This window comes from Dermacentor albipictus, chromosome 2 (genome assembly GCF_038994185.2).
Source record: "Dermacentor albipictus isolate Rhodes 1998 colony chromosome 2, USDA_Dalb.pri_finalv2, whole genome shotgun sequence".
NCBI classification, from domain to species: Eukaryota; Metazoa; Arthropoda; class Arachnida; order Ixodida; family Ixodidae; genus Dermacentor; species Dermacentor albipictus.
In genome coordinates, this window is record NC_091822.1 from 179,138,626 (window position 1) to 179,260,521 (window position 121,896).

The window sequence follows — 121,896 nt, forward strand, 5'->3', positions numbered from 1 at the left end:
TGAGAGACAGCTTCCTCACACATGCAGACGCCCCACGTAAGCCTGCGCGTACGATAGCGCAATAGGTTTACATGTGATTTATACATTTTAGTGGCTGTGCAGGTGCACATGGAGGTGGGGGAAATATCAGCGGAAGTGAGTTCGCGGTTGAAAATTCGAAAGTTCTGTTACCATCAGCTTTCGGCAAATGTCTCAGTTCCTATTTCGCACCAGCAGTTCTGTCTAGTTGTATACCCAGTTGCATATGCGCAAGTCCTAATTGAGATCGTGTTGCAGAAATACGCCAGCCGCTACTGGTTATACGAACTGCTGACTAGAATAATGTAATTGCATACGATATACATGACTCTTGGCTCGCAACCCCTGTCTCCCCTTGCCAACAGTTAGCATGATTCAACGGGGGGCGAAATGCGAAAACACCTGTGTACTTAGATTCAGGCGCACGTTAAACAACCCCATGTGATCCAAATTTCCGGAGTCCCCCGCTGCGGCGTGCCTCATTATCAGATCGTGGTTTTGGCACGTGAAACCCCATAAAAAAACATTATTCGATGCTACACCTCCCTACCCCCAACCCTTGTTTTCTGTTTTATGTTGTTTTGTTTTTATTTTTTTGCGCTCTCAAATGCACTGGCGAAAACTAAAAAAAATATGGAATGAACTTAGGGCTATGCAACTGCAAGCAGGCTGATGTGATACCGGGATCCCTTTTCAGAGCTGATATGTCTGAACGAGTGGTGGACTTTGCCTTCTTAATTTCGTTTATTTAAATACTTTTTATTTCAGCATTTTCGTTGCAGTACTGCGCAGTCCGGCATTCTTAAGGACGATTTCATTCGCTTTTCATGTCCTATAAACGCCTATGCGTGCCGTGCCTCGTGAGTATGGTGGAACGCGCTCACCTGAGTCTCGCCAGAATGCAGCAAACCTCATAGGTTGGAATGACGCTGGTCTAGGTTACGAAGATCGCATCGTGCCTACACACACCTGTCTTGCTTTTGTCCTGCGCACTCAAGGACGGCAGAACAGCGTCTCTTCGATCGCGCACGTCGATAGCAGAGCATTGTCTAATGAGTTTGTTTTGGGTGTGACCGCACGCAAACAGAGCAGCCGTGATTATATAAGGCAGCTGTATATAGCCGTTTAATACGAAAGTGCTTTAAGTAGGGCGACACCGAAAATCTGTCCGATGTACGTACGTCACGCAATCTCCGTCGCGCAAATCCCCGAGATGATGATACTTGGCCCTTTTGTTCCTAACGAATGGTTAGAAAAGTAGACATTGCGGAATTATAAAGAATTGCTTTATCGAAGGAATTGTGCTCTTGATTGCGTACAATATTTGAACGAGAATATTTAGCTGTCATCTGTTTCAGTGCGAGTACTCCATCAAAATCTGTTCGTCACGCGAACAGCGTAATGCATTGTATCTGGACAGAAATGCTTAATTTGCGAGGACATTTGCTCTTTACATGAGTAAAAATGACGATGTTTGACACTTTTATAATCCACAAGGAATAATTGAAACTGAAAAAAAAATTGTCAGAGAATACTGACACGTGTACTTGTCTTTATCGGGCGACAAGTTTTGCCGCCTAACAAATGTTATCGCACAGCGCGGGACGCGCCTGCATGTATCCGAAGTTTCTGGAAAGTTATCGATGCTTCTATCCGCTGTCTGTTGTCGCCGAACGTTGTGTTATCTGATTTCATCGCTTGTCACGAATGGTGTAGAACATTTTAGAAGGCATGCGGGTCCCAACGTTTAATCTGGAACATTCGATGATTGCTGTATAAAAGCCGACGCGCTTGACCCGCTGATCAGATTTTCGACGATCGCCGACCGTGTTCGCCGCCATCGTTGTGCTATAAGTTCAGCCTCTTTTGTGGGCACAGGTGCGCCCAATAAAAGTTAGTTTTGTGTTTCACAGTATTGCTGCTGTGTTCTTTGACGTCACGACCACGTGACAATACCCACATAATCAGATTTGTGCATACCCATAGGGAGACATAGAATAATAATAATATTTGGGGTTTTACGTGCCAAAACCACTTTCTGATTATGAGGCACGCCGTAGTGGAGGTCTCCGGAAATTTTGACCACCTGGGGTTCTTTAACGTGCACATAAATCTAAGCACACGGGTGTTTTCGCATTTCGCCCCCATCGAAATGCGGCCGCCGTGGCCGGGATTCGATCCCGCGACCTCGTGCTCAGCAGCCCAACACCATAGATAGGGAGACATAGGGCTCCATAGAAAATGTAGGAGGAAGCATATAGTAGGGGTGGGCCAAATGAATTTGGGGGCGAGCCAACCTAAATATGAGGGTGGGCTAACGTAAATTTCGGTGCAGGCAAACACACATAAGCAGGTTCAGGGTTACGAAACAACTGAATACTGGTAAGCGAAATTCCAAGATGGGACAGAAGATAGACTCACAAGAACAGGACAAGCGCTAACACGCAACTAAATTTTATTCTGAAGACTTCGCCTACTTAAGTACACCGCAGATCACGATTCAGAAGAATAAGAATGAATCAGAAGAATAAGAATGTGATGGGGTGCGCTTGGCAGGCATTCTGAGATCATGAACAGCAGGTTGCCATTATCCCTCAAGAGAAAAGTGTTTAACAGCTGTGTCTTACCAGTACTCACCTACGGGGCAGAAACCTGGTGGCTTACGAAAAGGGCTCTACTTTAATTGAGCACGACGCAACGAGCTATGGAAAGAAGAATGATGGGTGTAATGTTAACGGATAAGAACAGAGGAGATTGGGTGAGGTAACAAACGCGAGTTAATGACATTTTAGTTGGAATCAAGAAAAATAAATGGGCATGGGCAGGACATGTAATGAGGAGGCAAGGTAACTGATGGGCAACAAGGGTTACGGACTGGATTCCAAGAGAAGAGAAGCGTAGCAGGGGGCGGCAGAAAGTTAGGTGGACGGATGATATTCAGAACATTGCAGGGACGACATGGCCACAATTAGCGCATGACCGGAGTAGTGAGAAGTATGGGAGAGGCCTTTGCCCTGCAGTGGGCTTAGCCAAGCTGATGATGATGATGTTAGAAAGAAAAAAAAAGGGCCTGTATTAGGCGATATGTCGCTAGTTTTTGTAGCAAAGAAAAACAGTTTTTAGAAATGATGCTGTAGTCTATGCGCCTCTTGATATGATGCATTGGTTGGCTTGATAGGCAGTGCGCTTGCGCGATCCTGGCGTGCTGTGTACTGCAGTAGGCGAAGTCTTCAGAAGAAAACTTACTTGCGAGTTAGCGCTTGTCCGGTTCTTGAGTGTCTATCTTCTATCCCGTCTAGGAATTGTGGTGGTGGGTGTGGTGGTGAATTGTACCAACAGGCGGGTTTAGCCTGGCGATCAAGGCCGGCAATTGCTCCGCCCGAGCGTCTCGCACAATACCGCTGAAGGGTTTCACCATATGTCCATCAAACCAGTCTCTCTTAAGAATTCGATGAGGAGACGTGAAGTTTCTCTTCGGGCTATAACTGATCCCTCGGGAAATATAAGGTGTTGCAGACGCGCATGCGGAAGGTCCTTGTTTTGCAGATTCTTCAGGAGAGTGTCTCTTTCATCTTGGAATTGCTGGCAGGACCACAAAAAGTGCTCAATGTCTCCTGTCTCGTTGCATGCCGTACAGTTCGGAGAATCGATTCGCCCCGTTTTAAATAACCAGGCCGGTGTATTAGCAGATCCTGTCCTTAATTATTCGATATAGAAGTGAGGCTTCCTCTCGGTGCAATCTCTTGGTTACACAGGGCATATGCGGTGGAACCCAAAGCGACGCAAAGTGATTTCGAATGTCATATTTTTGCGCTTGATTACTCTTTGGAGCCTTGATTTGGGAGGATGATAGAGCGCTGTGTATGCAAGCGCAACAGCTTTTTCGTTTCCTGAGATACCAATGTGGGAGGGAATCCACTGAAACTTTACTGTGAAGCCTTTGTTGTTGAGTTCTTTCACGATGGCTAGTGATTTGCGTGGGAACTTGAGGGGTGGCAAACCACGGTATACTTGTTGTAATGCGGCCTTTGAGTCCGTAAGGACAACCACATTCTGCGGAGGCAAAGTCTTCAGTTTGCGCAGAGCAGAAGCAATTGCTACGCCTTCCACAACTGTCGACGAAGTTATACAGTCCAGACCGCCAGACCACGTATATCTTAGAGAGGGAATATAGAATGCAGCTGCGCAGCGATCTTCTTCTGCCTTGACAGAGCCATCTGTGTATACTTGTAGGTGATTCGGGTAAGACGTGTTTAGGTGTTCCAGGACTAATGACTTGGCTTCTGCAGATGGAATGCAGCTCTTTGATTGCAATTGTGGTACATTTAAGTTGCATGTGATGTCCTCGAATGTCCAGGGTGGTTCTATCATTTCCCTCTATCTCGAGCAGCGCAATCCTAATACACGAAGCGTGTTCAATGCTGCATGAAAATGTGAGCGCGGCCTGTTACCTATACGTCGTAAGAGGGCTCTACCGGGCGCAGACTCACTCAATCGTAGTAGCTGGATCATGAGAGCCTGGGAATCCTGAAGTCGTAGAGGACGTGACTCAGCTTCGTAGAGCACTTTCTTGTTTGACGCTGGCTGAGGGACTCGAAAGCAAAGTCAGATACCTTTTCTGTGGATGGCTTCTAAGCGCTCGTATTGGCTGTCTGAAGGTGACATCAGAGGTAGCTGACACAGGATTCGACTGGTAACCAACGCTGTGTGTAGCCGTAGCATCGACGTCGGGTGGTTGCCCCAGCGTATGCCAGCGACTCGCTTTAGCACATGTAGCTTGGGTGACGATGACGCCACAACGTGTTCAACACCGCGGCCCCAGAGTAGCCTGTGGTCTAAGGTAACGCCCAGAAATCGGACGTTGGTGACTTGTCGAATCTGGTATCCGTCCAAATTCAGCGTGAAGCGTGTAGATTTTTTTTTCACTCCAGGAAATAGTACCAATGAACATTTTTCTGCTGATAGTGATAATCCAATTGTTGCCAAGTGGCCCTGAATGGCTTTTACTGCTCCCTGGGCTATTCGTGCGAGGCGGCGATGCTGGTAGCCGGATACCCATATGCAGATATCATCGGCACATATAGATATCTTCACTGGTGTTCGATGGTTTAGTACTCTTGGGAGGCTACTCATGGTAATGTTAAATAATAAGGGAGATAAAATACTCCCCTGTGGCACGCCGCGATATATACGTATTTCATCGCTCAAAGTGTCGCCAAGACGAACTCTGATGCGATGATCATTGAGGAACGTATGTATGAAGTGCAAGAGATGACCCGTGACGCCTATAACTTGTAACTGGCTGATGATGGCTCTTTGAGACACGTAGTCGTAAGCCTTAGAAACATCCATGAAAACAGCAAGTGCCGACAGGCCATCCGCACTCTAATGTTCTATGTGGCTTGGCAGGTGCAGCACCTTGTCTTGAGCGCTTAGACGCTGCCGAAACCCAGTCATGCACGATGGTAGTTTTCGACCCTGCTCGACATAACAAGGGAGTCTTGTGCACGCCATCTTCTTCATTAGCTTCGCTGCACACGAGGTCAGTGATACCGGTCTGTATGAGTCCAGAGCTGCAGGAATCTTTCCAGGCTTCAGAACAGGTACCACCCATGCTACCTTCCATAACTGTGGGATAGCCCCACTGGCCCAGACTTGGTTAAAAAATGCCAACAAATCACGTCGTCTTTCAACTGGTAGGTTAGTCAGCATCTGATTACTGATAAGGTCAGGTCCCACCGCACAGCGACGTCGGAGGCTACTTATAGCTAGTTCCAGCTCTCTTTGTGTGAAAGGAGCATCCATTAGAGACGACGATAGCGGTGGAGGCGGGTTGGTTGTGCCGGCGGACCTGCCGGAAGAGTAAATTGCAGCGAAGGCATTCGCAAGACAAGCGAGTATCTTGCCCAGTGGCGTAGCTAGGTCGTCTGGCACCCGGAGCCCACAGGTCTTCTGTCCACCCCCCCCCCCCCCCCCGTGTGTGTACTCGAGGAAGGCGAGGATATATCGACAATTTCCGGGTTTCAGCACCAGTACAGCCGCCTAAGACACCGCGTACGTCCCCCAGGTCTCCCCCTCCTTCGCTTTCTTTCCCAGAGGTCGCGAATGCAGCAGGTATTGGCGGCGAGGAGTTACGGAGTCACCATCTATAGGAATCGCCTCGCTGGCGTAGTATGAGGGATCACGCGGCGCGCTCCTCATAAGTTTTTCTGTCAGCGCTCACTGAAAACACCACGCGGGAGCTCTCCCGGAAATTTCTGTACGTACTTTCGAAACGAGAGAAGTTTTTTACTGTCTAAATAATAATCTTGGGCAAACTGAAATCACAGAATCGTTTACAGACGCTATCTCTTTACCGAATACGTACAGTGAACGCCACTGTGCGCGGTCGCCGCGATTTAGTCTCCCGAACCGGCTTCTTGCGTGAAAGGTAGGCAAACGCCGAGACCAAACTATGTGAAATATGGTCTTATAGTGTTTGTATATCTAAATGGAGCGTAATAGAATGAAGCCTCAATGCAGCGATCGCACAGCTTCGCAGCGACCGACTGCGCGCGTCTGCATGCTTGTCCGCGCACTGTTTCGCTTTCACCATGTGCGCGTTTTCGCACCGTGCCATGAGCTTTAGGCTGCAAAATATGAGCATTTGACAGTATACAAGCAACCAATGTTGCGTGGGCGCTATCAGAGCTGTTCAAAAATAATTTCATTGTAGAGACTTCGACGCCTACAGGGACTGTGATGTGCCGTCGCGACGATTCAATCTTTTTTTCTTCTAACTTCTTTGATCTTTCAATATTATTTGTCTAGTTGCGTCGCACTATATGTTTATCGGTGTTCTCAGCGTGCCATTTCCCGCTGCTTCTTTTTTTCTAATACAGTGCATTAATTCATAACACAAACATGACCATATACCATGCGTTTTTTTTTTGTGATTCTTACCGCTCCCTATCCACTCCAGTGAACTTGCCAGTATATATAGCATCGACATGTTCATATATACCAAACCGTCATGACATTAGTCGGGCAGCGGACTCGGGCGAGCGTCTCAGTGCGCGTTTTTCGAACATTGCAGACCCGGTGCCAAAGCAGAAATCTTCCTCGCGTCTGTGCTTGCTGCATACCCGAGTTGTAGCCGATGACTGTTGGCCGGTTTTATGTTTCGCGAGCCAAGCTTCACGCAGCTTCTTGTCCTGCGGCTATGTGTGAACAAGGCTGACACCAGGCTCCGTTGCGTACGTCCGGCACTGCGGCACCGAGCAGCAGCCTACCATGTTGCGCGCCTTCAAAGGCAGCCACTACCTGTTGTAGTGCTTTCAATCGTTGTAAAGGAGACACTCGAAGCGGGAAAATCTCGCCACTAAATGGGGACCGCAGCGTACGAGGGAACTTAAACTCTCGTTTTCCGCTCGCTTCGGCGCTCCCGAAGCAGCCGACGCGGCCGCTATGTCCACGTGATCCCTAATAGCATGCCACGCCGACGATGGCGCCAGCTTTTCTAGTGGTGGAGCTATACCATAGTGGAGCTCGAAGCCAATACACGCTGTTTTTCTTCTGTGCCAAATAACACAGTGTGCTGCACTGATAACTTGTGATAAGCGCATGTGCACATCTTCTGTCAGACTGTAAGGCTTGGCAACCAATACAAATGAGGCATCGTGGCAAATACGGCGCACGTCACAAGTAAAAAAAAAAGATTATAAAGTGTTAATTACCAATTTTAGCGGCAACATTGTAATTTGCAAAATTGAAGGCCGACATTCATATCTTGCCCAACAACAACTTCACAAAAATCGTCGTAGGTACTATGGCCCGCAGTATTTTGGCTGTGGGCAGCCCTGAACGAAAACGAAAATTAAGTTATGTCTCAGTGACGCTGATCTCCCCACCATATTAGAAAAATGGAAAACGCCACCTGCCTTCCTGCTGCGCGGGCGCCAATGTTATGACAATTACGACTTCTCTTTATTGTGATCAATAAAGCCTTGTGTTTATTTGCTGCTATACGGACAAACGTGATTATCCTAGCTGGGGTACCACCAAAAGATTGAGACCAGAATAGAGCACGCTTCGCGTCGATTCTTGGCGTCACCATAAAAAAAACAAGGACCTCGATGAAGCCCGTGCCAGCGAAACCTGTTGGTCTGCACTCGCAATGGAGAGGGTTGAGGGATCAACCTCACTGGTCCACTATTTCATATTTCTTTCGCTACTGCCATACTAGGTGCCACCCGCAGTGCCAATGTACTGTAGGTTGCAGCATCCAAAACGGTTTTGTTTAAGAAGTTTTTGTTGAGTTAACAATATGACTGAATCCTCAATTCTGGAATTGAAGTACTTCCTCTATAAGCGCTAATTAGGGGAATATTGGGGATATGATTATTACTTACCTCCCATATTTTCCACGCTACCGAGTTCTTAGTTATCACAGACACATAACTTCATAGAATATCCGGAAATATCCTTACGAAATTCACGTTTTTTTCTTAATTCTGTACCGCTGACACAGACACTGTACTTGACATGAAGTCACCCAATAACAACAGTTTTCTGAAACTTTCGTGGGTAAGAAGGAAAGCGTGAAACATAACGGCAGGGTTCGCAGCGGCTTCTCGGAGCGAGCGGAAGTAAAAGCGAGCTGAACATCGCGGCGCCCGCGACTACATACAGCTTGTCGAGTCACACGCCGCCCAACTCTTCGGCCGCACCGAGTCTGAAGACGATCCAGAGAATCCCATTCGCGACTTTTGGCGGCCGCACTTATGCAACGTCGCTCTCAACGAACGCTTCGCCGCAAAGGAGAGCGCCGGGCGCGCTGGTTGAACGCCCTCTTGCTGCTGTCTGTTCGTCTTCGCTGCGCGTTCTGAACGGAAGAGGGACCCAAGAGCCCCAACGCCTCACTGTATGTTCAGCGACTCCTGCTCCCAGCATGAACGCACGGCACACCCCACATGAAACATTCTGCTAAGGCGAATAGTTTAGCGACCATTTCGGGAATTAAATTTCTTAGCCCGCACACTCGTGCAATTATTTCATGGAGTGTTGATAGAGCAGCAGCCGACAATTCTGCGGCGCAACGCATCGGGTACATGAGCTCGGGCCACTGGATACCGGAGCATTCTTTGCTATTTGCGCCCAGTCAAGCCGGCGGAAAAAGAGGTGTCTCCAGGCATATGACAACCCCCCCCCCCTCCCTCTGTCCCCTGCACCCGGGGCCCACGGCACCCCGCCCCCCCCCCCCCCCTGTTGCTACGCCACTGATCTTGCCTAACTTCAATGCTAGGGCTTGAAATGACTTATTTGGTCGAAACTTTCCAGCAAGGTTATTAACGACCCATCATATCCTTAGAACTGGCGTGAAGACCGATAGGCTTGCACAAAATGATTCCCATTGATCTCTTCTTAGTTTTCTTGTACAACGTCGAATCACTGCGTTAATCCTGTTATATATAGTCTTCATTAGTGGGTCGCCCTTCGTCCTCATCAGCCTCCGTTCCGCTCTTAGCACATAGATTTTTGAGCTTTAGATCCGGAGCGGGGAAGTGGTCGGGTAGCTTTAGCTCAGCGGTAGCCCATCTCTTGCTACGTAGCATGTCCGCGAACAGGTCTCCAGATGATTCGCTTAGGCCGTACCTGTACGTATCCCAATCCGTCACAGGACAGGATCTTCGGCCGTTGGTTCTATATCCAGCAATGTTAACGAAGACAGGGAAATGATCACTGCACATTCTATCTTTGCTAGTCGTTGACGATGCGAGGATGTCCGTTGAATGTAACGTCAGGGTAATGACACTGTAAGAGGCCGGTGGTCGAAAAAAACGTTGGCTGTTTGTCATTTGCCACGCAGAGTCCCTCGGTGTTTAAAGCACTAACAATTTGCTTTCCACGTGCATCAGTCGCCTTGTTGCCCCAGAGAGTATGGTGCGCGTTAAAGCCACCACATATAATCCTTGGAGTTGGGCAGCGGCTGCAGAGGTCTCTTATAATTTCTCCCATCGAGACCTTCAGGCGAGCGCTCACATATACGGAGGCCACGCTGAGGCTTCGGTTTCCCAGTCGCACTTGTACAGCAGTGACTTCCACAGCACTGCTGCAAAGGGCTTGAGCTGGTAGAACGTAATGTGGTATTTCATGTCTCACATATAGCATGGCGCTTCCGTTCGGAAATGTCGGAATACTTTGGTTTCCATGTGCGGCATAACCAGCAATTGATCTGGAACTTGGAAGACCAGCCTCGGACAGGGCCAATATTGGCACAGGCATGTTGCGTAAGAAAAGCGACTGTTCAGGTAAATGGCACGCAAGACCCGCACAGTTCCATTGCATAATAAGCGGCACCTGTGGACGAGATGGTGAACATTTTGTCCTGACCGCATTCATATTGCTAGGTGCTTTAAAAAGAGGCAGAGCTTAGAATCACTGACTCGAGAGCCAGGACTACTTCGAGCATTTCCTTCATCGAGCTTGCCGCCATCTTCTCTATGTGTGATCGCAAGGCCTTGAAAAGAGCACGTAGCACCTGTTGACAGTCCTGCTGTGGTGTTTTTTCATCGCAACGCGATTGGGGTCGCTGCAGTGCAGACACATAACTTCGCTGTTCCGGTTGTTCCGCAGTCTTCTTGTCTACGGGGCCTCTGTTCATTGATTTCACTGCTTTAGCCAGTCCGCTGCGCGATGGCACCGCTATGCCCTGGATTCCTGGAGAAGGCTTCAGGCTTGGAAAATCAGTTTCATTCTTTGAACTCCATTTGATTTCGTCTGACTCTCTGTGACTTTCTGTCTTTTTCTTCGTCGCATTTTTCTCCTCCTTTCCTGTTGGCCCCAAGATAAACGTTTTCTTACTCTTTATTGCCGCTCTCCGCGTGCGACACTTGCTATAACTAGCTGTATGACCACCACTACTGTTTGCACACAGAAAGTTCTCGCTGGACGCGTATGTTTTGAAATCGTGAGGTCCTCCACATCTCTTACACCGCTGCTCACCACGGCAGTACTTGGCCACATGTCCATAGCGCTGACACTTGAAGTACCGAGGTGGTGTCTCAACGTAGTCAATGGTCTCGTGTCTTGTGAAGCCCAAGTTGACCTTCTCTGGACGGTGTGTATTTGGAGCGAACGTAAGAACCACGGAAAATTTGAACGCGTCGCGTGACTCTCCTTGCATGGTAAACACCTTGTGGCTTTAGGTATACCAACAGTTGCTCGTCAGTGTACCACTTCGGTACTCCTCTAATAATGCACGTGTTTTGCAGGTACGAATTCGGCACTCGTGCTGAGATTGCAGTCCCTGAGATTGACCTGCAGCTGAGAAGGGAATTCACATGCTCTTCTGTCTGTACATCTAGAAGCAGGGCTCCCTGAGCGGTAAATCGGCTCCTAACTGGCGATGCGCCAATATTTTTTTTCAATTTCTGTAGACAGAACGATGGGATTTAGTTTTTCCAGGTCGGCTCCTGCTGTGGCGGGGGTAATAATCACTGGGATTCCGACGGGTCCTCTTCTTGCGGTGATGCACAAGCCTGAAGCCTTCATCGTCCAGATCTGTGATGTCAGCTATGTCACAATCGTCAATAAGCGTATGCTCGTCGTCTGTTTCTGTAGCCTTGTATCGCTTACAGTCACGGTTGCTCTCAGGGTCAGTCGGTGGCCTCTGCCCCGGTGTCAGGTCAGGCGTAGTCATGACGGAGCTCTCGCCGCTACCAGATCGGGCTCTTCTGCAGGCTCCTATCGAAGCGACGGGAGGCGAAGGCCCCCCTGGCCTCCGGTAGGGAGGGTACCTTGGCGAGTCGTCCGACGTCTTTGACAAATCTATTTGACAAAACGTCGAAAAATATGCGGAAACACTAGGGAGCGAGACAGCAGTGCGACTGTGTCGAATCAAACTTCCTCTTGGAATTGCGCTTACCAATATTCAGTTGTTCAGCATGAACCAACTAGCCCAGCAACACATTTTGTTAATGGTTACGAAAATTCAGTGAAAACACAAGGGACAAAGAAAGAAAATGAACGGGCCAACTGAACTTTCGGTATGGGCAACTTCAAATTTGGGGGTGGCCCAACTGAAATTTGGGGGTTCACGAACTTGAAATTTGGGGATGGGGCAACTCAAATTTGGGGGTAGACCAACTTGAAATTTATGGGTAGGCGAAATTAAATTTGGAGGTCGGCCAACCTAAATTGAGACGTGGGCCACTAATGATGAAGACAATCTTATTTATGGCGCGTCCAAATTAAAGGGATAATCCGCTGTGGTGGTTTAGTGGCTATGGCGTTGGTCCGCGCTAAGCACGAGGTCGCGGGATCAAATCCTGGCAACGTCGGCCTCATTTTTATGGGGGCGAAATGCGAAAACACCCGTGTACTTAGATTTAGGTGCACGTTAAGGAACCCCAGGTGGGCAAAGTTTCGGGAGTCCCCCACTATGGCGTGCCTCATAATCAAATCATGCTTTGGCACTCAAAACCCCATAATTTCATTTTCTTTAACTAAAGCGATAGGCCGCGAACCAGGCGGTTCTCGAAGCTTTCAGCCCATTCCTCCTCCTAATGAAGCTGTTCTTGCTTTTGTGGCAAATGTGCTCTGCGGAAGCCAGCAAGTTAGAAGCACTATAGCAGCACTATAGATTCTGCTTTCCGCTGTGAGCAATTATGCGCCAAGATACAGCCTCTCGATCGCACTTTTCGCAATTCTTAGGATCCGCTGCCTGTTTTAATGAAAATTTCAATGCCGGCTTGTAGAGGAGCTATTATTTCTGCCTATCGTCGATATGTACATCAGTGTGATCATCTCTTATACACAGCTGCATATGCTTCGGTTCGCTTCCCGCCTTCCTTTGGTCACGTGATAGTTTTAGTCGCTCACAACGCAACCTTGAAACAGATCTAAGGCTTTTGCTTAATAAGCCACACACAAAGGGATGTGCCACAAACAATACTGGATCAGACGCAAAAAGTAAACCATCTTATCATGCGGCAGAGGTGGTGGTGGTAAAAACTTTAATTCGTCAACAGAAAATGATTTATGAGATTAGATGTGGGAAGTCATGATGGCTTCGTGAGGTGGCCGTCAGACCGTGTCTTACGGAGACTTCTAAAGCCCAGGTCACGGCCTGCAGTTGAACCGCGGGTTCCGAGCTGGTCACCGCAGCCTCCCACTGCTCTCGGTTGGATAGCTGCCATTCGGCTCTAGGTTTGAGCTCAGGGCATCTGTGCAAGATGTGTGCTAAATCGGCTTTGTTGGCCTCGCATAGCGTACATTCGGGGGAGTGTGTCGCTGGGTAGACTATGGATAGTTTGTACGGGTTGGGGAAGGTGTGTGTTTGGAGTTGCCTCCATGTCGCCTGCTGGTTTTTGGTTAAGGAATTGTCAGCGGGTGGGTATTCGAGTCTTTCGTTTTTATAGTATTGCGTAATTTCGTGGTAGGTTATCATGCACTCTTTTGCTCCTCGCAGGATCGGTTGGCTCACTGCCCGGTTGACGAGTCCTCGGGCGAAATTGTGAGCCGCTTCGTTCCCGGGATGGGACGAGTGCGCAGGGATCTAGATGATTTTGATCTGGCGGGGCGTGAAATGTACTTTCTTCAGAATTTGTAGCGCCGGTTCGTGGGTTCTGCCTTTGGCAAAATTACGCACTGCCGTCTTGGAGTTGCAGAAAATTATTTTGGCTGCGGTATTTGTGATAGCTATTGCTATCGCGGGTTCTTCCGCTTCTTCCGCGTGCCTTCCACAAATGGTGACCGCGGTGATTGGTTCGAGGTCGTTTCCTGCTACCCCTGCGGAGAAAATTTGGCTGGAGTGTAGAACTTGCCTCAAAGCTCCTTTTACTTCAGCATAACCCGTTCATACGGCTTAAAGGGAAGCTGAAGAGTTTTCCAGAAAAAATGAGTGAAGAGCTGTACGTAATGGCTTTTAACCCTCCGAATTCGAATATCGCATCGAAATTGAGCGAAAGAAAGCGCAAACAGATTTTATTTCGATGAAAAGTGCAGCAGCAGACTCGGGCAGCTCGCGCTCCTCGTTTCCGCCGGTGATTGGTCGGGCGCCTCGTGACGTGAACATTGGTGTTCGTCCGGACCGGCCGCTGCTGCCACACGTGAAGCACGGTGCAAGGTGGTTTGGCGCTGTGGTTTGGTGAGACGGTAATGGTAAATTTCGAGAGCTTGCGCTTCTCTGAGGAGTTCGGCGTTGCTCCCTACATGTACACGTAGCCGGCCTCTCCAAGAAGCAAAAGGTGCTGGTAGCAAGCAGTGCTTTCGACGCGAACGAAAGCGAAGTGTTAGCATCTCCTGGTGTTAGAAATGTTCTTTGGAACTCACTGGATCGCTGTGTTCAGCGATCTAGTGAGTTCGTTTCCGGGCAAACAACTGTACTGTTATGTTCCTGCATGTCTTCCTCGTGGAACGTAAGGAGGGATGCGATCGTCGGCATTTGTGCGCTGCTCCGAAACTGTCGGCAATCTACACACAGACGATTTACATGCGGGAAAGTTTTCCGGCTCTTGTAGCACGTGTAGTGGCTTTGATGAGCGCGCCATCCGCACGCTGCTCGTAACCGGAGCCAAGGCGGCGAATTGCGTCGGCTACGTGAGACAGCCGGATTCTCTCTGTGCGCGAGGGGGGAACGCAGCGTCATGGCGTGCGCCGGCTTTCAAACACATGAAAACTTTACACTTGCACTGCATTATGGTAGCTGCATGTTGGCTGTTTCACAACACACATGCGAATAGAAAATTAACGACGGTTTGCGACGAAACTCGCGTCAAGCATGAACATGTAGTACCTTCCGTTCAGCGTGCTAACACGAAGGAGCTAGCAATAAATCAAAATCCAGGTTTGGACGAGTTCGTGTATTCATAAGGTCTTCCAAGGCCAGTTACCATCCGTCCGCCCGCTCCTGTCCCGCCTTGGTGCGTTCGTTGCCCCGACCTTTTCGCGCTGTGTTTAGAAAGCCTGCTAGCAGAAAGTCGTACTCTCACTCATTCACGCATTATTGATGAACTCTTGTAGTAATCGTCGTCACGGAAGTGGTTAGAGCACAGCGCTGTTGTTCTTGAGCGCTTGAAATTCTTTCGATTCACAGCAGCCTCCCACTTAGCTGCAAGCTTCTTGTCTTGCGGGGAGTAATGAAACATCGTCGCGACCGCTGGTGTTCGTGAAACCGTAGGCTGCACAGAATGCCGGCATGATCGGCCCACCACTTCAATTCACTCAATTACCGTCAACTAACGTCAACTACCGCTCTACATACACACAAACAAAGGAATGCAGGCTCGAGCGAGGCAGATTATGACGGCACGCACGCAGAAACAAGCGCGGTCAGGCACGGTCGTGTAGACTGCGAAGGAGCGGAACACAAGTGCTGACGTCACTGCGCCGCGTTTCCGGTCTGCGCTCGCATCGTCAGCGTCAGCAGCAGCGCGCGGCAATCGACGAGGGGCGGAGCGACAGTGCAATTTTAACCGGCGATTACGTCGTCCCTAAGTGAAAAATCCCACCCGAAGTTTTACATGCATGGTTTATAAGGTTCCCGCATCCGTATATGAGCGTCTTATTGAATTCTACAGACTCTTCTGCTTTCTTTTAAGAATATACCAACCGCCTCATAAACATTGTCGTCAGAGTCATCGACGCTGTTATCAGCATTTCTCAAAATTTTGAACACCATTGGAGCGCGCAACTGGCCCAAAGTTACACGCCACCATAGAATGCCGCGGCCCGTCCGCGGTAGCCCAGGAGAAAAAGGGTGCCGTGCGCAGCCGGTTGGTGAGGAGAATCGAGAAGGAAAGCGCCGCTAGGAGGAGAGTGTCGGTACTTTCAAATTATCAAGTGGTTTTACTTGGCACATACTTGTGTCGCCGCCTGCCATCATCTGCAGAAAGCAGCGTTTGAGGGCGGGCGGCCGCTTGTTGCCCGCTCCTCGAACCATCTAGTAACGTTGCCTCGAACAGGCGACGGCCCTCCCTTAAGCGCTGCTTTCTGCAAATGGCGACAGGTGGCGACACAAGTTTATCTTGCGCCGTCGCGGCGGCAGCTCGCATCCCCATAAGCGCAGGCAAATTTTCGTTTTTTTCTTAGAAACCAGGCAGTTAACTGTGCCAAGTGTTATACTAAATGAACTCAAAGCCAAAATGCGACCGCTCTGCAGAATTTGAGCAAGAACAATGCAGAGGTTTGAAGTTTGAAGTTTATTACAATTTTGACAATACAAGATTGTCATGGCGCCGGAGCAAAAGGCGAGACTATACACGCCTGACTAGGCCCCTGGCGCCACGAGCACAGCAGACAACAGTGCAAAAAATATATACATATATACACATAATACACACATATACATACTTATATATACGAATGATACAATTATACATACAAGAAATCATTGCAACACAATAAGTATAAATAATGAAAATGAAGAAATAAAGTGCGTACAGAAAGGTACAGGAAGGCCAAAAAGCCACATGGGAACAAAAAAGTCTTGCAACGCATGAAATTGCATATCAGTCGAAAAAAACAGGAAATAAATTACAAAAAACAGGTGTCATTTGTTGGAAAAATACAGTTTTGATTTCTTTCTGAATATTGAAATGGTTGAGGAATCTTGCATGATATCAAATAAAGCGTGCTCATTATTAAGTAAATTAGGAATCTGCCATTGTAGAAGCTGATTGCCGTAGTTTGTTCTAGTTTTTACTTTAATAAAGTTCCTAGCTCTTAAGGTGTAGTTAGTTGTGTTATTAGTACATATAGAAAAAAAGTTCTCACGATTACTTATGTATTCTAAAAAAGCTTTTTCGGATAACTTTTGTTTATATAGGCTAGCGACACTCAAAATACTGTCCTGGTGGAAGTACTCAGAGGTATGTTCGTACATCGATAGGTTATTAATAATACGAACGCACTTCTGCATTCGGAATAGAGTTTCCAAGTTAGCCTTAGAAGTGACGCCCCAGATAAGTAGACAATAGTGGAGTCTAGAATGGATAGTAGAAAAGTATAACTGACGTTTAAGTTTTAAAGGTAACAGCGTGCGATGCTTATTGAGCATACCAATTAATTGTGCTATGCTACGTTTAATATAACTTACGTGATGCGTCCACCGTAGATTTTCATGGAAGAGTACACCCAAGAACTTGTACTGGGAAACCCTTTCAAGTGGTTGCGATTGAAATATTAAAGCAGATGCGAACTTAACTGGTTTGTTAATAGGAGTAAAAACAATATACTTTGTTTCTTTAACATTTAGGCTCAACTGATTAGCCGATAGCCACACTGAAAGGGAATTTAACCAGTTGTTAATAAGAGGAATTAGAGTAGAGATGTTATCAGAGGAGAAAAAAACGTTTGTATCGTCGGCATATAATACAATGTCGGGTGTTCCTGGTATTGCCACGATATCATTGATATAAAGAAGGAAAATCGTAGGACCTATAATAGAACCCTGCGGGACGCCGTACCTAATGTCTGCTAAATCTGATTTTATGTTGTTGATTTCCACAAATTGGGAGCGGTGTGATAGATAGCTACGCAGTAAGTCTAAAGCAATGCCTCTAATTCCATAAAAGGGTAATTTAGAAAAAAGTATGTCATGTTTAATTGAATCAAATGCTTTATTGAAGTCTAAAAATAAGCCTATTGTGTATTGTTGGTTTTCTATATTGGTAACAATTTTATCACGTATTTCAAGTAACGCAGATTCAGTGGATTTACCCCTTTGAAAGCCATACTGATTCGGGGATATAAGGTTATGCTTTTGCATGTGTCCAGTTATTCTAGAATTTAAGGCTTTTTCAATAATTTTTGAAAAAACTGGAAGTATTGATATCGGTCGGTAATTAGTGATGCAATCAGTTGCGCCACCTTTATGCAAGACGACGATCCTAGCAATTTTCATGTTATCCGGAAATGTGCCTGTAGAAAACACAATATTTGTTATGTCACAAAGAACACTGCATAATAAATCCGCGACTGCTTTAATTGGTGCTATTTTAATACCGTCATAACCACAAGAAGAGCTGTTCTTTAAATTGCTAATAATGTGTGCTATTTCTGTAGGTGTAACAGGACGAAGATACATAGTATTTTGCAAACTGGTGTTAATATAGTCCTTAAAGTTGTTGCTAACTTCTGAGTCAAAGGAGCCAAAGCACAAGAACTGCTGATTGAATACTTCTGCGAGGGATTTACCACTTAGCACTCTATCGCCGTACGTAAGTTCCTGGGGAATGCTATTTTTTGTGTGCCGTAATAGGTCCTTTAGAGTTCGCCAAGTTTTCTTAGGATCATAAAGAATGTCCGTAAATTTGTTAGCGTAGTAATCAACACGTGACTTTTTTATGTCGGCATTTAGCCTGTTCCTGACCTTTTTATATTGCTTAAAAATTTCTGCGTCCTTATATTTCAGGAAGTTGCTGAAGAGCTTATCTCGTGCTTTCATTCTCTTGACTAAGTCGTAGGTAACCCAGGGTTTCCTCGCTTTCTTAAACTTTCGAACAGTTACCAAAGGAAAAGAATGTTCGTAAATGTCAATAATTTTCTCGAGAAAACTGTTGTATAAAAGGTTTGAATCAGATTTATTTTTATCTAAAATTTCATTCCAGTTTACAGATGCAATATTTTGACGGAAGTTATCAATCGCGCGATTGGTTATCATCCGCGTAGTTTTTGTCGAGTTTTCTATGGTAACCTGTGGAAAGGTGCGCTTAGGAATGAAGCAGAACAAAGGTAAATGATCACTGATTGCACTTACAAGCACTCCCGCTTTCACGTCACTTTCATCATGATTAGTCAGACACAAATCAATCAAGGTTTCACTGGATGCAGAGATGCGAGTAGGCAGAGCAATATTGTTTGAAAAGCCGTACATTGATAACAGGTCGACAAAATCATTCACTGATGTGTTAGCAGGTTGCAACAAATCAATGTTAAAGTCACCCAAAATTACAACAGGCATTTTCAGTGACGACAGAGAATCAAGCAATGTTTCAAACCGACGGAAAAATTCAACCAGAGACCCAGCGGGAGGCCTATAAACAACCCCAATTATGAAAGTTCTACATCTGACAAAAAGAAGTTCGTAGTTGGACAACATAGCACAGTGTTCAGCCATTACTTCATAATGAATAGCGTTTTTTATGTATAAAGCAACCCCACCCCCTTTTTTACTACACCTGCTCAAGCATTCAGGTTTGTAACCATTGATTTCGATTGCATCTTCAGTGGTATTGTACCAAGTTTCCGTAAAGGCCAAAATATCGAACTCAAAGCCTAAGGACATTAAGAATGTGTTTAATTGGTCCTCTTTGTTCCGTAAACTCTGCGCGTTTAAATGATAAAAGGAAAAGAACTTCGAATGCTTACTCTCCTCAGAAGCAAAATCGCGAAAAGAAACGAAATCGAGATAAGACTTAGAACATGAAACCGCCATGGGAAAGAATAAAGTTTATCAAACAATGCCGGGAGCGTTAACATTAAACCATGTTCGCGAGGTCACTTTCTTGGCAAATTCGAATCACACTGTCACCGCTATTCTTTCGTGCAAAAACATGACCATTCTTTTGCCACACGAAGCAGTACTTCATTTCTTTTCCCTTCGTTTGCGCTAGCCACAAAAGCCTTTTGTTCATCGCAGTTAGATTATCAAAAATTCGCAAGTCTGGTGTTTTCTCCCGAAGACGTGAGCGACTTTGCATCCACCGTTCCTTCAACATGACAGATCGGAAGCGAGCTATCACTACAGGTTTTTTACCAGCACGTGGATGCAGCCGATGAAGGGAATCAAGGTCAGAGTCTGATAGCTCGGGAAGCTCGAGCGTACGTGCCAGACAGTTCATCTTATCAAGAAGGTTTTCATTCTCTTCTTTTTGCATACCGTGAATCTCGATGTTTTGTCGGCGACTGTACTGCTCCAATTCATTTAACTGAGCTTTCACTTCGAGGGCATTTGGAGAAGTTTGAGTCTCCAAATGTTCAACACGCTTCCTCAAGGCCGCAATTTCAGTACCCTGACTGTCAGTCTTCTTAAGTATTTCGTCATACTTGTCAGAAAGCATTTGGATAGATGCCTCAATGCCACTGATGCCTTTGACAGCCTCGGACAAGGCGTCCACTTTGGCCACAAGTGGAAGAAGTGATAATACATTTGCATTGAGTTGGTTCAGCTTACATTCAAGTCTTTGGCTTTCAGACATATTGGATGAGGCACCGCCCCTTTTTTCATTTGTTTGACATGTTGCGCACTTCCAAGAATTTTTCAAGGAATCGCCTTTACTGCGAAAAGCAGACCCAGTAATCCCAGAACATTTACCAACATGGTATGAATATTTACAAATTGTACACACAAGGGGTATTTCATCGGGCCGAATGTCTCCATTACACGCCAAACATTCAGTCATAATAACAGTGGACAATGATTAACTATAGGCACAGCAGCAGCAGGGAACGTCAGGAGGTTAAGAGCGAGTTCGAAGCAAAATAACACCAACCTGCAACAGTGGCAAAGCAAGTACGTGAGAAGCGATGCTGCGTGCCGTCCACTGCCACTGCTGTGCCCGAAAAACGAAGAATCCAGGATCCGCCTGTCCTTTTTATGTCCGTCGTCCTCAGGTCCGTCACGTGGTAGCGGCTGAAATCGGGGCGGTGGTCCAAATTATCGCCACGATGACGTAACAGCTGGATTGACGGCCGCACGTTGTATTTCTGCAACAGTGGCAAAGCAAGTACGTGAGAAGCGATGCTGCGTGCCGTCCACTGCCACTGCTGTGCCCGAAAAACGAAGAATCCAGGATCCGCCTGTCCTTTTTATGTCCGTCGTCCTCAGGTCCGTCACGTGGTAGCGGCTGAAATCGGGGCGGTGGTCCAAATTATCGCCACGATGACGTAACAGCTGGATTGACGGCCGCACGTTGTATTTCTGCAACAGTGGCAAAGCAAGTACGTGAGAAGCGATGCTGCGTGCCGTCCACTGCCACTGCTGTGCCCGAAAAACAGGTGAGCGCAAAATCTTTTTTTGAACAGTCGCAACCAAATATTCAGGTCCCTCTATAGTAGCAATTTTAAGGATAACGGGGCTTTGGAAAAGTTCCTGTGAAGGAAAGTAAGCATTCGATTAGCGTTGTTAAGAATACATCCGACGTGCACGTTCCACGATAGATCCTTAGTAATGTGAACGCCTAGGTACTCGTACGAAGTCACTTTAATAGAGGGAAACCATTAATAATATAAGACGTGGAATTAGAGTCGATAGCGGACCATGTTATTCTCATTGGTTTACACTTGTTAGTGTTCAGTTTCATTTACCAAGTGTCGCACCAACGAGAAATGTCATTGAGAGCAGATTGCAATGTGCAGGCATAAAATAAGTTGGTCATTTTCGTGTAACGTACGCAGTGATCAGCAAATAATCTTATATTAGAGAGAGCTGATGTGGGAAGATCGTTGATGTAAATGAGTTTATCGAGGTTAACGAGATTGTTAAGATAACGGCCTGTTCGCCTAACCTAGCTGCGACCCCGTGACAACGGTAAGCACTAAATACACATTCAGCACAATCTATCAATTTGTTTTTGTGGTTCTTTTCGCAACCACGATTTTTGTGTCCTTTCGGAACAGTGATCTTGCCCTGCTTTCCCAGATTTTCTGGCGCTGAGAAGACCATACGCACATTAGTTCGTTGAGCGATTTTTTTTTTTCAAATTACAGGAGATAATGTGCCTGTACGGCAACACACTTATGCGACTACCGCGCTCAAACGGTCTGGCCGCGGTTTGACCAACATTTTTGCTGTCACTCAGGGGGCGGACGTTTTTCGTCCGTGTTTTTCTTTTGCTTGTGTACTCTTCTTAAAAATGGAATAGTAACGCGCCCAGACTGCCATGTTGCTTTTTTTTTTATCTCGCATGATTGTTTCTTCCCCACTCTTTTTTCTTCCTTCAGTTTGTCAAGTTACTCTCTCACACAAGAAATGAAAAAAAAAGAAAGAGATAATCCTGGAGATAATAAACAGGACGATCAGATGTGTGCGTAAAAGCTCGTCGCCTATGCGGACTATTTCGTTTTTTTTTTGCGAGCATAACTTCCGTGAAGCGTGCCGCTGCCCACCGTAAAATTCAGCGCTGGGTGCCGTTGTTGTGCCTCCAGTTTCGCGACATAGTTGCCCGTGGCGTTAGTTCTTGTTTGCTGGGATATTAAACTGATGTGGCTCTTCGTTTTATGAATATTAGTCTGAAGAACATTACGAGGAACAGCTCGCCTCGTCGCATGTGCTTCTCTACCTCTTCGCCCTATAATTTTTGTCACTGCCACAATGGAAACGCATATTCTTTGCTCCAGCCTTTGAACGTCACGCAAATCGATGTAAGCAGCGACGGTACTGGCACTTACGATATGGTGCCGCTACATTTAAATTTTGGTGAAGTACAAAGTGATGCCGATAATCGTTCAAATGAAGACACACGTCACGAAAGTATTATGGCATGATATACCGCTAGCTTACGCTCTCTAGAGCTCCACACAGGCAACTTTAGCAGGAACCAAAGACTGTTTGCTAGAAAAAATAGTAAAATGAAAGACCGGTGACGACTCCAGCCTGAAATTTGCCCACAACCAGCTCTATGACGTCACACAATGTGGCAGCCTCTAACGTGTGGATAGTGTTGCTTATTGTGTTGCTTATAAAACCGGCGAACGGTTTCTGTTGCGTCACACAGGAAACAGATCAAGAAAAAACACTTCGCGGGCACCCTAACGTTACAATGATGTCATAGGCACCGCGGTTAGGCTCGCATTTAAATAGACAAGTTTGGTCTTGCTTTTTCCCGCTGAATAAGCTACCATTTTCCAGAAAAGAAAAGCAGAGAGCGACGGAGCAGTTAATCAGTCAAGCCTAATTGAGTGCTTCCCGCTGTTGGCCTATGAAGATTTGAAACAGACTTTGACTGGTTAACATCCCTGCCTTCCTGTATTCTCTCTCTCTTGAAACAACTGGCCGATCTACATGGCGTAAACTACTGGCGTGTGCAGCACTTTACGGCAGTCTGTGTGCGCGTGTGTTCTATGAACCGAACCGAGGTCGCTGCGCCTCGGTCTACCTGAGAGTGACGCGCGCGAACCACTCAGTTTTCTGCCCCGTCCTGCTCTTGGCGTTATTTCTTACCGATAAGACAAATAAAGTTATCGAATTGGTATTAACAGACGAAGAAAAGGATAGCCGCTGTTGCAAGACTCACCACGCAGCAAACGCTTGTGCTGTGGCACGGTACATCCGCACGAAGGAAATGCCAAGTGCCGAGAACGCGATCGGCCGCGCTCCAGTTTGCCGTTGGTGTAAAGGCGGGGGCGCCGTAGCATGGAAGCTTGAGCCGCATCACCGTGAGAGTCCTTCTTGCGGAGCTCCGAAGTATAAATCATTCGGTCAGTTGGCAGTTATAAACAAATCATCGCTGCGGCCTTCAACCTCCCGATCAATGTCACTGTTGCAACGCGAAGTTGAACTAGAGCCGCTTTCCAGCAGCCGTGGTTGAACTTCTCAATGAGGGCGCGCTGAGAGCTTTTAGTGGTGCGTTTGGAAGGCACGAATTTCGGCACCAACAAGCAAAGGCGCCATCTGCGGTCCCCCGCACCAAATAAGCCCAAAGTCGATTGAATTGCTCCTGCGCGAAAGGATCAGCACCGGTCTCCGCGACTATACGCCCATGGTTTCAGGTCCTCTTTGGCTGAAATGCTCGTGTTCGGCTTCTTTCACTCCGAGCCGCAGGTTTTTCTCATAAATAAAAGCGAAATGTACGAGCACTCTTCGTTGGAATCTTTGGTGAACCACATCTATTATAACGAAGGCGCAAACTAACCAATAATCTGTACGCGTGTTCATTTGTGGCCATCTTAAAATAGCTAAATCGAAATGTATGCTCGGGCACCCCTCCTACGAGGCACCATGTGCCACCCGCTTGTTTTGCGTGCATCGTGAAAGCATGGCAATTATTACCGCTCGCCGAGACGCGTCGCTCGGTGTTGTACTCGACATTGCGCGCGCATGGAATGCACGGTCGGATTCGCAAAGCTTCTCGCTCTAGCTGTTTGTCACTTGCGGCCACCTTCTCCGTATGATCGCTATCGCGTTTAGCCGTTGCCTCCCTTTGCAAACCACTAAGCTTATGAGCTGCTCACTGAACACATGCCCAATACTCACTTTAAAAAGAGACCGGTCAAAGGGCCTATTGAAGCACTCGCCTTGCAGAAACAAATCTACGCTGTCTATAGACCAGAACACGCTAGTCTCGCACCCAGACTAACCGAACGCATACTCTCGCACCCGGGTTGCCCGGTCGACCGGCGCGATTTTGTAATGGGCTGCCAAAGTGTGTTCGCCGGCGACCAGTAGACATGGCAAGCCCCAGCTCTAGGGCTCCAAAGTGCGGAAATGTGCCCGTTCACACGGATCCAAAGTAGAAGAAGTCATCTGGGCATCATTGCGTCGTGTTTGGATGCCAAAACAACCAGCGGAAAAGGAGCAGGTTGCTTAGCGCTGTTTGCGAAGAGCACAACACACGTAGGGAATCGTGCCGGTGCGGTGTTTTCAGCCTGCGCCGATTTCCATCCGCAACGAAGAATGCCAAGCTGCGCCACCGGTGGATAGCTGCAGTGAATAGGAAGAACTACCAACCCAGTGAAAATGCGCGAGTGAGTATTCGATCTGTGTATATTTTGGTGCCACGTTCAACTTTGCGCCCTACAAACGTAATACGTGTAACACGCAGGTTTGCTCCGAGCACTTTCTGGGCAACAAGCCTACAGAGCAGAATCCCGCGCCGGTGCTTCGCCTTGGCTATAACAAAAAGGCAAGCCTTTTCGTGTTTTCATTCAGGCAGAGCTCCCGACGGTTAAGCGGAACAGTTGAGTTTGCGGTTAGCGATACTTGCAGCTGGTGCACGGAATGACCATTAAGCGTGAACGACAAGTTGTAGGCCTTGCTGGTGAGCGTTATTGTTAATGAAAGTAAACCGAAGTCTGCTCGTCACGTAGCATGCGTCCACAAAAACGTAAACGACGACTACTCGTCGCCGAAGGTGTTCTGGCAGCGCACCTACCTACCTTTACGAGCTGGTGTTGCAGGTGTCATTCGTAACGAATTCATTTGAGCCTCCTGAGCTCTAAACTGCGTGCGGGCTGTTATGCGGGGCAAAGCGCAAAATATTTCCGTTCATATGGCGAGGAAAATAAGGTGCTTAATTATTCTTGTATTTTGTAACAAACTTTTGATCGTTCTCACTAGTTTTTTTTTTACTGTTTTCTTTTCTAAGGGAGCGCCAACAATCCGATGGCCTCGCACAAGCGAAACAAGTCTGGTACCAGGTAGCTGCAGTTGGTGGGGCTAATTTCTTAGAATGCAGGTGCGGTTGTTGTCTTGTACCAAAGGGGTCCTGATGATGCAGCTTTAAGTAGGGATGGTAATTTTACGTGCCCTGTCATGGTTTGTGCAACTGTACAACACCTGCATCTGTCATGCTCGCCCTGTTATACGGGCTTTGACTGCACATGTAGTTGAACATTATAACTACTGTAGTACCGCATTTTCCAATGAGTGCAGGTTTAGCATCATATGCTGCTTGTTCGAGTGCTGTAGGCTTTTGTTCTGAATGTTGTACTCTTAAGTGGTTGCACGATACAATTGGCCTGGTGTATTTTCTATTTCATTTTGAGAGGACTTTATATCTTCGCAACAGTGATGGCATGGGAAAGAACTACAGCCCTTCTTACTATAACATCTATTTTGTTTTCAATGTGCAGGTGGTGAAGGGCAGGCGTCTGCTAACCAGGCAGTCAAACGACCTCGCCAGTTGGTTGCCAAACGCGGCCAACCCAGTAGAGACCATGACAAACAAGACCAAACTGAAAGTGAAGATGACAGTGTTCTGCGTGCTTTAATAATATATGGCACCAACACAGTGCTGTAAATTCCTTCACAGGTTACGTGCCAAAAAGCTCACACGTGTTCTAGCATATAGCGCGCGGTTTGTACAAACGTAATAGCGTACCTACCCGATGTATTCGCTTCTGCAGTCTGCACAGCACTCAGTGTGGCCATTGCGAACTTGCATGAGGTCTTGAAGTTTGATTGAATCCAGACAGCGAAAATGAGAGGTTAGAAAAAACGCGAAACACGCCTTCTGCCCAGCTAAAAAGCCCAAGTTTCGCTTTCGCGCCGGGTCGCATCACCCGGCGTGGCAGCCCAGGCCTGCTACTTCGCGGCGCTTGGGATAGATGGCGCGACTGGCGCTCATCAATATGGCGGCGCCCTTTGAATTCACGGTGTTCTGGTGTATACGCGGCGTGTATGCCGATGGCCGCGCCACTGGTGGCGGCCTTGCGCAGAACGCGCCGTAGTTTGTTGCGTCGCTGATAGTGCTTCTCCGTCTTATTTGTGTTTTCAGAGCAAAATAGGCAACACCCTTCGCATGTGTGGGATGGCCAAAGCTTCCGAAGAATGTCGAAGAAGAATTGTTGCAGGGTGGGGGGCTTAAATACCGGCGAAAACGTGCCGGCGATATGGTTCTAATTATTCCCCGCAAAGCCTCATCAGCAGGAGCAACGGTGGCAATGGATCGTCGCTTCGGCGCGAAATTTGTGGTTCTCATCCTTTCCTTTGTCGCTTCGGTGTTTTTTCTTTTTTATTATTTTTTTACTCGATTGTAGTTGGACGCGTAAGCGACGAAGTTCGTCTGCAGTGCAACATGCGGTTTAAAGGCATTTCGCTAAAGTTCGGAATGCCGTTTGCCGCTTATATTGTTTTCCGCTTCTTTACCGCGTTGGGCTAGCTAGGCAGCACGACTGCATGAGCGCAAGAAAAGCGGACGAATTCGGCCTTTGGTGCGGAATTAAGATCGCTCGTGAGAAAATGAGAAACAAAGTTAGTCAGGGAGGTTAGTAAAAAATTGAATTTCCTACTCTGCGGTCAACAAAAGGGACAACGAATATAAACCGATCGGAATGGGGAAAGAGCAATAGCGAAACGGGAATCGGTGCACAAAATACCGAGGGGACGGACGTCCCTGTGGCCGTTTAGACCGCAGGAAGCGAACGAGGGCTCATGCTGCCTTTAATCGAATTGTCATTGGCTGAGTGCGTAGGTCCTGGACAGCCAAACAGCCAGAGCGGCCGAGGCGTCAACCGATGACGAACAGTTTTAACGTGCCGACTGCTTCGGAAGGTGAACGCTTCCCTGTCAGTAGCGAGCCCGGTAGTGTTGGCAAAGCTGCACAGTATTCAGAAAGAGACAATTGAGGTTGAGTGGTTGCACTTATTCCACGGCGTAGAAAGCCAGTTGTGGAATTCAGAATTTATTTATTAGTACAAATACAGAAATATCACAAACTTGTTGTAGATATACGGCGGTCCCATGTTTAAATGTTTTAACATGGGCAAACAATGTTTAAATGCTTAAAGCAACAGTAGCAGAGATGAGCGATATCAGTAATATCAAACACGTTGACAGCATATGAGTAATAACAACACTTGTTAACACCATACCATTACAAAAAACAATAAAATGAGAAATAACGGACACCATCAGTAGGTATGTATTATGAGAGCTTTTAGTTCACTTTTAAATTACTATAAATATCTTGCATATTTGATTATGGGTGGTAGAGTATTCAAAAGCGATATCTAGGGAATTTCCGCAGGCTGTCTACCGTATTTAGTAAGCACTTTAGGTAGAAGGAAATTTTGATTGAGTGCAAATCTAGTGTTACTATGAGCTATCAGGGCAGGTCCGTTGCAGTGGTGGCGTACAGGTAGAGTATCCGCCTCGCGTGCAAGAGGACCGTGGTTCAAATCCCGAAGTATTCCACCGGATCAAAAAAATCCGCGTTTTGATAAAATTGCATAAAGAGGCCTGGAGTGCGGCCTGGAACCGGTGACCAGAACCACTAACGCACTCCCTCAACCAGAACAGGATCGGCCACCTTGGTGCAGTACTTGACCACAACCTCCCATATGAACACAACAATCACACCCCGGCCCTCAGTCCCCAGCAGCTGCGAAGCAACTGACCACGGCGGCGGTCAGACCTGCGACCCAGCAGAGGGTGCTAAGAATACCTGGCTCCGGACAGGCCGCCATTGGAATCTGAACCTGGCAACGGTTAACGCTAGAGCGCTATCTAGTGAGGCGAGTCTAGCAGTGCTATTGGAGGTATTAGAGGGCAGTAAATGGGATATAATAGGGCTCAATGGGCTAATAGGGCTGAGTTTAGGGGGACAAAAGAAGCATATACAGTGCTAAAAAGCGGGCACGTACTGTGTTACCGGGGCTTAGCGGAGAGACGAGAACTAGGAGTCGGATTCCTGATTAATAAGGATATAGCTAGTAACATACATGAATTGTATAGCACTAACGAAAGGGATGCAGGTCTTGTTGTGAAGCTTAATAAAAGGTACAAATTGAAGGTCGTACAGGTCTACGACCCTACATCTAGTCATGATGACCAGGAAGTCGAAAGATTCTATGAAGACGTGGAATCGGCGATGCGTAAAGTCAAAATACACTATACTTTTGGGTGACTTCAATGCCAGGGTAGGCAAGAAGCAGGCTGGAGACAAGTCAGTGGGGGAATATGGCATAGGCTCTAGGAATAGCAGGAGAGAGTTATTAGTAGAGTTTGCAGAACAGAATAATATGCTGATAATGAATAACTTTTTCCGCAAGCGGGATAGCCGAAAATGGACGTGGAGGAGCCCGAATGGCGAGACTAGAAATGAAATAGACCTTATACTCTGCACTAACGCTGCCATCATACAATATGCGGATGTGCTCGCCAAGGTTCACTGCAGTGACCATAGGATGGCAAGAACTAAAAATAGCATAGACTTGAGGAGCGAACGGAAGAAACTGGTACATAAGAAGTCGGTCAATGAGTCAGCGGTAAGATGGAAAATAGAGGAATTTCGGATCAAGCTACAGATCAGGTATTCGGCTTTAACTCAGGAAGAGGACCTTAGTGTTGAAGCAATGAACGACACGCTTATGGGCATCATTAAGGAGTGTGCAATAGAAGTCGGTAGTAACTCAGATAGAATACAAGTAAGCTATCGCAGGAGACGAAAGATCTGATAAGAAACGCCAATGTATGAAAGCCTCTAACCCTACAGCTAGAGTAGAACTGGAAGAACTTTTTAAGTTAATTAACAAGTGTAAGACAGCTGACATAAGGAAGTATAATAAGAGCAGAATTGAACTTGGTCTCAGGAACGGAGGAAGCCTTAAAGCAGTCAAGAAGAAACTAGGAATAGGCAACAATCAGATGTCTTTGTTAAGAGACAAAGCCGGCAATATCATTGCTAATATGGATAAGATAGTTCAAGTGGCTGAGGAGTTCTAGAGATTTATACAGTACCAGTGGCACCCACGAAGATAATGGAAAAGAGAATAGTCTAGAGGAATTTGAAATCCCACAAGTGACGCCGGAAGAAGTAAAAAAATCCATGGGAGCTATGCAAAGGGGGAAGGCAGCTGGGGAGGTTCAGGTAAAAGCAACTCTGCAAACTGACTCTGCAGTTTGCAGAGCAATTCTGCAAACTAACTTTTCAGTACACCAAAGCTGACCTCCTCCTCTTCGGAGACTTTAACTTTCCAGATATCGATTTGCACAATATAGCTCCGTCTCTCGTAAATCAGACAGAAGCAAAGAAATTTCCTTGATGTTTGTTTTAATTTTAACCTTGCTCAACTTGTATCTGAACCAACGCGTGTCACACCAGACACAGCTTACGTATTAGACCTAATACTAACAAGTCGACCAGACAGTTTATCGTCAATTACATATCTGAAGCAAATTAGCGACCGTAAGTTTATTCACGCTTCCTTTCACGTTGCGCCAATTCCACGCCAGAAACTTCAAAAGACAATACATCTTTATAACGAAGGCAACTACGAGGCTATACGCGATAATCTGTACGACTTCTTTATTTCATTCGAGGCATCCTTTAACAAACACGATATCCATGCCAACTGGCAAAGGTTCAAAGAAAAAATAAATGACCTAGCTGACAGGTTCATTCCAACGATAACGTTTCAAATGCAACATCAGAAGGCATGGTTCACCAATCTTTGAAGAGAATTGATAATAATAAAAAAAAAACGTTTGTACCGTGCAGCAAACGGCAGGACAAACACATGCGCCTGGGATAAATACTACGCAGCGGAACGTGCATACTTATCAGCTATTCGGGAGGCAAAACAGTCTTTCTTTCACGAAGATCTACCAAACATGCTGGTCACTAATCCAAGAAAGTTCTGGCAGGTCATCAATCCTCGGGAAAGAAGCAGTATTGCGTTAGTCAACGAGAACGGTGAAACGGTCGATGATGTTGAATGTGCTAATCTTTTTAATACAGCTTTTGTGTCATTCTTCTCCCATGAACCTAGCTTGTCACTTCCCTCTACAGTTAACAACTCAACGAGTGTCATGCCATCAGTAACCTTCTTTGCCGATGGTATTTTGTCTCTAATTGACAATCTTAAACTAACATTCTCAGCCAGAGTGGATAACATAAACTCAAAAGTGTTAACAAATACTAAAGACATCAGTGCTGCTTATTTGTGCTTGTTGTTCTCGCAGTCACTCTTATCTGGCATCATACCACATGACTGGAAGGTGGGAAGGGTTGTTTCCATCTACAAATCAGGCGACAAAAACTCTCCACTTAACTATCGCCCCATCTCACTGACAAGCATACCTTGCAAAATCATGGAACATGTCATTTATAGAGAAATGAAATTTTTAGACGCAGGAAGCTTTTTTCATTCTTCACAGCACGGATTTCGCAAGAGATTTTCCTGCGAGACGCAATTGGCACTTTTCCTTCATTATCTTTACACTAATCTAGATACTAACCAGCAGACAGACGCAGTATTCCTAGACTTCGCGAAAGCATTCGATAAGGTACCACATCGACTATTACTAAAGCCATCTCTAGCGAACGTGCACCCCGATATATTGCGATGGATTGAAGCTTTCCTTAGTAACCGCTCACAGTTCGTCCTTATTAACAACAGCCCATCTGTTTCCCCACCGGTAACTTCTGGGGTTCCACAAGGATCTGCCCTCGGGCCTCTCCTCTTTTTAATATATATTAACGACTTACCTCTGCATGTATCCTCAATATTCGCATGTTTGCAGATGACTGCGTCGTTTACCAAACAATTACTACCATGTCTGACCGAATCTCCCTTCAGGAGGATATTAACCGCTTGCACCAATGGTGCGATTGCTGGTTAATGACACCTGACCCAAATAAATGTGAAGTGGTGGTATTCTCCCGCCGACGTAACCCACTAGCTTACCCATACACAACAAATAACGTAGACGTAGGAACTGCGCACTCCTACAAATACCTTGGTGTTACCCTTACTAATGACTTGACTTGGAGCACACATATTACTAACGCCATCTCATCTGCTAATAAATCTCTTGGTTTCATAAAACGAAACTTAAAGCAAGCACCCAAGCATGTGAAATTACTAGCCTACAAGAGCATAATCAGACCCAAACTCGAATATGCATGTGCCATATGGAGCCCTCATCAAGCATATTTAATCAACGCACTTAAATCGGTGCAAAACCGTGCCATAAGGTTCATCCATTCAACGTATTCATATGATGTCAGCGTGTCATCACTGAAAAAAGAATCCGGACTGGTTACACTCGCTGATCGCCGTCGCATCTCAACGCTGTCTCTTTTTCATAAGTTTTATCATACTTCACTTAATCAACCACGATACATTATTCCCGCTGCCCGTGTATCACATCGCACTGTGTACCAAGTTGGCCGCCCTCGCACTCATACTACCACTTTTTCAGGCTCATTCTTCTTTCCCGCAGCAACAGATTGGAACAACCGGCCCCACCAAGTTGCCGCCATAACCTGTGCACCTACATTCATGCAAAGACTGACAGACCATTTTTTAGAATAAAAAAATGAATGGGATATGCTATCTATGTGTGTACTAGATGGAATTATGTACTTAATTTTCACGCGTGTTATAACTTATGCTCTGTTATTCTAACTTATGCTCTGTTATTCTTAAAATGATGTATAATAAATATATGTATTCCCACCCCTTATGTAATGCCCCTATGGGGCTTTTAAGGTAATAAAATGGAATGAAATGAAATGAAATTTGTTGAAGGATGGTGGGCAGATCGTTCTAGAAGAACTATCCACCCTGTATGTGCAATGCCTCACGACCTCGAGTGTACCAGAATCTTGGATGAACGCTAACATAATCCTAATCCATAAGAAAGGGGACGCCAAAGACTTGAAAAATTATAGGTCGATCAGCTTACTCTCCGTTGCCTACAAAGTATTTACTAAGGTAATCGCAAATAGGATCAGGAACACCTTAGACTTCTGTCAACCAAAGCACCAGGCAAGATACCGTAAATGCTACTCAACAGTACACCATACTCACACTATCAATCAGGTGATAGATAATTGTGCGTAGTATAACAAACCCCTATTTATAGCTTTCTTTGATTACGAGAACGCGTTTGATTCAGTCGAAACCTCAGCAGTCATGGAGGCATTACGGAATCAGGGTGTAGACGAGCCGTATGAAAAAATACTGAAAGAGATCTATAGCCGTTCCACAGCCACCGTAGTCCTCCATAAAGAAAGCAACAAAATCCCAATAAAGAAAGGCGTCAGGCAGGGAGATACGATCTCTCCAATGCTATCCACAGCGTGTTTACAGGAGGTATTCAGAGACCTGGATTGGGAAGAATTGGGGATAAGAATCAATGGAGAATACCTTAGTTGCATGCTCACTTACCTGGAGAGGGAAAGCAGAGGGTGGGTTTAAAAAGTAATCTGCAGAATACTAAAATAATGTTTCACAGACTTGGAACAGAAGAGCAGCTTACGATAGGTAGCGAGGCACCGGAAATGGTAAGGGAATACATCTACGTAGGGCAGGGAATGACCGCGGATCCGGATCATGAGACTGAAATAATCAGAAGAATAAGAATGGGCTGAGGTGCATTTGGCAGACGTTCTCAGATCATGAACAGCAGGTTGCCATTATCCCTCAAGAGAAAAGTGTATAACAGCTGTATCTTGCCAATACTCACGTACGGGGCAGAAACCTGGAGGCTTACGAAAAGGGTTCTACTCAAATTGAGGACGACGCAACGAGCTATGGAAAGAAGAATGATAGGTGTAACGTTAAGGGATAAGAAAAGAGCAGATTGGGTGAGGGAACAAACGCGAATTAATGACATCTTAGTTGAAATCAAGAAAAAGAAATGGGCATGGGCAGGACATTTAATGAGGAGGGACGATAACCGATGGTCATTAAGGGTTACGGACTGGATTCCAAGGGAAGGGAAGCGTAGCAGGGGGCGGCAGAATGTTAGGTGGGCGGATGAGATTAAGAAGTTTGCAGGCACGGCATGGCCACAGTTAGTACATGACCGGGGTTGTTGGAGAAGTATGGGAGAGGCCTTTGCCCTGCAGTGGGCGTAACCAGGCTGATGATGATGATGATGATTTATGCTTAAAAGGGACAAGTAGGAGATCAAGTTCTCCGGGAATGCAGGCTTCGAGAGACGCGTTGTTGGTTTTTCTTTCTTTTTTTTGATCAGGATTGACTGAAATACATTTCAGTGGGGTTATATTATTATTTTCCTTGTCCCAGTAGAACATATTCCCATTTATTCGTAGTTTATCATAAAACAGATTCACTTTGACACCGGATTCTCTGCTTGACTTGGAAGAATCCCACACTTTACTTCTTAAGAGTGAGGTTTAGCTCCGGCGGTCCTATCTAAATACATGTATAAGTAGAATTTGTTTTCCTCTACAACCACTGCACCAAATTTGATGAGGTTTAGTACATTTAAAAGAGAAACTTAAAATCTAGTGACTCTTGGTTTCGAGTTTTTGATTTGGGTTGTCAAATATATATTAAAAATGGGCAAATATGGAAAATTTTCGGAAAACGAAACTATCACGTTTACAACGCTGTAACTCAGCAATGAAGAAAAATATCACAATTCTGTAAATTGCATCTAATGCTACAGCTAAAGCGGACAAAATTGGTATGTTACACATGAATCTAACAAAAATTAAGTAATATGGAAATAAAGCTTTTGCAAAAGCCTCGTACACAACGTAACAAATTCACGTAAGATATAAAATCACGTCCCGAATTTGTCCGCCTTCAATGTTCTAATGGATGCCGTTTACACAACCACGATACCTTTTCTTGATGATGAGCTATGAATTTGTATAATTTAGGCTTCTATTTTTTTCAAGCTCTCGAAATTTTGAAAATCTTTTCAACAAAATACAGGACCTAAACTGAAATTCCGCTTCCAACTGTCACTATAATTTAGCTTTCTCTCTCAAATGCAATAAATTTCATTAAGATTGCCCCAAGGGTTACCTCAGAAAAACGTTTTTGCGTTTTACATGTGTTTGAATAGGCCGCGTCGGAGTTGGGGCCCGAGCTAAAGCTTCCTCTTACCCGCCGTGGTTGCTCAGTGGCTATGGTGTTGGGCTGCTGAGCACGAGGTCGCGGGATCGAATCCCGGCCACGGCGGCCGCATTTCGATGGGGGCGAAATGCGAAAACACCCGTGTGCTTAGATTTAGGTGGACGTTAAAGAACCCCAGGTGGTCAAAATTTCCGGAGTCCTCCACTACGGCGTGCCTCATAATCAGAAAGTGGTTTTCGCACGTAAAACCCCAAATATTATTATTATTATTAAAGCTTCCTCTTAAATGTCGTAACCGAGGTGAAATAGTCGTCGGAGATTCACAAAGCTGACCACTTTAGTTTGATATAATTTCTCAAGATTATGGTTTTGTCCCTTCAATGCGAAGCTTAAAAAATCTTAGTCTCGTTTTAGTGCTATCAGGCCTGCCTAATCTATGAACGCGTGCGATACTTACAGCTTCAAGTTTGAGTACCTTTTTGTGAATTCTATCGTTTAGTGCAAGCTCTGGTACGTCTTCATGTTCTGTATCTTGTTCTTCTGGCACACCACACACGGTTAAGTCTGGAGCGATTTTCGAGGTCGTCCGGTCTTTGTTCTAGCGTTGTCCTGTGCGCATCGCGAACGCACGGCCGGACTTTTCTGTCAAGAGGGAAGCGAGCCTTCCTTACTTTTGTGGCTTTCGGTTTCACCGACCCCCCCGCGGACTCCGAGCTGTGCGCGAGAGAAAGGACCCGCTCCCTCCGTCCGGTTCCCGGAAGTGACGACGCTTCGAGGCGTCGGGTGTTGTTTCCCGGGCCTGGGGGACCGGGATGGAAACCGCGGTTGGAAAAACGCGGCACGCGAATACTCGCCCCACCGGCCCTAGAGACAGGAGCACTTTTTTACGGGCTGAAAAACTGAACGTTTTGTGTATCTTTAACTTGCTTTCTTGACCTTCTTAGTGTAAGTAAAGTTTGGTTTAAGTGTTCAACTGCGTTCGACCCGTTATCTAGCTGGGCAGCGGATGCTTTAATCCCGTCAAGTGCGATCCGCGAGGCCAGTATTAGCGTTGAAGCGACTTTCTGTAGATGAGCGACCATTTCCGTGCAAGAAGAAGTCTTTTTGTCTGCGGTTGTGAGTTGTTCGGGTTTCTTGCCTGTTGCGCTTACGCCTTGTTCCCTTATCTCTTTCAAATCCTTCAAGATTTGCTGTAGTTGACGCGGAATTTCAGGCCAATCACAACTCGGGTTTCTTTCCTTATCTTCTGCTAATAGCAATAATTAGACGTGATGCACTGTGTTAAAAATTAGTTCCCACAGCAGCCCAAGGCAGGGCGGCACAATTAAACTAAGCTCGTTGGAACGCATCCAATGTTCGAAGCCTTTTTCTTAGCTGCATGCGCGACGAACACAAACGACTTATCCATGTGGGGCCAGCTGCGGTGCCCTGTGTACGGCCCGCGGCAACGTGTCGTCCCTTCTTGAAAACTGCCTCTATATAAGTGCAGCGTATTTTGAAAACTCTCTGGAACGCGTGGTGAACACGGGTAGTACAGAGCTATCCGGAGTGCTCTTGACCTACGCGCGTTCAAAAAGAAAGAAACACGGTGTGCTTGAACTATAGCCAAAGCAGTAAAACTGTTCCTTAGGTCAAAAGCGTGGCAGTTTGGGCGAGTTGGTATGTCATGACTGTTTTAGGCTTGTAGCGCAGCTCGGAAGAGCAAAAAAGGAAGGAGGTAGGGGTAATCAAAGGGAACGGAAAACGCGCTCACTCTGTTTTCCGTTCCCTTTGATTACCCCTACCTCCTTCCTTTTTTGCTCTTCCGAGCTGCGCTACAAGCCTAAAAATGTTCTTTAGGTGAGATCGGGCTTCTGGGCTAGTGTCCTAATGTCTCGCCTCATTAACTCAGTGCGACGTATACGCCTGCACGAACCTTGCCTATTGCATTTAGTGGCATTCAGACGATAATATAGACGCAAATGAAGTAACTATCGTAATGAAGTGAGATCCAAGCACTAAGTTCGAGCTGTTTTCCTGCATACTTTCGGAACTCGCGAGCGGGCTTAGTCGCAGACATTTCTGCCGCAAGCACAGCACATCGTACAGAACACGAAGCTATATACGGTATATCGCCAACGATCGTCTAGCGAAGCAGATTTACAGCGTAGCTGCGACGGCTACCCCGATTCGAACCCATGCATCCCCGCCACGATGAGGACTAAAGGCCCAACCACTGGCACACGTCGGCACGCTTCGGCGCGCGCCGACAAGCGAGCGTGTTGGTCGGAGGAAGAGGGCACGCAACCACATGGACTGACGCGTGCCGACGCTCGCTCCTCGGCTGCAGCCCACTGGACTGCTGGACTATTTGGTTTCAAACCGAAATGCAGGCCTCAAGGAGGACAATCTCATCAGAGCATATCATGCATTTTTCATCAGTCATGTGACGTACATTGCATCATACCTGAACTGGGGGAAAGGAGAGAAGGCTAAGCTAAACGCACTTATACGCTCCGGACTCAAAAGGGCTCTGGGACTCCCGCACGGAACGAGTACCGAACTCCTCAACAAGTTAGGACTACATAACACTATAGATGAGCTCATTGAGGCACATTCGATGTCACAAATTGCAAGACTCTCCAACACTAAGTCAGGGTGTAAAATTCTAGATGAAGTCGGAATACTGCCTCGAGGAGGAGACGTCTCTAAGCTCAAAATACCCAAGGAGGTGGAGACACAATTAGTTGTGGACCCCATACCTAGAAATATTCATCCTGTGTACAACAAAGGCAGAAGGGACGCCAGGGCCAAATGCATTCTGGGTAAACTGCACCAACAACACAGCTCAGCTCTTTTTGTCGATGCGACTCGTTATGGATCGGGCAACCGCTACGCTATTGCCGTGGTCGATGAGAGCGGTAAATTAATAAGTGCGGCGTCACTAAGAACGAGCTCCATTCATGCCGCCGAAGAAGCAAGCATAGCACTTGCAATTACAATGAGGAGAGGCTCCACAATTTTCTCCGATTCCCGTACAGCTATTAGGAATTACTCAGCCGGCTTCATCTCAGCGGAAGCACACAAGCTACTTAAACACAGTATTAATACTCATAATTACGACCAACTGGATAGCTCACACCTAGTCTGGTTTCCGGCTCATCAGGGCCACTCGGTCAGCCCCAGTGGCTGCAATCCTAACGAGCAAGCTCACTCTGCTGTGCGAGGTCTCACATGCCGCGCATCAGATCAGGAACTGCTCCAGGATGACTGCGGCTCCTACAAAGACCCACTTACTACTTTTCACGAGATCACCTCACACTATAGGGACGGCAGAAGATTTTTTCCTCCCCCCCATCAGAAGCTCAACCGAGCTCAGGCAGTCACATTAAGAATGATTCAAACTAAATCTTATCCCACACCTTTTGTGCTTAACAAAATTGACCGGGACTTTCCCGCGGAATGTAAAAGTTGTGGACACACTCCGTGTCTATTTGATCATATGTTCTGGCTGTGCCCCAACCAAAGGGCTTCGGATCTCAACAGTGAGGAGGACTGGAGTCGGCGCATATCCAGCGATGTCCTCCAAGATCAACTCCTGGCCGTCCGGAGAGCTCACGACATCGGGAAAGCCTTTGGCCTACCGGTGCCTACGTGGGCGGAGCCACCAACATAGCCCGGGGGCTTGTGCCCTCGGACCCTAGTTTCTCTGGACTAAAATAAAGTTCTTGCCATGCCATGCCATGCCGCCTGCCGCAACAGTTTCTTTTTACCTCGTAAGTAACAATATAGTGCACAAAATATCGACATCAGCACTCGCGCGTCGTCTGTCTACAACATAGCTTTGCAAACACCTGCACGACCATGCCATATCGTATGAAAAGCTGTTGTACGAATTCATATTTTGGCAGCTCATCGCGCAGCCAACTATGTAAGAATAAGGTGTGCAAGGTATATCTGAAAAATCTGTGTTACAAATATTGTCACCTAGTAGTGAAGGTGAAAAATGATGCAGAGTCAAAACTGGGGGTTTCAAATTGAACTCTTTATTAGGCGAACTTGTGCCCAGCAAAAGCAACGCTCATTCGCAACGATGGCAGCGAGTAAAGACGGCGATCATCGAAAATCTCATCCGCGGGTCAAGCGCGTCGGCTTTCGTCTATCAGTCGCCGAAAGTTCCAGCGCATTCGTTGGTGCCAGCGCGCCTTACAGAAACAACTGCACCGTTCGTGTCGCGTATGCAGTCAGATTATACAAGGTTCGTCGACAGCAGACCACTGGCAGAACCAACGATAACATTCGCGAAACTTCCGATGCGTGCAGGCGCGTCCTGCGCCGAGCGATAACGTTTGACGTTTGTTAGCCACTGAAATACGGTCACCGGATACTGATAAAAAAGTATCCGTGTCAATATAATTTTGCTTGTTGGTGCATGAAAGAAACGGGAAAAGGTGGGTTCTTAGAAAATCACAAAAAAGAATTGAAACAGCTGAAGCACTCGCAATAAACATCTGTAATAGCTCAAATTTACATAATTCGTAGCTTGTCTCCTCTCGATTCTGTCAAATCTTTCCCCATGGAGCACCTCATTTATTATTCTAGGTTGTTTTAAAGCATCAACACCGCATCGGGAGGCCATCACATTGACTGTATTGCTAGAAACATTTTCACTGTATAAGGGCCATGTTCTATTGTAACTGGTTTCAATATGACAAGTTTGTCTTTCTCGACATTAATGAAATGACATGCCGTGAGTTAACGTAAGGTTGAGAATCTGAGGGTTTTAATAGGTCTTTTTTGTTGCCCTTTGCCAAGTCGTACTAATGAAGCACTTATTCCAATGTACGGGGGCAGCTCATTTGCAGAATATTTAAAATACATATTGTCGTGAAGCACTTTCTGCAGTAGGCGTTCGCGACTATAACGATAGAGCAGCGAGAGGTAGTACAGCCGATCGAGCACCGGAAGAAGGTTTGTCGCTCTCGTCGTCGTTCTGCCTCTCATAGCCACAGCCCCACTGCTCCTTTGTTTACAGTACAGTTATCTCCCTAACGGAAAAGGAAGCCGTCCCGGCGACCTACGGGTAGGAAAACGCAGGCGGGTCATAGTAGGGCTTGAGACGCTGGACATGCACAATTTCACGTCCTCGACGGCGACGATCCAAAGGTAGCTCGAGGGGTTCCCCGATATAGTTGTCTGGAGACGTTTGGTTGATCACGCGGTATGGCCCCTGATACTTCGACGCGAGTTTCGGTGACAGTCCAGTGGTAGAGGCTGGAACCCAAAGCCACACTAGCGAGCCAGGAGCATAGGATACAGGAGCATCGGAACTTTCTCGATGGTGCTTCTGGCGTTGCTGGTCTTCTGCCGTAAATATACGGGATAGCTTGCGAAACTCTTTTGCGTGTGCAGCAGCTTCGGATGAGGTAGTGGTTTCCGTGGTGTCAGGGTGGTACGAAGGATAGTATCCATTCTGGAAAAAGGTTCGCGTCCGTACAGGGGAAAGAATGACGAAATTATAAGCGTTAAAGTTATAAGCGTTATATTAAGTTATAAGCGTATTATAGAAGGATAAGAATGGGCTGGGGTGCGTTTGGCGTTTGGCAGGCCTCCTCAGATCATGAACAGCAGGTTGCCATTATCCCTCAAGAGAAAAGTGTATAACAGCTGTGTCTTACCACTACTCACGTACGGGGCAGAAACCTGGAGGCTTACGAAAAGGGTTCTACTTAAATTGAGGACGACGCAACGAGCTATGGAAAGAAGAATGATAGGTGTAACGCTAAGGGATAAGAAAAGAGCACATTGGGTGAGGGAACAAACGCGAGGTAATGACATCTTAGTTGAAATCAAGAAAAAGAAATGGGCATGGGCAGGACATGTAATGAGGAGGGAAGATAACCGATGGTCATTAAGGGTTACGGACTGGATTCCAAGGGAAGGGAAGCGTAGCAGGGGGCGGCAGAAAGTTAGGTGGGCGGATGAGATTAAGGTTTGCAGGGACAACATGGCCACAATTAGTACATGACCGGGGTAGTTGGAGAAATATGGGAGAGGCCTATGCCCTGCAGCGGGCGTAACCAGGCTGATGATGATGATGATGATGATGATGAGTTTTCTGGTGCCCTTGCAGACGATAGACAGCTTGTATAGAGAGCCGTCAGTTATCCTAGCAGTATGCCTCCTTCATCTTTGAATAAATCGACTGTTATTCCATCATCTCCTGCCGGTTTTCCCCATTTCATGCCTTGCAAGCCTTTTCTGACCTTATCTTCAGGTATTGGAGGAGTTTCTGTACACTGTCCATTATTGTTTCGAGCAGAGTGCTCCTGAGTCCTCCGGGTACTGTACAGGTCAGTGTACAATGTACTGTTCATTATTGTTTCTTATAAGGTACTCCTGAGTCCTCTGGGTACTGTACAGGTCAGTATAGAATTCTTCCGCTGCTTTTGTTATACCTTCGAGATTGCTGATGATATTACCCTCCTTATCTTTCAGTGTATCCACTTTGTTTGTCCTATGCCAAGTTTCCCTCTCACTGATTGCAGGCTGTTTCCATTTTTTACGGTTTCTCCAGTCTTTCTCACGTTATAATTTCGAGTATCACTTACTTCCGCTTTGTTGATCAGCTTTGGCAATTCCGCGAATTCTATCTTATTTCTTGAGTTGGAAACTTCCATTCTTTGTAGTTTATTTATTAGGTCCTTTGTTACTTGGGAGAGCTCTGCCTCTGAAGCCAGCCTCTTTACAGTTTCATTCATTGACTCTGTGCCATCATCATCATCTCTCTATTCTAAGGCTGCATATTTATTTGCATGTACCAGCTTAAATTTATCTGCTTTCACCTTTACTGCCTCTAAGTTGACCTGTATTTTCTTGACCAATTTTACTCTTTCTCTGCTAAAATTGAGGTGAACCCTAGCCCTCACTATCCTATGATCACTTCATTTTACCCTACCTATCACTTCTACATCCTGCACTATGCTGGGATCGGCAACAAGTATGAAATCAATTTCATTTCTTGTTTCACCATTAGGGCTTTTCCAGGTCCACTTTCTGTTGCTGCGTTTCCTGAAAAAGGTGTTCAGTACTTTCTGCTTATTCCTTTCTGCGAATTCTACCAGCATCTCTCCTCTAGCGTTTGTAGAATCGACGCCGTAGTTGCCTATTGCCTGTTCAGCCGCCTGATTCTTCCCAACTTTTGCATTGAGGGCCCGCATTACTACTGTATACCGAGTTTGTACTTTTCAAGTCGCTAATTCAACATCTTCATAAAACTTATCGACTTTCTCATCGTTGTGACTGCAGATGCTTTATCTATACCTCTCATTAAGTTTGATTTGGACTACTGCTATAATCTGAATGCTGCAGAATTCGTCAATGTTGCCCGCTATGTGCTTATGGATTAGGAATCCTACCCCGTATTGCTTCTTATCAGGGAGACCTCTATAACAGAGGACATGGCCGTTATTTAGCAATGTTTAAGCCTCGCCAGTTCTTCTAATCTCACTAATAAGGCCGAGAATATCCTGAACAATGTCTGCTAGTGCCTCAAAGAGTACTGCTAAGCTAGCCTCACTCGATAGGGTTCGGGTGTTAAACGTTGCAAGGGTCAGTTTTCATTGGCGGCCTGCCCGCACCCAGATATTCTTAGCACCCTCTGCTGCGTTACGGGTCTGACCGCCGCCTTGGTCAGATGCTCCGCAGCTGCTGGGGACTAAGAGCCATTGGTTAATTGTGGATATCATCAGGGAGGTTGTGGCCAAATACAGCACCAGGGAGGCCAATTCAAGCTTAGTGAGCCTCCCAAATTTGATTCTACCTGGATTAGTATAGCCCCACTCGCTGTCGCCATCTTTCGCCTATGCCAGGCGTCACTCCAAGCCTGCAGGTGTAGTGCATTCATCACCTCAAATCCATCACCTCACCTAATTTTATGCCGGCCTCGACTGCATTTCCCTGCCCTCGGCACCCATTCTGTAACTCTAATGGTACACCGGTTATCTTCCCTACGTACTGTATGGCCTGGCCAGCGCCATCTTTTTCCCTTAATGTCAAGTAAATATCGGCTATCGCCGTTTGCTCTTATATCCACACGACTCTTCCTGTAAGCTAAATTACACCCCTTTGAGTCGTATCCCGCCTTCCACAGCAACAATCGTCATCCGTGCTGTCCGCACCTCCCCTCCTTAACGCTGCCAGCCCGGCACTTCCAAGTCCCGAACGGCATGCGCGTTATCAGCATGACAGAGCATTCTCTCCAGGAAAGTATTGAGCGCAGCGCTTTCAAGAAAGGAAATGCAAGCAAGACAGATGACCACCATCGCTGTGCGGCAAATATACACCCCAAAGAGTGTGCATTTGTTCAAGAGTGTACTACATCCTTTGGGCAACTGAAATCATGTCTCAATGTCTATGCGCCTTTTCGGATACAAATAGGACATCAGCTGGACGTCCACTTTCGGATATTCTATGACGAATGTCTCAAGGTTATCCCACATATGATCCTTTTTGACATACACGTTAATATTTGTCCAGGAATGGCGGCTTTCTCTTTCCTGGTAACAGAATTTTTTCCTCGCCTGTTCGAATTACAATCCCAAGCTAGCATGTCCGTATCTCGTGTGCTACGTCGTACGTTATGCATTTTTTGACGAAACTGTGAAAACTTCAATTAGTTCAATAAGCCAATTGCGCTTGGCGAAAGGCCTAGCAACAATCGAGGATGCTGCACCTCCGCTTACGTGCACGCGTGCGCGCGTAACGTGTGCAAACAATTGATGTATCCGTTCTTGATGCGTGGGCGCTCTGCCCGTTGCATGGCACACAACGTGTGATGCAGGCACGTACCAAAGGGGGGCCGAGGGAACCCCCCCCCCCCTTTCAAAATTAAGTGGCATACCCCCCCACCCTCCCCTTCGCCCACGCCACCACTCCTCACGCACATTCCTAAAACGCCGACAAATCAATCTATTCGGCGGTCTACATTTTGCTGCCTTTTACAGCGAAAGTTGTGGGTGACTAACCTCCGTAGTTTTTTTCGACGTCCGTCAACAGAAAGACTCATCATGTGGGCCGATCCTGGTGACACCCTGCGGGCTCGGGAACCTGTAACGCGCCTTTCGGGATCTTCGGAATCGGTTCACGTATGGGGAGTGCTTAACGCCTGCTTCACCTTTGCCACGGGTGGGCGCAGCATTGCACTACCTTTGGGATCGGCCCACGTATGGGGGTGCTTTACGCCTGCTTCACCTCCACCGGGCTCGGCCTGGTGTTGCACTATCTTCAGGCCAACCCGCGGCGGAGGTGGAGCAGGTGAAGCTTTGACTGTCGTCAGCTTTCGCTGTCATTCCGTCTTCACAGAATGGAATGTTGTCAGATTTTTCGCTCCTTTTGGATGGCGGTGGTTATCGGCATCTTCTAGGGTTTGAACGCCAGTTTTCTGATAGATTCGGTGCCCGTGCGATTAACTCGAGATGAGTTCAGTTGTCACCATCTGTTGAACGATCACGCGCATCGCTGTTGCTTGGTTAGTTCAATCTTCTTTGTTTAGATTGATCCATGGACCAGGAAAGGATTCGGTTCGTAGTGAGGTGGTCTGTGTGCTCGTGGAACGAGGTGTGGCCGGAGGAAACGCCAGTTTCGTTTAACTTTTCCTTTTGCTTCATTATTTCCTCGAGTCACGGCTCACCGCAATGCTGGCAGATCCTCGGATACATATACCCGCGGTATGGGTTAGATAAGGTAGAAAATAAAGCATTGCGACATAATGCAAGCCGTTCAATAACCGTTAAACCCATAAGCAACATGACTGTCACCCGTTACCTCGTCTGGCTTTTCCCTAATTGTACAACACTATTCGTGCAAAATTGCCGACTGGACACAAGAGTCGCAAAAAGTTGAGAAATTAAGCGATCTACTAATGGAGAGAGCAGAGGCAACAGCCAAACAGGAAGGAAAAGTGAAAATAAACAAATTTAGCCATTGTTTGTGAAACTATTTATGGATCAACATATATTATTTAAAGAGGAATTAGAAAAAAACGCCCCCGGAAGTGAATAATAATTACGTGTGTTTTGAATGACACTTCTACCGTTATCAGTCGACCCACCTGACGTAGCCGCTTCACTGCTGTGCTAATGTGGGCGTTTTTCTAACCTTCTGCGGTGGACGCAGTACGTCTAGAACACGTGGTCTAGAACCGCAGCATCCTGCGCTACGTGGTTGTACGGTACTGGTTGCCACGCATAGCTACGCAACTTCCCAAATAAGAACACGAGTCGGCTTTGGCCTTGAACTTGGTAGAGCAGTAAACGAGGGATCCAAAAGAAATGTGGTTGTTCCGCAAATATATATTTCTCTATAATTCCTCCAGAGCTAACTCAAAAACACTACCAGAAATCTCTATTTTACACTTTCGCTTGTTTACTTGTTCTTGGCAGTGTTCTTCCTGCGCTTCTTCTATGCGCGAGTCTATTTGATGTGGTTCGTTGTTTGCCAAGTTAAGGAGAAGTGTATCTCACAGAAGTACATGTGAGATACACCTCACTTCAATTCTCTTTTGCGGGATTACGCGTCTTCATGGCGAGTGGTGGGCAATATTCACATATTTGCTAGTAAAGGTACGTACCCCCCCGCACATTTGCATAGAAAAGTTACCTTGGGTTGCCCCCCCCCCCCTGAAGAAATATCCTGGGTATGTGCCTGGTGTATTGCTACCTGTAAATGCAATTGTGGCAAACACTGTGCAAAAGGCGCCGACATACATCCGCAAAGTGCACGCAGCATGTCCCCATAATGCATCCCTTTGCATCCGCAAAGTGCACGCAGCATGTCCCCATGATGTCCTTCGCAGATATGCAAGGGATGTTCGCAGGACACCAAAAGTTCGGCCACACGGTCGTGCGAGGGACGTATTCCACACATCCCTGTCATGGCAGCGGATGTCCAAAAGAGGACGTCATTTTTGTCACGCACCGGTAGAATGTAGTGGTTGTACGCAATGGCTGTAGCGGTAGATGTAATTTTGTTGGCTATTAATTGCGAGAAAATAAATTTATCTGAGGCATTGAATACTTTAGCGAAGCACCACCGAAACACGGTGCAGCAGTGATGTCTCCATGCGTGTACGCCGACTCACCAATGTCGACGGCTCCACTGAGACACTCTCTGAACGTTGTGAACTGTGCACGTAATTTCATTTTTCATTATACTCACCTGGATGAGCACGCTGGGCATGCCCCGAGGCAAAGGTCTCCAAGACCCATTAAAGAGCCTGTCTCTTTGAATGGCTCTTGGTTTGCGGGCCGCGGTTATCCGGTAGGACTGTTTCGAGGTTAATTTAGTGACCGGCTGCTGATTGAAACGTACCAAAGCCAATAGCAGCACGATCGAGGTCTCCCGAGATGTCAAAGCTTCGTCATAGCTTCGCCTCACCATTTTACTACGTGCTGCCGCCTGCAGCGTGCAGAAAAAGCGCCGTGCGAGCGTCGTCCCGCGGCTGCCAGAAAGACAGTGGCGAACGTGCACCCGGCGCGCTCTCTCGGAATGGCGGCACGCTGCAGCAACAAACACGTGCCCGGTGGCAAAGAGGACGAAGCGGCCTACGATTTCGGCCATGGAGGTCACGTCGTCCCAGCTTCCAGGAGACGCTGACCGGCAGCCCTGCCAGGAGGGGCCCACCAACACGCGGTGAGCGGAGGAGGCCAATGATCCCGACATAGTGCGCGGCTGCGTTGGCCGCGTCGACGCGTGCGTCGCATAATCTGGGTCGCTGCGCTCGGGCGAGCCGTTCATAGCATGGCCGACAGAACGGGGTCGGGTTCAGGGTCAATCGCGTCGCAGAACCTCCGCAGCCAAAGGCGACGGTAGCGCCCATTGACTGACTTATCGCATTTGCGGTTGTTTAGGTTATGTCGATTTAATGTGCAACGCGTTAATGCAGAGACGTCCTGCTGAAAGCGCCGTTCAGTACAACTACCGGCGGTGGTGACGAGTATGGCAGCACCATGGTCCCGGGCCAGCCGCAGTGGCCGTACCCCTCGGGCGAGGGCGGCGACGTCGAGGCCAACCAGTCGGAGGCCGAAAGCGGCCTGGCTCCGGCCTGGTCGCTTCCTTCGCTAGACTTCTCCGCCGCCGACGTCCTTCTGTGGGAGGGCGACGAGGCAGAACCGAGTCTACCGCTTATATCAGCTGAAACGTCGACAAGCACCGCCGGCTTTGCCTCGCCGTCCTCCGGCGGGCAAGAGGGCGACGATGACGCGGACGAGCACTCAATGGCGCTCAGCCTGGACGTTAGCTGCCAGCGCGCAGACTTCCGGGCCACGCCCAGAGCCCTGTCGCTCCTCAGGGACTACACGACAAAGTTTGCGCAGCGACGCTACTTCGTCGTTCAAGTCTACCAGAGGCTCAGAAGCAGCGACCACACCTCCAACCGCAGCAGCAGCAGCAGCAGCAGCTACGCGTCAAGCACCAGCGCCAGCCCGATTCTTCCTCGGACGCACGTCTGCGCGCTCCACGATGCGTCTCTGCTGTCTACGAACAAGTTGCTGGAGCACTGGGTCGAGGTCCCACAGGAGCCGCGCATGGAGCCGCGCATCGAGCTGCGACACCGACCAACGTGGGCGCGCCTCTGGGCGAGACTGCGCGGGCGTTTGCAGCAGGTGGTCAAGTGCTGCCGTGACCGGGCAGAGCGACGTCGCCGAGCGGGGCGCGACTTGGGTCGTAGACGACGCGATGCAAGCCCGGCCGGTCGTCAGCTGTGCAGCGATGGCCAGGGGGCGAGTTCCCTGGACAACCTTGACGAAGTCTTGAACAACCTCAGCTCCGACGAGCTCTATAAGGCCGGCGCCATGTGTTGGCACGTCCGCAGGATATATCAGCGGAGCGTCTCCTACCTGCAAGCCCTCTGGCGCTGGCGCGGCCTGTAGGTGGACCTGCCACGACCTGCCTTGGGTGCATTTGCTGCAGAGTTTCCAACTGACGCATCCTATCGAGGGTGCGGCAGTTGCACCAGCACTGCAGTGGCTTCGCTTGCCACTGAGGCGACATGCACTCTTTTGTCGACATTAAAAAAAAGTGTCCTTGTTTTTCTTTCAAAGGTGAACACAGCCTCGTGTCATCTCCTAGTTTTATAATTCACTTTTATTATTCTTTCTTTTACATCAATCACAAACACGTCTCTGGGCGCAAAGCACGTGCCATATGATACACACTAGCCTTCTTCCGGTCGCTCTCCCCAGTCCCTTCTCCGCCTGGCAGAGGAGGCGCAGCCCACCACACACAAGGCTTTCAGGGGGGAAACACTGCTTCCAGACACGCACACACACGCACATGCATGCTACGTTTTCAGCCAATGAGTGGTGGTCACACAACACAGTCCTTTGTATCACCCTTCGAGCACCCCCCCCCCCCCCGGGCAGGTTGCGACCGGCCCGGGGGGGGGGGGGGGGGGCACGTCGCGTATAGATCTATGAACGTTGTGTGATGTGTGTGATATCCCGTTTTCTCTATCTTTTTCGAGAAATAGGATGATAACCGAATCTTTTTTTCGGTTGTGTTCGTTCCGTTCTCTACGACGCACTCACACGTATTACGGAAATTTTGTCCTCAAAGAAAGCCATCGCATTCTTTTTATGCGATCCCTCTCGGATATTGTGACTTTACAGAGCAAAAAGGCAATGCGGAAGCACATTGCTTATATATGTATCGTGCTGGTTCTCCAACCGTATACTGATCGCTGTGTTGAGCAGCGCCATCGGCCTCATTCAGGAGGCTATCGTTGACATATATAGTGATTTCAAGCTTTCTAGACTTGAAATGCTTGAGAAAGATGCCGGTGCATCACAAATATTTGATAGCACCGGCCTGCCGCTTAGATGTTTTGTATTTGCCTTAGGTTGGCCGTAGACGAGCATGCGCTCTTATGTTTTCATCCCTACGCCAAGCGATCAGATAGTGAGCAGATTTACCATTTCATGCTGGTAATACGGAGACAGCAGTTCTCTTCGTTGAATTAAAACCGATACACCCAAAATAGTTCACAGCACATACACACACCACAGCTGACGCGCGTCACATGTTTGCGCCCCCAAGAGATATTTCCGCATACTGCAGCACTGTAAGCAAACATTAGCACAGATGGGAGTTTTATCGGCTTGTCAGCCCCAATACCTGCCATGCCTCAACCATTTAAGCGCGGGATACATGGAGCGTTCTTTCACGGCGAACATCGCGCGGCGGAAATACACGCGGCGGGACGACGCCGGCGGTTCGCTGGCTTCGCTTAACATGCAGCGACAGACGGGCGGACGCCGCCGCGCGCCCGCCGCATTGTTGACAGACCTTACGAATGTGTTTCTGGATAACGAAAAAGGAATAAGCAGAATTTTTATTGTATTATTTATTGTTACTGACTAAACTTCGAAAAAAAGTTTCATAGAGGGGCTCACGAACGATTTCTACACATTTCATTTAGCTGCAAGCATTTTAGCGGGCTGGCTTTGCGCCGTCTGGCGGGTCTGGCTACGTTGAGTGAGCGGGCACCTGCGATCACCGCGAAGTGCAGGCGTTGCAGAAGCTTTTGTAGATCTCCAACAGCGACGTTTACTTTGCGTAAAAATAAATTGTGGTTATTGATGTTTACTTCAGTGTCAGTTCCTGTTTTAAAGCCTCCTCCAAGAACTAGCGTTTTGTGCTACATTTGGCGTGAAATGGGCGGCTCTCGTTCCGAGCGTGATCCCAGCGTGATCCTAAAGTAACTTGGTAAAAGAAAATTAGAATAGTTACTAATCTAAACGCGCGGTGTAAGCAGCGCCTGAAGCTGCTGCACCCAAACACGCGTCCTGGCGCCCAAAACATTCTGTGTGTGCACGCACATATCGATCACGCACTGGTTTTGATAACTATATACTGAGATAAAGGGGAATGAAAAAGAAATAAAACAACAACAGGAAAGCAGGAGGAATGAGTTTGATGGGGCATCAAGGGCGCAAGAATTATATAACTATCCTACAATTAGAACGACAATAAGTTAGCGCGACGAATATATAAATCAACGCGGTCGTGTACCGAAAGCACAAAGGGTGGTATCATCGGGTGATCACTTGCGCATATAAATTTGTTTTCATCAGTACCAACATTGTGAACTTACCTCCCGGATCGGTTCCGATATCGGCGATGATCTCTGCCCATGCCACAGCTTTCTTTCGCTGATCCTTGTAGTCCTGGCGACCACAATCCCAAATTATGCCACGCATTTGCACTGCTGTAATGAGCTTATCATTGTATTCTAGTCTCGCTGCTTTCGATATGGTTACAGTGCTGTCCCTAGAGCACTTGGATATTGTGCAGCCTCCGCGCACCTCTTGTATCCGCGACAACCGTATACCGAGTGGGCGCTTTCTCTTCGTACCAACGCTTGGCTTGTCTGGAACACCCACTTTCTCTGTAAACTATTCTCACGCCTTTCGGCATTTCACGTGGAAACAGAATCCTTCGGTATCTTCCCATGTGCGCTCCTTGGACGCTCCCCGGTGCCGTGCGTCACCATATGTCTCTCAATAGTTTCGTCTGCCGCTCACCTCAGGGCATACAGCTTGCCATGTACCCTTCTGGATTTCATTAGGCTTTTAGCGTAGCATGCTGCAGTTTCAGTTGTCCCTTTGTATGCTATCTTTGCTAGCGTCGCCTTTTCTATACGTACGCCGACAACAGCATGTGCAAGCTGTGACGCGGAAGTCAGCAATTTATAAACGTTACTTTATTTAGTGTACGCATTTTTTAAAAATTTGCTTTCGTACGTTTAATTTCTTTTCTCGTTCTTGCTACCGGCCATTTGTGGCGATGTACGTGCCTCAGTCGAAAAACGATGCGGTGCCATCAACAATCTTCCCCGATGTTCCAGAGTATGAGTGGAAGCCTACTACTTGGAAAAGAAAAGAGCGCAATCTGTGTGATCAAGCACCACCAAGAGTTGCGAAAAGACGAAATATTGTTCAGATTAGCCAGTGATAGCTCATAGCACCCACGCGGCGGTTATAGTGACGCTGGCGTCACCAGTAAATTCAAAGAGTTTAATACCCCATCACCCCCGACGAAAGTTTACTTCTTAAAACGAGGAAATGTTATTGAGCACATCGGCACCAATTCTTTTTTTTAGACTTCCATGGTGTACTTATTGGAGTCCGCCGAGATTACTGCAATTTGACGTTGTAAATATGGGCAAGGTTTACCTTTGCTGTCACTTATTTTCCTGCATTTCGAGTAATAATCAACACTTACGCAGAATAAAGGTTTTAAGCAGGATATTTCACAGTAATTGCAGTGTTTGAAAGGGTTGGGAAGAAAACTGTACCGCATATATAATTATCTCTTTCGTGAGCACGTCACTTAAGTTTATAGGCGAAAAATATGTATACACAAATTTGTACTCTTCATTTAATGCTCTGAAACATTCAATATTCGGCTGTAACGATCGATGGTGTCCTTCTCACGCGCAGAGAGACCAAAAGTGCGCGTCCAAACAAGCGCAGACGCCCACATTCCGTCGCTCCAGCGCGGCCGCGCGACGGACGGTCCCACGGAGGCACCAGCTAAAAAGGAAAAACAGACAAAAACGTTCGGCGGCTACCGGAAGTCGGTGGGAGATCGATCGTCGCGACGCCTGGTGAACACCAGAGGCACCCCCGCCACTTCCGCCGGCGTCGATCGCCGGGCGTCGGTTTTTCCGATCGGTCCGGATTGGCCGCGAGATCGACCTATAGGTGGCAGCACCGTCGCCCCGTTAGTGTGGATGCGTCGCCCGTGCGGTGTGTGGAAGTGTAGGGAGCTATTGTTTTTCATTTCGCGATTCTGTGCTGCGTGCCCGCAGAAAACGCTTCATTTACCATCGTGAGATTTTGTTTGGTTCGGCAATGCAGCACATATTGCTCAGAGCCAGGGATAAGCTTTCACTACAATCCCGTTGACGCGGCACGTCGCCGAGAATGGCTCGTCAGGCTGCGGAACGGCAAGGCCCCTTCCGAGTATGCGATGGTGTGCAGTAAGCACTTCGACGATGGTGCGTTCAAGCGTTCGTTGACGAAAAAGGATGGCGAGTAGTCCAATATGATATCACGTTTGGGAATCCAAATCGGCAATCTGGGCATTAATGTTTGCTGCATGCGTAGTTGCTGTGTGGTTGCTGTGCGTGTGAAGATCATTGCAGTCCGCGAAAGTTCGTGTCGGCGTGGCCTGGGATGCCAGTAATGAGTTGCCTGTGCTTTTATATACTACCACAAGTAAATTAACCGCGTGTCCACGCATGCAATTTATTCTATAAACTTCATGCGCCGCCTGCACAGTGAATTCAAGGTTCGCGCTCAGCTGCGAGTCCGTTTAAACGACCGTCACCGAGCGTGACTAGTTGTCACGTTTTTCGTTGTCTTTCCTCAGCCACGGGAACTGTTCTCCGTGTTCAGAATTGTAAATACGAGCACCGAAACACGGCAAGTTTGTACGCATGATCTCGTACAGATTAAACAGTGTCGTTTCGCGAGCCAACAGCGGATGGTCCATTAAGCGATGAACGAACATGCGCGAGCGAATTTATTGCTACTGCTCATATTGATATATTTTTTCCTGTCTCTTATAGGGGGGCGGAAAAAATTGAAGCCCGATGCACTGCATTCAAGCACCACTGCAAATTCAAGTGCCTGCATGCGAAAGTAATTAAAGGGATCTAATGATTATGATACAACATAAATTATACGTTGCATGCTTTATTTGAGCTTCGTGTAACGGTTGCAACTGGTTATAAAGCGACTCGAAAACATTTTACAATGGTAGTAACACTCTGAAACTAACTCGTGATTTTGTAGGTCTGGCTAAAAACAAAAATTGATAAAGCAACACAAGTTCTCTAAATTTATCGCATAACGTAAACACATCGCAAATCAGCGAGTCAGCTTAGTGTGATGTAATGTAAACAAATCGCGATACGCACCGCGACCAACTACATCCGAACAACTTGAGGCAATACTTTACCCTGCAGGGCATGTGCAGTTCAATTCTGCTATTTTTGTCTCGTCGGTCAAATTCAGGTCGACTCGGTGTGGGTCTTTACTAAGCGCGGACGATTGCAGCACGAATGCGATAACGTGCACAGGACCGTCAGAGCAGCAGGCGGAAGCGACGGCACTACACTCAATGATGTGGGCCGCCGCAACGACTTGGTCGCCTTCGACGAGACACCCGACACCGTCCCTAACATGGTTGAGAATTGTGCTTAGAGGCAAGGGTGCTGTAAAACGGAAAAAGAACGCATGTTAACCTCACAACACGTTGACAGGAGACGAGCGCACATGGTGTGCATCAGTACACTAAAAACGTACAGCGATTTACTTTACGAATTTCCGTAACAAAAATGAAAGAATAACAGGTTGAGAGGTTACTAACCATCGCACAAACCGTCCTCGACAACATCCATCGTGATTTCGCGAACTACGATCGCTGCACACTGCGGCTGGAGCCGCGACGGGCCGCCGGCATCCACACTTGGGAGCTTCGTCACCTCGCCGCTAGGAGCCGACTCTGTTCGATCTCGAGGCCAATAGCCGGCGTGCGTCAAATTTTTGGACGCCGAGGGGCGAGCGTTCGACGCCGGGCGTTTTTCGCCGCCTGGACGCCGGTTTTTCGCTCCATGTATCCCAGGCTTTACTCCGTCATAGCGCAGTGAAGACGGCATATGTCTTCATTATATTCCCATAGGTTAGGAACGGAGTATAAAAACGACATGACCCGATTATACTCCCCACGGAGTTTCAGGTCACGTGGTTTGAAACTCCACGGAGTTTTAACTAGCGACGGGCATGTGTGTGTCAGCGCACGTCCGTGTGAAACTTGTGAAGCTCCCGTGCCTTCGCTGGTTATTCCATATGAGCATTTGCCGAGAGAACGAATCATCAGTGCACCGCGCAGCTGCGAGCCCGATTAGTGTTTTGTGTGAACGTGTCAAGGTTAGTTGCAGTGCTCGAACGCGCTGGACGTCTTCCCTGGGTTGTACGCTTGAAAATGCGCGAGAATGTTTTCGGTGTCCGAGAAAACGCCAATGCGACAAGATGTCGTGCGCCTGTGCAAGGCATGTTTTTGGCTGTGTACGTCCGCATATCTGCGAAATCGTGCCGTTTGTACATTGGACGCAAAACAAGTCGTGGTATACAACTGTCGGCAGCAGTTCACGAACTCACGGGCAAATTGCAACAGAAAGTGTGGCTTCTCCGTCACAGCGACGTTTACTAATCTAGAGAGCCGACGAAATGTATCACGCTGCATGCCTCTTCGTTGCGTCGCCTGCAGCCGTCGCTGCGGCTTCGCTGGCAATCCTTTGCAAAACCCAGTACCCAGTGTCCAATTCAACGCCGGATTATGGGCCCAGTGTCGCGCGCTGGATGCTGGGGCGCTGGGCAGGCGCGGCGTATTGGCCTCGAGCTCCACCACTGGAAAAGCTGGCACCACCGTCGGCGTGACGTGATGTTAGGGATCACGTGGACATAGCGGCCGCGTCGGCTGCTTCGGGAGCGCCGGAGCGAGCTAAAAACGAGAGTTCAAATACCGTCGTACGCTGCGGTCCTCATTTAGTGGCGACATTTTCCCGCTTCGAGTGACTCCTTTAAAACGCTTGAAATAACTTCAATAAGTCGTGGCTGCCATTGAAGGAGCGCAACATGGTAGGCTACTGCTCGGTGCCGCAGGGCCGGATGCACGTAACGTAACCCGGTGTCAGCCTTATTCACACGTAGCCGCAGGACAAGAAGCTGCGTGAAGCTTGGCTCGCGAAACATAAAACCGGCAAACAGCCATCGGCTACAATTTGGGTATGCAGCAAGCACAGACGCGAGGAAGATTTCTGCTACGGCGCCGGGTCTGCACGTTCGAAGACGCGCACTGAGACGCTCGCCCGAGTCCGCTGCCCGTCTGATGTCATGACGGTTTGGTCTATAAACTTGTCCATACTATAGATACTGGCAGGTTCACTGGAGTGGAAAGGGAGCGGTAAGAAGCACATTAAAAAAAAGCATGGCATATGGTCATGTTTGCGTTATGAATTAATGCACTGGATTACAAAAAAGAAGCAGCTGGAAATCGCACACTGAGAACACCGATAAACATACAGTGCGACGCAACTCGAGAAATAATATTGAAACGTCCAAGAACTTAGAAGACAAAAAAAGATTGAATCGTCGCGACGGCACATCACAGTCCCCGCAGGCGTCGAAGTCTCTACAATGAAATTACTTTTTAACTGCTCTGATAGCGCCCACGCAACAATGGTTGCTTGTATACTGTCAAAAGCTAATATTCTGCGGCCTAAAGCTCATGGCATGGTGCGAAAACGCGCACGCGGCGAAAGCGAAACAGTGCGCGGACAAGTATTCAGACGCGCAGTCGGTCGCTGGGAAACTGTGCGATCGCTGCATTGAGACTTCATTCTATTACGCTTCATTCCATTACGTCAATTCACTCTCTGATGGCCACAAAACAACACCCTCCGAAAAAGAGCGTTATATTTCGCAAAAAAAATTAAATTATAGGGTTTTACATGCCAAAACCATGATCTTATTATGGGGCACGCCGTAGTGGGTGACTACGGAATAATTTGGACCACTTGGTGTTCTTCAACAGGCACCTAAATTTAAGTGCACGGGTGTGTTCGCATTCCGCCCCCATCGAAATGCAGCCGCGGTGGCCGGGAGTTGATGCCGCGAACTCGTGCTTAGTAGCCCAACACCGTAGCCACTAGGCAACCACGGCGGGCAGAAATATTTTTCCGAGGTGCGTACAAGACGGGTAGGTTCGTCGGCAACGCCGATAGCTAAGTGTAAGCCCTTAACGGAGGAATAAGCCCCTGCAGTACGAACTCTCCGGTTCTCTTCGGTTATTAAACGTTTTCTTTTTCTCTTTTCTTTCTTTGCGCTCGATTCAGTAAAAAAGTGTTTGGAGCGCTGCCAGTGGCGTAGCTAGGTCGTCGGGCACCCGGGGCCCATAGGAATTATGTCACGCCCCCCCCCCCCCCCCGGGTGTAGCCGGTGGAAAGAGGTGTGTCTTCAGACGTATATGACACTTCCCCAACTGGCCCCTTGCCCCCGGGGCCCACGGCCCCCCCCCCCCCCCCCCCTGTTGGCACGCCACTGAGCGCTGCGCTTTCGGTGCGGTTCCGACTGGCGCCTGCCTTGAATAAAAAACTGCAGCTCGACCTCACGAGCCGAATCAGCGGTGCTTTCGACACGGAACGAAACTCTGTACACCGGAACAGCTTCTGCGACAGTCTACCGGACTCCAGAAAGCTGAAGGTCTACCGCATGCGGCTGCAAGCATCAGTGCAATCGCTCTGGACAGCGGATAGGAACCCACAGATAGGAATCGTCCTTGCCTGGTCTGTGGCGAGTCGCCTCTGCACGAACAAGCGTTTAAGGCCGACGGTTTAAAAAACGAGAAAAAACGCGACGGCCAGACGCCGTTGGCATGTGTGTGTGTGCGTGTGTGTGTGTGTGTGTGTAACGATGACTGACGATGATTCCGACGACGAATGACGATGATTCTCCGACGATGACTGTTGGCGATGCTATCGCCTTCGCGTGACGCATCGCATCATCATCGCATCATCGCCCACTGAAAGTGATATCGCCGAAAGCAATCGTCCGAGAATACGTCCCCTGTATGCACGTTTAAACATTCTCCTCCTCGACACCCGGGACGGTTAGTGACCGTTGGCCACCGTTGTACTCCTCTCATGTAGGTCAATTCCACAACACATCAAACGAGGTGGTATATTTAACATTTTTTTCTCATACTTGTACACAATACGCACACGTGACTGAATAGTGCTAAACAGGTCCTGTTTTTTTTTTAAAGAAAGCTATAAGTAAACGGGAAAAAAATTGGCTGAAGGCGTAGCTTGGTTAAGCCTGGAAGATTGCGAAAGCAATACCCTTGGTTGCATCTTGGTTTGGCTGATGGTGTGGACATGGTTGCCCTTTGTTAAACTTATGGCTATACATCATCCGACATAGCGCAAGGCAGCGCGCCGACCACTGCGCGGAGCCGAGCTGTAGCTCCATTTATCCTCCTAGCGTGACGTCCCACCAGCGAGCGCCCTCTCTCGGTAGCGCCTCAGCAGCAGCGCGCAAGGCTTCGCCTCCACCATCGATGCCGCGAGCTGGGGCCCCGTCTCTCGGTCTGGCGTGACGTCACACGGTCACGTGACGCGCAGCTGTGTAAGGAGGCGCCATGACCACCGATGGGCCGAAAGTGCAAGCAGTATTGCTTTCGCAATAAAAATCATGAAATGTCGTCGGGCAACGATGACAACATTACGAAATGTGTTTTTTTTTATCTTACATTCACGACAATGCGTAAGGCCGTGAAAGTCTAATATGAATGAATGACACCGCGACCCCACACAGAACCGGCAACTACCGGGAACAGGGTACGTCCGCTATTCTAAGCTGAGCGCTCACTCAGAAAAGTTTCACCAGAGAAAACACCCAGAATGCGCTCGACAGTGATCACTCAATAACCGAATTGAACGTTACCATGGGCAAAATCTGTGAAAACGAAACCCTTCTCAAACAGACCACCCGCATTGCAATTTCCACGAAGGCGAAGGGCACGTTTAGAAGCATCCCTGGACAAGACCGCTGATCTGGAGGACTGGGCTTGGAAAGTCCGTTCCGCTGTCCTTCAGCATACGTCCTCATAGCCAACTCCGGTGGCCATCCTGATGACAATTCGCATCTTCTGGCCCTATGGGAGAAGTGACGCAAACTTATAGGAACATGCAAACAACTAAAGCACTACAAGTCCCCTCACCGCCGCATCTTGCAAATTCCCCGAGAAAGTCAGGACTATACACGGACCAGCATGCGGCGCAGCGTTGGAGGCATATCTGCAAGGAAATTAATGGCCACCGAGGGTCAACTCACTCACAAGGGTCAATCTAAGACCCCTCAGGCACTACAAACATACCATCTCCAATGCGGATTCACCAGAGGTGAGCTTCTCCAGGAGTAAAGGGCACATACTACGAAGTATTCAACCATCCACCGCTTGTTTCGCCAGCTGCCCAACCGGAACAACAAGATGGCATCAACTTCCCCTTCACGTTATCCGAATTTCGTTTTGCTCTTCTGAAACTTGGCCCCGCAACACCTGCCCTGGACCCCACGGCATTACATATGCGATTCTCCTGAAGCTACCCAAAGATCACCAGGAGCGCCTCCTCCGCTTCATACGCAATGCCTGGGAAACTGGAAGCATTCCTGCTTAGTGGAAAGATACTTTGGTCATGCTTTTGTCGAAATCAGGTCGTCCACTTACGACTCGTGGTATCTTCTGGCAGATTTCATTTACATCGCGCGTGGGAAAATTCGGGAAGAGGGTAGCCGTGGCACGCCTCGAATGGCATCTCGCCGCCCGCAGCTATCTCCCAGACACCCTGTTGAGCTTCCGTAGGCAAGCTAGTATGCTTCCCTACGTATTTACGAAGAGAGGTGCATGCCTATGCCAGTAGTACCCTATTTATTTATTTATTTATTTATTTATTTATTTACATGTACCTTACAGGCCTCCGAGAAGGCATAGTGTAAGGGGGAAAATAGGGTAACATAGTATGAAATTGGGGAAAAAAAATAAACAGCATAATGAAAGGAGTACGCGCACAACATATAAAATTAATACATTAGCAAATACAATATGTAGAGCAATAATAATATATGGTAAACAATATCATAATAACATAGTAAACGTTTTTGCATGTTATACAGCAGTAGGAATTGCAAAAAAAAAAGAATTTGGGACCACTGAAATTCTTTAACTTGTAGAAAAAATGCAGGAAAATTCACACCGATGACGGTGTTGGCGTGAAGAAGACTTTCACAACGTGCTACCCCGACCCATCCTCGAAACGCTTAGCCACCCCAAGCTTGGTATCCGCATTACCCGCTACGTCAGCTACTTCCTCACCGACCGCACCATCCGCATCGCGGGATCGGACGGTGAGCCATCTGAAGCCTATCCCGTCTGCTGAAGCGCCCCTCAAAATTCCATCCCGTCTGCCGCGCTTTGCAATTTGGCTATGAAACACCTACCCCCTCTTATCGACGAAGTTCCCGGCCTTAAGCGGGCCATATACAAGACGTCCCACATAACTTGAGCCATTCATTTTAAAATTAAATGCGGATCGGAAGCGAACTGAACCGAACGCATACTATTCGCAGTCGCCTATAGTAACTCAGACATTTTTTTTTTGTTTTCCCCAAAACTCACTAATTACGTTTGATTACCCAGCTATTTAATTATTGGCTGCGGACCCCAAGTATGATACGCACATTTGTAGACGCGCCTCCAGAAACCACCGATCGAGTTGTTTCCTTTAATATACGTCTCACGTAGTCCTTTTTTCCGGGCTGCAAAGAAAGCCCGCGAAGTATGAAAAAAGCCACAAGACGGAGCGCTCGCGCAGTGGTAGCGTGCTGCGCTCGAGCGTGCGTTCGGTGAACAAGGTCGGCTCCCGTCGAATGGCGGCGAAAATGCGTGCTGCTGGCCGAGCGCTGCCGATGAGATAAAGGACGCCCTGCCGCTTCCTCGTGACGATGCAGCCGACCTTGTTCACCGAACGCACGCTAGAGAGCAGCACAATACCACTGCGCAAACGCTCCGTCACGTTGCTTTTTTCATATTTCGTGGGCTTTCTCTGCAACCCGGAAAAAAGGACTACGTGAGACGTATCTTAAAGGAAGCAACTCGATCGGTGGTTTCTGAAGGTGCTCTACAAACCTGCGGATCATGCTTGGGGACCTCAGCCAATAACTATAAAGTTGGGTAATTAACCTAATTAATTAGTGGAATATTTGGAAAACAAAAAAAATGAGTTACTATTGGCTATTGCGAATAGTATGCGTTGGGTTCAATTCGCTTCCGACGCGTTTTACATTTTAAATTCTTGGCTGAAGTTATGTGGGACATCCTGCATATACCGATGACGTCACGCTCTGTTGCGTCACAGGAAGCTTCGGCGAACAAGAGTCCACGATACGAATTGGTCTGGACGTCATCGATTGATGCACTCGCACATTAGGACTTACATGTCGCTCGCAAACATTGGGGTACGTTACTGTCCTCGATTTCCGCACCAACAAAGGCGAAAGCCACCCGGACCTCATCCAGCTGATCATGGCGCGCGACCCGATCCCCCGACGCAAAGTCGTACATATCCTCGGCTGTACGTGGCAGCAAGGCGACGGGGACACCGAGTGGTTTCGGCGCACACTAATTCAAGCCAGTCAGGTCACCCCCATGATGTTTTGTATTACCAAGAGGCGCTCGTGTATCCGTGAACACGAGCTCATCAAAACTGCAGAGGCTACCAGCTATTCAGGCATCATGTACGGCCTCCCCTATGTCCCCCTCACAAATACTCAAAGCCGCCACCTCGGAGCAGCACTTCGAAAATTCCGCGGTAGAGAAATGGGAGTACTGGCATTCAAAAGACTGCAACCCAACGCACGCTCGAAGAAACGGTACCAGCCCACCTCGAGGCCCAACAACCTCGTCTCTGCACTTCTCACCGAGGCCACGAAATCCTCCATGCTATGACGTCAGTAGCTTGGCTGCCACTCCCCAAACTCCTCCGCCATCGGCCATTGTCTGAAGACTTACGACCGTGTCCATACCAAGGAACATGAATCCAGACGCTACCAATGGTGGTCGGCAAGCCATAGCTCACCGCCTCAGAACTCCCTTTCATATGGTACATATTATGTCGGCGCCCTCACACCGCGGACACCACGGCTGCTTTTGGGCCACGTGATAACATCGGACGTCATCACAAAGAAGCCCCATCCTCCACTGACGCTGAAGTTCTGGCCATAAGAGAAGCCATTTGCCTCTCCTCCCATGACACACATACATCTACTGCTCGCAGAGATAGCCATAAGGTCGTTAGAGCTTTCGAATCCTAGACTGTATTGCACCTCCTTCGAGAGACATTAGCTTCTCCCATGCAAACACATCCCTCCCGAGACGTCCTGCTGGAGTGGGCACCTGGTCACCGGGGGCTCCCGGGTAATGAACAAGCTCATACCCTAGCTCGTGAAGCTTTCACACCGATCAGCCCCTTACCATGACCGGACATTTATAAACCCGAGGACGCAGAGGGCCGAGCAACGAAAGCATCGTCGTGCGCGACTCGAAGTACTGCGCCAGGACGCGCCTACCCCCCTCACTTCCCCCGCGCACCATTCCACGTCCTGTCACGATGCGTCTGCCATCAGGCCTAGGCATTGTCCCTCCGCAATGATGCCATCCAGTACCCCACAGCTCAGCGTCGCGGCGCGCAACCCTGCCAGGTATGCGGCGGTTACCTCTGCGCTCTCCACCCTTACTGGACCTGCCCTCGAGTACGTCCATCACAATTCCACCACACCGCCACTTCGGAAAGCTGTACGAAGGCCCCATGGGACACTCAGCCAACACTCTGCTGGCCTCGCCTCGTTTCACAGATGCTCCACATTCAAGGGGCAGTAGCGAAGTGACGCAGCTGTAAGTGGTCTCATGCATCAGCTCACCAGGGAGACGACAATAAGGGGAGATGAGCTCCGGCTGGAACAAGTCCAGGTCCACTGGTACGAAGACGACCACGAGAACACGACATTCGAAAATCTACGTTTATTAAATTGGCATTTAGATTTATACTCTACACATATGCAATACAAAACGATGTCATACCGATCATCGACGTCCTGCCTGACCGGCCTGATATGCCGTGGTGAAGTGGCGCTGTGTGCTGCTGTCTCCTTGCTCCCCTCACAACTACTGTGTGTGAGTGATTTTTTAATACAAAATGGGAAGAGAAAGGTACAGCAGACCCTCCCTTAAGTGAGTTTCGGCAACATTCAAGGGACTCGCGGGAGGCGCAAGCTTCTCCACCAATGGCCTATTACGCCGGTCGACAGGATCCAATAAGGACCCGAGTTTAAGAGCCCAAAAATGGTCGCGAAAACACTGCGCACAGAAAATCAACTCGCCCATAACTAATCAATTTCTGACGCCCGATGGGCGTCTTGCGCTGGAGTTTGAGGTATAGTAGCGGCGCCTGGTGGCGGCGCGGGAAACGACATCTGGGTCGTACCAGCTTGGGTCGTATTGAGCCCTGGCTGTGGCGAAGCACGTTTCTAGGCCGAGTTTTGCGTCAATTCGCACTTTTTTCTGCCCTGTTGCGAGTGCGAAAAGGCTCGTCACTTCTCGCAGACCATGCCGACCACGCTGCGAGCTCGCCGCAGCCTATAGTTTAACGAAAACGGGCTCTCCGTGTGCCGTGGGACGCAATGCTGGGAGCAGACGAAATCGGTGGCGCCGATCCGGATCGAGAGACCTAGCCCAGCCTCGAGAAGGCGTCACCGTCATTACTTCTGCGTCGTGGGCTGCCATGAACAAGAAGGCCTGAATCCCAACATCATATTCTGCCGTTTTCCTTCAAGGCCTCACGAAGTGGAGCGTCGGGCGCGCTGCATAGCTGCAGTTCGTCGCGCTGAGTAAGCGAAACTTCGCGCCATGCTGACTGCTTCGCCTGTCTTGAAGCTTGCTTGATTATCTGCGTTCTAATGTTCGGTCTTTTGCACCTACAGTCCCGACAGCAGACCGACATAGCAGCAGGCATGGCTGGTAATTCACGATTCGAGACCCGGCCACAGCGACAATTAACAATTCGACCGATGCGAAGTGGCGAAGTGACCAGCTAGGTGTGTGCAAATGAGCACAAATGGTCGGGCTCATTCGATGACGCTTCACTACCCCACTACGAGCAGCACAGGTTAAGAGAGTTAAATGCGCTCATCCTTGATCTCAAGCCAGCACGTTGAGGCAACGCAGCAAGGCAGTATTGATTGCAACACATCGATGTTCGAGCGCTGTCATTAAAACCTACATCAAGCGAGCGGCGTACGAGCTCGCACTGCAGCGCGATTCGCACGTACGTGCGAGCTCATATGTAATTGCACCAGTTATTACCAGTTACTAAAAAGGAGAGATGGCCGCTACTACAACGCAGGCATAACTACTTGTTTAGCGGCATGCAGTCAACAAAGATTGCAGGAGGCCCGCCGTTTCGCGGCATGTCGAAAGACCGCTGCCGTCGCGGCGCGTACGATCGTGCGCTCGAGCAGTTCGTACATCGCGGCGCGTACCGTCGTGTGCTCGAGCAGTTCCGTACACATGATGTCTGCCTATCGCCGCTGTGGATTCATTTCTAGCAAGCTTTTCCTCGGGTTTGTGCGCCTGAATCTAGCAGCTAGCGTGCAAACCTTACCTGAAGTTCCACTTCGTACGCGACTCAGTTCACTTAATTGCGATTGACACGGTGCTAAAACTTCGCCGCCCAATTCTTGAACGGCGTACACGTATTCGGCACTGCATAATTTCTTGCCGTTACGCAGCGTGCCACCCCTGAAAAAATCTTCGGCGCCCGATATTCGCTGCAGGCCGTGAAACAACACAACCGAAAGTGACGGGTCCATAGTGTAAACGTGCTTTCCGAAGCAGACGACCGAGCTTGGTACGACCCATTTTAGCGCAGAGGGCGCTTTTTAGCACATTTTTCGCAGCGCCCCCTCGGCAATGCAAGAGCCCCATACAGCCGAGCGTGAGGAGAGGGCGCGACACGCGCACGAAGTGACTGTCAGGTACGGCGGCGTCAACCGGGCAGGAGCACGCGCCCGAGGCGCCGTCGCGGTCATTTCCCCACAAAGGCTTCCCACGTGGGAAGACTTTGTGGGGAAATTGTACAATATTTGCGGGGAATGTTGTACAACATTCGCGAAAAGAAAGAAAAAGGGGCCCGCGGTATACTCTCTTCGCGACGGGACCACGCCACGCACCTCACGTTCGGCGCCTTGGAAATCACCGATTGGGCATATAACGGCGACGCGAACGAAGTATCGCAGCAAGCGTTCTCTTCCATGCCCTTTTACTCCCCCGCCCCCCTTTATTGAGGTGTCATCGGACCGCACCAGACAGATACAGTGCCGTTAGCAGTAATCGCATTCTCTTTGTTTATTTTTTTAAATTTACACAGCCAATAGTAACTGAGCGGCCGCTCGGTCGCATCCGCGCTCCGGCAACGGTCGGACGGCAGAGCAGAGAAAATCGCGATCGGCGCGCGACAATCGTTGCACTGACCGTTGTTACTCTCTCCACGCCAAAGAACGGCAGAGGAACAAGGGCGCAGATTCGCAACAAGCATGCGTTTTCTTTCCCCACATTAATCCTCTGACAGAACTATACTCTCTCCTTCGTCATCTCTCTCTCTCTCGCCGTCTCGCCGTTTATAGCTTCTTTTTGCTTGCATTCGTTATATTTAGAGCGAACGTAGCGGCGCACGATTGGTTATCTCGAAGCATCGTGACAGGCTTCTTGCAGCCAATGACGAGACACGCCGCGACCGTTGAACGGTCTGAAGTGTTCGAAGGTGCAGCGGTAGAACGACCCTGCTGCGCCTGGAAGTAAGACAGACAAAGGGAAAACGTACCGCTACTCAGCAACGCCAGCGGTGATACAAACACTGCCGTCTCGCATATTTGTTTTATTTTCTCCTCGTTGAGTAACGCATGATGCACGTCAGCTGCTTTTAATCTCCCTCGTGATTTTGTCCCTGTGTGTCCACGTGGGACGGTTGAGTTGCTGGGCACGTAGTGCATCTGTGCTCCTACTGCGTGCGCTGCGTTTCAGGGAGGGCTGCGGCGTGCTCCGGAGGAGCAGGACGCACACGGCAACCCTCCCTGACCGGCTGCTTTGTGTAGCAGGCGGTCACAGAAGTTTGTGCTCGCGCCGTAGCCGCAGCAGCTCGCATCCCCGTGAACGAAGGCAACTTCGCACTTCTGTCTTAAAAGCTAAGCAATTCACTGTGGCAAGTGTTACACTGAACGACGTAGATTACGCAATGCGAGTTTTCTGCAACATGTTAGCAACAACATTGCAGAGTTAAAGCGCAAAATCTTTCTTCGAACACGCTAAGCGAATGCACGCCCCTGTATATTGCTCCAATTTAAAAAAAAAATAAAGTGATGCAGCCAAACGAGACACTAAGGGAGAGAGAGAGAGAAACCCACCCGTTATGTTGCTTGCTTCCGCGGGCTGAGTAGCTGTCGTCTGCTCGACACGTTGTTGCGTCGTTTGCATCGTTTCCGTCGCTCTTTCTCCATTTTGTAGACCATAGGGCGCTGGGGAATAAAACCGGTGTTTCCGCCACCGAGTATTAAAAGTGTGTGCGGCAGACTGAACCACTTCTCAAGGCTCCGTGCAGCTGGGGCAGGTTCTCCGACGCGACGCCGGCGCGCAGGGCCGCTCATGCAGGTGAAGGCGACGGCAGCGGCGACAACTTTCCTATGTATAAAAAAAAAAAAGCCTCAGCGTGGAGCCCACGCTGGACCCACGTCCCCAATCCATCTGTCACTCCTGCGATAGCCCAATTAGGAGCGGCAGTCGCCGAAAATAAAAAGAAATAAAGTAAATCCGCCCCACAGTTTCCGCACGTTAGACTCCGCCATTCATTTGAATCTTATATCTCCGCGTAAAACATTTTTCCTTCTCTTTCGCATAGTATTCATTCATTGACGGCAGCGTGCACTTTCGTCGTCTTCATTGTCACTGACCATGTATGCGTTCCTCGTGACTGCAACGTCGGAAATGTGATGTACTGCTATAGATACGGCTTGAGACACCCAAAAATGTCTCTCTCTCTCTCTCTCCCCCTCCTTGCGCGTCGCCTCCCGGGCAAAGCATACAAGCTGCGCGCCTGCTAAGATTATCTTCAGTGAACTGCTAAGAAATTTGCCGTCGGGGTGCGTTGTCCATACACGCAGTTCTTTGCGTGCTTTATTTATTTTGAGTCTACGCTTCGGATTTTGTCTAACTAATGGGCAGCAGTGCCACTCACCAGATTCCATGCAGGCTCCCAGCGTAACTCTGACACTGCGTTTTTATCTTATAGCAGTTCCAGAAATCAGCCATCTTAGCGTTGAGATTTCGTACAGCTGGTGAGAACATGTGCTGAGGAGCATTAAAAAAAAATGTCTCCCTTATAGGCCAATGTTGAAATATTGGAGTGTCTCTCGAGTGGTGCTTCACCCGCATTCGAACGGCCTCTTCTTTAAACACTGCTCGTGTTATGCTGCTATTGTTATTGCGGTTAATTGTTCCTTGATTCCGTGGGTTCCCCTTTGATGAGCATGTTGTTCGCATGGTGAGGACGAGAGTACCCCTCTGCGTGTACAATACTTTGTCTTACAACAGCATGCTCCTCTTACTTTTCTAGTCACTATCGTGTAGAAGCGAGTTGAAATGGCAGCGTAGCTCATCGGTCACGTTCCCGCTTTTTACACGACAGGTAGGCCGTTTCAGCTCCAAATTTCAGCTGAATTGTTGCCGCGAGGTCTTGCTGATGTCTTAGCAGTCAAGCTACAGGATTATTCAGCTCGCGGCAGTTGAGGTCTGTAACGATCCCTAAATACCATCGCTTTACTGTTAGTGCACAAATATCATTTTTTGTTGTGCAACCTGAAAAAGAGAGCCTCAAACACGAGTTCCTTTTTCTTTCTGCATGCCCCGTCGCTTATACCCCTGACACACGCACATGCTGCAAAAAAAAAAAAAAAGCATTCAGATCGACGACGATTGAAATCTGCAAGCCATATTGTCTCTTATTCGCGAGCTTCCACAAAGTAGTCAATCGCAAAGGGAACATTTCATCCCGATCGGGCTCGATCGCAATCGAAAGTGCCCGTATGACACAAGATATTACTGCTCTCGTAAACTACCTAATGCCCACGTTAACTAACAGCAAGGAGTTAAATATAAATGGAACGTTTGCTGTACTCACCTTGTCGGCGAAGGCGCTCTGATGCTGGAACTCGCTTGGAAAATATATGTGCCCCGTTGTAATTTTAAAAGTTTAGACTGCCCGACCATTTCCTCAAGCCAAGACTGGCTATACTTTACGCAGTGTGGCTACGCATTTCCTGTGCTCTGGTATGACTCGCGATCGCAAATAAGGCACGTGTGGCTCTGTAATGCTGCTTCAGTTCGACGTCACTCTACAAAAGTGCTCCGACAAGCTCGACGACATGGCGCATGGAAGCGAAAAAAGAAAATAATTTAAAACATTGCAAAGGTAAGTTCTAGTCCTTATGAATTGCTTTTTCCCCGCGGTAAGCGCCAAAGTGCCAGCCTTGTGGATAGAGGTCACTCATTCATTTAAGTCACAGGAAACTCTACGATCAACACCTTTTGGAGCAGGGATAGAGCAGACGAACTATCATTCGCAAGATATCAGCCGTCTAAACACAGCGCTATAAGAGGATCCGTGCACCGGAGCGGGTCAGAAAGTTCGTAGAGCCACTGGAATAAAAAAGCCTGGTGGCGTATAGTCAAATAATACAATGTAATTTACGTGAGTGAAGCAATTTCAGGAAATCGGACGCGCTGATCGGTGGTCAATTTTTCGAAGACGCGCCCCACTGACTTGCACATTTTTGTAGGAAACTCCATAGAGTTTCCTACTTTTTGTAGGAAACTCTATGGGAAACTCTATGACTTGCACCCCCGCTTCGCTGGCGTAGAGTTTCATACAAACTCTATGTTCACTGGTGATAGAGGGCGCAATTTGTCAAATTTCCACTTTTGTTTAATATGATTTTAATATGAATTTGCTGGCACCACCACTGCGATCTTAAAGGTTCTAGGTATATATAATGCCCGTTATTTTCACCAAACGGTAGGAGTTTTCTCTTGAGGACTGCATTTCACATTGCTTCATTGTTTCTCCATCTCCCTGTGAGAACGCAGTTCAGAAGGAGGAGACACAACGAGTGTCTGAATACGCGAGTGCGGGGAAGAAGAAAATGCCGCAGTCAGTTGACGCATTCACAAGCTCAAAGGCCACCTTCGTGTGCAGTGAGCTTAACTCAGGTTGCTTGCGGTCCAGGCAGCAGAGGGTACTGAACGATTGCTCACCAATTACTTGCCGGATAATTTTTGCACTTACTCACGAACGTTCATTTCGTTTCAGCGGATTCGACTGAAGTGCACCCCTGGCCTTGGCGCCTCCAACTGTAAGTGATCTGTTTTTCAGCTGATGCAGTAATGTATTGCGAGGTTCGGGTTTTGAGAGACGTGTAAAGAGCGCTAATGTTTCAGTGAGTGCCAGTGGGATGCCACCACGCATATTATTGTTCGGAAACGTTCCGTCATGACAGCTGCCACAGTTCCACCTCTGGCGCTAATCGCCGTAGAGAAATGGCTTAGCACGGGCAACAATCGGAGTGGTCGCATGCTTAGCCCTTTAGCATCGTGGTCGGAGCCCCTGGAGCTTTGCGAAAGTCCCTGTCATTGGAAACATCACGTTCAAGAACCTATCCGCGGATGTTTATTGTTAATTGGCGCTCCTCAATCTCCCCTTCGTCTGGTCGTGCTCCGCACGTTACCACCGCGCGTCAACCTCACGAGTCGTAACATTCTGACACTTAACCGCGGGAATTTCGTCGGTGCTGAAGTAAAAGAAGGTGCAAGGAGGCAGAGTCGATGCGCCGCCACCACGCAATAACAGAGGCATCGTAGCCTCCGCTTAGATGCCCGCTGCGTATGCGTAGCCGTGGTAGAGTACACTAGAAGGAGAGAGAGACAAAGTCCATCGGATGTCGTAAAAAGCACCATAGAGCACAGAGTTTCTCACTACATTACCTAAAGGGAAATCTGGCGCTGCTGCGCTGTGGTATGCATGGGAACACGGCCTACTGAACTCCAGACCTGCACAGATCTCCCTCCTCCAGCACGACTGGTCTAGTTCGGCCCTTTTTGCCGCTAGGGAAAGAACGTGCGAGCAGAGTGGCGCTAGTTATAACCTGTTCGCTGTCGTCTGCTTCTGCGATCTGTTCAGCACTTGTCTTGCCATTTCGGCAGGCACAAAGTGCTTGTATTGGCGGTAATTGAATAAATTCAGAAATATACAAAAGAAAACATATTTGCGAATTCTTTGCGTTTGAATAGTGAAACTAGAAGAGGAGGAGCGGTGCAAGAAATGTAAACAACGAGCATAGGTGGCAGCTGCAATGCAAGTTTCCCTTTCCTAGCCTCCGTAAGAGACTGGAAAAATTGTTTAAAAAGATACATAGGATAATCTAGCTTTCTTTAGTTGATTACAGATAGCCTAGTGTCGTAGGTGACATTAGGATTTACTGGTGTGTGCCGTAGTGAAAAGCAGATGATCTGGTAAAAGTATAGTAAAAGTATTCACGAGTAAGTCCTGCACCCGATATGTGCAATAGGTTGATCGATTCTGTTTCAAGGAAAGGTGAGCATATGTTGTTTTCATCGTCGTTGGATGTCTAGCTCAGTAGAAAGCTTGCAAAAAATTAAGCGATCCCAGTGCTTTAAAACGTGCTGCACTGCAAGCCTTAAATCGTGTCACGGAACTCTTTTCAAACTGTAAAGCTAGCTTTTCTGCGTTGTACGGCGGCAGCATAACGGTGGTGCTTATAATATACGTACGCAGTGAAGCTGTGTGCGTAATTCACTTTTTGAACTCACGACGCATTCAAGGACAACTTTTAGAGTTAAAATAAGTGGTAATCGTTCTGTCGTCGAACATTACGGTGGCTTCAAGTTTCTAAAGAGCGCAGAAGCGAATTTTACAACGTGTACAATGAAACTGTTGTGTATATTGCGAACTCTATACACAATGTGATTTACAATAATCTGCTTGAAAAAGGCAATAGCAGCGGCTATTTAACGCTATCTTAGAAAGCAGCGGACTACACGCTCCAAGATTTTTTAGGTTCGGGCAGTCAACTTTTGGAGCCAAGTGACCGATCAAAGCCTTGTGACACCACTGTCACTGTGTTAGCAAAAATCATCAACTAGACAAGCAGTTCGTCACAACACAACAGCTGCCGTACTAATTACAATGCCGCACAGCCACCCACCGCGTAGCAGACGGATGGATGGATGGGTGGACGGATATTATGAGCGTCCCCTTTGGAACGGGGCGGTGGGTTGCGCCACCAAGCTCTTGCTACTATACTGCCTAATGTCCTACCTTGGTTAAACAATGAAAAAAGAAAAAAAAACACTATGAACTACCACGCCCAAATTTTCTGATCCCCTATTGCGAACTGTGCTTTTGTACGTCTCCGTCTTTTGTCGTTTCCCTAATTCCACCAATCCTCCAGTCGCCTCTTACTAATGTCTATTGCGGACATATTTGCTTCACCACTGCTTCCTTGAACCCAAGGGCTAAATTCAAGGAGGCCAGTGGTGCCTAAATCGACCGCTGGGTAGGCGTCTTCACATTCTAATAAAACATGCTCCGTAGTTTCCCTAGCTTTACCGCAGCAAGCACATGCTTCTTCTTCCTTCTTATATCTCGCTTTGTAGGTGCGTGTTCTAAGGCATCCTGATCTCGCTTCTAAAAGTAATGAGCTTCCCTTTGAGTTATCATAAATGGTTTCTTTCCTGATTTAGTTTTTTCCTCTTAAGTAGTTACTCATGGCAGGTTTCTTTTCCATTGCCGCCACCCATGAGATTAATTCAGCCTCTCTGACTTTGCGCTTGACCTTCTTTGTTGCTGTGTTGTCCACCCTACAGGCCGCATACTTGCTGGTAAGTTTCCTAGTTCTTCTCCTCCACTGTGAATCAGTGTTTTTCCTGTATAGATTCCTCAACACTCTCCCAGCCCATTTACTTTCTTCCATATTCCTCAGTCGTTCTCCATAATCAATATTATGTGAACTTCCCTCACTTCAAGACTAGTCCAGCCCATATCACCCTGCGCAGCTTCATTTGTAGTCTTCCAGTGAGCGCATAACGCGAGGTATCCCACTGACCTTTGGTTCCCATCGAGTCCCGATTGTACACCTGATTTAAATCAAGCAACCGCATTTCCAAAAGTAAGTCTGGGAACCATTACACCTTTCCACATACCCCGGAGCACCTCGTATCGATTGTATCCGATTGTATATCGATTGTATCGATTTCTCTTGCCCTTCACTGTTATTGCTTTTTCCTGTATTTCCATATATCTATAGCCTTCGTTTATCCGTATACCAAGGTATTTACATTCTGTTTCCCGAGGTATTTCTTGGCCCTGTATCTCCACTGTCTGTTCACTGTTTTCATTCAATACCATAACACTTGATTTTCTAACACTAAATTTCAAACATAAATTGTTGCCTTCCTGTCCACAGATATTAGCGAGACGTTGGAAATCACTTTGCTTGTTAGCTAGCAACACAATGTCGTCCGCATAAAATAAACCTGGGAGTTGCTGCTCTATTATTGTACCCGCCTGTTTGTATGAGAGATTAAACCAGATATTACTTCCTTCTAGCGCCCTCTCCATCCTCACCATGTAGATCATAAACAGCAGCGGGGATAAAGGGCAACCCTGCCTCAGTCCCTTGTTGATATGAACTTTCTCCTCGCTCCTCATCCCTTCCCATTCAACGCAAACGGTATTTTCTAGGTAAATCTCTCTCAAAAGCTGTAGACAATCGTTACCTAAGCCGTCCCCTTCCAGAATATCCCACAAAATGTTGTGGTCTACGTTGTCGTAGGCTCCTGTAATGTCTAAAAAGGCCACATACAACGGTCTGCTTTCTGCTTTTGATATTTCAATACGCTGAGTAAGAACAAACAAGTTATCATCCAAACGCCTACGTATTCTGAAGCCTTTCTGAAGCTTTCCCAAAATGCCATTATTCTCTGCCCATGCTTGAAGCTTTAATTTGATTGCCTGCATTGCTAGCCTGTGTATTACCGATGTAATGGTGAACGGTCTATACCAGTGAATTCTGTCTTTCTCTCCCTTACCTATATAAATTAAATTCATTCTACCTTGTCGCCAACTGTCTGGTATTCGTCTATCTTTTAAAGTTTTTTCCACGGCTTTCACTAGAGCTTCCTTACTTTTTAGTCCTAGTTCATTTATCAGCCTAATGGGAACCTCGTCTAGCCCTTTGGCTGTGCGCTTTGGAATTTTCTCTTCCGCTTTCTTCCAGTTTAAATTTGTCAGCACCAGCTCCTTTTCCACTTGGGTCTCTTTCATGCTGTTTTTTTCATCAAGTACAACCTCGTCATTGCCTTTGAAAGATTCTGCTGTTGCTTTTCGGATGTAATTTATTGCCGCTTCTCCTTCCAGTCTGTTTTCATTTTCGTCTAGGATATGTTGTTGTTTTGTTGTTGACTTCCTGCCTAATAATTTTTTGTGGTTCCAAAATATTCTAGGTGCAGCCTTCTTTTTCTCACGTATTTCTGATAACCAGCGTTCACTTTCACTTTTTAATTTTGCTTGCACCAGTATTTGAACCATATACTTTTTCTCCCGGTATATTTCCCATTTACTGGTTACTTCATCCTGCGGCAACTGCGCCTTCTTTGCCTGCCTGTGCTCTCGAGATGCTTTCTGTCGTTCGGTGATCGCTTCTCGTATCTCGTTGTTCCACCAGCTTTTCGGATCTTTTTTCCTTTCCAACGAACAAGTTGTTTCTCTCTCCGTATTTCTGTCGTTATTACACTTACAAGCTCATCATATTCCCACTCTTTATTTGGCCATTTGCCCAGTTCTTCCTCAAATCTAGTGACTATATTTGTTATTTGTTCAGCGTTAAAATTTGGACACTCCAGTTAGCTCTCTTTCCCAACTACATATCCCATTTTCAAAATGATGCGTTTATGGTCGCTCCCTATGTTGTAAAACCCTTCCTCATCGATGACCATTTCTCTCAACTTATCATGAATTCCTTCTGTCATCAGATAGTAATCAATGGTCGATTGCCGGTTTCCCACTTCCCACGTGATCTGTCCTTCACACTTAGGCCCTGTATTCACGATCACGAGGTTATGTTGCTCACAAAGGTCCAGCATTGACTTCCCGTTATTGTCGGTATAGCCATCTAAATCCTGTATGTGGACATTCATGTCACCTAATAGGGCAATTTCAACACCATTCCCGAAACCTTTAATATCAGTGCTTGTGCATTCCACTAACTCTTTATTCTCCTTTGTGCAATTATTTCCGGTCCACAAATGCGTAACGCGCAGCCAAGTTTTTTTCCCGCTCATTGTAACGGATCAGCAAAGATGCTCTTGACATTTTGAATTTACTCTTTTCCATTTGGCTCCCTGATGGATGAGCATTCCGGCTCCCCCTCCCTTTCTTTCCGACTTAGTTCTGTTGCGCCCTTCCCAAGCATAATTGCGGCTCTTCCGGACAGGCCGCCATTGGAATATGAACCTGGCAACGTTTAACGGTAGAACGTTATCTAGTGAGGCGAGTCTAGCAGTGCTACTGGAGGAATTAGAGGGCAGTAAATGGGATATAATAGGGCTCAGTGAAGTTAGGCGGCCAAAAGAAGCATATACAGTGCTGAAAAGCGGGCACGTCCTGTGCTACCTGTGCTAGGAGTCGGATTCCTGTTTACTAAGAATATAGCTGGTAACGTACAGGAATTCTGTGGCATTAACGAGAGGGTGGCAGGTCTTGTTGTGAAAGTTAATAAGATGTACAAAATGAAGATTGTACAGGTCTTCGCCCCTACATCCAGTCATGATGACCAGGAAGTCGAAAGCTTCTATGAAGACGTGGAATCGGCGATGGGTAGAGTGAAAACTAAATACACTATACTAATGGGTGACTTTAATGCCAAGGTAGGCAAGAAGCAGGCTGGAGACAAGGCAGTGGGGGAATATGGCATAGGCACTAGGAATAGCAGGGGAGAGTTATTAGTAGAGTTTGCGGAAGAGAATAATATGAGGATAATGAATACCTTCTTCCGCAAGCGGGATAGCCGAAAGTGGACGTGGAGGAGCCCGAACGGCGAGACTAGAAATGAAATAGACTTCATAGTCTGGGCTAACCCTGGCATCATGGAAGATGTGAATGTGCTCGGCAAGGTGCGCTGCAGTGACCACAGGATGGTAAGAACTCGAATTAGCCTAGACCTGAGGAGGGAACGGAAGAAACTGGTACATAAGAAGCCGATTAATGAGTTAGCGGTAAGAGGGAAAATAGAGCAATTCCAGATCAAGCTACAGAACAGGTATTCGGCTTTAACTCAGGAAGAGGACCTTAGTGTTGAAGCAATGAAGGACAATCTTGTGGGCATCATTAAGGAGTGTACAATGGAAGTCGGTGGTAACTCCGTTAGGCAGGATACCAGTAAACAATCGCAGGAGACGAAAGATCTGATCAAGAAACGGCAATGTATGAAAGCCTGTAACCCTACAGCTAGAATAGAACTGGCAGAAATTTCGAAGTTAATCGACAAGCGTAAGAGAGCTGACATAAGGAAGTATAATATGGATAGAATTGAACATGCTCTCAGGAACGGAGGAAGCCTAAAAACAGTGAAGAAGAAACTAGGAATTGGCAAGAATCAGGCAAGCGTTAAGAGACAAATCCGGCAATATCATTACTAATATGGATGAGATAGTTGAAGTGGCTGAGGAGTTCTATAGAGATTTATACAGTACCAGTGGCACCCACGACGATAATGGAAGAGAAAACAGTCTTGAGGAATTCGAAATCCCATAGGTAACGCCGGAAGAAGTAAAGAAAGCCTTGGGAGATATGCAAAGGGGGAAGGCAGCTGGGGAGGATCAGGTAACAGCAGATTTGTTGAAGGATGGTGGGCAGGTTGTTCTAGAGAAACTGACCACTCTGTATACGCAATGCCTCATGACCTCGAGTGTACCGGAATCTTGGAAGAACGCTAACATAATCCTAATCCATGAGAAAGGGGACGCCAAAGACTTGAAAAATTATAGACCGATCAGCTTACTGTCCGTTGCCTACAAACTATTTACTAAGGTAATCGCAAATAGAATCAGGAACGCCTTAGACTTCTGTCAAGCAAAGGACCAGGCAGGATTCCGTAAAGGCTACTTAACAATAGATCGTATTCACACTATCAATCAGGTGATAGAGAAATGTGCGGAATATAACCAACCCTTATATATAGCTTTGATTGATTACGAGACAGCGAGACAGCGTTTGATTCTGTCGAAACCTCAGCAGTCATGGAGGCATTACGGAATCAGGGTGTAGACGAGCCGTATATAAAAATACTGAAAGATATCTATAGCGGCTCCACAGCCACCGTAGTCCTCCATAAAGAAAGGAACAAAATCCCAATAAAGAAAGGCGTCAGACAGGGAGATACGATCTCTCCAATGCTATTCACAGCGTGTTTACAGGAGGTATTCAGAGACCTGGATTGGGAAGAATTGGGGATAAAAGTTAATGGAGAATACCTTAGTAACTTGCGATTCGCTGATGATATTGCCTTGCTTAGTAACTCAGGGGACCAATTGCAATGCATGGTCACTGACCTGGAGAGGCAAAGCAGAAGAGTGGGTCTAAAAATTAATCTGCAGTAAACTAAAGTAATGTTTAACAGTCTCGGAAGAGAACAGCAATTTACAATAGGCAGCGAGGCACTGGAAGTTGTAAAGGAATACATCTACTTAGGGCAGGTATTGACGGCGGATCCGGATCATGAGACGGAAATAATCAGAAGAATAAGAATGGGCTTGGGCGCGTTTGGCAGGCATTCTCAGATCATGAACAGCAGGTTGCCATTATCCCTCAAGAGAAAAGTATATAATAGCTGTGTCTTACCAGTACTCACATACGGGGCAGAAACCTGGAGGCTTACGAAACGGGTTCTACTCAACTTGAGGACGACGCAACGAGCTATGGAAAGAAGAATGATAGGCGTAACGTTAAGGGATAAGAAAAGAGCAGATTGGGTGAGGGAACAAACGCAAGTTAATGACATCTTAGTTGAAATCAAGAAAAAGAAATCGGCATGGGCAGGACATGTAATGAGGAGGGAGGATAACCGATGCTCATTAAGGGTTACGGACTGGATCCCAAGGGAAGGGAAGTGTAGCAAGGGGCGGCAGAAAGTTAGGTGGGCGGATGAGATTAAGAAGTTTCCAGGGACGGCATGGTCACAATTAGTACATGATCGGGGTTGTTGGAGAAGTATGGGAGAGGCCTTTGCCCTGCAGTGGGCGTAACCAAGCTGATGATGATGATGATGGGTCTCTAAGGTGCGTTTCTGTAACCGCATACACCCCTATTTGTTCTCTGTGTAACTGCTCCTCAATCTCTGCCCACTTTTCCTTTCTTCTGCCGCCCTGCATGTTTATGTAGCCTATTGCATGGCGAGCTCCTTTCTTGTTTTCCTCCTTTTTCTGTTATCGACGGCGATGCTCTTCTGATGTTCCCCTAGGGGACCTTCTTCATTACTATCTACTCTGAGCTCCTGAGCGCCCGCGGGCCCCCTAAAAAAGCAACAGCGCGACCACCAAGTCGCCAGCCCACTTCTCGTGCTAGCCTGTAATTGAAGTGGACTAGACGAACAGGTTATAAAGGCGCCACCAACGCCGTCGGTTGAACGAAAGCGGGCGCAAGCTGCTCCCATAGAAGCCGGATATCTGTGCAGGTCTGGAGTTGCAGTAGGTCGGGCATGGGAAGGCCGGTATATTGCGACTTCGGATTGGCATCGTTCTCGGAGAGCCTGGCAAGCACCGTTTTGTCTGTCACAATGATTCATTTTCTACTGAAACATCACGTAAAAATCTTCTTTAGCTTTATTATTACAGAAAAACATGTTTTGTTTAACTATGAGTACTTGTTATTGCTTGTACAATTATATGATACGTGAAAAGTATCAGCGGGCCGCTAAGTTGGAAGACAGACGACAAGATTCGCGCTTGCTTTGAAACAGTTTGTCGTCTGTTCTTGGTTTTCTTCGCTTGGTCATGCATTTTAGGTGAGTAAAGATGTAATATGCGTGAATGGGAATATTTTATGAAGATTTTGCGTTAGGAACACGTTATTTCGGTAGCCATATCTGCATTGTTTTTGTGTGTGTTCGCGTATAGTACCGAAGAGTTTTTAAAATGTATCAACGGGCCGCTAAAGTTGGAGCACAAACGACTAGATTCGTGCTCGCTTTAGAACAGTTTGCCGCCTGTTCTTGCTTTTCTTCGCTTGGTTAGGCATTGTAGGTGAGTAAACTTCACTGGAAGATGTAGTATGCATGAATGGAAACATTGTATGAAGATTCTACTCTGAACGCGTTTTTTGTGTAGCCATATCCACGTTTTAGACGAAGCCTCTTACGACACCAGCCAACACAAGCCTCGCAATCACATATACTGTGTTTCCCATGGAGGAAGGAAGAAAAACTAGGATGGAACGTCACATCATTCTGTTATATCCTCGGCAAGTAAACATCTTTTGAAGTCGCCGCTCCCTCTCGCCGGGGCCTTGTGCGCGGTGCCTTTTGGGTAGGAACAGGCCCACATTGTTGCCGCACCATTCCTGTTTGGCACGTGGTGACGATCATGGCTTAGCGGCGCCTGCCGTCAAAGGCACGGAGGCGCGTAGGGAGTACAACGTGTGCGTTTCTGCTACCACGGACGTCGTTCTTCGCTTCAAATGCGCTGCCTTGAAACGTGGAGAAAGACGGCGGAGCCAGATCCATGGCGACGTAATTTTCAAATCATCACTTGCGCTTACCGCCGTTGTTAGTCGGCGCTCTCACCTCGAAAAGCGTCCGGAGTATGCCGGCCCGAGCGTGGTCTATTGTTTCGTCAAATCAGCTGTTGCATACCTGAAACTCCGGTGCGTATTTTCTTGCTAATCTTTGTTCCGCTGTCTTGTACCTATGTAGGATGAGACAGTATCTTTCGCGGGATAGTTATTTGTCGCGTGTTTGCGCAGGTTCTATTGTCCGTCTTTCGTTGTGAAATAAATCAACTCCATTACCCTGCACTGTAAACGCCGAAGTCGTCGCCTTTCCTGGAGATTTACGTGCACTATTTTGTAAGACTGTGTGGTGCGACTTCCTTACGCTGTTGAGACGTGCCTATTGAGTTCTCGCCGGTCTGTTGAGAAGCAGAAAGCATTGAGCGGAACGACAACGTCGACTGGGACCGTCTGCCATAACACTGGGCCTCAAATATGGTTGGGGTCCCTGGCTCGCCATTCCATCGTTGGGCACAAGATGGAACGCATTTTTTTTTTCACACGGAAAAGCAGTCGCTGTGGACCCCGGACGCTCGCTTGTGTGCCTGTTCATGTTTGCAGGGGCGAAACACATGATATTATTCCCAGAAGATGCCCCCAAACTCGACGAATCGCCGTCGGAAGGGCGGCTTGGTTGCCTTCACACGTTTGCAGGGCGAAAGGTTCTCTCGTTCCCTGAAACCGCCCCGAAATGCGACCAGTCGTCCTTTAGGGGGTCGTCGCGAGTTGTTGGGCATAATGCCGACGCCTTCACTCGCTAATGCATTGGCGCCTGTATGCAGATTGCTTAAGCGGCAAGCCGCATAGTGGTTCAGTGCTTTACATGACTGGGACGTAACACAGACTCGGCTGCTTCACACATTTGAATACCTTAACTCAACCTCGGTGTGCGTTTGCCATGCCGACTATGTGCGCATATTCCAAAACCCCGCAGCAGACCCAACCAAAGGGAACCGACTGAAGCTACCACTTGCCTATCACGTGAGGGCCCATTTTCCATCATCCCATTCCTCTAAATTCATTATGACTAGGCTTCAAAATTGTCACGTGACGCTACCTTCTAGTGTTTTCCTTCTTCCATGCCCATTCCGATGATGGCACAGCGCCCTGTCGGAAACTACCATAGACGGTGGCGCCAGGTTTCCCTCTAGGTGTTATAGTGAGAAACTCCATGCCATTTAACAAACAAAGATGAATGGTCCGGCAACAATGTGGGCATCATCATTATCATCCTGGCTACACCCACTGCAGGGCAAAGGCCTCTCCCATACTTCTTCAACTACTCCGTTCATGCGCTAATTGCGGCCATGTTGTCCCTGCGAACTTCTTAATCAAAATCCGCCCACCTAACTTTCTGCCGCCCCCTGCTACACTTCTCTTCTCTTCGAATCCAGTCCGTAACCCTTAATGACCATCGGTTATCTACCCTCCTCATTACATGTCCTGCCCATTCCCATTTCTTTTTCTTGATTTCAACTAAGATGTCATTAACTCGCTTTTGTTCCCTCACCCAATCTGCTCTTATCCCTTAACGTTACGCCTATCATTCTTCTTTCCAAAGCTCGTTGTGTTGTCCTCAATTTAAGTAGCATCCTTTTCGTAAGCCTCCAGGTTTCTGCCCCGTAGGTGAGTACTGGTAAGACACAGCTGTTGTACAGTTTTCTCTTGAGGGATAATGGCAACCTGCCGTTCATGATCTGAGAATGACTGCCTAACGCACCCCAGCCCAGGCACGTACCCAGGGAGGGGTGCCCCCCCCCCGAATTTAAGACGCATAGCACCCCCCCCCCTCCCCGCCCACGCGACCACTTCTCACACACATTCCTAAAGCGCCGCCAAATAAATGTTGAGACGTGACAGCTCTTCGGCGGTCAACATTTTGTTGCCTTTTTCACTCCTTTTGGATGGCGGTAGTTATCGGCGTCTCCTGGGATGTGAAGGCCAGTTTCCTCATCAATTCGGTTCCCGCGCGATTAACTCGAGGCGCATTCAGTTGTCACCGTCTATTCAACGGTCACGCGCATCGTTATTTTTTCGTTAGTTCAACCTTCTTCGTCTAGACTGATCCAGGGACCAGGAAAGGAGTACATGACGATTCCTTCGATGTCTGTATTATTGTTTTGCCCCCCCCTCCCTTATGTAATACCCCACATGGGGCCCTTAAGGGAATAATAAATGATGATGATGATGAAAGGGATTCAGTTCGTGGTCAGCTGGTCTGTATGCACGTGGAACGAGTTGCGGCCAGAGAAAATGCCATTTGCGTTTAAGTTTTTGTTTCATTATTTCCTCGAATGATGGCTCGCCGCGACGCTGACAGATCCTCCGAACCATATACCCGTGATATGGGTTAGATAAGGTGGAAAATAAGATAATGCGAGGCAGCGTCGATCATCAAACCCTGCAATAACCCTTAAACTCATAGGCAATATGACTGTCACCCGTTAACTCGTCTGGTTTTTCCCTCATTGTACAGCACTTTTCGTGCAAAATTGGCAACTGGAAAGAAGAGACTGAAGGAATTGAGAAATTAAGCGATCTACAAGGGAGAGGGCCGAGACAACAGCCAAACAGAAAGGAAAAGCGAAAATTAACATAAGTAGGCATTCAATATGGAAATATTTATGGATCAACATCTCTTTATTTAAAATGGAAACAGAAAACGCCAACGGAAGTGGAGGACAATCCCGTGTGTTCCGAATGACGCTTCTACGGTTATCATTAGAGCAGCCTAACGTAGCCACTTCTCTACTGTACTTATATTGGTGTTTTTCTAACCTTTCGCGGTGGGCACAGTACGTCTAGAATCGCAGCTTTCTGCGCCATACGTGGTTGTACGCCGTTGGCGGCCACGCATCGTTACGTAACTTTCCAAATAACAATACGAGTCGGTTGTTGCACTTGTTATAGCAGTAAACGAGATATCCAAAAGAACTGTGATTGTTCCGCAAATATATATTTCTGTATAATTCTTCGAGAGCTATTTAAAAAAAACGCTACTATAGTCGGATACAACTTAAGTCTGCAATGAAGCCCCGCCCACGCCCTCCTAACCGCCAGCCACTGTTCCTCCGCGAGGCTGCAAATAATTCGTACTTCAAACTTTTTCTTTTACCCAAATAAGGCGGTAACTACAAAATAAAATTATTAGCGCGTAATTTTAAACCCTTTCCCTTGCCTATTATAGTGGAATGGTGAATGCCTAATTCTTTATTGAAGTGAAATAACATGCTTGCTTCGCTACAACTATTTGTTGTGAAGTGTCACTACAGTTGGCAGTGAAGTTTGATGAGTAAAGCGGGTGCAGCAGTGAAATGGAACTACACCGCAGACTTTTGAAGACTCCATACATTTTGTCCATGTCTCTTGCACACCTCATGGCTTCTGCCGATCAAAAGACTTCAAGAACAGCAGACGCTCCGGAGGTATTAAGTACGACGCCATTTTGAAAAGGCCGCATGACGACGATTTTGCTTACGTCTGTGATTGGCTGGCGGAGTAACCTAACTCCGCGCGGTCCATATGCCTTTGTTGCCAACTGCTGTTTTTTAAAGTTCTATTCTAATAAAGTAATCTTTATTTTACACTTTTGCTTATTTACACGTTCTTCGCAGTGTTCTTTCTGCGCTTCTTTCCTGCGCGAGTCCATTTGACGTGGTTCTTTGTTTGGCAAGTAAAGGGGAAGTGTAATGCACAGGCATACGTCGAAAATACAGCTTATTTCATTACTATTTTGTGGGTTTAAGCGTTCTTATGGCGAATGGTGGGCGTAATTCACATTTGTACTAGTAGAGGTACGCCCCCCCCCCCTCATTTGCATAGAAAAATTACCTTGGGTGACCTCCCCTCTCCCCCCCTCCAAAATGAAAATCCTGGGTACGTGTCTGCCCCAGCCCATTCTCTTTCTTCTGATTATTTCAGTCTCTTGATCCCGATGCGCGGTCACTATCTGTCCTAAGTAGATGTATTCCTTTACCATTTTCAGTGCCTCGCTACCTATTGTAATCTCTCCGTAATCGTAACCTCTATAGTAATCCTTCTCTTCCGAGACTGTTAAACATTACTTTAGTTTTATGCAGATAAATTTTTAGACCCACCCTTCTGCTTTGCCTCTCCAGGTCAGTGAGCATGCATTGCAATTGGTCCTCTGAGTTACTAAGCTAGGCAATATCACCAGAGAATCGCAAGTTACTAAGGTATTCTCCATTAACTTTTATCCCCGATTCTTCCCAATCCAGGTCTCTGAATACCTCCTGTAAACACGCTGTGAATAGCATTGGAGAGATCGCATCTCCTTGCCTGACGCCCTTCTTTATTGCGATTTTGTTCCTTTCTTTATGGAGGACTACGGTGGCTATGCAGCCGCTGTAGATATATTTCAGTATTTTTACATACAGCTCGTCTACACCCTGATTCCGTAATGCCTGCGTGACTGCTGAGGTTTCGACTGAATCAAACGCTTTCCCGTAATCAATGAAAGCTATATATAAGGGTTGGTTATATTCCGCACATTTATCTATCACCTGATTGATAGTGTGAATATAGTGTGAAGCAGGTTGCCATTATCCCTCAAGAGAAAAGTGTATAATAGCTGTGTCTCACCAGTACTCACCTACGGGGCAGAAACCTGGAGGCTTACGAAAAGGGTTCTACTCAAATTGAGGACGACGCAACGAGCTATGTAAAGAAGAATGATGGGTGTAACGCTAAGGGATAACAAAAGAGCAGATTGGGTGAGGGAACAAACGCGAGTTAATGACATCTTAGTTGAAATCAAGAAAAAGAAATGGGCATGGGCAGGACATATAATTAGGAGGGAACATAACCGATGGTCATTAAGTGTTACGGGCTAGATTCCAAGAGAAGGGAAGCGTAGCAGGGGGCGCCAGAAAGTTAGGTGGGCGGATGAGATTAAGAAGTTCGCAGGGGCAACATGGCCACAATTAGCACATGACCGGGGTAGTTGGAGAAGTATGGGAGAGGCCTTTGCCCTGCAGTGGGCGTAACCAGGCTGATGGTGATGATGAGCAATTCTGTAGCTTGATCTGGAATTCCTCTATTTGCCCTCTCACCGCTAACTCATTCATCGGAATGTGGGGCTATTCCTACCCAAAAGGCACCGCGCACAAGGCCCCGGTATGGTGTAGCCCCGGCGAGCGCGGGCTTCAGAGGAGGATGGCTTGCCGAGGCTATCAAAATCACAAGACACTCCCTCCTAGTTTTTTTTTCTTCCTCCATGATTAGCCCCGCGACGCTATTCTTACACCGTGCCCCGAGAACATGCTTGAAAACGACCTACAGGAGCGCTGCGAGCGCCACTCACTTGACGCCAACGCACGGACTAGCGCCTGGCGTCTGCTGCACTTCGGGCGGTGTCCGGGCGCATTCTGCAGTGTTTCCGTTTGTTCGTCCAAGTTCCGTATGCTTGCCTACTTATGGTGGTCGTCTCATATCACGGTGTAAGAATCTCAAATATATTTTTGCGATGTCTTCGTTCGCGAAAGCTAATTTAAAGAGCTTATTTTCTAGACGACAATATATTTCTCAAAGGTAACGCAAGGAATCTACCAACCGGGAAAACCGGGAAAACCGGGAATTCTCTGGGATATTGAGCAGTCTGGAAATACTCAGGGAAAACTCAGGGATTTGTGCTTCTATCAGGAAAAATTAGCTGTAATTGAATTTAAAGGGAACGAAAGTCGCTGTAATGCTGGCACTTGTGTAAGAGAGATGAATCGGAACGAACTGTCTTTGACGCCATGTCATCGGCTGGAGGAGTTGCCATTCAACGGCCGACTTTCCGGATGCTCGATAATTCGGACGGCTTCGCGGCACTACCACGTACCCCATAGAATATCTCTGAAAACGTATCTGAAATTTTGGACGCAAGAACCCTTCGCCGTCTGATTTGCCGGACTTTTTGCCTAGACGGAAGGTCCGAAGCGGCATTAATCAAAGCCACCACCGCTACCGTTATGATTGCCTGCGGCCTCGCACCGGCGCTCTCGCACGCAGATCCGATGGCAGCCCTAGTCACCGTCGCCGCAACGCTGGGCCTAGCTGCTTTAACGTTCGCTAATAAGTTTCTTGCCGTTCGGTGCCGCGTTTTTCATTGCAAGAATTGCCGCTGTCAGCAATGGCACCGACGCCGCCTTTGTGGTCATCGCGATTCCATGGCTTCGTCGCTCGGAAAGCACGATGTGTTGCATAAAGCCGGTTTTCGAAAGTTAGTTTTGACTTAGTACAGCCTTGCCATGCGGCGAAGCATACGCAAATGTACTGCGGTGAAGCATAAGTGCGGGAAGAGGCAATTCTTGCGGGACACATGTTGAGACAAAGCGCAAAAAACAAAGCACGAGGACTAGAGAAGGAAACGAAGAGGCACCGCTTAGTGGTGTTGTACCAACTAGCCCACTAGTCTGTTCTCTTGAACACATTATGCATCACCTCCTGTCACAGTAGGAGCACCGATATGCCTAATAAATGTACTGGCAGGCCTTCAGAGCTTTTTCGGACGTGCATGTGGCGATTTAAACCAATAAGGGCAATAAAAGACATGCATTATCTTTTTTCGAAGTTGCCGATTTTTTGGACGTTTTCGCGGCCTCTAGGGAGTTGGACAAATCGGACGTTGGCTGTACGACTGACCAAGAGGAGGCTTCAAATGATCCGTGTTTAACGGAGGGTTTAACGGAGCATCACATACAGCTTGGCGCGTTGAATTTTCAGACATTCCATTTACGCGAAATTTATGGACAGACACGGCACATATATGCATTGCAAAACCAGCGGACCCCTTCAACACTACATTGCTTGCTATATCCAAGCCGCAAGTTTTCTGCGCTCATGTGGATCTGAAGAAGAATCTGCGATTGAGCAACAACAGCAGAAAGAAGCCGACATATCATTCAATAAGTACGGCTCCAACCCCCAGTGCCCCAAGCACGCACGAAGTAAACGGGCACGCGCGGCAGCCGAGCGAGCCGGAGCAAGCGGCCTCCTGGCCATGACGCCACTCGCGAGAGCGCGCCACTCCAACATCTCGTCGCTAGCAGAGGGATCTGTTTCCGCGCCACTGTTGACGAACCTGGCCTCGCCAACCTCCGTCAGTGGCGGCGCACGCTGCATCGGACTATAAGGTGGCCTTTGTAATAGCCGCCCTCACCGTGGCAACATGGCGCCGACCACCCGCTTCGATCGGAACTCGCGATCCGAACCTCTTACATTTCTTCACCCGACTACCCAAGCACTCTCTGAGAAACAAACGGCGCCCACTGCGAGTAGGGAGCGAGCACCGTTGCAAAATTCGACCGCAAGGCGCCCAACTAACTTTATGTAGAAGTTGCGCACCTAAGCTTTCTAATGCGTGCATGAAGGTAACTTGCCTATTTGGTTCCGTCATTTTTGTACCCTAGTGAGTGAGTGAGTGAATAAACTTTTATTTGGTCCAGGAAAGCGCGATAAAACGCGCACCTGGCCAGTGGCGTAGCAACAGGGGGGGCCGGGGGGCCGTGGGCCCCGGGTGCACGGGGCCATCAGGAGGGGGGGGGGGGTGTCATATACGTCTGAAGATACCCGAAAATTGTCGATATCCTCGCCTTCCTCGACTATACCCGGGGGGGGGGGGGGGGCTGACAGAAGAGCTAAGGGCCCCGGGTGCCAGACTACCTAGCTACGCCACTGCACCTGGCTAATCCCACGACGGGACTGACAGATCTAGTCTGCCGTGTTACGAACTTCCCAACCGGTGCCACCAGTGTTACGACATCCAACCGGTGCCGCCAGTGTTACGAACTTGTACCGCTGCACCACGATTACGGCTTTGTGGTCCCGTAGCGCTCGTCACCCGTTTCGTGACAGAGCGTTGGTAGCGATGACTCCGAGCCTGGCGTCGATGAGAATAACAAAAGGGACTTTATACATTATATACAGGTTATCATACAGGACATGAACGGGTCGGCACTGGGGCCGAGTGCTCACAACAAACGCGACTGTTCTCGCACGACGACGTCCGGCGAAAACGCGTTACACATCTCACCCCAGTCGGGAGCGACACTCTCTCCCGGTGGGGTCGGCAGATCCTGTTTTCGAGCGGCGTGTCGCTGCTTTTATAATCCCCGAGGCCCATTGTCACTCAAACGGCCCAATACAAAGTCAGCACGCGACGGTCGTCCGAGGGGTCCAACCAGCGACCGCGCTGGCCACCCGGTTCAAAGTTCGCGCGCGCGGTGACCTCCAGGCAAGGGAGGTGCGGCGCCGGGCTGTCGGGCACACGCGGACACGTCTAAACACGCTGCTCGCCGAGGCTTCTCCCGCACGACGGCGCAGCATCTTGTCTTGTGAAGAGAGAATTATGGCGCTCGCAGGATAGATTCCGCATCTTGCAGATTCGGAATCCGGGCTTGTGGTAATGGCACAACAGCATCCCCGCCCTCAGATAAGGCGCCGGGAAGACGAGCTGCCTCCACGTGGCTCGGATGCCAGGCGCGCACGTTCGTCAGGCTCGTCCAAGTTCACGTCCAGTGTCGGGACGCCAGGTAACATCACGTGCCCAGGTCCGACTCGCCAGGACAGGAGCTCTGCTCACCACGTCGTCGCCAAGGCACCTTGATCAGCTCCGCTCGGGTCGTTCCTAAGACCTTGCTTCTCGCCACTGGTCCCGCTTGGTCGTTCTGCAGCTTGCAAAACCGACCGGCAAAAGGCAACACCCAACGCGAAGAAGTGCCCTCTGTCTCCCGTCAAACACCAGACAAGGCCATAATTCAAATCAACCTAACTAAATTGTTTTCCCCTTTTTTCTCCCGCTGCAACAAGAGGCAGGTGTACGATCTAGCACACAAGGCTCAAACAACCAGTTTTCAAATTAACAACACAACAAAATAGAAACAATTATTAATCAGCAATAATAATTACAAATAGAATGGTCCCCTTGAAATCGCTTGGACCGAAAACATACTTCTGAGGAAGCAAATGAGGTCATTCATTTTTCCCGGCGATATTTTCGCGGAATCCGAAGCTGCTTATATTTGCGACCCTGCTTATCCGTGTAGCGGCGGTACAATAAGCCAGATTCCTTGCCAAATGAAACCCCCTTTTCTTTCACTCCCCGTTTGACGCTCTTCCTCAGATCGGCTAGTGAACAATCTTCCTGTTGTTCGCGAATCCGAGTTTCCCTTTCAACTGCAGCCTGCTCCTGCCAGCTGGCGGAAACCGGAGTGAGTGCGGAGCCCGCGTCGCCTAATTTCGGCGTCGAGTCTCTATCGCGGCTAGCACTGCCCGCGTCACTCCCACTCACTTCCAGGACCCGCTCGTCTAGGCCAGCCTCCGAGCTCTGCCTCTCCCGTGACTGCTCGCCACTCAAGTTACCGTGATCGGTCCGTGTGCCGCACCGCCTTTCGCTCACCGACGCTAAGTCAAGTTCCCTCGACAGCGGGCGCGCTTTGGATCGCGTGGGGGCCATGTACGCCACGTCGGCAAAGAATGATTTGCCCTGATCCCTCAGCAGCTGCTCCGAGCTATTTGAGAAGAGGTAGGAAAATTGCTCCGGGAGGGCGGCTGACACAGCGGCTTCGGTGTTAAGTTTCCCAAATTCTCCTTCAATGCTAACCGTTGCGATCGGTAAACAGACACTCTCCTTCTCGGCCACTTGCCGTATCCTAACGCACTCTCCCGTAAAATCACTCGAGGAGACGAAAGACGGGTGAACAACGTCCATAGTTGCTGCAGAGTCCCGCAGTGCTCGGCACTTCTTGCCGTTTACCTTAATTTCCTGCACATAGGGCTCCAATAGACGTATGTTCTTGTGAGTTTCCTGTATCGTTGCAAAAGCAATTCTCTCTGGGCAGCTTGCAGCGATATGCCCTTGCTTTTTGCAATTGTAGCAGGTTAACGGTCTCCGTTTTTCAAAAGAACGCGTCATTTCGTTTCGCTGTTTCGGACCATCGTCATCATTCTGAGATGCATTCTGTCCATCCCTTACAGTTTCTTTGGGAAGGGACTCGTCGTCCCGAAACTCGCGACGCGTGATTTCCTTCCGTTCGTCGGGCTTCCCGTAAAACCCATCTCTTCTATCTGCTTTTTCTATGCGCACTGCCTTGCTGTGCAAGCTGCGGCGGGTGTAATACTCTTCCGCTAACTCTGCTGCCTTGTTTAGCTTAACCTCCTTTAGCCTATCTTGCAGCCAGAGCCGGACATCCTCATCAATGCAACGGTAGAACTGCTCCAACGCGATGCATTCGACAATTTTGTCGCGGTCGTCGTAAACCTCTTCGCCCTTCAGCCATTCCACCAAGTCGGCTTTTAGACGAAACGCGAAGTCAACATTCGACTCCTTACCCTTTTTTGCATACCGGAATCTCTGCCGGAAAGCTTCGGGCGACAATTTGTACTTCCGCAGTAGCGCTTCCTTCACATCACTGTAGCTCTCAAACGCCTCTTTCGATAAGCAAGTTATTACGTCTGATGCCTCCCCAGGAAGCAACGCTAACAGATTCTGTGCCCAGAGGGATCGCTCAATGCTATTCCGTTCACACACGTGCTCAAATTTCACGAGGTATTTGGCCATATCCTCTCCGACGACAAAGGGTGGAAGTTGATCGCGTATTCTGGGAACATTAGAAGTGAGACTAGGCGCCGGCGAGTTATTTCGGTTCTCCAACTCTTTCATTTTAAGCTCGTGCTCACGAATCTCTCTCCTTTCCTCCTTTTCCTCCTCGCGACGTTGCTGTTCTCTCCTTTCCTCCTCTTCGCGACGTTCCTGTTCTCTCCTTTCCTCCCTTTCCCGTCGTTCATTGATATCCGCCCAGGCCTCAGCGGCCTCCTCAGCCGTTACGTCCCCAGTCCTCATGACCTCAAGGATCGCATTCTTTCTTTTGGTTGAGCCCAACTCAATGCCCAACTCCTCACAAATTTCGAGAAGTTCCTTCACCTTGTACTTCTCCATCGTTCACACTGTCCTCCTGCTGTTTACCCTTTTTGAATATACCTGCCGTACGCTACTATAACACTACTAGTAAGACATATGCAAGTATATCACACACTGCCCTGTTTACCCCCTCAGCATCCCCTGGTTTTCAAAACACTCTTACTAGGCTTGAAACACACAAGGTTATCACAATGCAACACCAAATCCTTCCCTAAGCTACTATAACCTGTGTCAGAGAAAGTCTGGTGTTTGAGGTAAACTTCAGGCACTCACCGCGCCGAGGTAGCTGATGCCGGTCAATCCCGTAGCTGCCATCCAGTGTTACGAACTTCCCAACCGGTGCCACCAGTGTTACGACATCCAACCGGTGCCGCCAGTGTTACGAACTTGTACCGCTGCACCACGATTACGGCTTTGTGGTCCCGTAGCGCTCGTCACCCGTTTCGTGACAGAGCGTTGGTAGCGATGACTCCGAGCCTGGCGTCGATGAGAATAACAAAAGGGACTTTATACATTATATACAGGTTATCATACAGGACATGAACGGGTCGGCACTGGGGCCGAGTGCTCACAACAAACGCGACTGTTCTCGCACGACGACGTCCGGCGAAAACGCGTTACACATCTCACCCCAGTCGGGAGCGACACTCTCTCCCGGTGGGGTCGGCAGATCCTGTTTTCGAGCGGCGTGTCGCTGCTTTTATAATCCCCGAGGCCCATTGTCACTCAAACGGCCCAATACAAAGTCAGCACACGACGGTCGTCCGAGGGGTCCAACCAGCGACCGCGCTGGCCACCCGGTTCAAAGTTCGCGCGCGCGGTGACCTCCAGGCAAGGGAGGTGCGGCGCCGGGCTGTCGGGCACACGCGGACACGTCTAAACACGCTGCTCGCCGAGGCTTCTCCCGCACGACGGCGCAGCATCTTGTCTTGTGAAGAGAGAATTATGGCGCTCGCGGGATAGATTCCGCATCTTGCAGATTCGGAATCCGGGCTTGTGGTAATGGCACAACAGCCGGCCCGATCGCGGGCGCGCTGAACGGCCAGGACCCTAGTGCCCATACACCCATTGCGGCCCGCACAAGATGTTTCACGTAACCCACGTCTGCTTTCGACAAAACTGAGACAGACGGGGAAATATTTAATGACTCGAAATGTAGAGAGGTCAAACTGAGCTTTGTATTTCTCAAACATAGCAAGCCCTACTCGAAGCTGCATGTGATTGTCCTCACTCGTAAACAGTGATTTGTCGAATCGCATCCAACTACATTCTGCGGAAATCGAATGATCTGCATGAAGGAGCCTTAATAGATAACGATAAAGGGCTAGTACGGCGTGTAGCGCTGTTGCTGCTGCGGCAGCCCTCCTCAATTCAGCAAATCTTTAATGTTAGCTGCCACTAGTGTAACTGCAAGAAAATGCGCCATCACACAGGGGCCAAGTGATTAAAGAATGATATGCATGGTGTCTCGGCTAACCTTAGCCGTGCTTCTTAAAGAAAAAAGGAAAGCCGGATGATTGTGTCAGACTTACGCGGTGTTTGGTGACCAGTCCTCTTCCGCCTCCAGGATAATTTGTCTAATGAATTATTTGACTAATCAGTGGGATAGCAATACACTATTTTGTCATTGTGATTTAGGCGTGTGACTTCCAACGAGAAAGCTATTATTGCGTCCTAAGAGAACCAATTGATTCGCTTGCAGCCGGCCATCTCCTGTGTAATCATAATGTTTTTTTTTCCTGCTCTTCGCCTGATAACGCGCTTGCACGCCACTACATCAGCGCCCCCGAAAGTCATACTTGGCTTTAGAAATTATCAAGGTGTTACAGGTTTCTGGTCAAAGTTGACGGAGGCCAAATTTAGAAGTGCCACTGTATAATTATTCTTAAGAGTTGTTGCATTGTGCCTTGGTATTTACTCGAATACTTGTGCATTCGCTTTGCCAGCAGTTTCCAGGCATCTCGGAACAAGAAGACGGATGGCAGAGAAAGGAAACGGTATGTCATTCGTTTTTCACGACGATACCTTTGCGACTAAACGTGCCAATCGAGCTTCGGTCTCTGCGACGCGCTACTATAAATCTCTTTTAGTCAGTAATGGCAGTCGTGGTTGTTTGAGGTCCCCGACAGCCGTAGATCCCTTTCGTGGACACAATCTAGCTGCGTCATCATAATCGCCCAAATTTTCTCACTCCTGCGACTAGCCGGGCAGACTCACACATACCTCAGCTGCTGCGTCGTAGCGCTGTGGCTAAATAAAGCATCACGTGCCCAAAGCGCATATTTTTTTTACTTGTGCAGCTTTCGGCGTACGCAAAGTACACCACCACCTGCACAAAGCATTTCTCATGAAATGTTGCGATTTCACTAAGCACCACTTTCTAAACCTATAAGGCAATAGGTGTGCAGCCGCGGTAATTACCACCCGCAGCAGCGCACAAGTCGGCGATGTGCCTCGCTCCTGTGTGTTTCAGTCAGACTTGTACCCGCGACAGCAAATAAAAAGTAACCGGTTACAAGTATCATGAGAAGCCAACAAACACTGACGCCAAAGAAAACATAGGGGAAATTACTTGTGCTTAATAAATGAAATGAAGAAACGATAAATGATTGGAAATGAAAGTGGATGAAAAAACAGCTTGCCGCAGGTGGGCGGCAAGTGGGCGGCAAGGTGGGCGGCAAGGTGGGCGGCGTGTAGCACAATTCTGCATCTTGAGATAGAGTACACTCAGAGGGGGACATTATTAGCTCAGGGGATGAAATGGGGCGTCTCCCTAATCAGCAAATGTTTGCCACCTGCATTACTACCCAATTAACTTAGGGCACGTATTGCCATTTATGAATTCTAGCTGCTTACTTTCAAACTCACATCCACTCGGACCAAATTCTCAGGACGTCTCCAGTTTTGAGATATGTGTTCCCAACGCTTGCGACGCAACGCATTGGTGTTCCAGCAACTTTTGAGCTTCAGTACATAAAAAGCAGTTTCGTTGAGGTCAGACAACAGTGAATTTGTGCCTCAAATTTAACTGCAGATGTTTTAAAACCGGTGCTAGTTACGAAATTCGCTCTAATTGGAGGTGGATTGGAGAGGTTTGAAAAAAAATAGAAGCACGAAGTTTACACATGCATAGCTCCGCCTCAAGAACAGATATCGCGGTTCTGTAAACGGCATACATTAGGTAATTCAAAGCGGACAAATTATGTATGTCATTTTGTATCTTACGTGAATTTATTACGTTGGCTACAAGGGTCCTGCAAAAGCTGTATTTCTATATTACAAAACTTTTCTTATATTCATGTGTAACATATCAATTTTGTTCGCTTTAGCTGTAGTATTAGATGCAATCCAGAGAATTGTATTATCATTTTTTCGTTCTTGAGTTACAGAGTTGTAAGCTTGATAGTTTCATTTTTTGAAAGTTTTCGATTTTTGCCAATTTTTAGTAAAAAGTTGACAACCTAACTCGAAAATTCGAAACCAACAGTCACTAGATTCTAAGTTTTTCTTGTAAATGCAACAAACCTCGTCAAGTTTGATGCAGTCGTTGCCGAGAAGATCGAATTCTCCTTTTACATCTATTGAGATAGAAGCACCCGAGCTAAAGCTTCCTCTTAAGAAGCCGATTTGTGCTACATGCCGTAGGTAATTTACAAAAATTATGTTAATGGTAAAATAAAAGCAGACAGAAACGTGTGTTGTTAATTGCCAAGAAACTCAGTCCATATCGGCTACAAGCCACAGACTGCGCTAAGCAAATTAGAGTTGAGTAGCAGCTCTTACCGCCCGCGCAGGCCGCTAAAATGCGCTTCCATCATATACAGGGCGTCCCAGAAGTCTTTGCCTGATTACAAACATGCAGAAGGCGGAAAATACGACACATATAGGCACACAAATTTCATCTCGAAGTGCAGGTAACCTATTCAAGTTGTTTCTGCGAGCGCGCGCGCGCGCACGCACGCACACCTGAAGGACGGATGTTATGACGGCAGTAATTATACGCCGTAATGCTGCGATGTCGTTCACGGGTCTTTGCTAAACTTGGTCCTTGACCGTGACCCGAAATAAAGAAATCTGGTGGTGCCATGTCCGGTGCATGTCTTTCATCCGGGAAGGACTCCTGGGAGACCTTGTTTATATCTGTAGGACGCTGACTGTGGGTAGGAGGCAACCCATGGACATGTCCTCATCCCTTTGAACTCCGTAGTTGTCGCCAAATATAAGTGCCCAAAGCTGCGTCGACTGTTATAGCTTGTTTTGCCAGAAATGTAACTAGTTACATGTAATTGACTACTGAAAAAGGTAATTGAACAATAATGAGCTTTACCAACTCAACCAAGGAATCGTTAAAATGCAAAATTGCCCAAATACGTAAATTATTTCAGGTAATTCGATGCGTACAAATCTCCTTGTAATTTTAGGACGTTGCTTTAGTGGCCAATTTCGATCATTTTGGCAGTTCGCCACATTCTTTTCCCGACACCAGAAGACAAGAGCCGCTGACAGCTAGAAGGCATGCGATTGCGGCTTTCAGAATATTTTCCCCGCTCTGTTAACGTATTGCCTCTTTGAAGCCGCCATGTATGAATCGTGCAAATTCGAAAGCTTCATTGGCTGATACACCATGGGCGCTATAGCGAAAATCTATTCCAAACTTTTCTATTCCAATCCTGGAATGAGCCCTCCGCGATTGGTCAAAGACATTTTTGAACCACTGCCGGCTCGCATGTCTGTCACGAGACGTCACGAAAACCGCGATAACTCCCCGTCTGATACGATGCGTACACACTGATTATGCGTCATTGGAGAGGAGAAAAAAAAATAGTTTTTGCTGATTTGACGCCTTTTAGCCATTAACCCTCGGCTATTGGTCGAAAGTTTTTGGGCTGCACCCACTTCACCTGCCTGTAACACGACGTCACAAAATCGCGAAAACTCACGCCGTGAAAGTCTACGCGTTCAACGTGTACGCGTTAAAGATGCATTAATAGGCCGAGCAAAACTGAAATTTTCTCTGTATAGCCGCAGGCTGCCCCGTTCCGAAAGGAATAAAAGATGGCTGCCGCCGATCGCTCAGGCAATGGCTACTCGCGCCTGCCGGAGAGCTTGGGTTTATTTGCTGACAATAAACCTTTCTTCGTGGTCCTGTAAGGTTTTCAAGCCCTCTCGGCACGTTTACGGCCTCTCTATGCCAAATCTACTTTGCTGAGGATCCGCTTTAGCCGCATTCTTAACCTTGCGTTGCATGGCGCCGCGATTTTCGACCTGGCAACTGAAGCCAAGTAAGGGAAAACGGACCAGTCGCTGACGGCGGCACGTCCCTTTTCATCCGGTTCTCGGTTTTCGGCGCACTGACTCGGCCCCATGAAATCCCTCTCCATTTTAGCGTACTCCTCCCCGCTTGTCAGCCAATTATATATGACGAGCCCGCTCGTTGTAGGCAACGTTATTCGTTTTCAAAGCAAACACGAGTGACCTCCCATAAGCGCGGAGAGCGTTTGATTGGCCTGTTCAGACAACCCTGCGGGTCACCGCCCGATGCTTGCGTCGGCGGCTACGCAGGTTTGACGTCGGGACGTTGGAATAAAAAGACATTGGAGTAGCTTTACGTTACATGGCCCCAGTTTAAAAACGTATTGCCTGACTAGAAAAGTGGAAACGACCGTCGGAAATCACTCTCTCAGTTTACGCTTATGTTGAAACAAGCAAGTGCTCTGGTGTGACTCGCTGCATTGAACACCATTGCAGGCGGCGCTGTGGAGTCGCAGCGCATGGAGAATGCGCAGGGTCACGGGGAGGCCGACAAGCCGGCCGCACCAGGTATGGAAAATAATATTCTTACTTTCATTTTTGCCGTTAAGATATTAAATGAGCGACACATTGGTCGCATTTTGTTGCAGTACATTACATTGATGTGTATTACTATTACCATTCGTCCTGGCGACGTTGAGCGCGTAGTCAGGTTGGTCGAATACGTTAACTATAAGCTGTGATGAACTGATAATTGACTGTTAAAACTGTTGTAGACTAAAGCTGCTATAAGAACTGTACTGTTATAAACTGTCAATTGTAAACCGTCCCCATACTGTGTGCCGCGTCTGCTGCCACCGTGCCATCGCAAGAGTGGTCCCGTTCCGTGCCATGCCGGCAGAGGCAGTGCCACACGGTGACACCGGAGAGTTGCTCACGGCGCACCGATGCAAACTTTCCTGTTTTCTTTGGTGCTAACCCAGGGTCTCGATTTCGTTGCGTCTTGGGGATAGTTATTTCATAAACGGAACAAAACAAATAGCAGCTCTGTTAAGCTGCGAAAAAGCGGATCTCGTGTTGTTCCCAACCGTTCGCACGCGTCCTACGCAACATCGGCAAAGGCAATGCAACATTAAGTATGGCCGGACGTGCACAGGCAGCTACCGCACGACATATTTCGTCACCGAATCTGAAGATCCCACGCGACTTCCAGCAAGGCGCGACGAAAGAAGGAAGCCAATTTCCCAGCAATGGCGTCTGTACTATATTCAGTATGTGCAACTATCTCAGAAACGGGAAGGAGAAACAAAGAGATAGCGATATTGCAAGCGACGTTCATGGCAATCAGACAGTGTCTTGCGCTACATACTTCTTTCCGCATTGAAAGAAAACCGCTCTGACGTAACGTGTTTTGCGGTTCGACTTTTATGCTCTCTTGCACTCCACTCACCATGCGCAAGGTTTCTGCCATTTGGGTGACGGGATTGTGTTCGCGGGTCTCCGTATTCGTAGTTCCGAACAGAATACTGGCCGAGTCTTTGCCAGAGAGGAAAATAAATTAATTGAAAAAGGCCCCAGCCTTTTTATGGCCCTGTCAACACGTATTCGTTGGCTGGACCGCGTTTTCTATACTAAGCCCTTCCCTCCCCTCGCTCCCCCCCCCATACATATCCCACGAGTCATGCAATTAGAAATGCAGCTGAAGAACGAGCTTTTCGCCTGCGAGCCAGGTGTTCAAACACTGCGCCAATTCACTTCCAGTAAAGTGGTAAACCAGGTAGGAGTCCCTTTTTTAGCAATGGCGGTCCCAATCGGCTATGCTTGTTCAAGTTCCCAATTCCGCTTACGGTTTTTTTTTTATCATACCCTTAACGTCACTTTGCACTCACGACCGTCAGTGTCCCCTAACTTTGGGTGCATTGTTTCTAGAAACTCTCTAAAGGCGGAACCGCATGGCGCGATTTGAGGCGCGATTGACGCACGGATAGTGAGACGCGCGCGTCATTTTGATGCGTGCCCAGCATGATCCGTCAAGAAATCGCGCCGCTGCGTGCTACTCCTCGCAGTAGCAAAAAACAAAAAAAAAGAGAAAACCGCGTCTTCCGGCGCGTCCGCCAATCAGAGTTCAGGTGTGTCACGTGGCATTTTGCTTTTCGGTTTTGCCACCAGATGGCCTTGCTCTCTGCGCATCTCTAAGGTCCACTAAAGCCCCTTGATGTTTGAAAGTAGCGACACTCTCCTCCTCACGGCGCTTTCCTCCTCGATTCTCCTCGCCCGCCGGCTGCGCACGGCACGCTATTCCTCCCTGGCTACCGCGGACGGGCCGCAGGATTCTATGGAGGCGTGTTATTTTGGGCCAGTTGCGCGCCCCAGTGGGGTTGAAAATTTTGAGAAATGCTAACAGCAGCATCGATAATGCTAGAGGCAACATTTATGACGAGGTTGGTTTTTTCCTAAAGCCGTATGAACGGGGTATACCGATGTAAAAGGAGCTTTTGAGGCGAGTTCTATACTCCAGACAATTTTTCTGCCGCATGATGAGATGCTTTATTTCGTGCGTCTGATATAGTATTGCTTGTGACACATCCCTTTGTGTGTGGCTTATTAAGCGAAAGCCTTAGACTTCTGTATCAAGGTCCCGTTGTGGGCTTCAGAAAATATCACGTGACCGAAGGAAGGCGGGAAGCGAACCAAAGCATGTGCAGCCGCGCATAGGAGATGATTAATGATTAGCAAAGTAATGATTGATTAGGATTGGATTAAGATGAATTCGGGTGTATTAAGAAGAGTTAAGGTGGATTAAAGTTGATGAAAGTGGATTAAGGTGCATAAAGGAGGACAAGGTTGGATTAAGTTCGATGAAGGTGGGTTAGGGTGGATGAAGATGTCTTGAGGTGCATTAAGGACGATTATAGTGGATTAGGGTGGATTAAAGTGCATGAAGAAGGATGAGGATGGATTAGGAAGGATTAAGGTGCATTAAGGAGGATTATGGTGGGCTAAAGTGAATTAAAGTGAATGAAGAAGGATAAGGGTGGACTAAAGTAGATGAATGTGGATTAAGGTGAATTAAGGACGATTATAGCGGATTAGGGTGGATTAAAGTGGATGAAGAAGCAGTATCGTTGGTTAAGGAGGATTAAAGTGCATTAAGGAGAGTTAGAGCAGATTAAGGTCGATGACGTTGGATTCGGGTTCATTAAGGCGGACTCTCGTGGATTATGGTGGATTAAGGTCTAATAATGTGGATTCGGTGGATTAATGTGCATTAGGGGGATTATGGTTGACTAATAGGGCTTAATACTCAATGAACCCTTATTCACCTTAGTCCACCCTAATCCACCTTAATGCTCCTTCATCCACTTTAATCCAGCTTAATACTCCCAATCCACCTTAATACAACCTAATAAATCTACATCGCCCCTAATGCACCTTACCTACCATATACGTTCTTAATCCTCCTTTATCAACCGCGATCCATTATAATCCGTCTTAATCCGCCATAATCCACCTTAATCCTGCTTAATAGTCTCAATCTATCTTAATACACCCTAATCCACCTCTATCAAACCTAATCCAGCTCTATGGTCCCTAATCCACCTTCATCGGTCTTAATTCTCCTTTAGCAACCATAATTCACCTTAATCCTCCTCCACCCACCTTAATCCTTATTCATGCATCTTAATCCTTCTTAAGGCACTCTAATACACCTTAATCTTCTTTAATACACGCTAATCATTAATCCTCCCTAATCCATTTTATGTCAATCACTAATGATTCATTATTTACCTTGGGTAATCATTCTCTTATGCAGGCGCGGACATGATTTGGGTCACCTCTGGCCTTCCTTGGGTCACGTGATACTTCCAGTTTACAAGGCGACCTTGAAACAGAGATCTGAAGGCTTTCGTCTTAAAACTTAAAAAAACTCAATGTTGACTAGCTAACGCTCATCACCTGCAATAACACGGGTATACTTGCCACTAATTTTTTCAGGGCGCAAAGCACAATCTATAAGGCTGCACTTCCGACTGAATAACAACAGTTCGCGACGTGTGAGGGGAATATTAAGCATACTGAGGACAACCGCAACAAAAACGCTGGTGAGCGTTTATGAGCGTGGTGGGCGTGGTGAGCGGAAGAATGAAAAAAAATGCAGCATTACGGGATGCTTTGCTACGAGCTATAAGAAAGACGCCTCAGCTCGCAAACAACGCTGTTCTTTGTCGGAACAAAGTTCTTTCGGCCATTGTCATGCAGCCACTGCTTCCTGCGCAAGCCGTCACGCTTTCCTTGTGGTATCATAAAAACCGCATAACCATCTTCAGGCTTCTTGCTGCAGTTATATGCGCAACAGCCCGGCATAGCGCTAGCACATATAGCAGGAAACACGGCGTACAACGTTCGCTACGCCGAACTAAAGCGCCGAGCCAGCCGTGCCGAGGAGGAAAATGGCGCGAACGAAAAAGAAAAACACAAGCAAAACTCAAGATCCGCGCGTTTCCAAGGGCAACGGCAGGGAGACCAATCGTCGTGCAGAGAAACGGGGGCAAAATTGGTTACCGCGGGGGGGAACGCACAAGGGGCGAGGAGGAGGCGAGGAGGTCGCGCGGCGGCGGCAGAGTTCAAAGAGTGTCGCTACTTTCAAATCATCAAGGGACTTTAAGGTCCACCTGCCGCGCGAGCCACCTAGGAAGTTCCTGTAGCAGACGGCGCCCAAGCTAAACCGCGGCGCCGTGGCATTCGTGAGCTGAAAAAATATCTGCACACGCGCGGAAACAAAACGCTACTGGTGCCTGACTGTGGTGAAAAACGAAAGAAGGGCCCGAACTCCTAAATCTAGTCTTTTAAGTTCAATTGAGCGCTGAAAGAAAAACGCTCAAGAGAGCGGAATGAGTGCTTGATTGCCTCGCGATTCCGCATGTTTACCTTTCGTTCGTTTGCGCGTTCGCCTTGGTGATTGCTTGCGCTTAATCCTGTTTGCTCTGTGAATTCTTTTGCTCGTAAGTGTGCTGCGTACACATAGCGCTTACTTTGAACGACGAATTCGGGTAAAAAAAGAAGGCTGACAGTGGCTTGGACCGAAAAGTTTCCTCATAACGTAGCTGTAACGTGCGACCCTCACGGTAACTAAACAACATCCTGTATGCGTGTGGAAACGAGTGCGCCAACAGTCTTCTTGCCACTGGGTGTGTTTGTCGTGTAGCGATTACACGACGACTGTTTTGTTTTGTGGTTCAGTGCTACGAGCCAATGCAACTGTCGTGACATTCTAAAGCGGCGGTATGGATCATGTCAGCGAGTCTCCTCGATCGTGTTCGGGCTGCTAGCGCGATCTAATCTCGCGGCACACCAACATCGAGCGTAGTGTGTGCGCGTCTGTGAATGCGGCGGACTGTTCTCGTGAACCGTGCGACGTCGCCACGTAAACTTGAATCATGATGCGCATTGGTGTGTTTATGCCTTTTCGCCTCCGTGACCACTAAAGCCCCGTAAGAATTAGGGCGCCCTTATGCGAAACGCGCGCGGATTGGCCTAGCTATTACTGCACTGTGTTTTGCTGGCAATCCGTGTATCGCTTCTGGCGTTTTTTTTATGCTAATTTGCAGTTGTGTGTTTTTCATCAGTGAAATGGCATCGCCGGTTACTGAAACTTCTTCGAGTGTAAGGGAAACTTGGAAGGAAGAAGCTCGCAGCTATATGTAATGTACTGTGATAAATTGTATCATACTATTACACTATATTATTTGATGGTCAGTAGCAGTGGCTATGCAGTATTTGTTTTTAAAAGCAGAGTAATGGAAGCACTTAGGAATATGTTTATTCACACATGGAATGCACAAAAAACGATTAATATATGCACAGTTGGAAGTGACTTTTTGGACATATTGTAAAGCGCAGTTAAGAACGCGCGCAAACACAGGAAAGTGTGAAAGTAGAATTCGCTGCTGAAATTTATTTTTCATCGCGCGTAACGCAATGCGGATATTTGTCAGCGAGTTAATGCGTTTCTGCCCCACTATTTACTTGCATGCTAGGTCATACAGCACTAAAATCAATATTCTTCACAAACTTCGGCCGTCAACATTCATGCGCGAGAGTGAAATACCATCGCAGCTCTGCACGCGCACGTGTATTCTTTCTCTCGCAGCTTCGTATCGCTCTACGTTACTTTCCTCGCATAGTCGAGCAGTTACCGACGGTTCTGTCTTTCCATCCGATTCTATGCGACCACATTTATCTTCTGGTTAGGTTTTGTTTGCCGCGCGGAATGCAAAATCACTTCATGCCGTCCTCCGTCTGATCTCGGCACTCACCCGCACAGCAACAAGGCATTTCGGTCCTTTGCATCCTCGGTCATACTGAGCTATTCAGCGGGCTCATAACGAACTAAAATAAGTAATATATAAAACTTCGGCCATCAACATTCATGCGCGCGAGTGAACTACTATCACAGCTTGACGCATGCATGTGTACACTTTCTATCGCACCTTTGTATCGTTCTGCGTTTCTTGCGTCGCATAACCGTGCAGTTACCGGCAGTTCAAAGTCCTTCCGTCCAATTCTGTGCAAGCATACTTTTCTTCTGGTTAGGTTCTGGTTGCCGCGCGAGATGCAAAATAACTTCTTGCCATCGGTCGTCCGGTTTCGGCACCCAACCGCAACGCAACAAGGCCATTCGGCCCTCCCGGTACGAAATTATCGCAGCAATGTGCATAGCACAACAGGCGAAACGCGCGCGCTTCGCCCGGCACGCAGGAACTTTCATGGCGGCAAAGGGGCGGAGCAAGGTCGCATGTCACCGATCAGCCTATCGCTGGCGTCGTCGGCTGGATCAAAGCCTGTCTGTAGTTTGGAATTATTGAGGGGCTTTACGCATCTCTAAATTGAGGGGCTTTACGCATCTCGACGGAACCTCTCTGGCGCGATTTCTCGGCTGAACGGGCGCGCGCGTCAAAGAAAGCACGTGCTACCGTGGTTACGTTTGCGCATCGTGTTCACCTAAAATGGACAAAGCATCCTTCAACGAGGCCCTAATAGAGAGTTTTAGCCCAGCGGGTTTACGGCCAGCGGAGCGGAGCGGGCGAGCGGAGACGCGACTGCGCATGCGCACCACGCTGAGGCGGCCAGCGGTTTTACGGAGCAGCGTTTACGCCCGCTGGAAAGCACTCCCCAGCGGAGCGTATTGGCGGCGAGGAGTTACGGAGTCGCCCTCTATCGGAAGCGCCTCGCTGGCGTAGTATGAGGGATCACGTGGCGCGCTCCTCATAGGTTTTGCTGTCAGAGCTCACTGAAAACACCACGCGCGAGCTTTCCCGGACATTTCTGTAAGTACTTTCGCAACAAGAGAAGTTTCTTACTGTCTAAATAATAATCTTGGGCCAACTGAAAGCACACAATCGTTTACAGTCGCTATCTCTTTACCGAATACGTACAGTGAACGCCACTGCGCGAGGTCGCCACGATGGAGTCTGCCGAACCGGCTACTTGCGTGAAAGGTAGGTAAACGCTGAGAGCAAACTATGTGAAATATGTTCTTATAGTGTTTGTATAACTAAATGGAGCGTAATAGAATGAAGCCTCAATGCAGCGATCGCGTAGATTCGCAGCGACCGACTGCGCGTCTGCATGCTTGTCCGCGCACTGTTTCGCTTTCTCCGCGCGCGCGTTTTCGCACCGTGCCATGAGCTTCAGGCCGCAGAATATGAGCATTTGACAGTATACAAGCAACCATTGTTGCGTGGGCGCTATCAGAGCTGTTCAAAAATAATTTCATTGTAGAGACTTCGACGCCTACGGGGACTGATGTGCCGTCGCGAGGATACAATCTTTTTTTTCTTCAAAATTCTTTGACCTTTCGATACTATTTCTCGAGTTGCGTCGCACTGTATGTTTATCGGCGTTCTCAGCGCGCAATTTCCCGCTGCTCCTTTTTTGTAATCCAGTGCATTAATTCATAACACAAACATGACCATATGCCATGCTTTCTTTAAATGTGCTTCTTACCGCTACCTTTCCACTCCACTGAACTTGCCAGTATCTATAGTATCGACAAGTTCATAGACCAAACCGTCATGACATTAGTCGGGCAGGGGACTCGGGCGTGCGTCTCAGTGCGCGTTTTCAGAACATCGCAGACCGGGCGCCGTAGCAGAAATCTTCCTCGCGTCTGTGCTTGCTGCATACCCGAGTTGTAGCCGATGACTGTTTGCCGGTTTTATGTTTCGCGAGCCAAGCTTCACACAGCTTCTTGTCCTGCGGCTATGTGTGAATAAGGCTGACACCGGCCTCCGTTACGTGCGTCCGGCCCTGCGGCACCGAGCAGTAGCCTACCATGTCGCGCGCCTTCAAACGCAGCCACTACATATTGTAGTGCTTTCAAGCGTTGTAAAGGAGACACTCGAAGCGGGAAAATTTCGCCACTAAATGAAAACCGCAGCGTACGAGGGAATTTAAACTCGTTTTCAGCTCGCTTCGGCGCGCCCGAAGCAGCCGACGCGGCCGCTATGTCCACGTGATCCCTCCTAGCACGTCACGCCGACGGTGGCGCCAGCTTTTCCAGTGGTGGAGCTCGAGGCCAATACGCAGCGCGCGAGCGTGCGTAAGGGCGCGCGGGCGTGTATGGGAAATGCAAGACGGCAGCCGCGAACATGAACGCCGGCAGTTCTGCATCGAAGACGGCGACTGCCGCGCTGACCCGTACATTAATACTCAGTACATTATTAACAAATAATGCACTGAGAACATGTAATATATGTTTATTCAACATTTCTTGCATAATAAAAGCAAGCGTAATTCAATTTCATTTCTCAGTAATTCCTATTCGAACCACTAGGTGGGGCAGCAGAGCTCCCCGCTCTTTACCCCGCTCGAGCGGGTGATCCGCTGGGCTAAAATTCTTTTTTCGCGCGCCGCTCCGCTGGCGCAACGGTGGAGACCGCTCCGCTCCGCTGGCCGTAAACCCGCTGGGCTAAAACTCTCTAATATCTGAAGGGGAGAAGCGTCAGGTCCTGTGGGACGTACGCGACCTCACTTACAAGAACAACATCAAACGTGACCAGGCTTGGCGAGCTATTAGCGGCGAGAATCAGGAGTGGCGCCCTCTCGCGTGTGACGTCACGGCCAGGACCCCGCTCGCTCCGTCTCGCTCGGCGGCCGCGCGCGCTCGTTTCCTTCGTGTATGCTTGGGGTATGGGTGGCTCGAGCCGCACTTATTGAAGGGTATGTCGGCTTCTTTCTGCTGCCATGCCTGAACCACAGTTCCTTCTCCTGAAGCACGTGAGTCAATAAAATTTCGGGCTTCGATATCGCAAGCTATGTAGCGTTGAACGGGGCTACTGGTTTTACAATGCATATATGCGCCGTCTCTGTCCATAAGTTTTGCGTAAAAAGAATGTCTGGATATTCAATACGCGAAGTTGCGTACGATGCTTGGCTAAACACTTAACATTCCGTTAGTGTTTAGCTATGAGAGACATTGCATTTTACAGGAAAGAAACTTCTTGGTAATTGGCGTCAGGATGTTATCCGTGTTAGAAAGACATTGCCCAGCGAAGCTGTCATCATGATTCTTATTACTCTGGTGTGTTGTCCTAGCCAACTATGGCCATTTATTAATGCGCAAAAGAAATAGTTAGGCGCCCATTTTTTATGTAAAAGTTTGCTGTTAGTTTCACCCCTCCCTGAAACAGGCCTCCAAAAAACGAAACGCTCATGGCTGCTAACACGACGGCGTGTCACGTAGAGTATTTACATATTTAATTCACAAATATCATAGTAGCAAACACCTGAGAGAAAAGTTTGGTTGTTAAGATCGAGAGCCAATCAATTGCAAGCGATGAAATGTTTCATAGTGGCGATCAGTAGCCTTTACCGACAATATGGCACACCCATCACGCAACGGTAGCACGAAACGGTAGCAAGCGACTGTCAGTATGGCGAGGCACGCTTTGTTCATGAAACCCTTCAGTTTAATACAATTTAGAATTGAAACCATAAAGCATTCTTTTACAGCTCAAATTGGAATGGCTAAAATATTCTCGAGCTACTACAGCGCAGCTTAGATTGCCTAGAGAAGGAAAATTCAAGCACTTTCTGTCTCACCATGTCTCGATCCAGCGTTGTTTAATTATGCAAACGGAGAACTGTTCGCTTCATCGGTACATAAAAGAGGACCTCGCCCAACTGCAGGCAAAATAAACTTTGCTCCAATCCAATTGCAAACACTCATAAAGAAAACACCACAAGACTTGCATATATATTCGCTTGATTTTTTACCCTTCACAGGGGAATTATATCTTCAATGTGTCCCAGACTACTAATGATTGACGCTTCGACTTCTTTTTGGCTGCAGCGATACGGCCCAAAAGGCAAGATTCTCTAAAAAATTTGGGCCGAGCAGCCTGTGTCAGTTCGCCAAACAAATTCGTCATGTATATTCCTAAAGGAACAAGCAACAGTAAATTTCTCCAGTGAGTTGAACGTACAGCACAGAAAAGGGAATATATATTGGTACATTCCATTTTGTATTCTGTAAATAGACGTAAGCCTTCATTAGCTTTACTTCAAATTACCGCCCCTTAAAATAAACCCGTGAAGAAGCGCCTAATTTTAAGAAGCAGTCAAAAAGCAAGTTGTGCTTGTAGAACCTAACTGCAGGATTAATTAAGTCCTCGTGTTACTGCCGAGCGTTTCTCTGAAGAAAGGCAATAATTCGATATTGCACCATAAACTACTCGTCGTGAACAAACCAGTTTTAGCGGATTGTAACTGTTGTAGAAGACATATATAGCCAGCGTCTGTGACATACTCGTTGCACCGCGGCAGGTGTGGTATCATAACTGGATTCTTATTTTCTATATGTTTGCGGTTGTCGGTTGAAAAACCCGCAATGAGCTGGTCTGCGCTCCTTCGGCTGGCACTGTAGCATTGCCTTCGTGAGCTGCATTGTCGTCTAAGAAATAAGCTCTTTGAATAAACTTTCGCGAATGAAGACGCCGTAAAAACATATTTGAGACGACCGCCATAAGTACACAAGCAGAGAGAACGAGGGCGAGCAAACGAAAACACCGCAGAATGCGCCCGGACACCGCCCGAACTGTAGCAGACGACAGGCGCGAGTCCTTGCCCTGACGTCACGTGAGCGGTGCTCGCAGCGCCCCTGTAGTTCGTTCTCGGGGCTAATAGCAGATACCCTCAGCGTAGTCGGTATACACCAGAACACCGTGAATTCCACGGAGGAAGGAAACTAAGGAGAGGCCCTACCCCCTCCGCGCGCTAGGAGAAAAGTGTGGCGGAAATGACGTATGGGTTCTCATTTTTTTTGCTGCTTTTTTATTTTTTTCGTTGCGCGGCCACGCCTTTTGGGCCACAATGGCGGCGTTGTTCTGATTTTTTGAGCGCTCACACGTGTTGCTCTGGTAGGTTTCGTGCCGTGGCAAAGGCGCTGTGTGGGCGGGTTTGCGTTAGTCACCGTGTCTTGTTGCGCTGTGTTACCTGCACTGTGCTCTGCCGGATGTTGCGCGAGCGCGAGCGCTCCGCGCGCGAAACCACGCGCAGCGCGGCATGGTTTCGCGAAAGATGTAAACAAGAGAGGAGGGTGGCACAAAAGGCGGAGCATCGCCATGAGCAACGCCAACTTCCGGCTTCACTTTTGCTTCACAAAGAGTGACGTCAGGGCCTCTCCTTAGTTTCCTTCCTCCGTGGTGAATTCAAAGGGCGCCGCCATATTGATGAGCGCCGGTCGCGCCATCTATCCCAAGCGCCGCGAAGTAGCAGGCCTGGGCTGCCACGCCGGGAGATGCGACCCGGCGCGAAAGCGAAACTTGGGCTTTTTAGCTGGGCGGAAGGCGTGTTTCGCGTTTTTTCTAACCTGTCATTTTCGCTGTCTGGATTCAATCAAACTTCAAGACCTCATGCGAGTCCGCAATGGCCACACTGAGTGGTGTGCAGACTGCAGAAGCGAATACATCGGGTAGGTACGCTATTACGTTTGTACAAACCACGCGCTATATGCTAGAACACCTGTGAGCTTTTTGGCACGTAACCTGTGAAGGAATTTACAGCACTGTGTTGGTGTCATATATTAATAAAGCACGCATAACACTGTCATCTGCACTTTCAGTTTGGTCTTGTTTGTAATGGTCTCTACTGGGTTGGCCGCGCTTGGCAACCAACTGTCGAGGTCGTTTGACTGCCTGGTTAGCAGACGCCTGCCCTTCACCACCTGCACACTGAAAACAAAATAGATGTTATAGTAAAAAGGGCTGTAGTTCTTTCCCATGCCATCACTTTTGCGAATATATAAAGTCCTCTCAAAATGAAATAGAAAATACACCAGGCCAATTGTATCGTGCAACCACTTAAGAGTACAACATTCAGAACAAAAGCCTACAGCACTCGAACAAGCAGCATATGATGCTAAACCTGCACTCATTGGAAAATGAGGTACTACAGTAGTTATAATGTTCAACTACATGTGCAGTCAAAGCCCGTATAACAGGGCGAGCATGACAGATGCATGTGTTGTACAGTTGCACAAACCATGACAGGGCACGTAAAATTACCATCCCTACTTAAAGCTGCATCATCAGGACCCCTTTGGTACAAGACAACAACCGCACCTGCATTCCAAGAAATTAGCCCCACCAACTGCAGCTACCTGGTACCAGACCTGTTTCGCTTGTGCGAGGCCATCGGATTGTTGGCGCTCCCTTAGAAAAGAAAACAGTAAAAAAAAAACTAGTGAGAACGATCAAAATTTTGTTACAAAATACAAGAATAATTAAGCACCTTATTTTCCTCGCCATATGAACGGAAATATTTTGCGCTTTGCCCCGCATAACAGCCCGCACGCAGTTTAGAGCTCAGGAGGCTCAAATGAATTCGTTACGAATGACACCTGCAACACCAGCTCGTAAAGGTAGGTGCGCTGCAAGAACACCTTCGGCGACGAGTAGTCGTCGTTTACGTTTTTGTGGACGCATGCTACGTGACGAGCAGACTTCGGTTTACTTTCATTAGCAATAACGCTCACCAGCAAGGCCTACAACTTGTTCACGCTTAATGGTCATTCCGTGCACCACCTGCAAGTATCGCTAACCGCAAACTCAACTGTTCCGCTTAACCGTCGGGAGCACTGCCTGAATGAAAACACGAAAAGGCTTGCCTTTTTGTTATAACCAAGGCGAAGCACCGGCGCGGGATTCTGCTCTGTAGGCTTGTTGCCCAGAAAGTGCTCGGAGCAAACCTGCGTATTACGTTTGTAGGGCGCAAAGTTGAACGTGGCACCAAAATATACACAGATCGAATACTCACTCGTGCATTTTCACTGGGTTGGTAGTTCTCCCTATTCACTGCAGCTATCCACCGGTGGCGCAGCTTGGCATTCTTCGTTGCGGATGGAAATCGGCGCAGGCTGAAAACACCGCACCGGCACGATTCCCTACGTGTGTTGTGCTCTTCGCAAACAGCGCTAAGCAACCTGCTCCTTTTCCGCTGGTTGTTTTGGCATCCAAACACGACGCAATGATGCCCAGATGACTTCTTCTACTTTGGATCCGTGTGAACGGGCACATTTCCGCACTTTCTGGCGCTTGCCATGTCTACTGGTCGCCGGCGAACACACTTTGGCAGCCCAGTACAAAATAGCGCCGGTCGACCGGGCAACCCGGGTGCGAGAGTATGCGTTCGGTTAGTCTGGGTGCGAGACTAGCGTGTTCAGGTCTATACCGCATGCCCTCAGCATCCCCCTTAATAGTACCATTCGCCTCTTCTGCTCGGTAGTAAGCGGCGGACACTCTATTTTCTTTGTGAAGTTGCAAACTAGCAGCGGCCTCTGAGCATGCGGAAGGTACGTAGTCGCAGTTTCGCACATAATCTTGCTGCTTGAAATTACGCTTGATAAGTACACTTCGGGCAAAAGCGTCGCTGCCTAATTACACTAAGATTATTTTTATTGTAGTGTTCTGAAAGTTTAAGCACATATTATATATGCGGTAGCAGTCACAATTCATGTCGTTGGGAGTTATGCTGACTGGCAAACCGCAAAACTCGACGCGAAAGCGCCGCCCCCTTTTTTTCGGGTGGGTGCTCGCGCGTCGGCGGCAACGCGGGCGTTCGCCGCGCCTCGCGCTTTTCGCTCGCGGAAAACGCGCCATGCGGTTCCAGCTTAAGGAGATGCGCCACTCCGCACGTCTACCGCGCAGGAGCAGAGCCCGGTAGCCAAGTTTTGTTCTTTTCTCCTTGAAGTCGACCAAAGTCTCTCCGAGGTGATTATGGGCGTTGATGAAGCAGGAGGCAGGTTGGAGGTAACAAAACTTGAAGATATATTGCAACGAAAATATTTACACAGTCACATACAGAGTTAGCAAAAGAACACTGATGCAAAACATGCAAGTAAAGAGCGCGTTACTCTTCTACTTTTTCTTAAGTTAGAGCCTAGGACAACTGTCACTACATACGACCAACCGAGTCTCACTGTTCTACCACTAAGTGGTTACGGCCCAGACTGGCATTGCATCGTACGGAGCCTTACTGGTCTATCAGGTTTAGTGATTACAGCCTAGACTGAGGAACAAGCACCGCGTCTCGATTGTTATAGGTGAAAGAGACAAAGAAAAAAGCGCGGTAGGGCCGTTAGCCCATCCCACAGAAGCAGTTGCCAATGAGAGTTGAAAGTCTGCTTAAGCCACAACTCAAAGGGCTGGCCTTACTCTCAAAAGTAAATGCATTGGAAAACAACCCTGTTTTCCTTCTTCCCACAACTTCGTTTCACTCTCTTATTTCCACGTGGTCAGTGACGGCCTCGGCTAACACGCCAGGCACGCACGATTTATTGAGGCCCTCTCGCACCTCAGCGGCGTTTCTAGCCAGCAGGGGGCTCGGGTGCTGGTGTCCCAACACCGCGTACAGCAGTCCCTCTCAAGGTTTTTCTTCGTGCAAAAATAATGACCGCTGGCGGCATCCGGACTCGGTGCTCTTAAAACGACGTTCTCCGAACGCGGTCTCCGCATGCGCACCGCGCCTCTCTCTAAGGCGCGCATTGCAAGTTGTAACTCGACACCAAGCGGGCTCTCCTCAGCGCTCAAAACAAGATGCACGTGGTTGCCGCCCGGATGCGTAGGGGCGTGGACCGCCGCTCCGTACGCGCAGCACGTGGTCAACATTGCTAGGAGCCCCTAAACCTCGGCTGCGTCTCTAACCAACAGGGGACTCAGGAGCCGGCGCCACAACGTCGCGTATACCGCCGTCCCACTCGAGGTTTGTCTGCGTGGACCTATTATGACCATCGGCGGAATGCCAACACAGCGCGCGTAAGAGCACGTTCTGCGAATCTGATTTCCGCATCCGCACCGCGTCCTCCCCCCCACCCCCCCTGCGCGCGCCGCGGCTCGTCACCCGACACCACGCGGGCCGTCCGACCCCTCAAAAACAGAAACGGTTGCTGCCCGACGCGCTGGGGGGTGGACGCCTCCCTATTCACAAAACACATTGGCAACTCGCGGCACTGCAAAAGTATATACAAAACAATCATGCAGCCCTACACCGTCCATTCTGCGTGCTCGAGAGATGAGCAGCCTAACACGTTCACCCTAAAGAGTATGATGGGTTCATTTTCGCTCAGTGATACGATAAATCACTGCCGGGATTACCTAATGAACTGTCTAACCGCACCCTGGCCTAATTACCTCACACCAACAAACACTTTCAAATAACAAAGCAAGAAGAGAGTAAAAAGAAATACACAATACATGTCATCAAACAATTAAGCACACGATTGCAGTTCCAAGCTATAAGAGCACTCTAGTGTCTCTGTGTCTTGAATCGGCACTCACAAAGTCCGCAATATACAGCGCCAGGTGAGCAGGAACATTCACGCCCATCCAGTTGGCATGTCACTATAGTATTACGCTGGCTTCCATGAGCTGTTGTGAAGCCTGGACAAAGCATCCGCGTTACCATTACTGACACCCTTCCGATGTCGCACTGACACGTGATATCGCTGTAGAGCCAGCGCCCATCTTGTCAATTTTGCCCCGTGTGGAGTCGAAGTTGTAAGGTACGACAATGGATTGTGGGTGGAAACCACGTTTATCTCGGCACCAAAAAGCCAGTAGTCAAACTTCTTTAAGGCCCATATAATAGCAAACGCTTCCCTCTCAATTGTCGACCGTCGCGTCTGAGTCGGGCGTGAAGCGGTGGCTGGCAAAGGCAATAGGCCTCTCCTTTCCCTCGGCTGTGATTTGCGCCAAACAAGCGCCCGCCGCCGTAGCTGATGCGTCTGTGAAAAGCCAGTAGGGCTCAGATGCGTCCGGAGTGCTGAGCGCCACGGCCTCGCACAGGGACTGTTTCAGTGTCTCAAATGCCGTCTGATCTTCCTCCGGCCAGGGTATGCTATTGGGTACCGCTTTCTTTGTTAACCGCGTGAGCGGGCTCGCCACCTCTGCATATTCTATGACGTACTTGCGATAGTAGCTGCACAGTCCTAGCAGGCTGCCTAGCTCCTTTTTAGTGCGTGGTGGCACCAGACTCTTAATTGCAGCTATTTTCTCTGGATCTGGTGCTTGCGTCCCTGAACCGACAATATGCCCGAGGTAATGAATGTGGGATTGTGCAACCTGACACTTTTCCGGACTAACTTTCAGCCCAGCCTTTTCTAGGACCTGAAGGGTAATGTCGAGATGCTTTAAGTGCTCCTTCCACGTGCTAGAGAAAATGGCAATATCATCCAGATATGCCGTGGCGTATGTCTTATGTTGCGATAAGAGCTTGTTCACCATTCTCTGAAAGGTCGCGGCTGAATTTTTTAGCCCCAACGGCATCACCTTCCAAGAATATTGAGCTTCATGCGTTACAAACGCGGTGAAATTCTGACTCTTCCATCGCCACCTGCCAGTACCGGCGCCTAAGGTCTATCACCGTAATGAACTGTGCTCTTCCCACTCTGAAAATCAATTCTTGAAGATTCATCATAGGGAGCGCATCCACTTTGGTGACGGCATTTAGCGCGCGGTAATCTACACACATGCGGATTGTCCCATCCTTTCTCCCTACGCATACTACCGGATGCGCAAATTCACTTAAAGTAGTATACATCAGTTTCCAAGCCAAAATTTCACCAACTTCCCGGCTGACTACTTTCTTTAATAGCTCAGGTATCCAATGAGGGAACGTCTTCCTTGGCTGGTGCCCTGGTTCTAATTCTCTCCTATGTTGATCCACATTTGCCATACCCGGAATGCCGTCAAAGAGTGCGCGATGCCTTTGAAATACAGCTTCTATTTCCGTCTGGGAATCAGCATCAAGATGAGCAACCTTTTCGCTTGTCACCGCGAACTCTTCGCGCCTTATATTTGTAGGTTGCGGAGCATATTCTACCTCCCCAAAGTCATGGTCTTGATCGAAAATGACCCCAATATGGCTGACTCTTGCATAGTATGGTGGAATGTAGTTGGCGTGAAAACTTTTCACTTTACCCTCTACTGTTTCAACCCGATAAGAATGCCGTCGCCCACATCTGACCACTGTTAATGGGCGCAGCCACTTAGGTGTCATCTTACCATTCCGATCGTTGTCGAATACCAGCACTTTGTCGCCAACCTTAAAAGCTTTGTGTCTGGTGCTGCGATTATACGCACCAACATAACTTTCCTGACGTGTTGCACTAGTTAGCTCAGCAATATTAGCAGCGGACTCGAGTTGCTCGCGAAGTTGCTGTAAATACTTAGCGGGGTTCTCTTAAAGTTGCAGGTACCGTCAGTTCTCCCGTCCATGTCCGCTGTAGTATTAGAAGCGGTCCCGTGGGGTTTCTTCCATACAACAGACGGAACGGAGCCACTCCGGTAACCTCATGGGGAACTTCCCGATAAGCCCGTTATACAAGCGGGATCAATTTGTCCCAATTCTTCGAGTCGCTTTGAATGACATAAAACAACATGTTTTTCAATACCCTGTTCCATCTTTCTACAACTCCATTACTTTCTGGGTGTTCTGGGGTTGAGAATCTTGGTGCGCAACCTAATTTCTCGAGCATCGACTGGGTGCGCTGTGATTTGAAATTAGTGCCCTGGTCGGAACAGATTATTTCCGGAACGCCAGTGCGACTGAAAATTTCAATCAACGCGTCGCAAGTCGCCTTAGCTCTCAAAGAGGGCAGTGGGACAACCTCTGGCCACCTTGTGAAAATGTGCACCAAGCATATGGCCTCTCGCTGACGGTGTGTCTAAGGGTCCAGTGATGTCCACGTTGACAATTTGAAAAATGTGCTCTGGCCTAGTGAGAGGAGTTATAGGTACTCTGTCCGTGCGACGCCTGTCAGAGCGAATCTGACAATCATGGCATGAGCGACAATGCTCTAATACCTCCTTCTCCATGCCAGGCCAAAAAAAAGTATGCCTAATGCCCGCTTTAGTTTTCTTTGGGCCTAGGTGCCCTCCGCATAGTAACTCGTGAGTTAAATGCATCACCTCACTGCGGTTGCCTTTCGGAACAACTAGTTGTCTCACTCGAGTGCCTACTATTGAGTCCCAGTGGTAAAAGAGTCCATCAGAGACGAACATGCCGGATTTCCCCCTCAGAGCATCTTCCCACCCTTTCTTTAAGGTAGCGTCAGCTAGCTGCAATCTGCAGAACTCTTCTCTCTGCCTTATTGACGCATCCCTCTCATCATCAATTAGCTCAACTTCTCCAGAAACACCTTCCTCCTCAAAGTATCGTTGCAGGCCACTACCTCGGCTTTTTTATTTGATCGCTCTATGCTCTGAGCTTGCTCGGCCGCTGCTACAATGGATTCCAGAGAGCTGCTGGCCCTCAACAAATGTTCCCAATCTTCCTTGATCAACTAACAATGTTTGCCCTCGCTGAGCTCGTTAGTCAACGCGCAGAGTAGGTCAACGTTCTGAGGTTCCGCGGCCATTTGCGAGCTATTTGACTTTACCGGCAAGGTTGCCAGCTTTGCCTCAATAGTTTTACCAAATGCAGACACCAAACGTATCGTGCCTGAAGGCTCCACAATACTTTGCGGAAGCAGACTCTCGCGTATGACAGTTATTTCGCTCCCCGTATCTAGAATCGCATCTGTGGATACGTTTCCGCATGAGATAGGGATCAACTGAAGGTTAGCCATGCCTTCACCTTTGTGTTTCAAGGCCTCTACCTTTGCAGTAAGGACTCCATCAGGTATCTCACTTCCCGTCTCGTGGGCTATCGCCACCCTTTGTGCCCTCTGCCTTGGCTCGGTAGCCTTCTTGGGCTGATTTTCCTTGTCACTAGACTTCGGGCGATCCTTAGCGAAATGTCCTGAGCTGTGACATACGTGGCACTTGAGGGCGCTTTTCGCTACTCGCGTCGGCTTTTGCCCCATCTCTGCCGCTGATGATTTTGAGGCGTATCCCTTGCCTTTAGCTTGTTCCAAAGTTTGGAGTACATTGGCGATCTCAGGTGACTTAAGCCATCCCTTGTGTTCTCGTAGCCTGACGTATTCAAGACGCTCCATAATAAGGCCTGCTTTTATATGATCCGCCACCATGAGTTCTGCCATAACTTCTACAGTGTCGGCTCCTCTTACTTGAAGGTAGTAGGAGAAATACGTTTTCACTCGCGACGCGAACTGTGACCACGTCTCCTCCTTCCGTTTCACTGCTCTCTCAAACCTCTGCAGATACTCGGTGGGGGAAAGCTTCAGTTCCATGAACACTGCCTCTTTAACTGACTCGTAATCTGTACTCTCTTCCTGGTTGAGGTTACGTAGTAGGTAGCGAACGCGCTCATTTAGAGCTGGCATTACTAAATGCACGCGACTCTCATACGGTATACCCGTAAGTAGCGAAAAGTCTTTCTACCTCTTCAAACCATAAGGGTACATGTGCGTCACACGGCAGGCGGAACCCTTACAGCACTTTTGCGCATTGCTTGACGGAGGCGAAGCCCATTCGCCTCCGATCGCCCCACTCCGACCCCGTGCTGGACAACGTGCCATTGAGATTCAGCATTCGTCCTTGCCTGCAACAGCCTTTCGTACTCAATCTGAAGTTGTATACAAGTAGTCTGAGCATTGAGCCTTTCGATTTCAAGTTCGAGCGTTCTTGTGTCATTCGGAATTTTCAAAGGCTGAGATGCCTACTGCAACAATTCCTGGCTCTGACTGGGTGCTCTCACTTCATTTGACATATCGGAATTTAGCATATAGTCATTTGATAACTACTGATTCCGATCCATTTCCGCCACAGTCGCACCCTCAAATCCATTAGACTCCATTGTCTCTGCGCCTCCGCGTGTCCTCACCATCTGCTCCACACATCAACTGCCATGCCAGCCTAAGGAAGACGCATGAAATCCTGCTCACCCGTTGCTGAATGCACTGTCGTTTCCGGATCTCCTCCACTGTGCCGGGCTTGGCTGCTGTGGGATCTTCTCGAAGGTGCAGGAGGTGGTCGTTGAATGACTTGAACTTCTCACCACTGGTACAGTATTTGATGTTGTAGAGCTCGCCGATCCTGTCGACTGCGCCTGTTAAGTTTCGTTCTTTTCTCCTTGAAGTCGACCAAAGTCTCTTCATGGTGATTATCGGCGTTGATGAAGCAGGAGGCAGGTTGGAGGTAACAAAACTTGAAGATATATTGCAACGAAAATATTTACACAGTCAAATTCAGAGTTAGCAAAAGAACACTGATGCAAAACATGCAAGTAAACAGCGCCTTACTCTTCTAATTATTCTTAAGTTAGAGCCTAGGACAAGTGTCACTACATACGACCAACCGAGTCATACGACCAACCGAGTTTGTATGCGACTTGAGCGTAGCGAAGTTTCACTACCGCCGCGCAGGAACGCGGACAGGGTAAATGGAAACTTCCGCTGACGCGCATGCAGTGAAATGACTGAACTACAAGCGGCTGTTTGCAAACGGGCACCTTCCAGATTGCGAGCCGCGCGACAAGACCCAAGTCGAACGGCATCATGTTCCGTACCGAGTCCAGGTGCGATCCTATCGCGCGCCTCTCACTGTGTGCTTTAGGTGCGAGTGAAAGAGTGCGAGGGTGAGACAAGAAAGATGGTGGCTTCAACGAGTGCCGCCTTCTGGCGCCAGCAACGGGAAAATAGGGCGACGGGCGAGTTCGCGGTCGCGTGGTCGAGCGCGCGCGGAGTTGCGGGCTGAGTTGCCGCCGGTCTCGATTTCTGGCGCGCGTCTCGACCGTGGCTGCGCGTGGCCGTAGGCGCGGCTGAGCGCATGCGCAGCCGCGCACCCTGCTTGAGAGGTAACCTGGCGCGTGTGCAAAGAGCGGCCGTGCCCAGACCGCGTGCCACCGTGTATGCTGTCTTAGCGCGCGCTTGGCGTTGGAGGTGTCCCAGTGCCGAGTTTCGGTGACTCGACGGAACGGTCGCTCCTCGCTGCCGGCGCGCGTCTCCTGACAGCGTCGCCCCTGTGTGTTTCATTCAGTCTCGCAGCTGTTACGGAAAAACGAGAGTAACCGGCTACAAGTATGCAGTTTCATCCGGCGAAGTACTACTCACTTCTTCGTCGTAGGCATTTGCAGTGATCGCTGTAATGTTGTTGTGATTTGTGAACGCTGTACGCGTTAGTTATACGCGATTACTATTGTGTAATGACGTGCTTCTTTTTCAGTTTACTGATCCTCGGACGGCAACCACAACGCGTACATTTTTTTTTCTCAACTCTCCACTCCACTGTAATGCTGTCATTGGCGCTGTATGTATCTGTTAAGCAAATAAATAAATGACTGCAATTGCTTTCCTCTTCAAAAGGGGAATTGACTACCCCACCAATATAATTGAGCAACTGCTAAAAAAATACTGATCGATGCCTTGAACGCGACTTTCCTCACTATTTTAATGACATTGCAGGAATGCAGCAGAAAGAGCGAGCTGACTTGGCTACATTTGAGTGCGCCCTCTGCAGCCCTTCACGCGTTCTTTATGCTCGCTAACAACTGCTTTTCCAAATTATCTTCGATAATCTCTCGGTTCTGTTGGGGCGACATCTGCAGCAACACTGAAAAGTCGCTCAGTTTGCGCGCTGCAGTTAAGGGCGGTGCTGTAACGCACGAACGCCTTGCTCACAATATTGGGGGAGGCGCTCCCGATAGGGCCAGTGAGAAACTCGAGAGTCACCCATAGCTGATTCCCCAGCATCAAGTCCGAAGTAGCTACCGCTCGATAAAAGGGCCGTTTTAATTTGTCCGCCACCATCCGGCGGACCGCTTCCCGGTGCTCTTCACTCGTTAGGCAATTAGACTGGTCTAATGGTAACAGACGCCGACAAACGTGCTCGTTCCTCGAAAAAATCTTCATTTTAATGTGAAGCTGAATATTAATCAGCCTTGGGGTACTGTTCGTGTATTTGGACTGCAAGTTGTTGGTTAGAGCATAGCATGCGTAATGCGAAGGTTGTGGAATCATTCCCCACGTTCGGCAAGTTGTTCTTTCAACCAGTTTCATTTCCATTAATTTATCGTTTCTTTATTTCATTTATTAAGGACACATAATCTCCCCTATGTTGTCCTCGGTGTCAGTGTTTGTTGGCTTCTTACGATATGGTTAATAAAAATTGGTCTCCTTTGTTAACTCCCTTTGTTCTCGTTAATATATATATATATATATATATATATATATATATATATATATATATAGTGTTACAAAATTGGACAGAACATGGATGTTACAGCCAAATGTTTGTCACAAGAAAACAAGTTTGTTTGCGACGTCGAAATCCAGGTAAGCTAACGAATGAGTGTTTCATTTCACTAACGTGTGTGCACGGGTAGCTTCGATGACGTTTTTCAACTCCTATTTGTAGAAGGGTGTGCATTTGTACTTGTTGGTTGATGATTACGAACAGAAAACAGCGCTATACGACAGGAGAAGCATGACACAGGCTAGAGCGCTGACATCCAAGGGTCTTTATTCTTTCGGTTTGCATATAGATGCGCCACCACTATCGCGAAGAAAGACAACAGCAACAACAACAGAATTTCAGCATGCTCGGAGGCAATAAATGGTAATCACTGAGATAGGAAAGCCATCTCCTCGGAAGGAGCGAAATGGAAGGCAGGCTCACGCATGCGTCGCCTCTATTATGGAAGTGAAATGCTTCAGAAAAGAAGTAAGGCGCACAGGCTACCTAACTCATTTTTGGGGCAGTGAACAAACAACTTAGCGCCAGCCCGTTTGACAACCTTTTCGAGATTATGCGCAACCTGGTGCACATATGGGATAACCGCAACCATTTGCTGTGAGTTGTTCTCAGGCTGAGCGGCTGCCGATTGCTTGCTTTTAAGGCCTGCTGCAAGGCTGTCAGCGATGCTAGTCAAAAGCGTTAGTGGGAAACCTGCTAACAATTCAGCTTTGCTACTTGCGATTCGAATCACAACGGCGTGATCTGCGCGCTTCTCTTCATCCTGTCGTCTAGCGTTGTTTTCTGCTCGTTGCCGCTTGTACTTTCATTGCACGGAGCGAGCCTGACACCTCGCAATGTAGCGGTTTTGTCGAGTCGGTTCATCTGGAGTTCATCTTCGTAGCGCACGGCAAACGAGAGCAAAAATGGAGACTTGTGTCCCCATATCTTTTTTTTTTCTCTTGTTTATATGCATTGCGTATATGCATTGCGTATATTTACAGGAGCAAACCTAGATGGGTTGATTCGAGCAGGTAATGAAACTTTACATAAATTATCCGAATGGTCTTGTCGTAATTCGTTACAAATCAACAGCTCTAAAACCAAGGCCGTTCTTTTCCGCGCGAAAGGGGCGGCTTGCAAGTACTCACATAAACTGCTACTAAATAATTTTGAACTTGAACTTTCAGAGACTCTCAAAACATTAGGTATTATCTTTCATCAACATATGCTGTGGGATTCTCACATTGAAGAATTACGTATTAAACTAAGAAAAGCCCTGCTAAGGAGGTGTCAGTCGTTTCTGCCGGTTCCCCAGAAACTTCATATTTTTAATGCGCTTTTTAGTTCCCACCTACGCTACTGCCAGTTGGTATGGGCATCTGGAACTCAAACATTAAAGAAAAAGATATATGCACTTCAGAAGTGTGCTTTGCGGGCTGTTGCAAATTTAGGCTATAGAGATCATACATCTCATTTATTTATGGAGTTTAAGGTTTTAAAATTCAGCGTTGCCTATGAACATCAATTGTTGTTGTCGTTAAGGTCCGAAATTCGTAGAAATAGCCAAAACTTAAGAGGTTTAGCGCATTTACAGCCGAACATTTGATTGCGTCCCATCAGGAATTCTGAACACTGGCACATTCCCCGAACACGAACGAACTACGGTCTCCAAATGTTAAAATTCACCATTCCACACGTACTCAATACGTTCAAGCTTACAGAAGATCCCTTGCATGTCCTTTCAGGCAGGGAGCTATTCAACATGTTTGCATTGTCCGCTACAAGCGTAGAAAAATTCTGCCTTCTGTCTAAATAAAGCACTCCTTTCTGTTTACAGTATGCCTTACTGTTATGTTACCTTGCAATAATTTTCTTGTCGTTGGTTTTGGTTTTTTGTGCGTGAATGATTGATGTACTTTTAGGCACCCAAGGGCGCATATAATTATGTATACTTGACAATTATTGTACACGTTTTATTTATTTATTTTTCTTTTTCTATCCTACGTTAAGACTACGAAGTTTGCTGTGCTGTCGTTCTGCTGCCTTGTACGGATGTGAGGTAGGGCTAGTCAAGCTGCATCAGCGCAGCTTTTTTTCCCACTTTCCACGCCACAACTGTTCTGTGTAAAACACACTGTACTGTTGGTGGTGAAAATAAACTTCAACTTCAAGTCATCATGCGCCTCGCACCCACGTTGACGAACGACTGGCACTTCCCTAGCTTTCCTTCACTGTGCAAGTTGGCTCTCGATTTACGTTGGCCAGCACACGTGACGCCTGAATGTTGTCTTTTTCTTTTCGCTCTTTTGTCATCATCCAGAGCTGTTCGTCACTACTCGAAAAATTCTGAATGGAAAGGCTACGCAGCTGTTGCTACGTATGGTGGCCGTCAGTTGAAAACGATCTCCAAAATGCAGCCATTGCGCGCTGTTCCAGCACCAGAACGACATGCCTCAGAAGGGCACAGCTGCACTCGGTGTGATGGCCAATTAAATCATACAAATGCCTGCATATCTTTATTACCGTCCCATTTCGTAATAGCAATAGCAACTGACTGTTCGCGCATGGAATCGGCTGAAGCACAAATGCAGAGGTTGCAAGAGGTATTTGCTCGCGACTCCTCGCAGAAACGGCTGTGAGCGACATCGAAGCAATGTTCAAGTCGTTGGGTATTAAAACATTGGCGAAAGAGCATGATGGTCGTAAAATTTTCACCTCACCCAAGCAGCAACGGGCTTGCAGAGAAGCTGGCGTAGACATTAAAGTGAGCGCTCCGGAAAGCCACAGCCGCACACACTTTGGAAGGAACTTTATCCAAGCTGTTCACGCCCTACCGCAATACGCATCCCGCGTTCGCGCGAGAGGTAACATCCCGTGTAAACCCCGTCATTTTTCTTGGCCTTCAGGTTTTTACCCGCCTGGATGCGATAAAATCAGTGCATGCCTACGGAGTACGTTCCGAAACAGTTCAAACGGCAGACTCGGAGGCGTCTCGCGAACGGCGTGCTCTCAATTTTTAATTATTGAATCGCGCGTCCGTACGCTGTTTCAAGTAGACGACTTGACGCAGCCGCTACTCGGGGACTTACACGGTGTCTTGCGAAGTCCAGGTATGGTCACCACGTGTCACATACACGTGGATTTGTTACCGCGACAATGCGCAGCCTGCACCTGCGGCACACTCGTAATGCGAAGAAGGCTCCTCCCCCCCCCCCCCTCCCCTCCTGATGCTCTTTACCCGGATGCCAAATATAGAAGTTTCGCCTGTATTCGCAGGGGCGGTCAAATCTACTCCACAAGACAGCCGTCAGACAACCCGCCGCTACCCCATCCGGGAGAGGCGTCAGCCTCGACGCTACCAGCCGTAGGCCAGGTGCTAACGGCTGGTTTGCATCTGTGGAGCGCCTGAGCGGCGAAACCTTGTAATGTTCGCACAAAAAAAAAAGCATTTGCTCAATAAACTACGGCTCTTTGAGAGTTGTCTTTTTTTGTACGCGAACATCACAACCAGAAAACAAATACAGGCATATATTGTACATCGGCGGCTCGCAGACACAACTTATGCCAGCAGGCAATGGCAAAATACTATTTCAAAAAGGGCACGAAATGCAGTATGAAATATTGTAAAATGGAAGAGCTACTACAATAAAATTGAGCGCAAGAGAAATGCAGAGAGATACTGTATTAGTAAACGGCGTTATTTGATAGTTTTTCTAAAAGTGTAGCTTTAAGGAAGCGCAAGAACAGAGTATAAACATCGTGGAAGGCGTCATACCATTTTTAACGCTGTAGGCAATAAGTGTAATAGGCTGTCTCCAGCCTAGCTTCTTGCACGCGGAACTGACCGTTTATTTGTTTTTCTCGTAGAAATACATTGATGTATGCGTGTAATTTTGGAGGGAGCATTAGGATGTTCAGAGACACTTGGCAGAAAAAAATATGAGGGAACATAATAATCTCCATGGAAACAGACTGCCAAAACTGAAAATATTGTACGTAAGAAAAATGCTGTGTGTATGAGTTCTGCAAGAGAGAGAGAGAAGAAAAAAACTTTAGAGAAAAGAGCACACGAGCGTATGTAGCTCTTCCGCTGTTCAATGGCTAGTCCCCTGAGTCCAGGAGTCCAGCGGCCTTAGCTGCCCTTCTCGCTCGGTTGACCAAGTTGAGCTGGTACGTCGGGTCTGAGCTGGACAGCGCTGCCTCCCGTTGCCGTGTGGTGGGGTGTGAGCTGTGGTGTGTTTGCGAAAGCCCATACCACGTGGTAAAGCGTTGCGTGTTGATCGCAGAGTGGGCATTTATATGAACTATGACTTCTGCAACCGAGTCCAGCTATAAGTTTCATTGCTCCTTTTTCTTTTTGCATAACTAGAAGTTGGAATATTGGAATACACATTGGAATATCCCATGGTAGATGGTGAGTATCGGCTATAGTTAGGTAGGAATTCATAGCGAAATTTTCACAAGAAACTTCAGTGCGACAGATTTTGATGCAGTGTACCTGATGTGGTCGGTCCACATCATGTACTCATCAAAGATTACATCACGAGATTTTGAAGTTACTGAAAAGATTAATAACTGAATTGTTTAGCATCAGTGTTGTTAAGAACGGCCAGCTGAAATGCAAGTTTTGCCAGCCAGTGGCGACAGCGGCGGCAACTTTCCTGGAACGCCACCGCGAACCTCTAGCCACGGCGTCACTAAGTCGACTGTGTGTGAAGAACAATACGCGTGTGCTCAACTCTCCGTCGCTGGAGCCAAGATGAGTGCGAAGAAGCAGGCTTTGTGCCTGAACCCGGACCGCCAACCTGGTCTGTGAACGAGGGACCCCCCGAGGGAACGTAGTTCGAGACCCCTTCCCGCGCGTCAAGACGCAAGACAATGGGAACCTGGCCGCGGTGCGGGGGTCAGCTCGGGGCATAAAAGGCACCTTTCCTGACACAAGCCCCGAGTTCCACGAAGTCCGTCTGACCTCGGTTGGGGACCGTGAACCTCGCGCAAGGAAGTGTGTGTGCGAGTGTGTGTGTGTAAGCCGTCCCGCAGAGAGGCGACTCGTTTACGATGACTGATCGGCCGTTTCCCTCACCTTGTGATCGAGGGAGCACCGAGTGTTTATAAACCGCTGTTGTGCGGCTGCTCAGTGCACTTTCTCAAGCAGTCATGTTAGACTGATGTACTTTCTCTCGCAGTCATGCTAGACTGATGAACTGCAACATCCTGATGTAGATACTGTAAATAAACCCATATTCCTCGTTCTCGATGAGAAGCAGTCTTTCCCTTCAACAACGTCTTCAGGGTGGATAAGTTGGACGACTGCATGGGTCAGCTACCTTCTAATTCATGCCCGACTCCAATCTCGATAACTGATTACGAGCGATTGGATTGAGCCCCCAATCCTAACATCTGGCTGGCAGCGGTGAGATGGACTTTGCGACGTGGTGCTGTGTCTGCGGTGAGTGCTTGGTTCTTGCTTTGACTCTCTAGGCTTCATTTTGTGGTGGTTCTGTTTAGCACTGCAGGGAAGCTAGATTGTTGATTGTTAGCTAGGTTGTGTTTTCCTAGTTGGATTTAGCGAGCAGGACCAAGGCAGTAAAACAGCAATCATGGAGCTAAGGACACTGCTGAGAGACGAACTGTTGATTGTTGGTGAGGAACTGGGCCTAGATGTACGCAAGGAAATGCTAAAATCAGAATTATTGCAGCTAATTTCCGAACAGGCCAGTGAGGAAGAAATTGAAATGGGGTTGGAACTTCTGAAAGAATGAGAGAAACGGGACAGAGAGAGAGAGAAGAACGAGAGCGAGAAGAAAAAGAGAGAGGGGAACGCGACAAAGATCGCGAGTTAAGAAAAATGCAACTTGAACGTGAAAGCAAACGTTTGGAGTTGTCTCAAGGAAGTCAAGGGGCTCTGGGATGATCAAGTGAGGCTGAAGCATACTGCATGGACAGGCTGTTAAAGCCATTTGAGGTCGGGAACGACATAGGCT

General features: G+C 48.1%; 2 protein-coding genes across 4 annotated transcripts; both read left to right on the forward strand.

Moving 5' to 3' along the window:
• Positions 1 to 16,223: 16,223 nt before the first annotated feature.
• Positions 16,224 to 47,584, forward strand: LOC139056342 (uncharacterized). 2 transcript variants are annotated; one of them, XM_070534501.1, is made up of 3 exons: positions 16,224 to 20,997; positions 45,943 to 46,170; positions 46,424 to 47,584. In XM_070534501.1, exons 2-3 carry the CDS (start codon positions 46,097 to 46,099, stop codon positions 47,406 to 47,408), a joined length of 1,059 nt encoding a protein of 352 aa, XP_070390602.1. In that variant the 5' UTR covers positions 16,224 to 20,997; positions 45,943 to 46,096; the 3' UTR covers positions 47,409 to 47,584. The 2 variants fall into 2 exon arrangements, with proteins under 2 accessions (XP_070390602.1, XP_070390603.1); XM_070534502.1 differs by lacking the exon at positions 45,943 to 46,170.
• A 19,792-nt stretch (positions 47,585 to 67,376) lies between these two features.
• LOC139056343 (uncharacterized) lies at positions 67,377 to 119,387 on the forward strand. 2 transcript variants are annotated; one of them, XM_070534503.1, is made up of 5 exons: positions 67,377 to 67,502; positions 67,577 to 67,619; positions 89,975 to 90,025; positions 93,777 to 93,848; positions 119,189 to 119,387. In XM_070534503.1, exons 1-5 carry the CDS (start codon positions 67,410 to 67,412, stop codon positions 119,278 to 119,280), a joined length of 351 nt encoding a protein of 116 aa, XP_070390604.1. In that variant the 5' UTR covers positions 67,377 to 67,409; the 3' UTR covers positions 119,281 to 119,387. The 2 variants fall into 2 exon arrangements, with proteins under 2 accessions (XP_070390604.1, XP_070390605.1); XM_070534504.1 differs by having other exon boundaries at positions 89,978 to 90,025.
• Positions 119,388 to 121,896: the final 2,509 nt, after the last annotated feature.

Bases quoted from the DNA above. Each gene is read 5' to 3' on its own strand.
- LOC139056342 (XM_070534501.1), top strand. From the start codon at position 46,097: ATGGAGGTCACGTCGTCCCAGCTTCCAGGAGACGCTGACCGGCAGCCC. The intron at 46,171-46,423 runs GTGAGCGGAGGA...GCGTTAATGCAG, and splicing joins GAGGGGCCCACCAACACGCG to AGACGTCCTGCTGAAAGCGC.
- LOC139056343 (XM_070534503.1), top strand. From the start codon at position 67,410: ATGCCGCAGTCAGTTGACGCATTCACAAGCTCAAAGGCCACCTTCGTG. The intron at 67,503-67,576 runs GTACTGAACGAT...ATTTCGTTTCAG, and splicing joins TGCGGTCCAGGCAGCAGAGG to CGGATTCGACTGAAGTGCAC. The intron at 67,620-89,974 runs GTAAGTGATCTG...TCGCTTTGCCAG, and splicing joins TGGCCTTGGCGCCTCCAACT to CAGTTTCCAGGCATCTCGGA.